General features: G+C 33.9%; 1 pseudogene; it reads right to left on the bottom strand.

Moving 5' to 3' along the window:
- Positions 1-33,892: 33,892 nt before the first annotated feature.
- LOC139841819 (uncharacterized) lies at positions 33,893-95,687 on the bottom strand (annotated as a pseudogene).
- Positions 95,688-144,179: the final 48,492 nt, after the last annotated feature.

Here is a 144,179-nt window from a genome sequence, read left to right as displayed (position 1 = left end):
AAAAAGTTGCTTCTCCATTAAGGATCTTGGAGAAGCACAATATATATTGGGGATTGGAATCTATAGGAATAGATCCAAGAGATTGATAGGCTTAAGTCAAAGTACATACATTGATAAGGTCTTGAAAAGGTTCAAGATGGAAAACTCTAAGAAAGGTTTGGTACCTATTCAAAGAGGAACCGTTCTCAGTTCATCTCAGTGTCCTACCACGAAAGATGAACAAGAGAGAATGAAGAAAGTCCCATACGCATCTGCTATTGGGTCTATCATGTATGCAATGATATGTACTAGACCGGATGTGTCATGCGCTCTAAGCTTGACAAGTAGATACCAGAATAACCCAGGAAATAGTCATTGGACTGCGGTTAAATGTATATTGAAATACCTTAGAAGGACTAAGGATATGTTTCTAATATATGGGTCTGGTGAGGAGGAACTCGTTGTAAAAGGTTACGTGGACGCGAGTTTCCAAACTGATCGAGATGACTCTCGGTCACAATCCGGTTATGTATTCATGTTAAATGGTGGTGCGGTCTCTTGGAAGAGTGCGAAACAGGAAGTTGTTGCGTTATCCACTACAGAGTCGGAGTACATTGCCGCCTCATTGGCAGCTCAGGAAGCTGCATGGATGAAGAAATTCATCGACGACTTAGGAGTGGTCCCTTCCATTCAGGACCCTCTTGAGATCTTTTGTGACAACGAGGGTGCGATTGCTCAAATCAAGGAACCTCGTGCTCATCAAAAGACTCGTCACATTGAGCGGAGATTCAACTACATTAGGGATGAGGTTGAAAAGGGAAAGATATGTATTCACAAAGTTCACACAGATCAAAATGTTGCGGATCCACTCACGAAGCTTTTACATGGGCCAAAACATGAGGGACATGTTTGTGCATTAGGGCTTCGACATTCTAGTGATTGGAATTGATCTACTTTATGTATTGTAACGGAACGAATTAGTTCAAACTCATTAATATAATTATGGTATTAATTTAAATTATGAGTCATGTTCCAATTTAGCACATTTTATCCATGAATAAATTATTATTCTAAATTCCGTAGTTGATCACATTTGTGGGAACAAGTGTGAGGTCTAGACTATTATGAACTTGGATTGGTTAACATTCAAATGGTGAATGTAGGGCAAGGTTGCAACCAAGGTTCATAGATATTTGTGGGACACAAATATTGGAAGACCCGCTCTCAAGATTACTATATGGAACCTTTGTGGTTGATCACATGTAATCTTGAGTAAAGGAGAATATCATTATATCCTCTGACCTGAGACACATATTGGGTTCAGATATTCACCGAATATTGTGCCTTGATTCTTTCCTTCGCTATTCTGAAACATGGTAGTACATAAGGGAGGTTTCAGGTATGGTACGAAGTGTAATGTCTAGGACGTATGTAGTCAAGATGGAATTTGTCCCTCTTATTCGTTGAGAGTCAGATGTCTAAGGCCTGACAAAGTTAAATCTATAAGAGAGTGATCATTCTATGTCTCTTGGATTTAACATGACATCTAGGGCAAAAGGATATATTGAAAGATTCACCTAAATCATATTCGAAATGGAAACTCGAAAGGGATGATGTTATTGAATGGCACTAAGTCATAACATGTTGGGGGTGATGGACGGTCGTTAGGTGGTATCTGTCACTTGCATTAATTCCTTATGTTTCTCGTGCAAGTGGGAGATTGAAGGATTTTCTTGTGCCCGAGAGACATAATAAATTAATGTGGCCTACATGTTGTGATCCAAGTCGGGTCATACCCAATAACAAGCTATCAACACTTTATGTATTTGTTTTGACAATCGGATCATTAAAGCAAATACACGACACTTGAATTTTAGAAATTGGTTTTCTAAAATAAATGCTAGATATAATTATTTGGATAATTATAAGTTACTACATGTTGTATATTATTTATATAGGTTATAAATAATATAAAGTGTATGTAACATATGTGTGTTGCATTTTATTTTATAAAAGGCTTATAAAATAAAATACTTACAACTAAATGCATGTATGTTTTATAAATATGTAATAAAATATAAAATAAATGGAAGGGGTGGGGGGCCATTTTTTGAAGGCTCCTAGGTGCCAACCACCCTTCCTTGATTACTCCATATAATTATGACTAATACACATGCATTGGTGCAACTTTCAACACACTCTTTGACTCTAGCATTTTGAAAATAATACTTGCAATTTCCTCTCCTTTCTCCTCCCTTTTTTGGCCGAAATTTTGGAGCTTCTTCAAGGGATTCTTGGTTGATTTTTGCAAGTAATTAAGTGTCTAAAATCCTAACCAAGTCTTGGGTGTTGATTATTGCTTGTGGGTATCAAAGATTTGAGGCTTCAAGTTAGAAGTTTTCTTCATCTACATCATCTTCTTCATCCTAGTTCTTCACCTCCATTTTGGAGTAGGTATAAACATCTAACTAGCTCTATTTACATTTAAGTGTATTTTCAAGACTAGATCTTTAATGGATTTCAAATTTAAAAGGGTTAAACTTTACATGCATAAACTTGAAATTGCTTCCGCTTTATATATACATATACACACGAATTTATATGTAACAAAATGGGTTTGTGACTTTGTTTATGTATTGAAATCCATCAATATCGTCATGTCATTTTTACAAGTTTTAATGTTCGTGAATCGCCGGTCAACTTGGGTGGTCAATTGTCTATATGAAACATATTTCAATTAATCAAGTCTTAACAAGTTTGATTGCTTAACATGTTGGAAAGATTTAATCATGTAAATATCAATCTCAATTAATATATATAAACATGGAAAAGTTCGGGTCACTACAGTACCTACCCGTTAAATAAATTTCGTCCCGAAATTTTAAGCTGTTGAAGGTGTTGACGAATCTTCTGGAAATAGATGCGGGTATTTCTTCTTCATCTGATCTTCACGCTCCCAGGTGAACTCGGGTCCTCTACGAGCATTCCATCAAACCTTAACAATTGGTATCTTGTTTTGCTTAAGTCTTTTAACCTCACGATCCATTATTTCGACGGGTTCTTCGATGAATTGGAGTTTTTCGTTGATTTGGATTTCATCTAACGGAATAGTGAGATCTTCTTTAGCAAAACATTTCTTCAAATTCGAGACGTGGAAAGTGTTATGTACAGCCGCGAGTTGTTGAGGTAACTCAAGTCGGTAAGCTACTGGTCCGACACGATCAATAATCTTGAATGGTCCAATATACCTTGGATTTAATTTCCCTCGTTTACCAAATCGAACAACGCCTTTCCAAGGTGCAACTTTAAGCATGACCATCTCTCCAATTTCAAATTCTATATCTTTTCTTTTAATGTCAGCGTAGCTCTTTTGTCGACTTTGGGCGGTTTTCAACCGTTGTTGAATTTGGATGATCTTCTCGGTAGTTTCTTGTATAATCTCCGAACCCGTAATCTGTCTATCTCCCACTTCACTCCAACAAATTGGAGACCTGCACTTTCTACCATAAAGTGCTTCAAACGGCGCCATCTCAATGCTTGAATGGTAGCTGTTGTTGTAGGAAAATTCTGCTAATGGTAGATGTCGATCCCAACTGTTTCCGAAATCAATAACACATGCTCGTAGCATGTCTTCAAGCGTTTGTATCGTCCTTTCGCTCTGCCCATCAGTTTGTAGATGATAGGCAGTACTCATGTCTAGACGAGTTCCTAATGCTTGCTGTAATGTCTGCCAGAATCTTGAAATAAATCTGCCATCCCTATCAGAGATAATAGATATTGGTATTCCATGTCTGGAGACGACTTCCTTCAAATACAGTCGTGCTAACTTCTCCATCTTGTCATCTTCTCTTATTGGCAGGAAATGTGCTGATTTCGTGAGACGATCAACTATTACCCAAATAGTATCAAAACCACTTGCAGTCCTTGGCAATTTAGTGATGAAATCCATGGTAATGTTTTCCCATTTCCATTCCGGGATTTCGGGTTGTTGAAGTAGACCTGATGGTTTCTGATGCTCAGCTTTGACCTTAGAACACGTCAAACATTCTCCTACGTATTTAGCAACATCGGCTTTCATACCCGGCCACCAAAAATATTTCCTGAGATCCTTGTACATCTTCCCCGTTCCAGGATGTATTGAGTATCTGGTTTTATGAGCTTCTCTAAGTACCATTTCTCTCATATCTCCAAATTTTGGTACCCAAATCCTTTCAGCCTTATACCGGGTTCCGTATTCCCGAATATTAAGATGTTTCTCCGATCCTTTGGGTATTTCATCCTTTAAATTTCCCTCTTTTAAAACTCCTTGTTGCGCCTCCTTTATTTGAGTAGTAAGGTTATTATGAATCATTATATTCATAGATTTTACTCGAATGGGTTCTCTGTCCTTCCTGCTCAAGGCATCGGCTACCACATTTGCCTTCCCCGGGTGGTAACGAATCTCAAAGTCGTAATCATTCAATAATTCAATCCACCTACGCTGCCTCATATTCAGTTGTTTCTGATTAAATATGTGTTGAAGACTTTTGTGGTCGGTATATATAATACTTTTGACCCCATATAAGTAGTGCCTCCAAGTCTTTAATGCAAAAACAACCGCGCCTAATTCCAAATCATGCGTCGTATAATTTTGTTCGTGAATCTTCAATTGTCTAGACTCATAAGCAATCACCTTCGTTCGTTGCATTAATACACAACCGAGACCTTGCTTTGATGCGTCACAATAAATCACAAAATCATCATTCCCTTCAGGCAATGACAATATAGGTGCCGTAGTTAGCTTTTTCTTCAATAACTAAAATGATTTCTCTTGTTCATCATTCCATTCAAATTTCTTCCCTTTATGCGTTAATGCAGTCAAGGGTTTTGCTATTCTGGAAAAGTCTTGGATGAACCTTCTATAGTAACCAGCTAGTCTTAAAAACTGGCGTATGTGTTTCGGAGTTTTCGGGGTTTCCCACTTTTCAACAGTTTCTATCTTTGCCGGATCCACCTTAATACCTTCTTTGTTCACTATGTGACCGAGGAATTGAACTTCTTCCAACCAAAATGCACACTTTGAAAACTTAGCGTACAATTCTTCCTTCCTCAATACTTCTAACACCTTTCTCAAATGTTCACCGTGTTCTTGGTCATTCTTTGAGTAAATAAGTATGTCATCAATGAAAACAATGACAAACTTGTCAAGGTATGGTCCACACACTCGGTTCATAAGGTCCATGAACACAGCTGGTGCATTAGTTAAACCAAACGGCATGACCATAAACTCGTAATGACCGTAACGTGTTCTGAAAGCAGTCTTTGGAATAACATCTTCTTTCACCCGCATTTGATGATACCCGGAACGTAAGTCAATCTTTGAATAAACAGACAAGCCTTGTAGTTGATCAAATAAGTCGTCGATTCTCGGTAGTGGGTAGCGGTTCTTGATGGTAAGTTTGTTCAACTCTCGGTAGTCGATACACAACCTGAATGTACCATCTTTCTTCTTGACAAACAAAACAGGAGCTCCCCACGGTGATGTGCTTGGTCGAATGAAACCACGCTCTAAAAGTTCTTGTAATTGGCTTTGCAGTTCTTTCATCTCGCTGGGTGCGAGTCTGTAAGGAGCACGAGCTATTGGTGCAGCTCCTGGTACAAGATCTATTTGAAATTCAACGGATCGATGTGGGGGTAATCCCGGTAATTCTTTCAGAAATACATCGGGAAATTCTTTTGCAATGGGAACATCATTGATGCTCTTTTCTTCAGTTTGTACTTTCTCGACGTGTGCTAGAACAGCATAGCAACCTTTTCTTATTAGTTTTTGTGCCTTCAAATTACTAATAAGATGTAGCTTCGTGTTGCCCTTTTCTCCGTACACCATTAAGGGTTTTCCTTTTTCTCGTATAATGCGAATTGCATTTTTGTAACAAACGATCTCTGCTTTCACTTCTTTCAACCAGTCCATACCGATTATCGCATCAAAACTCCCTAACTCTACTGGTATCAAATCAATCTTAAATGTTTCGCTAACCAGTTTAATTTCTCGATTCCGACATATATTATCTGCTGAAATTAATTTACCATTTGCTAATTCGAGTATAAATTTACTATCCAAAGGCGTCAATGGACAACTTAATTTAGCACAAAAATCTCTACTCATATAGCTTCTATCCGCACCCGAATCAAATAAAACGTAAGCAGATTTATTGTCAATAAGAAACGTACCCGTAACAAGCTCCGGGTCTTCCTGTGCCTCTGCCGCATTAATATTGAAAACTCTTCCGCGGCCTTGTCCATTCGTGTTCTCCTGGTTCGGGCAATTTCTAATAATGTGGCCCAGTTTTCCACATTTATAACAAACTACATTGGCATAACTTGCTCCGACACTACTTGCTCCGCCATTACTTGTTCCGACACCATTTGTTCCTTTCGTTCTATTAACCCCTGGTCCGTAGACCTCACACTTCGCCGCGCTATGACCATTTCTTTTACACTTGTTGCAAAATTTGGTGCAGAACCCCGAATGATACTTTTCACACCTTTGGCATAGCTGCTTCTGATTGTTATTGTTGTTGCGGTTATTATTGTTATTGGGATGATTGTTGTAGTTGCTGTTGTTGTTGTTGTTGTTGTTGTTGTTGGGCCGTTTGTTGTAGTTGCGATTGATGTTGCGATTGTTGGGATAATTGTTGCGATTATTGTTGTAATTGCTGTTGTTGTTGTATTGGTGATTCTTATCACCGTTTTCCTCCCACTTTCTTTTGACTTGCTTCACATTGGCCTCTTCAGCAGTCTGTTCTTTAATTCTTTCTTCAATCTGGTTCACTAGTTTGTGAGCCATTCTACATGCCTGTTGTATGGAGGCGCGCTCGTGTGAACTTATATCTTCTTGGATTCTTTCCGGTAATCCTTTCACAAACGCGTCGATCTTCTCTTCCTCATCTTCGAATGCTCCCGGACACAATAGGCACAATTCTGTGAATCGTCTTTCGTACGTGGTAATATCAAATCCTTGGGTTCGTAACCCTCTAAGTTCTGTCTTGAGCTTATTGACCTCGGTTCTGGGACGGTACTTCTCGTTCATCAAGTGCTTGAATGCTGACCACGGTAGTGCGTACGCATCGTCTTATCCCACTTGCTCTAGATAGGTATTCCACCATGTTAACGCAGAACCTGTGAAGGTATGCATAGCGTACTTCACTTTGTCCTCTTCAGTACACTTACTTATGGCAAACACCGATTCGACCTTCTCGGTCCACCGTTTCAATCCGATCGGTCCTTCGGTTCCATCAAATTCCAAAGGTTTGCAGGCAGTGAATTCTTTGTAGGTGCATCCTACACGATTTCCTGTACTGCCAGATCCAAGGTTATTATTGGTATGTAGCGCAGCCTGTACTGCAGCTATGTTTGAAGCTAGAAAAGTACGGAATTCCTCTTCATTCATATTCACGGTGTGTCGAGTAGTCGGTGCCATTTCCTTCAAAATAGTCAAATGGAACAAGTTAATCATACAGAATATTAAGAGTAGTTAATAGTATTTCGTAGCATAATATGAACTCATTTATAAAAGCTTTTTCTTCATATTAGCGTTTTATAAGTTTAAATTCGGGTAGTACCTACCCGTTAAGTTCATACTTAGTAGCTAATATACAATTCAACTACTACAATTCTATATGAAAAACTGATTATAATAATATTTCGCGTTCAAACTTTTATACAATATTTTACAAACTTACAATACCGCTTATTTTAAATAAAGCATGTAATATAGCACACAATAACTTTGATACAAGATAGTTGTGAAGATAATTCTAGCTAGTACACAAGTCGTTCAGCAAAGGCAATAAAGACACGTAATTCATACGTCCAGAAACAAGTCATGCATTCTGGTTTTACTAGGACTACTTCCCATCCTTGGTCTTGTGGAACATAACCGTTATGGCCGTTGATAAGACAGCGTGTTGTAACGTCGTCAAAGGGACGAGGGTTACGTAATGACCAACAGTCTCGTAATAACCTAAAAACCTCATTTCTTACCCCAATTACCGACTCCGTCACTTGTGGGAACGTTTTGTTTAATAGTTGTAGCCCGATGTTCTTGTTCTCACTTTGGTGAGAAGCGAACATTACTAACCCGTAAGCATAACATGATTCTTTATGTTGCATGTTATCCGCTTTTTCTAAATCACGAAGTCCTATATTCGGATATACTGAGTCAAAATAATTTCTTAACCCGTTGCGTAAAATAGCATTTGGGTTCCCCGCAATATATGCGTCAAAGTAAACACATCGTAACTTATGGATTTCCCAATGTGATATCCCCCATCTTTTGAACGAAAGCCTTTTATAAACCAAGGCATTCTTGGAACGTTCTTCGAATGTCTTACAAACTGATCTCGCCTTAAATAGTTGTGCCGAGGAATTCTGACCGACTCTAGACAAGATTTCATCAATCATGTCTCCGGGTAGGTCTCTTAAAATATTGGGTTGTCTATCCATTTTTGTGTTTTTATACTGTAAAATAGACAAGAGTTAGATTCATAAAAAAAATACTTATTAATACAAGCAATTTTTACATATATCATAAAGCATAAGCACACTATATTACATATATTACACCACACGAATACAACTATCTTATTCCGACTCGCTCGTTTCTTCTTGTTCGGTTTTGGTTCGTTTTGCCAAGTTTCTAGGGATATATGATGTTCCCCTAATACGAGCCGTCGTTGTCCACATTGGTTTAGAAAAACCTAGTGGTTTAGAGGTTCCCGGGTCATTGTTACAACTTAAGGACTTCGGGGGTTGACGATACATATAAAGTTCATCGGGGTTGGAATTAGATTTCTCTATTTTTATGCCCTTTCCCTTATTATTTTCTTTTGCCTTTTTAAATTCAGTTGGGGTAATTTCTATAACATCATCGGAATTCTCGTCGGAATCCGATTCATCGTAGAATTGGTAATCCTCCCAATATTTTGCTTCCTTGGCGGAAACACCATTGACCATAATTAACCATGGTCGGTTGGTTGAGGATTCTCTTTTACTTAACCGTTTTATTATTTCCCCCACCGGTTCTATTTCTTCTTCCGGTTCCGATTCTTCTTCCGGTTCCGATTCTTCTTCCGGTTCCGACTCTTTTTCCGGTTCCTCTTCGGGAACTTGTTAATCAGTCCACGAATCATTCCAATTTACATTTGACTCTTCATTATTATTAGGTGAGTCAATGGGACTTGTTTTAGAGGTAGACATCTATCACATAATATCAAACACGATAAGAGATTAATATATCACATAATATTCATATGTTAAAAATATATAGTTTCCAACAAAAATGTTAAGCAATCATTTTTAAAGAAAACACGGTCGAAGTCCAGACTCACTAATGCATCCTAACAAACTCGATAAGACACACTAATGCAAATTTTCTGGTTCTCTAAGACCAACGCTCTGATACCAACTGAAATGTCCCGTTCTTATTGATTAAAAACGTTCCATATTAATTGATTTCGTTGCGAGGTTTTGACCTCTATATGAGACGTTTTTCAAAGACTGCATTCATTTTTAAAACAAACCATAACCTTTATTTCATAAATAAAGGTTTAAAAAGCTTTACGTAGATTATCAAATAATGATAATCTAAAATATCCTGTTTACACACGACCATTACATAATGGTTTACAATACAAATATGTTACATCGAAATCAGTTTCTTGAATGCAGTTTTTACACAATATCATACAAATATGGACTCCAAATCTTGTCCTTATTTTAGTATGAAACAGCGGAAGCTCTTAGTATTCACCTGAGAATAAAGATGCTTTAAACGTCAACAAAAATGTTGGTGAGTTATAGGTTTAACCTATATATATCAAATCGTAACAATAGACCACAAGATTTCATATTTCAATACACATCCCATACATAGAGATAAAAATCATTTATATGGTGAACACCTGGTAACCGACATTAACAAAATGCATATATATAAGAATATCCCCATCATTCCGGGACACCCTTCGGATATGATATAAATTTCGAAGTACTAAAGCATCCGGTACTTTGGATGGGGTTTGTTAGGCCCAATAGATCTATCTTTAGGATTCGCGTCAATTAGGGTGTCTGTTCCCTAATTCTTAGATTACCAGACTTAATAAAAAGGGGCATATTCAATTTCGATAATTCAACCATAGAATGTAGTTTCACATACTTGTGTCTATTTTGTAAATCATTTATAAAACCTGCATGTATTCTCATCCCAAAAATATTAGATTTTAAAAGTGGGACTATAACTCACTTTCACAGATTTTTACTTCGTCGAGAAGTAAGACTTGGCCACTGGTTGATTCACGAACCTATAACAATATATACATATATATCAAAGTATGTTTAAAATATATTTACAACACTTTTAATATATTTTGATGTTTTAAGTTTATTAAGTCAGCTGTCCTCGTTAGTAACCTACAACTAGTTGTCCACAGTTAGATGTACAGAAATAAATCGATAAATATTATCTTGAATCAATCCACGACCCAGTGTATACGTATCACAGTATTGATCACAACTCAAACTATATATATTTTGGAATCAACCTCAACCCTGTATAGCTAACTCCAACATTCACATATAGAGTGTCTATGGTTGTTCCGAAATATATATAGATGTGTCGACATGATAGGTCGAAACATTGTATACGTATCTATGGTATCTCAAGATTACATAATATACAATACAAGTTGATTAAGTTATGGTTGGAATAGATTTGTTACCAATTTTCACGTAGCTAAAATGAGAAAAATTATCCAATCTTGTTTTACCCATAACTTCTTCATTTTAAATCCGTTTTGAGTGAATCAAATTGCTATGGTTTCATATTGAACTCTATTTATGAATCTAAACAGAAAAGTATAGGTTTATAGTCGGAAAAATAAGTTACAAGTCGTTTTTGTAAAGGTAGTCATTTCAGTCGAAAGAACGACGTCTAGATGACCATTTTAGAAAACATACTTCCACTTTGAGTTTAACCATAATTTTTGGATATAGTTTCATGTTCATAATAAAAATCATTTTCTCAAAATAACAACTTTAAAATCAAAGTTTATCATAGTTTTTAATTAACTAACCCAAAACAGCCCGCGGTGTTACTACGACGGCGTAAATCCGATTTTACGGTGTTTTTCGTGTTTCCAGGTTTTAAATCATTAAGTTAGCATATCATATAGATATAGAACATGTGTGTAGTTAATTTTAAAAGTCAAGTTATAAGGATTAACTTTTGTTTGCGAACAAGTTTAGAATTAACTAAACTATGTTCTAGTGATTACGAGTTTAAACCTTCGAATAAGATAGTTTTATATATATGAATCGAATGATGTTATGAACATCATTACTACCTCAAGTTTAGTAGGTAAACCTACTGGAAGTGACAAGAAATGATCTAGCTTCAAAGGATCTTGGATGGCTTGAAAGTTCTTGAAGTAGGATCATGACACAAAAACAAGTTCAAGTAAGATTTTTACTCGAATTAAGATAGTTTATAGTTATAGAAATTGAATCAAAGTTTGAATATGAATATTACCTTGAATAAGAAAGATAACCTACTATATATAACAAAGGTTTCTTGATCTTAGATGATTACTTGGAATGGATTAGAAAGCTTGGAAGTAAATTAGTAAACTTGAAGGGATTTTTGAAGTGTTCTTGAAGTGTTCTTCCTATGATGATTATAGCTTGATTCTTGAAGTGATTTTTGATGAAGATGATGATTAACTACTGGAAAAATATGTTCATAATAGTGTGTGTGTGTTGAGAGAGAATTAGAAAGAGAATTGGAAGTGAAATGGAGTGAATGATGAGTGGTAATTGGTGAGTGGTGAGTGGGGTTAAAAGGAGTTCTAGTTAGTTGACTAGCTCATGGTAGAAGTTAAAATTTATTAGTCATACATGACATAATCAAGAGTGGAATCCCATGTGAGTTCCTATTGGTATATACTCATAGTAAGTACGTTCTGAAGCTGTGTATAATACGGGTAAGAATACGACTAGAATTCTTGATGAAAGAAAAGAATGGAAAAGTAACTGTAACAATTTTCGTTAAGTATGAGTGTTTTGATATATGTCTTGAAGTCTTCCAAAAGTATTTTAATACATCTAAATACACTACATGTATATACATTTTAACTGAGTCATTAAGTCATCGTTAGTCGTTACATGTAAGTGTTGTTTTGAAACCTTTAAGTTAACGATCTCAATTAATGTTGTTAACCCATTATTTATTATATCTAATGAGATGTTAAATTATTATATTATCATGATATTATGATATATTAATATATCTTAATATGATATATATACATTTAAATGTCGTTACAACGATAATCGTTACATATATGTCTCGTTTCGAAATCCTTAAGTTAGTAGTCTTGTTTATATGTATATAACTCATTGTTAATATACTTATGGAGATACTTACTTATCATAATCTCAAGTTAACCATATGTATATCCATATATGTATCGTCATGTCGTTTTTACAAGTTTTAATGTTCGTGAATCGTCGGTCAACTTGGGTGGTCAATTGTCTATATGAAACATATTTCAATTAATCAAGTCTTAACAAGTTTGATTGCTTAACATGTTGGAAAGATTTAATCATGTAAATATCAATCTCAATTAATATATATAAACATGGAAAAGTTCGGGTCACTACATTACCAACATACCATTCTTTTCCATCAAACTTATGACTGTTTAGACCGTCTATGGCTTTGGCGCCTCGTCAGCATTTATATTTTGTTCTGTCACTTTTGATACTCTTCTTTCATTTGTATTATGCAAGCTGCATTATCTTCATATATAGTTGTTGTTGAAGATAGTTGTTGGTATTTTATAGCGTTCTAGTCCACAAGAATCAATAATGATTTGTGTCATTGATCTCAACCAAACACATTTTTCGAGTAGTTTCATATAATGCAATCACTTCGTCATGATTTGATGATGTTGCAACAAGTGTTTGTTTTAAGAACGCCATGATTTTGTGGTACACCTATTTAGGAATACATACCGAGTTTGAGATTTATCTTTATGAGGATTTGATGAATGACCTGCAGATACATAATCAATCAAATCTTGTTTTGAAGCATTAGAATAAAATAGTTTTAAATCAGCAGTTCCTCAAGGGTATCAAAAATATCTGCTTGATCCCATTTCAATGTCTTTTTGTAGGGGTTGAGCTGAACCTTGTCAACAAATTAACTACAAAAGAAATGTCAGGTCTTGTACAATTTATAAAATACATAATAACCCCAATTGCACTAAGATATGGAACTTCTGAACCAAGAAGATCTTCATGGTCTTCTAGAGGATGAAATGGATCAGTATCAATATTGAGATCTAACAACCATAGGAGTACTTAATGGTTTTTATCTTGTCCATATTAAAATGTTTTAAAAATCTTTTCGGTATAAGTTGTTTGATGTATAAGTAAGTCATTAGTCATATGCTCAATATGTAAATCAACGTATTACTTGATTTTTTTTTCATTTTAAAATCTTTCTTTAGAAGTTGAATGGCTTCATAGATTTCTTTATTTAAGATAATTGATATAAACAATTATGTTCACATATCCGAACATTGTTTTTATAAAACAAACATGCAAATAAGTTTATATGTATCCCATTTTCTTATCAAGTAGTCATTTAATGGGTTATACCACATACGTCCCGATTGTATAAACCCATTTAAAAATCTTTGTGATTTAATGGAATACATTCCCTTGGGTTTTGCATTAGATGCTTATGATACCTTAAACCCTTTAGGTATATTCATATATATCACTATCAAGTGATCCATACAGATAAGTAGTAACAACATCCATGAGATGCATTTAAGTAACTACCAGGTTGATTAATTATCTAATAAGTAATTGTATCCATTACAAGAGGATAAGTTTTCCTCATAATTCATTTCTGGTCTTTGTGGGTAATCTTGAGTTACAAGTCTAGTTTTACCTTGTAACTTCATTTGCACATTTTTTTCGGATAAAAATTCATTTGTATCCCATACATTTGACATCTTTAAAAGTGATAAAGATTGATTCGAAAACTTTTCTTTTTATTTGAGCGATTCTAATTCAGCTCGTATTGCTCCTTTCCATTGAGCTCAATCATGTCTATTTTGATATTCAATGATAGATTTTGGTTCCAGATCATCATCTTTATTCATGATGTCATTGTAACATTATATGAAAATATCTCATCAAGATTTTTCATTTCATTTCGGTTCCATAATATTGCATAATTTATCGCAATTTATGTATTTACATTTATCAATATCCTCTGCAGAAGGAATATTGATTTGTGGTTCTGTTTGAACACTTTCTTTTACCTCATTATCAGCTAATTTTCCTTTTCGAGGATTTTTATCTTTGGAACCAATTGGTCTTCCACATTTTAGACGTGGCAAAGACTCATGAGTGACATTATAGCCAGCTTTTGGAATTGTAATTCGAGCTGGAGCATTTCGTGCTATTATATATGATTTAGTCACCCTTTTTGTATCTTTAAATGCGTCATGCAAATTATTTGCAAGTTCTTGCATATGCATAATTTTTGAACTTTCTTTTCGCATTCTTTTGTGCAATGATCAAGATACATTAATTTATGTTCACACCATGAAAGATCTTTTTCTTTATTTTTCATTTCTCCCCCTAATATATGGAACAATTTTTCATTATAATGACAATCAGCAAAACTTGCCGTAAAACATCACCCGTCAAGGGGTTCAATGTATCTTATAATTGAAGATGTTTCATATCCAACATATATTTCCATCCTTCTTTGAGGAACTATTTGTTGTGGTGGTGCAATTAAAAATACACTGCATAACCAAATGTTCTAAGATGGAAAATATTTGGCTCTCGACCAAAATTAAGTTGGTAATGGAGAATATTTATGACTTGCACTTGGTTTAGTGCGAATTAATGTCGCATCATGTAAATTTACATGTCCCCATATAAATATTGAAAGTTTTGTACTCATTACCAATTATATAGTAATTAGCTGCAAGCGTTTATCTATTGATTCAGCTAAACCAATTTTGTATATGCACACGAGCAACTGAATGTTCAACAATAATCCCTGTAGACATATAATAATCATTAAATGCTTGAGATGTTAACTCACCAGCATTTATCAAGTCTCATCCTTTTAATGGTGTAATCAGAATAATGTGATCTCAATTTAATAATTTGTGCAAGAAACTTTACAAATGCCATATTACGGTTTGATAACACACAAACATGAGACCATCCGCTAGATGCGTCTATTAGAACCATGAAATATCAAAATGGTTCACATGATGGATGAATTGGTCCATATATAACCTTGAATTCTTTTCAAGAAACATTGGTGATTCTTTCTCAATATTCTTTTCATTAATCACCATATGTGCTTTTTATTAATCACCATATGTGCTTTTTCATTAATCACCATATGTGCTTTTCATTAATCACCATATGTGCTTTTTCATTAATCACCATATGCGCTTTTCATCATATATCCTTTTCACCATATGCGCTTTTAATCATATGCGCTGCGCTTTTCATCATATGCGCTTTTAATCATATGCACTGCGCTTTTCATCATATGCGCTTTTCATCATATGCGCTTTTCATCATATGCGCTGCGCTTTTCATCATATGCGCTTTTAATCATATGCGCTGCGCTTTTCATCATATGCGCTTTTCGGTGCTACATAGGTATTTCTCATTTCCGGTTATCATTGACTGATAATCATATCCATTATGATATATATCAGAGAAACTTAACAAATTTCTCTTTGATTTGGGAGAAAATAAAGCATTGTTTATCAGAAAATTCGTACCATTTGGTAATATGAATTTTTGCCTTTTCCGTTCCTTATATCAAGTTTTCAAGACCTGATATAGTATTTATAATTCCTTCATTATGATTTAAATCAATGAAATATTTCTTAGATATAATCATAGTGTGTATGTTACCACTATCTGCAATACATAGGTCTTTACCATTTAATTGATGTTGTATTTCAGCAGGATTCATACTAAAACTTCAAATAAGATAAGCAAATAATGAGTTATATTTCAGCAAGATAATCAAATTATATTACCTGCAAACAAGTTACAATCTGAAGTTCATAAAAGATAACACTTAATAAACATATGCGTTATGGTCTAAAACCATTTATTTATGAGTGATACATAACAAGCTAGGCGTCTTAGAAAATTCAAAGCATTCAAGTCTCAAGGTAGCTCAGGGTTTATTTAATCAAGATTTTTCAACAGATTTACTCTCGTTTTCTTTTCTTTTGGGACTTATTTGTAGAGATAAACAATATGTTCATGTATTCAAGAAATACTAGACTGATGATCCACGTTACCAGATCATTAATAAGAATCTTCGGGATTCTTATAAGAGCGTCTACTAACATCTTCAATTTTATTCTTTCATAGATCACCGTTATTTCTTGATAATTAATATCGTATCTATCTTTGAGTATTTTCCATAATAAACTTGGATCTTCGATCATATAATATGTAGATTCTAAGGATTCATCAATATGTTTGCTAAGAAAAATACTTGCTATTTCTTTTTCTTGTTCGAAACAATTGTTATTTTCATTCATGGTTTCTAAAATACTGATTGATTCGAGATGTTTTTCTACATTCCTAACCCATGTTAAGTAGTTGTTCCCACTTGATTCTAAAGGAGTAAATTTAAGCCTTTTCAAATTCGACATTTTCTATTATCAAAAGATGAAAAACATAAATCATAATCATAAACAACTTCTATTCATAGACAAATAATAAAATGAAATCAGAATCATTTTAAATTCATAAGTAGCAAACAACAGAATAATGGCATGATTACAGATGATAAAATCACAAGAGCAGGATAGAATATAGGTTCACCCGGTGGTATATTAGCAACAATGATGATAGTTAGTATGACCAATACAATAGGAAAAATCATCCTTGTGTGAATCATCTTTACAAAAAAAACCTTTTGAGAGTGGTAATCTGAGAAAATGAAGATTGGTTTGTGAAAATGTGAAAACGGAGATGTTTATTTTATATTTGAAAAATATAGTCGTTGTAACGTCCTCTGTTGATGTTAACAATCGTTATGTATATATGACTGTTGTAACGTCGTTAGTTGACGTTAACGACTGTTATGTACTCGTTGTATTAATAATAATTTTAATAAAAGAATTTTAATATTACAAATACGATTACTATAAATACATTTAGTATAAATACATTTAGTATAAATACGAAGATTAAGAGAATAAACATATTATGCATAAATAATAAATTTTAAGAATAAACATTAGTATGCATGAAATAAATAATGATTAATTGCATAAGTAATCATAAATGTTAGATAACATAAATATAAACGTTACTGAAGTTAATAAGAGTTAGATTACAGAAATATAATTCAGGCGGTATAACCGACCATATATAACTTAAATAACATAAATATAAATGTTAGTAAAGTTAATAAAAGTTAGATTACATAAATATAATTCAGGCAGTATAACCGACCATATATAACTTAAATAACATAAATATAAATGTTAGTGAAGTTAATAAAAGTTAGATTACATAAATATAATTCAGGAGGTATAACCGACCATATATAACTTAAATTATATAAATATAAATGTTAGTGAAGTTAATAAAAGTTAGATTACATAAATATAATTCAGGCGGTATAACCAACCATATATAACTTAAATAACATAAATATAAATGTTTGTGAAGTTAATAAAAGTTAGATTACATAAATATAATTCAGGCGGTATAACCGACCATATATAACTTAAATAACATAAATATAAATGTTAGTAAAGTTAATAGAAGTTAGATTATAGAAAATATAATTTTACTTATGATGATAATAATATCTATCTTACTAATAAATAATAGAAGATATCGTTAAAGAATTTCTTACCTTGATTAGTAACTTGTGCTTACTTAGATAAACCTTGATTATACGGAGCACTTCGTGCTGATAACCTGTTAAGAGTTAATAGTTTTTAACTATTTTTGGCCTAAGCTTTGATAAATTCTTTGTAGTATGAAGAATTAATAGTAGAGAGAAATAGTAATATATATTTCTTATTCTTGTAAGAAATTGGTGTGTGTTCTTTCTTACATTCATCATCTATTTATACAAAAGAATAATAACTGTATAGAATCAATCATGAGATATGAATTGTAAATTTGTCTCCTAAAGTTGAATTATTGTGATGGAGACATAAATTTTCAAACATATATTTTTGGCTTTTTATGATTATAACAGTTTTAAAAATTTACAATAATAATTTAATATTAATTTAAAAACAAGTTAAAAATTAAAATTAAAAATCTTTTTGGTCTTTTATCCCACTTTAATCAATCAAATATTATCAAAAATATACGCCCCTCTTTTGGGTAAAGTAATTTCGGCTATTTTACCTAGTTTTACTCCTGACGAATTTTTGAAATATTTTGAGTTGATTGATTAAAGATATTTATACCTTAAGAATAAACGGTAAATTTCGTAGTGATGTAATAAATTTTTGTATGATATCAATAATTTTGGTTTCGCATACCTAATTTTATTAAATATCAATTTAATCCTTTATAGAGAACGATTCAGCGTTTATTATCAAAAGGTTAAAAGCAATAAATAAAAATAAAAATAAACCTGTACACACTTACCTGTGAGGTAGAATTCTCAGTGACCTGCTTTAGCCGACTCATAGGAGAGTCGTGTGATTTGGTTTTCCGTAGGTATATAAGTGTAACATCAATTCTTCAATAACTTTTCTTCTAAACATATGAACGGTCCTTCTCTGCATAGAGTAACAAATTCGGTATTTGAATATGTTTGATTGTTCGAACATTTACCTTCGTGTGACCATTTTCCGCATTTATGACATCTTTCAAGGTGTCGTGCTCTTCTTTTTGTTGCAGATTTTGATTTTCCTTTAACAAAATGTATCTTATGATGATTCTTCCTGAGTTCTTTCCTCACTTCGTCCATTTTACCTCTTATGAATGATACCAGTTCACTCGGGAAGATGTTATTATTACGTTTAGTAATCATAGCGTGTAGTAGTAGACCATGGTTCAGATCAAAGGAATTCTTCATCTCGTAAAACCTAAAAATAAAAATAAAAATTTAGAATGGGGTGAGAAGACTGGTTCTTTAGGGTCTGCTAGGGAAAGACCATTCGGATTCCATTCTCGGAAACTACACGAGAACAGAAAATCTAACTCTAATAGAAATACATATTACCCTTAAAAGATTCGAATCTTCCCACACTTAGTTAGTTGTGGTGTTGAAATTGTGATTAACTTCATCTTCAACTTCCATTGGATTATCTATGTAATGTTTAACTCTGTGACCATTAACCTTAAATTCAATCCCATTTGAATTTATTAATCCTACTGTTCCGTATGGAAAAACTCTTTTAACTATGAATGGTCCAGACCATCTAGATTTCAATTTTCTAGGAAATAGCTTGAATCTTGAATTGAAAAGAAGGACTCTGTCTCCTTCCTTAAATTCTTTTGAACTTTTGATTCTTTTATCATGCCATTTCTTCGTTCTTTCCTTATAGATTAATGAATTTTCGTATGCCTCATGTCTTAATTTTTCTAATTCGTTTAATTGACTTAACCGTAGACGTTCGGCTTCATGCAAATCAAGATTACATGTCTTCAAAGCCCAAAATGCTTTGTGCTCAATTTCTACTGGAAGGTGACATGCTTTTTCGTAAACGAGTCTAAAAGGTGTGGTGCCAATTGGAGTTTTGTAGGCTGTTCTAAAAGCCCAGAGTGCATCCTCCAATTTCATGGACCATTCCTTTGGATTTGATCCTACGGTTTTCTCTAGAATACGTTTTAAAGCTCGGTTGGTATTTTCAACTTGTCCACTTGTTTGTGGATGATAAGCGATTGAGATTTTATGAGTTACTCCATATCTTTTGAGAACTTTCTCAAGTTGATTATTACAAAAATGAGTACCCCGATCACTTATTAAAGCTTTCGGTGTTCCAAACCTAGCAAAAAGACGTTTTAAGAAATTGACTACAACTCGTGCATCGTTAGCTGGGAGAGCTTGTGCTTCCGCCCATTTAGATACAAATGGCAACGAGAATGTAGAGATTATTATGAGATTTTGGAAATGGACCCATAAAGTCAATACCCCAAACGTCAAATACTTCACATACTTGAATGACATTTTGTGGCATTTCATCACGTTGACTTATTTTTCTGGCCCTTTGACAAGCATCACAGGATTTACAAAGAAGGTGTGCGTCTTTGAAAATTGTAGGCCAATAAAATCCAGCATCGTAGACTTTTCTTGACGTGAGTTAAGACCCATAATGCCCTCCTGTTGGTCCTGTGTGACAATGGTTTAAGATTTGACTGGCTTCATCCCCGAATACACATCGGCGGATTATTCCATCGGGACAACTTTTAAACAAATGTGGATCTTTCCAAAAATAGTGTTTTATATCACTAAAGAATTTCTTTCGTTTTTGGTATGACAACCCTTTTTCAAGGAATCCACATACTAAGTAGTTTGCATAGTCTGCAAACTATGAAATTTCATTATAATCGATCTTCAATAGATATTCATCATGAAAGTTATCTTGTATGGCCGATTCATTTAGAACTTCTAATTCGGGATTTTCAAGACGAGAAAGATGATCAGCGGCGAGATTTTCTGCTCCCTTTTTGTCTCGGATCTCAATATTGAACTCTTGTAAGAGTAAGATCCAACGGATTAATCGTGGTTTGGCATCTTGTTTCGAAAATAGGTATCTAAGAGCAGAATGGTCGGTATAGACCATCGTTTTAGCTAGAACGAGATATGAACGAAATTTGTCAAAAGCAAAGACAATAGCAAGGAGTTCTTTTTCAGTAGTTGTGTAATTCGTTTGTGCTCCTTGTAACATCTTACTAGCGTAATAAATAGGTTGAAATCGTTTTTCAATCCTTTGACCTAAAACGGCTCCCATTGCAAAATCACTTGCATCGCACATGAGTTCAAATGGTAGATTCCAATTTGGAGTTATCATGATCGGCACATTAGTGAGTTTTTCTTTAAGAATATTAAAAGATTTGATGCATTCATTCGAAAAGATGAATGGAGCATCCTTTTCTAGGAGTTTATTCATAGGAGTGGCAATTTTAGAAAAGTCTTTTATGAAACGTCGGTAAAAACTGGCATGCCCTAGAAAACTCCTAAGTGGCAATTTTAGAAAAGTCTTTTATGAAACGTCGGTAAAAACCGGCATGCCCTAGAAAACTCCTAACTCCTCTAACATTGGTGGGATGTGGAAGTTTAGCAATTACATCTACTTTAGCTCTATCCACTTCAATTCCTTCCTTTGAAATTTTATGACCAAGAACGATGCATTCTTTTACCATGAAATGGCATTTCTCCCAATTAAGAACTAGATTTGATTGCTCGCATCTAATAAGCATTCGTTCAAGATTAACTAAACATGTTTCAAAAGTATCACCGAAGACTGAAAAGTCATCCATGAAAACTTCCATGCATTCTTCTATCATGTCATGAAAAATTGCCATCATGCACCTTTGAAAGGTTGCAGGGGCGTTGCATAGTCCAAATGGCATGCGTTTGTAAGCAAAAGTACCATAAGGGCACGTGAACGTGGTTTTCTCTTGGTCCTCGGGTGCTATTGGAATTTGAAAGTATCCGGAGAAACCGTCAAGAAAACAATAGTAAATGTTCCCAGCTAACCTTTCCAACATTTGATCAATGAAAGGTAAGGGAAAGTGATCTTTTCTGGTGGCGTCATTTAATTTTCTATAATCAATACAAACACGCCATCCCGTTACAGTCCTAGTAGGAATAAGCTCATCTTTTTCATTTTTGATGACAGTCATGCCACCCTTCTTAGGTACACATTGAACTGGGCTTACCCATGGATTATCATAGATTGGATAAATTAAACCTACATCTAGTAGTTTAATAATTTCTTTCTTAACAACATCTTACATATTTGGATTTAGTCTTCGTTGGCGTTGCACATATGTTTTATGACCTTCTTCCATAAGGATTTTATGTGTGCAATACGAAGGACTTATACCTTTAATATCATGAATCTTCCATGCAATAGCTGGTTTATGAGCTTTTAGCACAGAAATGAGTCGAGATTTTTCATTTTCAGTAAGAGAAGACGATATTATTATAGGTAATTCAGATTCACCATGTAAATAAGCGTATTCCAAATGGGTTGAAGTGGCTTTAACTCTAATATTAGTGGTTCTTCTATCGATGATTTGTATCGATATATGTCTTCCTCTTTTAGCATTTGAAGTTCTTCTGTTGTTGGTTAGTATTCATTAGCCATGAGTGCGGCTAACATTTCAGATTCATCAATTGGTTCAGTTCCTTCTCCTAAAGAACATTCTCCTGTTCCTTGTAATTCTGGAAATTCTTCTAACATGTGAATCTATAGTTTGAATATAATAACATGTATCATCTGCAGATTGCGGTTGTTGCATGGCTTTATCAACAGAAAAGGTAACACTCTCGTCCTCTATACTTAGGGTCAGTTTCTTACCGAACACGTCTATTATTGCTTTAGCCGTGTTTAAGAATGGTCTTCCTAATATAAGAGGAACTTGAGAATCTTCTTCCATGTCCAGAATAACAAAATCTACTGGAAATACTAAAGTACTAACTTTAACTAGCATATTCTCCATTATCCCTCTAGGATATTTTACTGATCGATCGGCTAGTTGTATGCTTATTCGTGTTGTTTTCAATTCTCCGAGGTCTAGTTTAGCGTATAGTGAATACGGCATTAAATTTATACTATTACCTAAGTCCGCCAATGCTTCTATTGAACTAAGACTACCCAGAAAACATGGAATTGTAAAACTTCCTGGATCTGAGAGTTTTTCTGGTAGTTTATTCAACAACACTGCAGAGCAATTAGCATTCATGGTGACAGCTGAGAGTTCTTCCATTTTCTTTCTATTTGTGATTAGATCTTTCAAGAATTTGGTATACCTAGGCATTCCTGAAATTACATCAATGAAAGGAAGATTGACATTTATTTGTTTAAACATATCCAAGAATTTGGATTGCTCAGCTTCAAGTCTTTATTTTCTCATTTTACTCGGGTAAGGAAGCGGTGGTTGGTATGGTTTAACATAAGGTTTTGCTTTAACTGTGTTATTTTCATTAACCTTTTCAACTGCCGGTTCTTTTTCCTTTTCTTGCTCAGATTGTGGTTCTTGTGGAGTAGGAATAGAGTCATCAGAAATTTCAGGTATTTCAGGTGGTTTAAGTGTAATACCACTTCTTGTGGTAATGGCTTTAGCTGTTTCATTCCGGGGGTTAGCATTTGTATCGCTAGGTAGACTCCCTGGTTTTCTTTCACCTATCAACCTTGCTAGGTTGCTCACTTCTTGTTCCAAATTTTGAATCGAAGCTTGTTGATTTCTAAATGCTTGAGCATTTTGTTCATTCGTTTGTTTCTGAGATGTGAAAAATTGAGTTTGAGATTCAACTAGCTTCGACATCATGTCTTCTAAATTTGTCTTTTTATCATCGGTTTGTGGTGGTTTAATTGGAAAAATAGGTTTTGCTGGTTGTAAGTATTATTAGATACTTGTTGATTGCTAGGACCTTGTTGGTTGTTGTATGGAACATTTCGGTTATAATTCTGATTTTGATTGTAGTTTGGTCTTGGCGATTGATAATTATTCTGATAATTATTTCCAGGCCTTTGGTTCATGTATGAAACATTCTCTCGTTATTCCATTGTTTGTTCAATACTGAGACAATCTTTTGTCAAATGTGGTCCTCCACACTGCTCACAAATAATTCGAATTGCGTGAATATCTTTAGTCATCTTTTTCATTCGTCTTTCGAAAGCATCTATCTTTGCAGAAATGGAATCAAAGTCATGGCTAGAATCAGCTCTAGCCGCTTTAGATGATCTAACGATGTCTTTTTCTTGATGCCACTCATGTGAGTGGGAAGCTGTGTTATCAATAATTTTGTAAGCTTCAGTTGCGGTTTTCTTCATAATGGAACCACCAACTGCTATGTCGATGTCTTTTCGTGTAGTAATATCGCATCCTTGGTAGAATATTTGTACTATTTGATAAGTGTCTAAACCATGTTGAGGACATCCTCTCAACAACTTTCCAAATCTTGTCCACGCCTCATATAGAGTTTCATTTGGCTTTTGTGTGAATGTAACAATTTCTCCTTGAAGTCTCACGGCTTTAGATGCCGGAAAGAATTGTTTAAGAAATTTTTCAACTAAGACATCCCATGTATCAATCGCCCCTTCAGGTAACGATTCTAACCAATCTTTAGCTTCTCCCTTTAAAGTCCAGGGAAATAACATGAGATATATCTGTTCATCCTCTACTTCTCGAATTTTAAATATAGTACAGATCTTATTAAAGGTTTGAAGATGTTCGTTTGGATCTTCCTTCGGCGCACCACTAAATTGGCATTGATTTGTTACCATGTGTAGGATTTGTCCTTTGATTTCATAATATGGTGCATTAATGTCTGGTTGAGTAATGGCATGACCTTGGCCAGTGCGTTTAGCTCTCATTCTGTCTTCCATACTTAGAGGTTCCAGATTTTTCATGATTGAATTTGTTGAATCTGAATCACTAGAGGATTCTAATTTAATGGTTTCTTCCTTGATAATCTCTGGATGAATGATTTGTAGTTCAAGAGGAATAATTAGTGGTTCAGGATCTCTAAATTGTCCCTGCATATCCTCCGGATTCTCAATTGTGAGGTCGGGTTAAAAAAATGGATTATCGAAAATTTAAATTGCAGTACTTGGTCAACTGGATGACGATTCTAAAGAAAAATCAACGGCGACAATGTTGGCTAGATGTCTTGATCGAGTTATAGGTGGTAAACATATGAAAGGTGGTGAACGTTTTGCTAGGTGTATTCACTGAATATCCTATTAGTTATAAAAGATAACAATTATATAAGTTATCAAATTAATAGACTTTTCTGATTTTGTCCACGTTTCGAATATCCAATAGATGCATCAGGTAGCCAGGACCCTTTAAATTGAAAGCCCACAACTCGCCACTAACAAATCCAACTATTACTACGAACCAGAAAATTTTGGATGTCGATCAATTTAACCGCTTAAAATAATTTTTCGTCGAAATTTAAAGAAAATAAAATCTATGTCCTAAAAACTAGAGCGTCGAGAAATAAGAAAGAAAAAGAGTGCGTCGAAAAACGTCGAAAAATAAAAGGTCAAAAAATAAAATAAGAAAGTAAGGCATCGAAACTTAAAAGTCTAAAAACTAAATATTAAAAGTTGCGTCTAAAGGAAATAAAACTTAAAGGAATTCTATATCCAAAACGGCAATAACTTAAAAAGTACTAAAATCTTAAAACGGCGTCGCAAAATTCTAAAGCACATAAATCTTAGTTTAAAGAAAAAGCACTTAAGGGATTTTACGGCAAAGCCTAAAAATCTAGAAATAAAAATAAACTACGGCAAAAACTGACCTTAAAACTAATTATGAACGAAAAAAATACAAATATTACGAATAAACGATTAAAAAGATACGAAATATAGAAATAAAACTTGAAGTTATGAAAATACAATTTTTATAAAAATATTATTTTTATATTATTTATTTTATAATAGTATCAATTTTATATTTAATAAAACTAATTAAAACTTAATATTACAAATTAATTAAAAACTAAACTAAATAATAAAATCCTTAACCCTAATTACTTAATTAATAATGATTATATTAAAAACCTAACCCTAATCCGTACCAGTTAAGGTTTCAGATCTGTCAAGTCACCTCATGCGATCGCATGAGGTTAACTTGTTAGTGCCATGCGGTCGCATGGGTTCGGGTTCCAGGCCAGATTGTTGGGCTGCTACAGTACGGCCCGTTTACCGTTATATATATATATATATATATATATATATATATATATATATATATATATATATATATATATATATATATATATATATATATATATTACTTTTTACTTTATATTCTTTACAAAATTTATATAAGTAATATTTATAACAAAAATTTTTAAAAACTAAAGAAAAATACTTTTATACTTTATAAAATATATTTTCTTTTTACACACTTAAATAGATATATATATATATATATATATATATATATATATATATATATATATATATATATATATATATATATATATATTTATGTTTTTATATTTTTGTATTTTTAACAAAATATTTTTACAAAATAAGAAATATTATATTTTTACAAAAATATCTTAAAAACTAAATTTTTTATAGCGTTTCGCTTTTGGCGTTGTTGAGATCCTCGTCAGCGGTGCCAAAAATACTTGATGTTATGTGAGGTGTATACAAAATAGTTATATTTTTATTGCAAAATACTATTAAATACGATACAATTTTACACAAGTTATTTATTTATTTATAGAGTGGATATACTTAAACCTTGCTACAACACTATAGGCAGTGTACCTAATCGTAGAGTAGTGTAGTTTTTAGTAAGTCCGGTTCATTCTGCAGGGAGCTAGCCAAGTTTAAAGCTATATTTTTAAAACTATATTTGTATATATATATATATATATATATATATATATATATATATATATATATATATATATATATATATATATATATATATATATATATATATATATATATATATATATATATATATATATATATATATATATATATATATATATATAAGTAATATTATTATTATTATTAAAGGGGATTTTACCGTTTAATGACCGGTTTGTCGATTTTATGTCTTAAGTCACAATTAAAACCTAATGTAAAATATTAAATATAAATACAACTTAATTTAAAGCGTAAAGTAAATGACGATAAATAAAAGTGCGATAATTAAAAGTACGATAATTAAAAGTGCAATAAATAAAATGACAGTAAATAAAAGTGCGATGAGATATAAAATAAAGGAATTATGCTTATTTAAACTTCCGTAATCATGATGTTTGACGTGTTGATTTTAATTTATTACCATGGGTTAATTGCCCTTTGTCTTGGATTATTTGATATGTCCATCTGGTTTTTGTCCATAACAGTCCATCAGTCATAAATATAAAGTGCGAGTGTCCTCGTCAAATTATCCTTATATCCGAAGTCAAATATTCCAACTAATTGGGGACTTAAACTGTAACAAGGTCTTAATACTTTGTTTAATAATTACACCAGGATATCGACTGCGTATAACCCAAGGTTTTAATACTTTGTTAACAATTACGCCAAGTGTCCTTGTACGTAATCCACCCCTGTTTTAATGAGTCCATTGACTATTAATCCATCCCCGTGTCCGGTTAAATGAACGATTATAAATATCCCGCCCATCGTGTCCGATCGAGTGTATATGGTTATTTATAGATACGTCAAATTATAAATCTCTATATTAAATTAACGAACTATCATTCATTTAAACAAATATAAAGCCCATTAATAGCCCATAGTCCAATTTTCACAAGTGTCGGTCTTTTGTCCAAACCCCAATTATGGTCCAAAACCCAATAACCCCGTCTTTAATATTTAGCCCAACATCACGATTACTTCGATTTAAATAAGCATAATAATAACTTAGCTACGAAACATTAATTTAAAAGGGTTGAACATAACTTACAATGAGTATTAATCGCGTAGTGTTACACGGACAGAATTTCGACTTACAAACTTACAACATTCGCTACCATAACCTTATTATTATTAACTTAATATTAAAATTATAATTATAAAATATAAATATAAATATATTGAGAGAGTATGATGATAGATGGATATATATTGTGTTTAACTCGAGCAGAAAACGTTCCAATTTATAGATGTGGCCAGCCTCTTGGGCTCATGCGATCGCATGATTTTTCTTCTTCCTGGCCATGCGATCGCATGGCCAGCTGTACCAAGATATTTTCCTTTTAAAAAGTGGACTGCTCGGATTTATATAATATATATAATTTATATAATTATATATATATTATATTATATTCTAATGCATCGTTGACTTGTAATTTTAGCTCTGTTGAGTTGCGCGTTGATAGTTGGTTCATGCCCCATTTCTGGATTTTTGAACGTCCTTTCGTACGATTTAATATCTTGTACTTTGCGTTTCGCGGCTCGTACTCTTGTAATTTTGAGACGTTTCTCATCAATAAATTGAACCTCTAGGATTGTACTTTGTACTTTTTAGCATTTTGGTCATTTGCGTCTTCAATTCGTCGAATCTGTCTTTTGTCTTCACCTTTTATTATTTAAACGAATATCACTTGTAAATAGAACAATTGCAACTAAAAGCTTGTCTTTCTTGAGGGATAATGCTATGAAATATATGTTCGTTTTTAGCATTATCAACATACATATATATGTATACATACATACATACCTACATACATGCACACATACATACATACATACATACATACATACATACATACATACATACATACATACATACATACATACATACATACATACATACATACATACATACATACATACATGTATAGATACATAGATACATACATAAATACATACATACATAGATATACATACATACATACATACATATACATACATACATACATACATACATACATACATATACATACATATACATACATACATAGTATTGAAGGATCAAACACAAGTACTAGCTAGCTAGTGTCCCTAATCCCACTAGCCCGAAACTTTAGTCGTTTACCAAACTCCAACTGAATTTCGGACACCATCAAACAATTATAGAAACCTCGATCAACTTCAATGAATGTACAAGATCATTGTGATCGATCCATACTATCTAAGTTAATATTGCAAATAGGTCACCACTAAACAACTCGTATACATTGTTAAACAACCATCTACCATAACTCGACCCCTAATTTGATCGCATTCTGGCTATTCTAGACCCTTCAAACTAATTCCTTTAGTGATAGAGCTCTACCCCTAACCTCTTATCTGGCATAAACCTTTATATACCAAAACTTTTTCGTTAGTCATTCCATTATGATATGATTCATTTAATATCTATGGAACAAATGCGTATGCATAATATTAGTTATAATTCTATTAAATCATCTATGTAACAAATTCTTTCATATCATAAAATACATATTATATATTATTATTATTAGTATTATTATTATTATTATTATTATTATTATTATTATTATTATTATTATTATTACTATTATTTTATTATTCTAGACGAATATAAATGTTAAATAAATATAAATTATACAATTGGTAACCTATATTAAAATAAAAATTTGTATCAATACTTATTACAATTATATTAGTCATTATAGTATGCATAATATAAGTTTTCTATTAAATTAAATAACAAGGTCAATATAAATTTAATACTCAATAATATTTGTTATATAAGGTAAATATATATGGTATTTATATAATGATCTCTATAATTATGGGATATACCCATCATCCGATATACATGCCTCTAACACGTACATCTATAGCACCAACAGTTACAACCCAAAATTTTTGAAGCAGGAATTTTTTATCCGAAATTTTTAGAATGCCAATTTTCTTCCCACCAATCCTTTTTTCCCAAAATTTTTGAACGTCATTATGCTTCCCACCAATAAAACGTTCAATATGTTAACTCTTTTTTATAATTATATTGGAGAAGACCTAGTATCACACATAATATTTTTTCGCAGCAAGGTCTATGAGTTTTTAAAATCAATCGGAGAAAAGGTAATTACTTTGGATCTTGACCTTGTAAATCTGTGATGTTGTTGTAGCATACGTTTCATATACTGCAATCATAGTTAACATTATGTTTCATACTATGGTGATAACATATTTTTTACTTATTATATTATCTCAATTATGAAACTGAAACTGATCGAAATTGATATGCTCATTTATTTGTAATAGTTTATGAGATTTATTCTACTATACTTATAGATTTAGGTACATCGTCATGTTTACATTGATGTATGGTATATTTTAATCTTTATAAGACAAATAAATGTTTACTGTCATCACCATGATTACTAGAAATAGATTTAGGTTTCCAACATGATTGTCTTGTTTTGTTGTGTTTTACTTGTAATGTCATCCCCATGATTACGTTGATCATCCTTATATTCATCTAAACTTATCTTTCTTCTGTCAGGTAGAAGTAAGCAAGGTCAAAATTCAATGGAACCTGTCAATGGTTATGAAAATGAGAGAATTATGACGATGTAGAAGAATGCACAAGTATTTGAATCCTATGGTCTGCCAAATCTTCTTAATTCTTTGCCTACAAAAAAATCTGGAAAAAAATAACCGAAAGATAAATCAACTCTAAGGTTGATAGATGGGGATGATGATTATATGCCTGATGAGTTGCTTGACATTGATGGTGAGGATGATTTTGTTGAAGCAGATGTAACAACATCCACGGTGACTGAAAAGGTAAAAAGAAATTATTCTAACACATTTTATTTCATTATTTAATTTAACAAACTATTACTTCTTGCAGAAAAAGCCTAAAAATTACATAAAACCAATGTCGCTAAATAGCATGGCTAATTTAAGGAAGAAACATGCGAGTTCTACGACTATGAACCATAATGAAATGGTTACAAAATTTAAAAAGAAAAAGTTACACATGACTAATACAAGGGGTGCGATAACTCGTATGTCACAACAGTCTAAGAAATGCAAGAAGAGAGTTGGTACAGCACTGCAAATAGATCACCAGAACAGCTGTAAGCGACAGATAGAGTCAGCAATGGTAGGTTGATCGTTATTCTATGTTGTGGCAGACTTATTTTTCAACAAATTTATTTCTGACATCGACTGATTATTAAGCCTAGTTTTAATTTACTATTATATATAACCTTCTTCAATTACAGACGGGATGACTGATGAAGAACGAAATGGTGACATCAATAATGACATCGATATTCATGATACAGAGATGGTGTACCCAGATGACCATGAAGTTAATTATGAAAAAGAATTGGATTATGAAACAGAGATTGATTGGGAGCGGAACTCAGATCATGAATTTACTCAACCTGAGCATGAACAAGGTAAACTTTCGATATTTGCAACATCATTCTTTTATTTTGTCAATCCTATATTCAAACTTTGATAATGAATTTTGTGATAAAAAGCGGAAGAAGATTAAGAAGAGGAACTTGTCCCAACAGAACAAGAAATTCAAAATGATGTGGATAGTGGATCAGGTATTCTAATGAATTTGGTTTTATCTATGTATAGTTAATGAATTTGATTACATCAAATAAAAATTTATTCACGTTCTGTCTTTCAGCAACAACTAAACGCTACGTGCCAAGAGGACCAACACAAATGAAAAAGACATGGGAACGAACATAAATGGAGTAAACAATTATCGTAGTAAATGAATTTGGACAACCTGTTAATAATAAAAGTTGTGATCTTACCCATTTCATGGGTGTGTTAGCTAGGAGTGGGAAGCAATGTCCTATTTACAAAAGTTAGCATAAAGTATATAAATAAATCAACAAAGAAGGATTTACTTGCTATCATAAAGGTCTATACTTAAAAAGTGGATGTCATTGATTATCTTTTATGTTTTACTAAACTGACAGTTTATATTTAATTTATAGACAAAATTTGACATTCGTGGAGATGCTGATAAGTGTATCCTTCAATCTATTGTAAAAAGGTCAAGAGCTAGAGGAATAGACTTAAGAAGATTCACTATGATCCTGTCTTCATATTAAAACAACATTATATTATTGTTTATCTCATTATAATATTTCATTTTCCTAAATTAGGGCATGAGTGAGAAAAATAAACGTAATCGGCAAAAAAGGCCATTACACCCATTGATCGGTAAAAAGTGTTATGCACAAATTCGTGAGGAACTAAAGGTAAGTTTATTACAAATGCAAATGTTATTATAGTACTACTTTTTATTGTTGTTACTCATTTTCTTTTTGTTACAACAGATATAATTGGGAAGAGAGCCAAGTAGAGTGGACATTTTTGGCGGTCTTTTTCGAAAGCTGACAACACAAACAATTCTGAAGCTGTAAAACAACTTGTAAGTTACATAATTACAAAACTGAATACGCTGGCAGAATGATAGCTATGTTTGCTTAAATGTAATCAATATTTTATGGCCTCTCTACGCGTGGTTTACCGTGGGGATTTTAATGTTCATTTTTCTATTTACTGGAACAAATGAAAGAACATTCCAAGGAATTACCAGAAGGTTCACTCGATGAGCCTGGACCATATGATATCTATGCACAAGTCGGGGGTACAGCTAAACATGGACAAGCAGAAATGTATGGTCTCGGTGTTCGTGTATCAGATGTTTGAGGTGAAGTCAGGAGTCGTGCCGCTTTATGCCAAGAGAACGTCAAGTTGAAAGCAGAACTCCAGGAGTATAAAGAACGTGAAAAACAAAAGAACGTTATGATAGATAATTCCGTTGTTAATCCTCATGCATCAACAAATAATGGCATAATTACCAATACGCCACTACAGGTATATTTCTATTTAGTTACTATTGTTATTTTCCACGTTAAAATATTTATAGTTGAATAATTAGTAGTTGGAAAATTAAAAATAGGTTGCCAAAGAAGTCCACCTAAAGAGCATTAATAATCCAACCCTTATTGTCATAAAAGGCAGGCTTCGTAGTTTAGACCCACTAATAGTGGTTGGAGGAATAGAGATTGGTCCAGGATGGGGTGAAGTACATGTTCAAGTCGTAATAAAAAGTGATGAAGCAGTGATAAGACCGTTTGAACTTATTACTACAATGATAGAGGCTACCGGTGTGACTATTGCGTGGCCAACTTCTTTACTCTCGGTATGCCATTGTTAAATTGTTGATGTAATTCAGTTTAATAACTTTGAATGCTTATACATTAATTATTTGTTTGTAGGTTGTGCCACTGGATTAAGCTTGCATGATTGGCAGGGATTAATGCTTGATGACGTTGTCGCTTTTTTTTTTTAATGTTCAGTTACTTATCTGTTGGATGTTTTTTTAGTGTGTTACTTATTTATCCTTTGTTAAGTTTGCAACAATATTATGTTATCTGGTTTGAATTTTATTAATAGAAATTATTAATTGCATGTCCATTTTGGTTAAAGAAAGCATAAATATATATATAATAAATCTATATATAAATATAATAAATATATATATATATATATATATATATATATATATATATATATATATATATATATATATATATATATATATATATATATACATACATACATACATACATATATACATACATATCCCATTGGGATCATTGTGATGATAAGCAAATAATAGAATATAATTTTAGGACCCTTTTTGGATCTATTAAAAAAAAATATTCGTGAACTACCAACATCATTGCCATTACACGGCCATTACATATTACATTTTATTGGACCCTTTTTGAGTGTACTAATTAGTAAATCGTTCCTTCTTAATATCATGGTTATGACATGATAATTACAAAAAATATTTTAGGACCCTTTCTAGAGGTACTATATTAGTCACATTAGTTCATGGTTTCCTATTGATATCATGGCCATTACATGATATCGATATTAGGACCCATATCGGCCTAAATAAAGTGTCCCAAAAATGTTTTTTATAAGATTATGAACAATTAAAATTCCACCAATCGTACAATAGATCGAGGCGTAACCCAATTAAAATTCCACCAATTAAACAATGAAGTCCACACTTTATAAGATTATGAACAACACAACAAGAGGTGATCTAAACATTCAACATAAGTCGCGCACCAAACACATTTTTCATCCGAAGCATCTAAAACAATGTTTATATCTTAAAAATTCTTTAACTAACACTCCTCTTCATCTGCAACCGTATATACCTTTTCTACCAAATGAACCCAAACTATCTCGTCCTCTTTAGCATTTTCCAACTTAAAGGCATCCAATAAAACCTTCAAAGTTTGGTCTTGAGATATTTCTTATTCATCTATAACATCTTCAAAACCTAGATCCCATACCATCAAACCCACTATATTCACAGCTCCGCAATCCTACATGAAGCTATGTTTTTCGAAAGGTAAGCAATAAAAGGCGGGGACTTGATCTTTGTAACGACCTGACCTCGTTATTCCAAAAACACGCTTAAAAAAAATTCTGAATCAATACATCTGGACGGCGTCCAGCAGAGAAGACCAGGACGGCGTCCAACCAAATGGGACGGCGTCCAAAACAACTACAGAATTCTGATCACGGGATCCAACTTACATGAGCGGCAAACCCGCTTCCCGACACTTTTAGACGAAACCCTTTTCACAACATGTCATAATAAGTAAAACTAAGAGATTTCCAACATCAAAACAAGTTTTACATCGTCGGGCCCACATCGACCCGAATTACACTTTTCGTACAAAATACAAGTTTCGACCATTAGAGTTTAACTTCCAAACGACATCCAGAGCATGGAGTTTGGGATTAAACTACCCAAATCTTGATCGAACTTCAAAAGCTACAAACTCCCAAAAGCGTCCCCTAACCAAAACAAACGGGAGGCCACTAATCCAACCGAATACCTTTGACTTTATCCAAGCCCGAACTTAAAAAGGTAAACAACGAGAGAGTAAGCAAAACGCTTAGTGAATGCAATAATTATACACATACATATATAATATACCTACTTGCAACACTTACACACATACCGCATACATGCTAGTAACACAATTAGCTTATCATCTCAAATACAAAGCTATTAACCTCAAATATCACAAGCTAGCACAACAATAGCATATATATAACTCGAACAATATAATAAGCTTACGCTATAACACAATAACCATGGTTAAGCAATCGTACAAGGGAATGGCGCTCGCGAAAGGCCATCGGTGTTCATAACATCCGTTAGTATACTTAACACCTCATATCACTAAACCCTCGGTGGCATCTTAACACCTCGATACTTCGCCCCGAGTGGCATCTTAACACCTCGATGCTTCACCCTTTATTTTACGGAGTGGTGCCTTAACGCCTTGACACTTCACTCCTAGGTGGCATCTTAACACCTCGATGCTTCACCCGTCAATTACTTAGAGTGGCATCTTAACACCTCGATGCTTTACCCCGTGTGGCGTCTTAACACCTCGACACTTCACTCGTCACGTGAAACGTGGTGTCTTAGCACTTCGACACTTCACATCTCAAGCTACAACAAATAAATACATTATATACCTACGCATATAATTATTTCACTCACCTTAAAGTCTTTGTTGAAAGATAACCGAGCTTGCAACCTTCAATGTAATGTACGTATTACATTATGCATATAATCAATCACAAACTCAAGTTGATCAACCAACTCACTTACCATCCTAGTGTCATTTTGACCCTTAGTGCAATTTCGACCCATTTTCACTCTTAACCCTAATATTTGGGTCAACTTCGCCAAAACCCTAACACTAGCCAACTATGGTCTTAATACACCTTTTAACACAAGGTTATCACATTTTCACACCCATAAGATAACTTAGGCCATCAAAGACTCATTTGACCCATTTCAAGGTTTACACACCCATTTGGGTCACCACATACCCAAATAACACCCACTTACATAACATCTAGGTGTGCTAGTAGTTAACTAACCAATTTAAGACTCATAAACACATTTAACATTTCAAAACCCTAGGTTAGTCATCTTTGAGTCCTCATGATCCAAACTTACCCAAAAACCCCCAAATCACTAACAAATGGGTTTTATGTTCATCACTAACCCAAACCCTAACCCTTATCACTAATTAAGTAAAGAAATTAGGTTTAGAACTTACCACCACAATCACAACGTAGCTAGTGACTAGATGAACAACTTTAAAACTCGAGCTTAAACCCGAAACAAGCTTCATTACTCCTTTGTTTGAGCTTTCTCACTCTAAGAATCTCTCTCTCTCTCTAAACTTGAAGTGGAAAGGATGTGGTTGTTGGAAGTGGAGTAATGACACACTCCAAACTGATCTAGTGGCCTTAAACTCGTCCACGATGTGAAAAATACCAAAATACCCTTTTAAATATCTAAAAACAAAACAGCTGTCCCGCCTGTTCATCTGGACAGCGTCCAGAATACTGGACGACATCCAGCCCTTTAAAACAGGACGGTGTCCCACCTTTTAGACGGCGTCCCAACCATATGGGAACACAGGATCTTACAACTCTCCCCCACTTGAACCGGATTGCGTTCTCGCAATCCATGCCGCATGACAAGTGGGAAGATACACCAAAACAAACTCCTCGGATTCCCATGTAAACTAAGAACCCTTACTACGACGCCATTGAACTTTAAAAGTTCTTACCGCTTTGTTTCTCAACATTTTCACTTTTTCATCAAGAATGGCCATTGGTTCCTCGACATACTCTAACTTGTTGTTCAAGGAAATCTCGTCCAACGGTACCCACGCCGTGTCATCCGCAAGACACTTACGGAGGTGGGAAACATGGAATGTGTTATGAATCCCCGCAAGTTCTTCGGGTAACTCTAGTATATACGCGACCTCACCAACACGATCCAAGATCTTAAAAGGGCCAATAAATCGAGGGGCTAACTTTTCCCGCTTTCGAAACTGAATAATACCCTTCCATGGTGAAACCTTAAGCATCACCATGTCACCTTCTTGGAACTCAATCAATTGCCTACGTTTGTCGGCATACGACTTTTGTCTATCTTAAGCTGCTTTCAAATGAGTCCGAATCATCTCAATTTTACTATTCGTCTCTAAAACCAAATCGGTACTCCCGATTTCCCTTTGTCCCACTTCACCCCAACAAATCGGAGTTCGACACCTACGCCCATAAAGCATCTCGTAAGGTGGCATTCCAATACTAGCATGATAACTATTATTGTACGAGAATTCCACCAATGGTAAGTGCTCATCCCAACTACCATTGAAATCAATAATGCACGCCCGTAACATATCCTCCAATGTTTGATTCGTACGTTCGGTTTGACCGGCCGTTTGAGGATGGTACGCCGTGCTCATTCTCAATTGTGTACCCATATCTTCATGAAACTTATTCCAAAACCGAGATGTGAAACGAGTATCCCGATCTGAAATAATAGATATAGGAACCCCGTGCCTTGATATCACCTCCTTGATAAACAACTTAGACAAAGTCTCCGACGATATCATTTCCCGAATGGGAAGAAACAAAGCACTTTTCGTCAACCGATCAACTATCACCCAAATCGTATCAAAATGGGTTCTCGCCGTCTTTGGTAACTTCGTGATGAAATCCATGGTAATGTGCTCCCATTTCCATTTTGGGATTTCTAACGGTTGTAACATACCATACGGATTTTGATGTTCGGCCTTAACTTGCAAACACGTGACACATTGCTCAACATACTTAACAACATCACGTTTCATGCCCGGCCACCGATACTCTTTCTTCAAATCAAGATACATTTTTGTCACGCCCGGGTGAATGGAATACCTTGACTTATGCACTTCGTCAAGTAGCACTCGTCGGTGATCACCCATTTTAGGCACCCACACCCGTCCTTGAAAGGACAACAAACCATGCGGGCCTAAAATAATAGACTACGTTTGCCCCACGATTCGTTCTTCACGCTTATTATTAACAAAAGCTTCAATTTGAATCTCACCAACCATTACAAGAAAATCGTTTGTAATAATCATGCGTAACGATCCTACTCGTATCGCCGGATGTTGACTTTTTCGAATTAACGCACCCGCGACCACATTTGCCTTGCCCGGATGATATAAGATTTCACAATCATAGTCTTTTACCACATCCATCCATCTACGTTGACGATAATTCAAATCTCATTGATCAAAAAGATGTTTCAAACTCTTATGATCCGAATAAATCGTACACTTAACACCATACAAGTAATGGCGCCAAATTTTCAACGCATTCACAACCGCCGCCAACTCAAGATCATGAGTCGGATATCTCGTTTCCTGTTCCTTTAATTGTCGAGAGGCGTAAGCGATGACTTTACCTCTTTGCATTAGAACACACCCGAGTCCATTTAAAGAAGCATCACAATAAACCGCCATATCTTCTACCCCTTCCGGCAACACTAACACCGGAGCTTGACACAACTTCTCTTTTAACAATTGGAAAGCGATCTCTTGCTCATTTTCCCAATTAAATCTAGCGTTCTTTCTCGTCAATTTAGTCAATGGAGAAGAAATCTTAGAAAAGTCTTGGATAAACCGACGATAATAACCAGCCAATCCGAGAAACTTTGGATTTTCGTAGGCATAGTCGGTTGTCCCCAACTCTTCATTGTCTCTATCTTCCCCGGATCTACTTGAATACCTTCTTTGTTCACAATATGGCCGAGGAATTGAACTTCCCTTAGCCAAAATTCACATTTGGAGAGTTTAGCATATAACTTCTCCCTCCGCAACGTCTTCAACACACCACGCAAATGATATTTATGTTCCTTCATACTCTTCGAATAGACAAGTATGTCGTCAATGAACACGATTACAAACTTGTCCAACATAGGTTGGCACACTCAGTTCATAAGGTCCATGAATGCCGCCGGTGCATTCGTAAGACCAAAAGGCATAACTACAAACTCAAAATGCCCGTAACGCGTTCGAAAATCCGTTTTCTCAATATCTTCCTCACAGACCCGCATTTGGTGATAGCCGGATCGTAAGTCAATTTTAGAGAAATACGTCGCACCTTGGAGTTGGTCAAACAAATCGTCAATCCGAGGCAATGGATAATGATTCTTGATCGTCACTTTGTTCAACTCCCGATAATCGATGCACATCCGCATACTACCATCCTTCTTCTTCACGAATAAAACCGGAGCACCCCATGGCGATGCACTCGGTCGGATAAAACCCTTTTCAAGCAACTCTTGGGTTTGATTCAACAACTCTTGCATTTCCGTTGTTGCTAAACGATAAGGAGTTATAGCAGTGGGAGTAGCCCCTGGAACCAACTCAATGCGAAATTCAACTTGTCTTTCCGCCAGAACACCCGGAAATTCATCCGAAAAAACGTCTTCGAATTCATTAACCACCGGAATTTCACGAATGGATGGTGGCTCTTCACGAGTATCGACTACATGAGCAAGAAAAGCCATGCCACCACTACTAAGAAAACGACGCGCCCGTGCAATAATGCATAATGGCACAAGTCTTCTCCGTTTCTCGCCATGAATGATTAGTTCTCCCCCACTTGGGGTCTTTACACGAATAGACTTTTCATGGCATGCAATATTGGCTCTATAACGATCGAGCCAATCCATACTAATGACAATATCAAACTCGCCCAAAGTCATCGGGATGAGATCAATTTTAAAGGTTTCGGCACCAAACACAATATCACAATTATTACAAACCTCAACCCCTAGAACCGTGTTACCATCCGCTATTTCAACTTCTACTAGATGACTTAACTTAGCTAGCGGATTATTAAGCTTAGACACAAATCTTGGAGAAACAAATGATAAATTAGCACCGCTATCAAATACGATCCTTGCCGAATTAGAGTTAACCATGAAAGTACCTGAGGCAACTTCATTGGATTGCTTGGCTTCATCATTCGTCATCAAATAATTTCATCCTCTAGCCGTATTTCTCTAACCGTTTAACATGATCGGTGTTCAAATCGGGACACTCCGACTTTCGGTGTCCTTGCTTTTGGTAATTGAAACATGTGAGTTTGTTTCTGGAAGATGGGCTTGGGCAATCACGAGCCATATGACCCATTTGTCCACAATTGTAGCACGTATAAGAAAAAACTCCGGAAGCGTCCTTCTTCACGCTATTGACACTTTCGGAACCCTTCTTGTTCTTGTTCTTTTTGTTTGAAAAGTTCAAATGACTAGAACCCTCAAACTTTCTCTTGGAAAAAGAGAAATCACTTCTTTTCGGAACTTCCGGTTCAAAACCCCGAGCCAACTCATACAACTCTTCAAAAGACTTAGCCATTCCCCGACTAATCTTACGTTTCAACTCATCGCTCAAAGTGCGATAGAAATCTAGCATCAACATTCGGTCATCACCAACATACTCCGGACAAAAACGAGTCTTCGACAAGAATGTAGACTTGAGAGTAACCAAGTCCATAGAACCTTGTCGCAAATAGCGCAACTCGTCTCGGATTGTGTTTAGGTCGGCTTGAGTTCGGTATTCAACAAAGAACTCCTTTTTAAACTCCTCCCACGTCAAGCTCATGCATTGTTCTTCCCCATATAATTGAATTTTATCGTCCCACCACATCTTCGCCTCTTCACGTAACATGCTAGAACCGTACCTCGTTTTCTTCTCGGGAGGACATTCTGTGGTACGGAAGGCCCCCTCGAAGTCGGAGATCCAACATGTGCTTTTCTACGGATCCCTCACCTCATTGGACATAAGAGGTTGAGCATCCTTGAAGTTTTTGAAATGGAAGTCCCGTCTTCCATGTCCACCGTTACCTTCACCTCCTTCACCACGAGGATAAATATTTATAGCTTCAAGTGCCTCTTCGTTCATTTATTAAATCGGTTACTTGCCCATCAACCGAATCTTGGAAAACCTTTCGGACGTCCTCGAGAAATTCTGCTTTTTGCTTTTTAAAGATGGCCTCAACTTTGGTCGTGAATTCGAGGTCCTCGCTCGTACCTCCGTCATTGTTTTCAGGTCTGTTTCTCGTCTTCATACTATAAAACGGGAATAGGTTAAACAATGAAACGAAAGGACATAACACATATATATATATATATACATATACACCTCACCGCCCCATCTTGCTCAACAATCGTCGTGCATCGCTTGTTTGACACGATTTAAACCCGTAACAATGGTAGCTAATCATTGCTACGCGAGCACGTCGCATTAACTTGCTAGTACAACGTCTATCTCGCTTGATGATTGCAAATACAACACGAAACAATTAGCGCAAGGTTAGTTCACCTAAACCTAGGCTCTAACCAAATCCCGGTCCGACTCGTCTCCTACAAGTCCAGCATAAAGCGCATACACAAATAAAGTCTAAGTCTAGGCACCTATCTCAAGTCGCCTAAATCCCTTAGACCATGCTCTGATACCACTTGTAACGACCCGACCTCGTTATTCCAAAAACACGCTTAAAAAAAATCTGAATCAATACATCTGGACGGCGTCCAGCAGAGAAGACCAGGACGGCGTCCAACCAAATGGGACGGCGTCCAAAACAACTGCAGAATTCTGATCACGGGGTCCAACTTACATGAGCGGAAAACCCGCTTCCCGACACTTTTAGACGAAACCCTTTTCACAACATGTCATAATAAGTAAAACTAAGAATTTCCAACATCAAAATAAGTTTTACATCGTCGGGCCCACATCGACCCGAATTACTCTTTTCGTACAAAATACAAGTTTCGACCATTAGAGTTTAACTTCCAAACGACACCTAGAGCATGGAGTTTGGGATTAAACTACCCAAATCTTGATCGAACTTAATGATACCGCAACCCGCATGCGCACCTCATATGCATGCGGGCGCTTAATAGTATGCGTATGCGTGTGCTTGTGTGCGCTATGCGGTATGCGGATTGTATCTGATTCCTTTTATAACAACCCTCACTTTTCGACTTCCGATTTTACTAACATACCTAGAGTTGTTATATACGAATAAATTTAACGTTGACCGAATAAACGTACGCTTAAAATAAATAATATAATTATAAATATTATAAATAAGATTATGATATATAATATAACATAATTACATCAATGAATATATATATAATATTTATATTACTTTTGTTATTTAGTTAATAGAATATATAATTAACTAAATAATACATAATATTATAACATTTTTAAAACTAATAAAAACTATAAATTAATAATCATAAATTTTAATTTTTATAAAAACTAAATATAATAATAATTTTTATATAAAATTCGTATTTAATAATTAAACAAATATAGAAATAAAATGTTAAATGTTCTTAGAAATATATTAAACAAATTTTTTTTTTAGAATTTTATACAAAAAAAAAAATCAAAACTATATCTAGTTTTAATAAATAAATACAAAAATACAAACTACTTTTTCTTTTAAGATTTACTTTTAATAAAAATACAAACTACTTTTATTTTAAGATTTACTTTTAATAAAAATACAAACTACTTTTTCTTATTTTAACTTTTAAGATTTACTTTTAATAAAAATACAAACTACTTTTTATTATTTTAACTTTTAAGATTTATTTTTAATAAAAATACAAACTACTTTTTCTTATTTTAACTTTTAAGATTTACTTTTAATAAATATACAAAATACTTTTTTTATTTTAACTTTTAAGATTTTACTTTTAATAAAAATACAAACTACTTTTTCTTATTTTAACTTTTATGATTTTACTTTTAATAAAAATACAAACTACTTTTTCTTATTTTAACTTTTAAGATTTACTTTTAATAAAAATACAAAATACTTTTTCTTATTTTAACTTTTAAGATTTTACTTTTAATAAAAATACAAACTACTTTTTCTTATTTTAACTTTTAAGATTTTACTTTTAATAAAAATACAAACTACTTTTTCTTATTTTAACTTTTAAAATTTACTTTTAATAAAAATACAAAATACTTTTTCTTATTTTAACTTTTAAGATTTTACTTTTAATAAAAATACAAACTACTTTTTCTTATTTTAACTTTTATGATTTTACTTTTAATAAAAATACAAACTACTTTTTCTTATTTTAACTTTTAAGATTTACTTTTAATAAAAATACAAAATACTTTTTCTTATTTTAACTTTTAAGATTTTACTTTTAATAAAAATACAAACTACTTTTTCTTATTTTAACTTTTAAGATTTTACTTTTAATAAAAATACAAACTACTTTTTCTTATTTTAACTTTTAAAATTTACTTTTAATAAAAATACAAAATACTTTTTCTTATTTTAACTTTTAAGATTTTACTTTTAATAAAAATACAAACTACTTTTTCTTATTTTAACTTTTAAGATTTACTTTTAATAAAAATACAAAATACTTTTTCTTATTTTAACTTTTAATATTTTACTTTTAATAAAAATACAAACTACTTTTTCTTATTTTAACTTTTAAGATTTACTTTTAATAAAAATACAAAATACTTTTTCTTATTTTAACTTTTAAGATTTTACTTTTAATAAAAATACAAACTACTTTTTCTTATTTTAACTTTTAAGATTTTACTTTTAATAAAAATACAAACTACTTTTTCCTATTTTAACTTTTAAAATTTACTTTTAATAAAAATACAAAATACTTTTTCTTATTTTAACTTTTAAGATTTTACTTTTAATACAAATACAAACTACTTTTTCTTATTTTAACTTTTAAGATTTTACTTTTAATAAAAATACAAACTACTTTTTCTTATTTTAACTTTTAAGATTTACTTTTAATAAAAATACAAAATAATTTTTCTTATTTTAACTTTTAAGATTTACTTATTTTATTTTAATTTTTTTTTACCTAACATTTTCAACTATAAATACCACATACATTTCTCATTTCAAACTTACACCTTAATCTCTCATTTCTCTCTTAAAGAACTACTTCTAGTTGATATCTCGGTCACTTACTTGCTTTACTTTCCTTTCTTGCGTGGAATACTTCAACTGCTATTTAAGGTGAGTTTCATTTGCTCCCTTTTTATATATATTTTTGGGCTGAGAATACATGCGCTGATTTATAAATGTTTTACGAAATAGGCACAAGTACTAAAACTAATTCTATGTGGGTTTAAACCAGAAATATACCCTTAGCTTGGTAACATTAAACTACTTGTCTATGTACGGTAGGCGCGAATCCTAAAGATAGATCTATTGGGTCTGACAAACCCCATCCTGACTATGGGATACTTTAGTACTTCGAGGTTATTTTAAACACACCTGATCTGGTGTACTTCAGAGGGTAAAACATGAATGTTAAGGCTTGTTACCGGGTGCCTACAACTTATAGAATGCTTTTATACACTTGCTAGTGTACGGATATTTATGAAACTGAAATCTTGTGGCCTATTATTATAACGGAAATGATTGATTTTGATAAACTAATGAACTCACCAACCTTTTTGGTTGATACTTTAAGCATGTTTTGTCTCAGGTGACGAATAAGATGATTGCCATGATTGCTACCTGATGAATTGAATGCTGCTACATGGAGTCTTCATTTCATTACATTTACTTTGCATTAAGACTATTATTATTATTTCAGTTTAAATTTGATGTAAAACTTTTAATGCTTTCGCTGTTTTATTAATAAATGTTTTATTCAAAACGTCTCATATAGAGTCGTTCTCGTTTATACAACTGTGATTTGATATAATTAGTCACAAATACCCTAGGCCCTAATTTGGGGGTGTGACAGATTGGTATCAGAGCAGGTTGTTGTAGAGAACCAGGATTGCATTTTATGTGTGCCTTATACAATTAGGTACCTTAGCAATGTAGGACTACAACTTTCCTTGACCATAGTGCCTTTAATTGTTGCCTTTAATTGATAAATGCTACACTATACCTTAGAAACTATATTTAAATCTTAAGATTATAACATACACGATAATGTGAAATTACTCGAACGTCAACGCTACTTAAGGCCTAGGGTGATCCTTGGTACCACTATGGGACGCTTGTGGATTTCGAATGCCAAACTTAGATTTTGGTCGAGAATTCCTGGGCCAACCGGTAACAATTGATCATTCAAGTGACTCGGCGGTGGCATAGATGTTTGGGTATGGTGCACAATATCAAACCTGACTATAGTGATCATACAACACTTAGTCACTTACGCACTTAATAAGTGGTGAACTTATTAAGAACAACTCACCTAGTCATCTGAAAGGACCCGTTCATATACATTATAAACGATTCACAATAGTTGATTACATCGCGAGGTATTTGACCTCTATATGATACATTTTACAAACATTGCATTCGTTTTTAAAAGACAAACTTTCTTTACAACGAAAGTTGACGGCATGCACACCATTTCATAATACATCCAACTATAATTGGCTTAATAATAATCTTGATGAACTCAATGACTCGAATGCAACGTCTTTCAAAATATGCCATGAATGACTCCAAGTAATATCCTTAAAATGAGCTAATGCACAGCGGAAGATTTCTTTAATACCTGAGAATAAACATGCTTTAAAGTGTCAACCAAAAGGTTGGTGAGTTCATAGGTTTATCATAACAATCATTTCAATATATTAATAGACCACAAGATTTCTGTTTATAAATATATGTACACTCGCAAGTGTATAAAAGTATTCTATAAGTTGTAGGCACCCGGTAACAAGCCTTAACGTTCATGTTTTACCCTCTGAAAGTACACCAATCAGGTGTGTTATATAAACCTCGAAGTACTAAAGCATCCCATAGTCAGGATGGGGTTTGTCAGGCCCAATAGATCTATCTTTAGGATTCGCGCCTACCGTACATAGACAAGTAGTTTAATGTTACCAAGCTAAGGGTATATTTCTGGTTTAAACCCACATAGAATTAGTTTTAGTACTTGTGCCTACTTCGTAAAACATTTATAAAACAGCGCATGTATTCTCAGCCCAAAAATGTATATTGCAAAAGCAATTAAAAAGGGAGAAAATGAAACTCACCATACTGTATTTCGTAGTAAAAATACATATAACGTCATTTAACAAGTGCAAGGTTGGCCTCGGATTCACGAACGTATCAATATTGAGATTCAATATTGCAGGAAAGTACGTAGATGCAACGGAGATGATAAACACTAGATTGACCTCACGAGCATACCCATGAACCATACCCATCACCTCCATAGCTATAACCCATAATTTCCTTAGCTTCGACTTATTCAAAAAAACTATTTTGAAATCACTCGGACAGCACTCTATCGTAATATTTTATGTATACTAATAATATCTTGAAATAATACAGAGCAAATATATATATATATATATAAATCGATTGAGAGAGTTTAAAAAAATATATTTTCAAGTTTCTATGAAATAATGAAACCTATTGAATTCTATTTATAATAGATTTTTGAATTATTAAAGTGAATTATTAAAGTATGAATTATTAAAGTGAATTATTAAAGTATGAATTATTAAAGTGAATTATTAAAGTATGAATTATTAAAGTGAATTATTAAAGTATGAATTATTAAAGTGAATTATTAAAATATGAATTATTAAAGTGAATTATTAAAGTATGAATTATTAAAGTGAATTATTAAAGTATGAATTATTAAAGTAAATTATTAAAGTATGAATTATTAAAGTGAATTATTAAAGTTAAAGTAAAGTAAAAGTAAAGTAAAGGTAAAGTTAAAGTATAGTAAAAGTATAAAAACTATGTATGTGTAATACGCGTATAAATATATATAATATTAATTTGAATCGTTATATATATTTAATGAAATAAAATATAAATATCGTTATATTTATTATACTGGTTAAGTAATGAGTTGTCAAAAGTGATTCTAGATATTTATAAAAGTTATATACGTTTTAATAATAAAGTTCTTTTTAAACTGAAAACGTCTTTGTACGTTTGAAAATAGATTAATAGAATATTATGGAAACCAATTCTCCACTAACTTTTATCTAACTTTCGTAAATGACACTTTTTTTTTTTTTTTTTAAATAGCTTTACAAATTATTCTGAATATCGTTAAGAGGAATAGATTTTCTCAAATCATAGTGGACCTCTCAACAGAGACTTGTAATCATAATTCAATGTTTCTGATAATTCAATCATTTAATATATTTTTTTTAAATTTCGTCGAAAATCATATTGAAACAAATACGTTCGTGTAAAGTATTATATGTTTAATACTTTATTAATATTCTCAAGTTATAATATATATATACATATACATATCTATTTATATATAACGGTTCGTGAATCGTCGGAATTTGGTCGAGGTTATAATGAATGTATGAACACAGTTTAAAATTCTTGAGATTTAACTTAACAAACTTTGCTTATCGTGTCGGAATAATATAAAGATTAAAGTTTAAATTTGGTCGGAAATTTCCGGGTCGTCACAGTACCTACCCGTTAAAGAAATTTCGTCCCCGAAATTTGATAGAGGTCGTCATGACTAACAATGAGAATGTTATTATAACGATTATAGAGTTTTATCATGTTCAAGAAGCATAGATAAAATAATTCGATTACTCGAAGCGTGTGAGTGAAGTTATCGTAAATGAATGAAATAAGATAATAGTGATTCGTCGTATCTTTTGACGTCATCACGATTGATCTCTGAAAAGAAAATCTTTCTAATCTATATTAGATTTGATTATTCGGTGATTAAGGAAATTATGATCCTCTTCGAATTAATGCAATAATCCATTTTGATTTCTCTGTCGGATATTTCACTATAAATCCACCTCCTTTGTTTTCTTACAACTCACACCTTCTCAACTCATATTTTAAAGTATTTGTCAATATGCTTCATCCAGTTCTGATTCTTGATATACTCCTCACTTTCATGTCTGTCGCTCTTCTTTTTCATCTGCCTCCGGAAGAATCTATTTACTTCTACTATACTCTTGGTTTTATAGTGTTTTTAGTTCTCTCCTGTCTTTATATTGCTATATGCATTGATATATACGGTTTGTGATTTCTGGGTTGTTGTTGGGTTTTATATCTTCCCTTATATTTCAAAGTCCTTGCTTCTTCTATAATCATTGTCATCCACATTTAATGCTCTCTTCAATTTGCTATGATTTATACTCCCATTTCTAGTTCGGAGCTTTGTCCTTTCGTTTCTCCTTCTTGAGATTAAGCACTGCTTGTAATGGTTCAGAATTCGCAGATATAAATTTCGGAATGAACATTGTTAATGTTCTAGGAAGGAAATTGTAATGGCACGATCTTGACTTGTCAAATTACCAGAATACCTCAGAAAAGGCCGAATCATCAAGAAATATTTTCTTGATATTTAGAGATCAAAGAGAATACAAGAGTCGTGTAACATAGCACATGATGACGTTATGATCTGTGAATCATCATGTTCCATTTAGAAACTCAGCATGAATTACTGTAATATAATCACGTTGATCAAGTGTCATTATATTATACTAACTCATGCTTCAGCTCCCAACACTTCTTCAAGAATATTCCTATTTTAAACTCGAATGTTTCAGAATTTAGAAACTAAAATAGTTTCTTTTATGATATAATACAGATAGCGCGAAGAGGTAAATAATTTCAGATAAGAATAATTATAAAAATATATTCAGAAGTATGGATGATATTTATAATGAAAGATACGATGATATCTTAGAATGTCTAATATTAGAGGATGATGAAGGATATTGTCCGCAGGGGTTTAGAGTCAGGAGCAAGGTATTCGTTAATGACTTCAGCAACTACTGAATCATTTGGATTCTTTGAAGGCAGGTTCAGCCTTTGTGATTTGTCCACAGCCTCCTTCATACTTTGCTCAATCCGTTTTCCAGTTCCAAAGCTTCTCTTTTTCTGAGCTTTGCCAATATACTATCCTTTATCATCCAACTTTTTACTGTTAAGGTCGTTTACAGTTTTTGCTGCTTCATCAGCATTTTTCAAAATTTCGAGAACTGGTTCGCAGTTTAGGGTGTTTTTCAGAAATTTCTCATTCAAAGAATGTAAGTCTTGGAGGTAGACGTTGTATGTATATGTAATTGTTGATGTAGACATGCTGCGAGGTTTCAAAATACTGATTGATGATTCTCAATAATTGGTATGACAATTCTTGTTATAAGGTACGAATGAGTATATGATAGGGTTTCGATAATTATAATGATTTTTTTTTTTGGAAAGTCAAAGATCAGTGAAGTTGTTGGTAAGTTTATTGCTAATGTGGTGAATATAAACGATTCTCCGGTAATGTTGGCGAAAGGGCAACGTATCTATCGAAGTTATAATAAGACTGTTTTGATTGAGAAGTCGAAGTTGACTTGCCGGAGCTGTGACAAAACTGTCTATTTTGAAACGGAATTGGAAAGTTATTTTAGCTAGTAAATGCCAAAGGGTCTAACATGGATACGTGTCGAACTATGACTTGGGTTTTGAGAGTTTTTCAGGTGTATAACTGTGGGTAACATGTGGTTGGATCATCATCTCGATTGTTCCTTAGTTGAAGTGTCTTCAGGAATTTCGAAGGGTTTGAGCACATATTGTAATCGTTAATACATATGATGTTCTAACACAGTTTTGAAGTCAAAGTATCGCTTTGAAAGATATAGGAATCTAAGAGTGATGATACTGGTTATATTTCGAATTGAATTATGCGATTTTAAAATCAGAATATGTAATTGAATTTGAATGAGTATGATTGTTTCGATTTATATGAAAGAATGGATATTGTTGCGAAAGTAGGGAGTATAGTTGATGATTGCTGAATCAGTTTCGAAAAATGTAATATAGTAATTGTGAATTTATATATCTCTCGGGTATTACCTACCCGTTAAAAAAAAATTTCACAATTAATATTTTGTACAAAAGAAGTTTATTACAGTCTTTATGAAAATATATGTGTATATTTCCTTTAGATGTAATATAGATTTATGAGTTAATATTAAATTAAACTCATTTGTTTTATGGTTGGAACTAGAATTGAGTAATCAATAAAACTTTATAAATTGCATAAGTATTTCTTCAATAATATTGAAATTATGAATCATTACTTTGTTATTTGTTGGTTTTCGTGAAATTCTTGTGAACTTCGCAAGGTACGAATGATGTTATTTGAAAAGTTTCGAGTACATCGATGATGAAAGTGTAAAATCAAACATATATTCGAATAATACACTTGATTTATTATGAATTGGAATTTTATTGAATTGAGACAGAGATTGTAATTAACGATGGTTAAGTTGCGGACGAAGGACGTACATCATTGCATATTTGTAATATGAATTAACTGAGTAGTTAAGATTCACACATAATAGCTTAGTACGGGAAGATTTATTATGGTTTAAAAATTTATACATATAAAATATACATATAAATCTTTCGATTGGAAATGAGTTAATACTTCATAACTCGTTGATACAATATATTTGTTGTTGATTCGTAATGATGTCCACAATGATTCTTGAACTGACAGAGTTTGTGATGTTACAGGTGCTGTTGATTCTGACGATACTAACGGCACTGACTGTGTTGATGATGCTACGGTCCTGTTGATGTTGTTGGTAAAACAATTCTAGCTTGTAAATCGTACACCATTTTCGATCAAAGTTTCTACTGTACCATCTCCGTTCACTCATCCGATTTACGGTCAGAATTAAATAATCTCTAAGATTTTGGAGATTACATAACTGCCGCAGAGATATCTCTTCAATGAAGTTTATGAATTAATACTTCATCGCTTGTTGTTGTTGATATTCCTGGATATTTACAGGGCGTATGACGTTGATGTTTGAGATACAGATTGTGATGTTTCGGTGTGGGATGTGGATGTTGTTGTTGGTGGTGGTGATGGTACTGTTGGTGTTGCTGATGGTGGTACTGTTTATGTTGCTGGTGCTGCTGCTGGTGTTTGTAACCTTTGCACCATATTCTCCAAAGCCACTACCCGAGCGCGAAGCTCGTTGACTTCTTCTATTGCACAGGGGTGATTGTCGGTTCGGACGAGCGGATAAATAAAATCTAGAATTTGGTGTAGTATGTAATCGTGATGAGATACTCTAGAAATAAGAGAGAAAATGGTGTTTCGTATAGGTTCGCCGGTAAGTGCTTCAGGTTCTTCGCCAAGAGGGCAATGTGGTGGATGGAAGGGATCACCTTCTTCTTATCTCCAATGATTAAGGAGACTACGAACCCATCCCCAATTCATCCAGAATAGATGATGACTAATTGGTTGATCCATTCCGGTCACACTGCTTTCAGAACTTGAGTGGGATTCCATTTCAGAATCCGAGGGACTTGAACTAATGACGAATTCCATTTCGTACGATTGAATAAAGAATTTTTCGATATGAAATGATTTTCCGGCTATCGGGTGGTACTCTAATTATATAGAGCAAAAGGTTTCGTAGATTACGGAGGAATTTACGGAATATGTCAGTCAAAGTTTACAGTAACAGATACGCTAAGATATGAATTAGCAGATACGCTAAGATATGAATTTTATCTATACACTATTCATGCAATCAATGCAATAAGATGTGTCTAGACTAAGAATGATAAGTAGGTAATTTTCGACAAAAATGATAAGCAAAACTTTTGACATGCAGACACGGTCGAAGTCCAGACTCACTAATGCATCCTAACGACTATCAGTTAGACACACTAATGCAGACCTGGTTCGCTAAGACCACCGCTCTGATACCAACTGAAAGGACCCGTTCATATACATTATAAACGATTCACAATAGTTGATTACATCGCGAGGTATTTGACCTCTATATGATACATTTTACAAACATTGCATTCGTTTTTAAAAGACAAACTTTCTTTACAACGAAAGTTGACGGCATGCACACCATTTCATAATACATCCAACTATAATTGGCTTAATAATAATCTTGATGAACTCAATGACTCGAATGCAACGTCTTTCAAAATATGCCATGAATGACTCCAAGTAATATCCTTAAAATGAGCTAATGCACAGCGGAAGATTTCTTTAATACCTGAGAATAAACATGCTTTAAAGTGTCAACCAAAAGGTTGGTGAGTTCATAGGTTTATCATAACAATCATTTCAATATATTAATAGACCACAAGATTTCTGTTTATAAATATATGTACACTCGCAAGTGTATAAAAGTATTCTATAAGTTGTAGGCACCCGGTAACAAGCCTTAACGTTCATGTTTTACCCTCTGAAAGTACACCAATCAGGTGTGTTATATAAACCTCGAAGTACTAAAGCATCCCATAGTCAGGATGGGGTTTGTCAGGCCCAATAGATCTATCTTTAGGATTCGCGCCTACCGTACATAGACAAGTAGTTTAATGTTACCAAGCTAAGGGTATATTTCTGGTTTAAACCCACATAGAATTAGTTTTAGTACTTGTGCCTACTTCGTAAAACATTTATAAAACAGCGCATGTATTCTCAGCCCAAAAATGTATATTGCAAAAGCAATTAAAAAGGGAGAAAATGAAACTCACCATACTGTATTTCGTAGTAAAAATACATATAACGTCATTTAACAAGTGCAAGGTTGGCCTCGGATTCACGAACGTATCAATATTGAGATTCAATATTGCAGGAAAGTACGTAGATGCAACGGAGATGATAAACACTAGATTGACCTCACGAGCATACCCATGAACCATACCCATCACCTCCATAGCTATAACCCATAATTTCCTTAGCTTCGACTTATTCAAAAAAACTATTTTGAAATCACTCGGACAGCACTCTATCGTAATATTTTATGTATACTAATAATATCTTGAAATAATACAGAGCAAATATATATATATATATATATAAATCGATTGAGAGAGTTTAAAAAAATATATTTTCAAGTTTCTATGAAATAATGAAACCTATTGAATTCTATTTATAATAGATTTTTGAATTATTAAAGTGAATTATTAAAGTATGAATTATTAAAGTGAATTATTAAAGTATGAATTATTAAAGTGAATTATTAAAGTATGAATTATTAAAGTGAATTATTAAAGTATGAATTATTAAAGTGAATTATTAAAATATGAATTATTAAAGTGAATTATTAAAGTATGAATTATTAAAGTGAATTATTAAAGTATGAATTATTAAAGTAAATTATTAAAGTATGAATTATTAAAGTGAATTATTAAAGTTAAAGTAAAGTAAAAGTAAAGTAAAGGTAAAGTTAAAGTATAGTAAAAGTATAAAAACTATGTATGTGTAATACGCGTATAAATATATATAATATTAATTTGAATCGTTATATATATTTAATGAAATAAAATATAAATATCGTTATATTTATTATACTGGTTAAGTAATGAGTTGTCAAAAGTGATTCTAGATATTTATAAAAGTTATATACGTTTTAATAATAAAGTTCTTTTTAAACTGAAAACGTCTTTGTACGTTTGAAAATAGATTAATAGAATATTATGGAAACCAATTCTCCACTAACTTTTATCTAACTTTCGTAAATGACACTTTTTTTTTTTTTTTAAATAGCTTTACAAATTATTCTGAATATCGTTAAGAGGAATAGATTTTCTCAAATCATAGTGGACCTCTCAACAGAGACTTGTAATCATAATTCAATGTTTCTGATAATTCAATCATTTAATATATTTTTTTTAAATTTCGTCGAAAATCATATTGAAACAAATACGTTCGTGTAAAGTATTATATGTTTAATACTTTATTAATATTCTCAAGTTATAATATATATATACATATACATATCTATTTATATATAACGGTTCGTGAATCGTCGGAATTTGGTCGAGGTTATAATGAATGTATGAACACAGTTTAAAATTCTTGAGATTTAACTTAACAAACTTTGCTTATCGTGTCGGAATAATATAAAGATTAAAGTTTAAATTTGGTCGGAAATTTCCGGGTCGTCACATCATCTATCCTGGTTATGTGTATTACATATGTATTACATGAAATATTATCCAAGATTTTTGAAACTCCTATAATTCATACTCAAACGTATATAACTCCCTGTTATATCACGAACCTATATGTCTTATGCCTTTATGCATCAGTTTGCGAACCGGGAAATGTCATTGGGTTATCACAGTATACGAATTGAAAGTCTTTAATCGAAAGATTATTAGATTACATACTTATCATTTTATAATCATGACACGTCATACTGCCATTATTAGAGTATAGACAAATCATATCTTAGCATATCTATTCCCAATAGACCTTGTCTAACACTTTTCCTAAATTTCCTCCGTAAATTACGGAAATCTTTCTGCTATATATACGTATTCAAGGAGATGAATATATCATTCAATATTCAACACCCATTTCATATCAAACCCTATTCCAAACACATAATATGGATTTCTCACCTAATTCCTCAAGTTCTTCTAGCTCCAAAGATAGCGTGACAGGAGCACACCCACCGATCAATTACCGTGATTTCTTTAGAAAATGGGGATGGGTTCACGAAATACTCACCCTATGGAGAAATGAAGAATGTACTCCTTATCACGAGCCAAACTTACCACCAAACGTCGGAGTACTCGATCCTCTTACTGGCGAACCTGTTCGCAATACCGTTTTCACTCTTTTCGCAAGGATTTTCCGCCTCGAAGGTCGACTCGATGTAACCAACGACAATATTCGTCCTCTACTCTCGAATTCTAACCAGAAAGGGTTATTAGAAGAAGTTAGAAGACTTCGAACTAAATATCAAGAATTGACAAACCTTACAGAGGAATGGGTAGAACAAATCCATAGACTCGAGCGTAAAGTAGAAACCCTGGAGGAAATAGTGCGCGATTTGGTAGCTAGGCTCACACTTACTAACCAAGTACCACAAGCAGCACCAACAGCAGCACCAGAACCAGCACCAGCACCACCAGTACTATCAGCATCACCACCAACAGCATCAGCTTCACCAACAACAACATCAGCATCCCACGTCTCAACATCATAATCGGTACCTCAAACATCGACATCATACGCCCATAGATACTAAGGAATATTAGTAATAATGAGTTAAGATGTACTGACTCATTCTTCCTGAAGAATTATATATGTATACTTTATATATATATGGTTTGGAACAATAATAAATCTTTTCGTACTAAACTATTACGTGTGAATCTTAACTAGTATGTACTACTTGGTTAATTCATATCACTAATACGCTATGATGTACATCCTTCGTTAATGACTTAACAATCATTAATCACTGCTTCAGTACAATAAACTCCATTTCATAATAAACTAAGTGTATTATTCAAATGCATGTGTGATTTTACACTCCTATTTTTCGATGTACTCGAAAATTTCTCGAAAACATCATTTGTGCCTTATGAATTTCACAAGAAATCCACGAGAATCAACATCATTTACGGAGGTATATTAATAACAATGAACGATGAAGTATTGATTCATAACTTCATTAAAGAAATATTCCGCGACGATTATGTAATCTCTAAAGTTTTGGAGATTATTTATTCTCGTTTCAACCATAAATCAAATGAGTTTAATATTATATTAACTTATTAAATCCATAATTACATCTGAAGAAAATATATATGTATGTATATTTTCATAAAGATTGTATTTAAAAATTCTTTTGTACAAACTGTTAATTGTGAAAATATTTTAACGGGTAGGTAATACCCAAGAAATATCTAACATTCACATTAATATATTACATTGTACATTCTTCAAAATCCTTGAAAACATATCAGATTGATAATCAATGATTCAGATCAGTTAACCTTGAGAATGCTGATGAAGCAGCAAAAGCTGTAGATGGCCTTAATGACCAGAAACTTGATAATAAAGAATTGTGTGTTGGAAAAGCTCAAAAGAATATCTGGTATTGAAAGACGGATTGAGCAAAACATGAAGGAGACCAAGGACAAATCCCAAGGACTAAACCTATAACCAAAGAATCTAGATGATTCGATTTCTGAAGGAAATCACAGAAGATCTTTTTACGCATTCTAAATCCTTACAGAAGAATTTCTTCATTATCCATCGATTTTAGAAATTCTAAAATATCATCATATCTTTCGTTATAAATATCCTCGATATTTCTAAAGATATCTTCATAACGATTCTTGTCCGCAATTAATTATCTGTTTGCAATATCTTTATTACATCATAAAGGAAAACTGTTTAAGTTTCTATATTCCGTAAAATTTAAATTCAAATTTTGAATGATTTGAAGTAGTGTTGAGAATTGAAGCATGAGTTAGTATAATATAATGACGTCAGGCCAACATGATTATATTATAGTAAGTCATGCTAAATTTTTAATGGAAGATGATGATTCATAGACTTTATAATCATCATTTGCCATGTTACACGACTCTTACATTCTACTTAATCTCTGAACATATCAAGCAAATATATTCTTGATAGTTCTATCCTTAGTAATTCTGGTAATTTACCAAATCAAATCGTGATATTACGCTTAGAACAGTAGGTCCATTCGAAACTTCATACCTACAAATTCTGGACCATTACTCGCTTTACTTAGAGTCGAGAGGAGAATAAAAAGGCAAAGAGCTCCGACATATAAGGGAAAATATGTAGCCCGATAACGATACCGAAATTACAAACCGTGTATATCAATACGTATTGCAACGTAAAGACATGGGAGAATTAAAAACACTATAACCCCAAGGTAATAGTAGAAGAAAACAAATTCCTCTAGTGGTAAATGAAAAAGAAGAATGACTGAAATGATAGTCAGAAAAATATCCAGGATAAGAACTGGATGGAGCATTCTCACAATCTTTGGAAGTATGAATTGAGGAAGAAAGTATAGAAGTGGTGAAGATAATGAAACGGAAGAAGCTAATTTATAGCAAAATTCCAAACACAACAATTGAAGCAATTCACCTCATTTAATCAAAGAAAATTTCAAATTCCTTAATTACCGGAGAATCAAATCTTATGGATTACGAAGATTTCCTTTAATCCCTTGAATTCCAAAAATCAATCGTGACTACGTCAAAAGTTAAGGCGAACATTTAATTTCTCATTCACTCTTTTACAATAGCTTCGTTTATACACTTCCTATAATCAAATCGTTTTATCCATATTATTCAGTAGTGATAAAACTTTATTTTTTCAACTTATATTCATCATTACAATATTCTTGTTGTAAACAATGATGATCTCTATCAAACTTCATGACTATAATTTTCATGAACTACTCTCTGTTTTGTCTACCCTAATATTGTGACATAAACACTCAAAGTTTTAAATAAGCTCAATACTATTCATAACACATTTCATGTGTTCAGTTTACTAAAATGCTCGTATAACACCATCATCCCTTTTGAGGATAACCAAGTCAAATGACACTCTTATTAATCCTTTAGATAACCTCCGCATTAATGATAAAATGCACTTTATAGAAGAACTGTAAGAAATTAGGGTTCGTATTATTTAAATGCATGAAACAGAACAATATTCTATCCGTTGGAATTCACGAAAGGCCCCGAACCTACCTGGGAACGTGAAGACCAGATAAAACGTAAATATCCTCGTTTAGGTACGAACAACGCTGATTGATGGCAAAAACTAAATTTCGGGACGAAATTTCTTTTAACGGGTAGGTACTATAACAACCCTCACTTTTCGACTTCCGATTTTACTAAAATACCTAGAGTTGTTATATACGAATAAATTTAACGTTGACCGAATAAACGTACGCTTAAAATAAATAATATAATTATAAATATTATAAATAAGATTATGATATATAATATAACATAATTACATCAATGAATATATATATAATATTTATATTACTTTTGTTATTTAGTTAATAGAATATATAATTAACTAAATAATACATAATATTATAACATTTATAAAACTAATAAAAACTATAAATTAATAATCATAAATTTTAATTTTTATAAAAACTAAATATAATAATAATTTTTATATAAAATTCGTATTTAATAATTAAACAAATATAGAAATAAAATGTTAAATGTTCTTAGAAATATATTAAACAAATTTTTTTTTTAGAATTTTATACAAAAAAAAAATCAAAACTATATCTACTTTTAATAAATAAATACAAAAATACAAACTACTTTTTCTTTTAAGATTTACTTTTAATAAAAATACAAACTACTTTTATTTTAAGATTTACTTTTAATAAAAATACAAACTACTTTTTCTTATTTTAACTTTTAAGATTTACTTTTAATAAAAATACAAACTACTTTTTATTATTTTAACTTTTAAGATTTACTTTTAATAAAAATACAAACTACTTTTTCTTATTTTAACTTTTAAGATTTACTTTTAATAAAAATACAAAATACTTTTTTTATTTTAACTTTTAAGATTTTACTTTTAATAAAAATACAAACTACTTTTTCTTATTTTAACTTTTATGATTTTACTTTTAATAAAAATACAAACTACTTTTTCTTATTTTAACTTTTAAGATTTACTTTTAATAAAAATATTAAATACTTTTTCTTATTTTAACTTTTAAGATTTTACTTTTAATAAAAATACAAACTACTTTTTCTTATTTTAACTTTTAAGATTTTACTTTTAATAAAAATACAAACTACTTTTTCTTATTTTAACTTTTAAGATTTACTTTTAATAAAAATACAAAATACTTTTTCTTATTTTAACTTTTAAGATTTTACTTTTAATAAAAATACAAACTACTTTTTCTTATTTTAACTTTTATGATTTTACTTTTAATAAAAATACAAACTACTTTTTCTTATTTTAACTTTTAAGATTTACTTTTAATAAAAATACAAAATACTTTTTCTTATTTTAACTTTTAAGATTTTACTTTTAATAAAAATACAAACTACTTTTTCTTATTTTAACTTTTAAGATTTAACTTTTAATAAAAATACAAACTACTTTTTCTTATTTTAACTTTTAAAATTTACTTTTAATAAAAATACAAAATACTTTTTCTTATTTTAACTTTTAAGATTTTACTTTTAATAAAAATACAAACTACTTTTTCTTATTTTAACTTTTAAGATTTACTTTTAATAAAAATACAAAATACTTTTTCTTATTTTAACTTTTAAGATTTTACTTTTAATAAAAATACAAACTACTTTTTCTTATTTTAACTTTTAAGATTTACTTTTAATAAAAATACAAAATACTTTTTCTTATTTTAACTTTTAAGATTTTACTTTTAATAAAAATACAAACTACTTTTTCTTATTTTAACTTTTAAGATTTTACTTTTAATAAAAATACAAACTACTTTTTCCTATTTTAACTTTTAAAATTTACTTTTAATAAAAATACAAAATACTTTTTCTTATTTTAACTTTTAAGATTTTACTTTTAATAAAAATACAAACTACTTTTTCTTATTTTAACTTTTAAGATTTTACTTTTAATAAAAATACAAACTACTTTTTCTTATTTTAACTTTTAAGATTTACTTTTAATAAAAATACAAAATAATTTTTCTTATTTTAACTTTTAAGATTTACTTATTTTATTTTAATTTTTTTTACCTAACATTTTCAACTATAAATACCACATACATTTCTCATTTCAAACTTACACCTTAATCTCTCATTTCTCTTTTAAAGAACTACTTCTAGTTGATATCTCGGTCACTTACTTGCTTTACTTTCCTTTCTTGCGTGGAATACTTCAACTGCTATTTAAGGTGAGTTTCATTTGCTCCCTTTTTATATATATTTTTGGGCTGAGAATACATGCGCTGATTTATAAATGTTTTACGAAATAGGCACAAGTACTAAAACTAATTCTATGTGGGTTTAAACCAGAAATATACCCTTAGCTTGGTAACATTAAACTACTTGTCTATGTACGGTAGGCGCGAATCCTAAAGATAGATCTATTGGGTCTGACAAACCCCATCCTGACTATGGGATACTTTAGTACTTCGAGGTTATTTTAAACACACCTGATCTGGTGTACTTCAGAGGGTAAAACATGAACGTTAAGGCTTGTTACCGGGTGCCTACAACTTATAGAATGCTTTTATACACTTGCTAGTGTACGGATATTTATGAAACTGAAATCTTGTGGCCTATTATTATAACGGAAATGATTGATTTTGATAAACTAATGAACTCACCAACCTTTTTGGTTGACACTTTAAGCATGTTTTGTCTCAGGTGACGAATAAGATGATTGCCATGATTGCTACCTGATGAATTGAATGCTGCTACATGGAGTCTTCATTTCATTACATTTACTTTGCATTAAGACTATTATTATTATTTCAGTTTAAATTTGATGTAAAACTTTTAATGCTTCCGCTGTTTTATTAATAAATGTTTTATTCAAAATGTCTCATATAGAGTCGTTCTCGTTTATACAACTGTGATTTGATATAATTAGTCACAAATACCCTAGGCCCTAATTTGGGGGTGTGACACCTTTGTTCCCGGTACGGCGGTTGCTTAGCTGTCAAGTAAATATCTTTTCCATAATTATACCCGTGATTCGGGGGAGTCAGTTATGGATGAGATTAACGTGATCTGGGACGGTTCTAGAATTAGGGTTTGCCTATAAATACAAACCCTAATCATCGTTTACCGGACACAGCACATTACGTAACCATCGCATACGATACACATTACGTAAAACAGCATCATCCAGTATCTTTTCAAGGTCAACAGGTTAGTCTTCTGTAAGCTAGTACCTACGACCTTATTTGGGGCCTCTTGATCGACGACCGTTATCGAAGGTGGACTTAATCACTTGGCCACCCCGCCAACATCATCATGTCGACCAGGGTTATTCACGGTAGCCGGACCGGAGAGCCACGTTCTAAGATCCTTAAACCCCTCTTTACGTATTGAGCAGGCATATTTTACCCCACGGTTAAAATATGCATGATCAAGTGGTGCTTTCATTGAGAGTCGAATTAATTCAAGACTGTTTAATTGCTTTTTCTTTTAAGGTTTTGAATTGTATGACTCGTTATTTACAAAATTTTTGAATTTTTTCTTCAACAGTATCATGACTTCCAAGGAATCATCGGAACATACCCAAACAGATGTTCAGAACGCACCGTCTGGTAGTCAACATACACCGGTTATGACTACGGAGGCCGCTACTCAGGCGGGATACACGATATAACCTCCACCTATATCCGGCGAACCCTTTCAGAGGTACAAGCCGATATATTCAGACGGGGTCACACCGCCAAGAGCAAACTCACCAGTCACAACCACGCGGCTGGACTTTTTGTCAGTGGATCCAAGGGTCATCTTTGCAGGCACTGGTGGTGGAACAACGGGGCCGCATGTAGTTTGCTGCGGCCAGGTACCTATTTACAGTACCACTGTTTCAATACCTCTGCATACGCAGAGCATTCAACAGAATTCGTCACTTACACCGTTGCAACCTTGGCAACCACCGCGCCCAGTTTCACAATTTTTAACTCCTGCGAATGCGCAGGCGCTACTTAATAGTTGGGGATTTGGGGTCATCCCAGATGCGAACTCTCATTGGGCGCCGTTAACAGCGCAGCAGCAAAGCACAGCGCACACAGTTGGGCTTTTAAGTGTGTATCCTCAAGTTTCGCAGGTATCTGCGCCACAGGTTTCGCTTCCTTTACAGCCACCTGTGTACTCTGCGTCTTCAAGTTATCCCTCTTTTCCAATGCAGCAGCCTTGGTTATATCCGCAGACGCAGGGTCAACCTTGGCAAAATGTTCAAGGGCAGGCAAATCTTGCAAGTCAATTCATGCAGGCCGCACCTCCTGATATGGTTCACTTATTTTCACAACCTGACTTTGTTCAGGACATGATGAAGCGTTTCTTTGCAAATTTGAAAGGGGATCCTGTTAAACTGAAATGCCCCGTTCTTATTGATTAAAAACGTTCCATATTAATTGATTTCGTTGCGAGGTTTTGACCTCTATATGAGACGTTTTTCAAAGGCTGCATTCATTTTAAAACAAACCATAACCTTTATTTAATCAATAAAGGTTTAAAAAGCTTTACGTAGATTATCAAATAATGATAATCTAAAATATCCTGTTTACACACGACCATTACATAATGGTTTACAATACAAATATGTTACAATAAAATAAGTTTCTTGAATGCAGTTTTTACACAATATCATACAAGCATGGACTCCAAATCTCGTCCTTATTTAAGTATGCGACAGCGGAAGTCTTAATAATCACCTGAGAATAAACATGCTTAAAACGTCAACAAAAATGTTGGTGAGTTATAGGTTTAACCTATATATATCAAATCATAATAATAGACCACAAGATTTCATATTTCAATACACATCCCATACATAGAGGTAAAAATCATTCATATGGTGAACACCTGGTAACCGACATTAATAAGATGCATATATAAGAATATCCCCATCATTCCGGGACACCCTTCGGATATGATATAAATTTCGAAGTACTAAAGCATCCGGTACTTTGGATGGGGTTTGTTAAGCCCAATAGATCTATCTTTAGGATTCGCGTCAATTAGGGTGTCTGTTCCCTAATTCTTAGATTACCAGACTTAATAAAAAGGGGCATATTCGATTTTGATAATTCAACCATAGAATGTAGTTTCACGTACTTGTGTCTATTTTGTAAATCATTTATAAAACCTGCATGTATTCTCATCCCAAAAATATTAGATTTTAAAAGTGGGACTATAACTCACTTTCACAGATTTTTACTTCGTCGGGAAGTAAGACTTGGCCACTGGTTGATTCACGAACCTATAACAATATATACATATATATCAAAGTATGTTCAAAATATATTTACAACACTTTTAATATATTTTGATGTTTTAAGTTTATTAAGTCAGCTGTCCTCGTTAGTAACCTACAACTAGTTGTCCACAATTAGATGTACAGAAATAAATCGATAAATATTATCTTGAATCAGTCCACGACCCAGTGTATACATATCTCAGTATTGATCACAACTCAAACTATATATATTTTGGAATCAACCTCAACCCTGTATAGCTAACTCCAACATTCACATATAGAGTGTCTATGGTTGTTCCGAAATATATATAGATGTGTCGACATGATAGGTCGAAACATTGTATACGTGTCTATGGTATGTCAAGATTACATAATATACAATACAAGTTGATTAAGTTATGGTTGGAATAGATTTGTTACCAATTTTCACGTAGCTAAAATGAGAAAAATTATCCAATCTTGTTTTACCCATAACTTCTTCATTTTAAATCCGTTTTGAGTGAATCAAATTGCTATGGTTTCATATTGAACTCTATTTTATGAATCTAAACATAAAAAGTATAGGTTTATAGTCGGAAAAATAAGTTACAAGTCGTTTTTGTAAAGGTAGTCATTTCAGTCGAAAGAACGACGTCTAGATGACCATTTTAGAAAACATACTTCCACTTTGAGTTTAACCATAATTTTTGGATATAGTTTCATGTTCATAATAAAAATCATTTTCTCAGAATAACAACTTTTAAATCAAAGTTTATCATAGTTTTTAATTAACTAACCCAAAACAGCCCGCGGTGTTACTACGACGGCGTAAATCCGGTTTTACGGTGTTTTTCGTGTTTCCAGGTTTTAAATCATTAAGTTAGCATATCATATAGATATAGAACATGTGTTTAGTTGATTTTAAAAGTCAAGTTAGAAGGATTAACTTTTGTTTGCGAACAAGTTTAGAATTAACTAAACTATGTTCTAGTGATTACAAGTTTAAACCTTCGAATAAGATAGCTTTATATGTATGAATCGAATGATGTTATGAACATCATTACTACCTTAAGTTCCTTGGATAAACCTACTGGAAAAGGGAAAAATGGATCTAGCTTCAACGGATCCTTGGATGGCTCGAAGTTCTTGAAGCAGAATCATGACACGAAAACAAGTTCAAGTAAGATCATCACTTGAAATAAGATTGTTATAGTTATAGAAATTGAACCAAAGTTTGAATATGATTATTACCTTGTATTAGAATGATAACCTACTATAAGAAACAAAGATTTCTTGAGGTTGGATGATCACCTTACAAGATTGGAAGTGAGCTAGCAAACTTGAAAGTATTCTTGATTTTATGAAACTAGAACTTTTGGAATTTATGAAGAACACTTAGAACTTGAAGATAGAACTTGAGAGAGATCAATTAGATGAAGAAAATTGAAGAATGAAAGTGTTTTTAGGTGTTTTTGGTCGTTGGTGTATGGATTAGATATAAAGGATATGTAATTTTGTTTTCATGTAAATAAGTCATGAATGATTACTCATATTTTTGTAATTTTATGAGATATTTCATGCTAGTTGCCAAATGATGGTTCCTACATGTGTTAGGTGACTCACATGGGCTGCTAAGAGCTGATCATTGGAGTGTATATACCAATAGTACATACATCTAAAAGCTGTGTATTGTACGAGTACGAATACGGGTGCATACGAGTAGAATTGTTGATGAAACTGAACGAGGATGTAATTGTAAGCATTTTTGTTAAGTAGAAGTATTTTGATAAGTGTCTTGAAGTCTTTCAAAAGTGTATGAATACATATTAAAACACTACATGTATATACATTTTAACTGAGTCGTTAAGTCATCGTTAGTCGTTACATGTAAATGTTGTTTTGAAACCTTTAGGTTAACGATCTTGTTAAATGTTGTTAACCCAATGTTTATAATATCAAAATAGATTTTAAATTATTATATTATCATGATATTATGATGTACGAATATCTCTTAATATGATATATATACATTAAATGTCGTTACAACGATAATCGTTACATATATGTCTCGTTTCAAAATCATTAAGTTAGTAGTCTTGTTTTTACATATGTAGTTCATTGTTAATATACTTAATGATATGTTTACTTATAATAATATCATGTTAACTATATATATAACCATATATATGTCATCATATAGTTTTTACAAGTTTTAACGTTCGTGAATCACCGGTCAACTTGGGTGGTCAATTGTCTATATGAAACCTATTTCAATTAATCAAGTCTTAACAAGTTTGATTGCTTAACATGTTGGAAACATTTAATCATGTAAATATCAATCTCAATTAATATATATAAACATGGAAAAGTTCGGGTCACTACAGTACCTACCCGTTAAATAAATTTCGTCCCGAAATTTTAAGCTGTTGAAGGTGTTGACGAATCTTCTGGAAATAGATGCGGGTATTTCTTATTCATCTGATCTTCACGCTCCCAGGTGAACTCGAGTCCTCTACGAGCATTCCATCGAACCTTAACAATTGGTATCTTGTTTTGCTTAAGTCATTTAACCTCACGATCCATTATTTCGATGGGTTCTTCGATGAATTGAAGTTTTTCGTTGATTTGGATTTCATCTAACGGAATAGTGAGATCTTCTTTAGCAAAACATTTCTTCAAATTCGAGACGTGAAAAGTGTTATGTACAGCCGCGAGTTGTTGAGGTAACTCAAGTCGGTAAGCTACTGGTCCGACACGATCAATAATCTTGAATGGTCCAATATACCTTGGATTTAATTTCCCTCGTTTACCAAATCGAAAAACGCCTTTCCAAGGTGCAACTTTAAGCATGACCATCTCTCCAATTTCAAATTCTATATCTTTTCTTTTAATGTCATAGTAGCTCTTTTGTCAACTTTGGGAGGTTTTCAACCGTTGTTGAATTTGGATGATCTTCTCGGTAGTTTCTTGTATAATCTCCGGACCCGTAATCTGTCTATCCCCCACTTCACTCCAACAAATCGGAGACCTGCACTTTCTACCATAAAGTGCTTCAAACGGCGCCATCTCAATGCTTGAATGGTAGCTGTTGTTGTAGGAAAATTCTGCTAATGGTAGATGTCGATCCCAACTGTTTCCAAAATCAATAACACATGCTCGTAGCATGTCTTCAAGCGTTTGTATCGTCCTTTCGCTCGGCCCATCAGTTTGTGGATGATAGGCAGTACTCATGTCTAGACGAGTTCCTAATGCTTGCTGTAATGTCTGCCAGAATCTTGAAATAAATCTGCCATCCCTATCAGAGATAATAGAGATTGGTATTCCATGTCTGGAGACGACTTCCTTCAAATACAGTCGTGCTAACTTCTCCATCTTGTCATCTTCTCTTATTGGCAGGAAGTATGCTGACTTGGTGAGACGATCAACTATTACCCAAATAGTATCAAAACCACTTGCAGTCCTTGGCAATTTAGTGATGAAATCCATGGTAATGTTTTCCCATTTTCATTCCGGGATTTCGGGTTGTTGAAGTAGACCTGATGGTTTTTGATGCTCAGCTTTGACCTTAGAACACGTCAAACATTCTCCTACGTATTTAGCAACATCGGCTTTCATACCCGGCCACCAAAAATGTTTCTTGAGATCCTTGTACATCTTCCCCGTTCCAGGATGTATTGAGTATCTGGTTTTATGAGCTTCTCTAAGTACCATTTCTCTCATATCTCCAAATTTTGGTACCCAAATCCTTTCAGCCCTATACCGGGTTCCGTCTTCCCGAATATTAAGATGCTTCTCCGATCCTTTGGGTATTTCATCCTTTAAATTTCCCTCTTTTAAAACTCCTTGTTGCGCCTCCTTTATTTGAGTAGTAAGGTTATTATGAATCATTATATTCATAGATTTTACTCGAATGGGTTCTCTGTCCTTCCTGCTCAAGGCATCGGCTACCACATTTGCCTTCCCCGGGTGGTAACGAATCTCAAAGTCGTAATCATTCAATAATTCAATCCACCTACGCTGCCTCATATTCAGTTGTTTCTGATTAAATATGTGTTGAAGACTTTTGTGGTCGGTATATATAATACTTTTGACCCCATATAAGTAGTGCCTCCAAGTCTTTAATGCAAACACAACCGCGCCTAATTCTAAATCATGCGTCGTATAATTTTGTTCGTGAATCTTCAATTGTCTAGACGCATAAGCAATCACCTTCGTTCGTTGCATTAATACACAACCGAGACCTTGCTTTGATGCGTCACAATAAATCACAAAATCATCATTCCCTTCAGGAAATGACAATATAGGTGCCGTAGTTAGCTTTTTCTTCAATAACTGAAACGCTTTCTCTTGTTCATCATTCCATTCAAATTTCTTCCCTTTATGCGTTAATGCAGTCAAGGGTTTTGCTATTCTGGAAAAGTCTTGGATGAACCTTCTGTAGTAACTAGCTAGTCCTAAAAACTGGCGTATGTGTTTCAGAGTTTTCGGGGTTTCCCACTTTTCAACAGTTTCTATCTTTGCCAGATCCACCTTAATACCTTCTTTGTTCACTATGTGACCGAGGAATTGAACTTCTTCCAACCAAAATGCACACTTTGAAAACTTAGCGTACAATTCTTCCTTCCTCAATACTTCTAACACCTTTCTCAAATGTTCACCGTGTTCTTGGTCATTCTTTGAGTAAATAAGTATGTCATCAATGAAAACAATGACAAACTTGTCAAGGTATGGTCCACACACTCGGTTCATAAGGTCCATGAACACAGCTGGTGCATTAGTTAAACCAAACGGCATGACCATAAACTCGTAATGACCGTAACGTGTTCTGAAAGCAGTCTTTGGAATATCATCTTCTTTCACCCGCATTTGATGATACCCGGAACGTAAGTCAATCTTTGAATAAACAGACGAGCCTTGTAGTTGATCAAATAAGTCGTCGATTCTCGGTAGTGGGTAGCGGTTCTTGATGGTAAGTTTGTTCAACTCTCGGTAGTCGATACACAACCTGAATGTACCATCTTTCTTCTTGACAAACAAAACAGGAGCTCCCCACGGTGATGTGCTTGGTCGAATGAAACCACGCTCTAAAAGTTCTTGTAATTGGCTTTGCAGTTCTTTCATCTCGCTGGGTGCGAGTCTGTAAGGAGCACGAGCTATTGGTGCAGCTCCTGGTACAAGATCTATTTGAAATTCAACAGATCGATGTGGGGGTAATCCCGGTAATTCTTTCGGAAATACATCGGGAAATTCTTTTGCAATGGGAACATCATTGATGCTCTTTTCTTCAGTTTGTACTTTTTCGACGTGTGCTAGAACAGCATAGCAACCTTTTCTTATTAGTTTTTGTGCCTTCAAATTACTAATAAGATGTAGCTTTGTGTTGCCCTTTTCTCCGTACACCATTAAGGGTTTTCCTTTTTCTCGTATAATGCGAATTGCATTTTTGTAACAGACGATCTCTGCTTTCACTTCTTTCAACCAGTCCATACCGATTATCACATCAAAACTCCCTAACTCTACTGGTATCAAATCAATCTTAAATGTTTCGCTAACCAGTTTAATTTCTCGATTCCGACATATATTATCTGCTGAAATTAATTTACCATTTGCTAATTCGAGTAAAAATTTACTATCCAAAGGCGTCAATGGACAACTTAATTTAGCACAAAAATCTCTACTCATATAGCTTCTATCCGCACCCGAATCAAATAAAACGTAAGCAGATTTATTGTCAATAAGAAACGTACCCGTAACAAGCTCCGGGTCTTCCTGTGCCTCTGCCGCATTAATATTGAAAACTCTTCCGCGGCCTTGTCCATTCGTGTTCTCCTTGTTCGGGCAATTTCTAATAATGTGGCCCGGTTTTCCACATTTATAACAAACTACATTGGCATAACTTACTCCGACACTACTTGCTCCGCCATTACTCGTTCCGACACCATTTGTTCCTTTCGTTCTATTAACCCCTGGTCCGTAGACTTCACACTTCGCCGCGCTATGACCATTTCTTTTACACTTGTTGCAAAATTTGGTGCAGAACCCCGAGTGATACTTTTCACACCTTTGGCATAGCTGCTTCTGATTGTTGTTGTTGTTGCGGTTATTATTGTTGTTGGGATGATTGTTGTAGTTGCTGTTGCTATTGTTGTTGTTGTTATTGTTGGGCCGTTTGTTGTAGTTGCGATTGATGTTGCGATTGTTGGGATAATTGTTGCGATTATTGTTGTAATTGCTGTTGTTGTTGTATTGGTGATTCTTATCTCCGTTTTCCTCCCACTTTCTTTTGACTTGCTTCACATTGGCCTCTTCAGCAGTCTGTTCTTTAATTCTTTCTTCAATCTGGTTCACTAGTTTGTGAGCCATTCTACATGCCTGTTGTATAGAGGCGGGCTCGTGTGAACTTATATCTTCTTGGATTCTTTCCGGTAATCCTTTCACAAATGCGTCGATCTTCTCTTCCTCATCTTCGAATGCTCCCGGACACAATAGGCACAATTCTGTGAATCGTCTTTCGTATGTGGTGATATCAAATCCTTGGGTTCGTAACCCTCTAAGTTCTGTCTTGAGCTTATTGACCTCGGTTCTGGGACGGTACTTCTCGTTCATCAAGTGCTTGAATGCTGACCACGGTAGTGCGTACGCATCGTCTTGTCCCACTTGCTCTAGATAGGTATTCCACCATGTTAACGCAGAACCTGTGAAGGTATGCGTAGCGTACTTCACTTTGTCCTCTTCAGTACACTTACTTATGGAAAACACCGATTCAACCTTCTCGGTCCACCGTTTTAATCCGATCGGTCCTTCGGTTCCATCAAATTCCAAAGGTTTACAGGCAGTGAATTCTTTGTAGGTGCATCCTACACGATTTCCTGTACTGCTAGATCCAAGGTTATTGTTGGTATGTAGCGCAGCCTGTACTGCGGCTATGTTTGAAGCTAGAAAAGTACGGAATTCCTCTTCATTCATATTCACGGTGTGTCGAGTAGTCGGTGCCATTTCCTTCAAAATAGTCAAATGGAACAAGTTAATCATACAGAATATTAAGAGTAGTTAATAGTATTTCGTAGCATAATATGAACTCATTTATAAAAGCTTTTTCTTCATATTAGCGTTTTATAAGTTTAAATTCGGGTAGTACCTACCCGTTAAGTTCATACTTAGTAGCTAATATACAATTCAACTACTACAATTCTATATGAAAAACTGATTATAATAATATTTCGCGTTCAAACTTTTATACAATATTTTACAAACTTACAATACCGCTTATTTTACATAAAGCATGAAATATAGCACACAATAATTTTGATACAAGATAGTTGTGAAGATAATTCTAGCTAGTACACAAGTCGTTCAGCAAAGGCAATAAAGACACATAATTCATACGTCCAGAAACAAGTCATGCATTCTGGTTTTACTAGGACTACTTCCCATCCTTGGTCTTGTGCAACATAACCGTTATGGCCGTTGATAAGACAGCGTGTTGTAACGTCGTCAAAAGGACGAGGGTTACGTAATGTCCAACATTCCCGTAACAATCTAAAAACCTCATTTCTTACCCCAATTACCGACTCCGTCACTTGTGGGAACGTTTTGTTTAATAGTTGTAGCCCGATGTTCTTGTTCTCACTTTGGTGAGAAGCGAACATTACTAATCCGTAAGCATAACATGCTTCTTTATGTTGCATGTTAGCCGCTTTTTCTAAATCACGAAGTCCAATATTCGGATATATTGAGTCAAAATAATTTCTTAACCCATTGCGTAAAATAGCATTTGGGTTCCCCGCAATATATGCGTCAAAGTAAACACATCGTAACTTATGGGTTTCCCAATGTGATATCCCCCATCTTTCAAACGAAAGTCTCTTATAAACCAAGACATTCTTGGAACGTTCTTCGAATGTCTTACAAACTGATCTCGCCTTAAATAGTTGTGCCGAGGAATTCTGACCGACTCTAGAAAAGATTTCATCAATCATGTCTCCGGGTAGGTCTCTTAAAATATTGGGTTGTCTATCCATTTTGTGTTTTTAAACTGTAAAATAGACAAGAGTTAGATTCATAAAAAAAAATACTTATTAATACAAGCAATTTTTACATATATCATAAAGCATAAGCACACTATATTACATATATTACACCACACGAATACAACTATCTTATTCCGACTCGCTTGTTTCTTCTTCTTCGGTTTTGGTTCGTTTTGCCAAGTTTCTAGGGATAAATGATGTTCCCCCAATACGAGCCGTAATTTTCCACATTGGTTTAGAAAAACCTGGTGGTTTAGAGGTTCCCGGGTCATTGTTACAACTTAAGGACTTCGGGGGTTGACGATACATATAAAGTTCATCGGGGTTGGAATTAGATTTCTCTATTTTTATGCCCTTTCCCTTATTATTTTCTTTTGCCTTTTTAAATTCAGTTGGGGTAATTTCTATAACATCATCGGAATTCTCGTCGGAATCCGATTCATCGGAGAATTGGTAATCCTCCCAATATTTTGCTTCCTTGGCGGAAACACCATTGACCATAATTAACCTTGGTCGGTTGGTTGAGGATTCTCTTTTACTTAACCGTTTTATTATTTCCCCCACCGGTTCCGATTCTTCTTCCGGTTCCGATTCTTCGTCCGGTTCCGATTCTTCTTCCGGTTCCGACTCTTCTTCCGGTTCCTCTTCGGGAACTTGTGAATCAGTCCACGAATAATTCCAATTTACATTTGACTCTTCATTATTATTAGGTGAGTCAATGGGACTTGTTCTAGAGGTAGACATCTATCACATAATATCAAACACGTTAAGAGATTAATATATCACATAATATTCATATGTTAAAAATATATAGTTTCCAACAAAAATGTTAAGCAATCATTTTTAAAGAAAACATGGTCGAAGTCCAGAATCACTAATGCATCCTAACAAACTCGATAAGACACACTAATGCAAATTTTCTGGTTCTCTAAGACCAACGCTCGGATACCAACTGAAATGTCCCGTTCTTATTGATTAAAAACGTTCCATATTAATTGATTTCGTTGCGAGGTTTTGACCTCTATATGAGACGTTTTTCAAAGGCTGCATTCATTTTAAAACAAACCATAACCTTTATTTAATCAATAAAGGTTTAAAAAGCTTTACGTAGATTATCAAATAATGATAATCTAAAATATCCTGTTTACACACGACCATTACATAATGGTTTACAATACAAATATGTTACAATAAAATAAGTTTCTTGAATGCAGTTTTTACACAATATCATACAAGCATGGACTCCAAATCTCGTCCTTATTTAAGTATGCGATAGCGGAAGTCTTAATAATCACCTGAGAATAAACATGCTTAAAACGTCAACAAAAATGTTGGTGAGTTATAGGTTTAACCTATATATATCAAATCATAATAATAGACCACAAGATTTCATATTTCAATACACATCCCATACATAGAGGTAAAAATCATTCATATGGTGAACACCTGGTAACCGACATTAACAAGATGCATATATAAGAATATCCCCATCATTCCGGGACACCCTTCGAATATGATATAAATTTCGAAGTACTAAAGCATCCGGTACTTTGGATGGGGTTTGTTAAGCCCAATAGATCTATCTTTAGGATTCGCGTCAATTAGGGTGTATGTTCCCTAATTCTTAGATTACCAGACTTAATAAAAAGGGGCATATTCGATTTTGATAATTCAACCATAGAATGTAGTTTCACGTACTTGTGTCTATTTTGTAAATCATTTATAAAACCTGCATGTATTCTCATCCCAAAAATATTAGATTTTAAAAGTGGGACTATAACTCACTTTCACAGATTTTTACTTCGTCGGGAAGTAAGACTTGGCCACTGGTTGATTCACGAACCTATAACAATATATACATATATATCAAAGTATGTTCAAAATATATTTACAACACTTTTAATATATTTTGATGTTTTAAGTTTATTAAGTCAGCAGTCCTCGTTAGTAACCTACAACTAGTTGTCCACAATTAGATGTACAGAAATAAATCGATAAATATTATCTTGAATCAGTCCACGACCCAGTGTATACATATCTCAGTATTGATCACAACTCAAACTATATATATTTTGGAATCAACCTCAACCCTGTATAGCTAACTCCAACATTCACATATAGAGTGTCTATGGTTGTTCCGAAATATATATAGATGTGTCGACATGATAGGTCGAAACATTGTATACGTGTCTATGGTATGTCAAGATTACATAATATACAATACAAGTTGATTAAGTTATGGTTGGAATAGATTTGTTACCAATTTTCACGTAGCTAAAATGAGAAAAATTATCCAATCTTGTTTTACCCATAACTTCTTCATTTTAAATCCGTTTTGAGTGAATCAAATTGCTATGGTTTCATATTGAACTCTATTTTATGAATCTAAACAGAAAAAGTATAGGTTTATAGTCGGAAAAATAAGTTACAAGTCGTTTTTGTAAAGGTAGTCATTTCAGTCGAAAGAACGACGTCTAGATGACCATTTTAGAAAACATACTTCCACTTTGAGTTTAACCATAATTTTTGGATATAGTTTCATGTTCATAATAAAAATCATTTTCTCAGAATAACAACTTTTAAATCAAAGTTTATCATAGTTTTTAATTAACTAACCCAAAACAGCCCGCGGTGTTACTACGACGGCGTAAATCCGGTTTTACGGTGTTTTTCGTGTTTCCAGGTTTTAAATCATTAAGTTAGCATATCATATAGATATAGAACATGTGTTTAGTTGATTTTAAAAGTCAAGTTAGAAGGATTAACTTTTGTTTGCGAACAAGTTTAGAATTAACTAAACTATGTTCTAGTGATTACAAGTTTAAACCTTCGAATAAGATAGCTTTATATGTATGAATCGAATGATGTTATGAACATCATTACTACCTTAAGTTCCTTGGATAAACCTACTGGAAAAGAGAAAAATGGATCTAGCTTCAACGGATCCTTGGATGGCTCGAAGTTCTTGAAGCAGAATCATGACACGAAAACAAGTTCAAGTAAGATCATCACTTGAAATAAGATTGTTATAGTTATAGAAATTGAACTAAAGTTTGAATATGATTATTACCTTGTATTAGAATGATAACCTACTATAAGAAACAAAGATTTCTTGAGGTTGGATGATCACCTTACAAGATTGGAAGTGAGCTAGCAAACTTGAAAGTATTCTTGATTTTATGAAACTAGAACTTTTGGAATTTATGAAGAACACTTAGAACTTGAAGATAGAACTTAAGAGAGATCAATTAGATGAAGAAAATTGAAGAATGAAAGTGTTTGTAGGTGTTTTTGGTCGTTGGTGTATGGATTAGAAATAAAGGATATGTAATTTTGTTTTCATGTAAATAAGTCATGAATGATTACTCATATTTTTGTAATTTTATGAGATATTTCATGCTAGTTGCCAAATGATGGTTCTCACATGTGTTAGGTGACTCACATGGGCTGCTAAGAGCTGATCATTGGAGTGTATATACCAATAGTACATACATCTAAAAGCTGTGTATTGTACGAGTACGAATACGGGTGCATACGAGTAGAATTGTTGATGAAACTGAACGAGGATGTAATTGTAAGCATTTTTGTTAAGTAGAAGTATTTTGATAAGTGTCTTGAAGTCTTTCAAAAGTGTATGAATACATATTAAAACACTACATGTATATACATTTTAACTGAGTCGTTAAGTCATCGTTAGTCGTTACATGTAAATGTTGTTTTGAAACCTTTAGGTTAACGATCTTGTTAAATGTTGTTAACCCAATGTTTATAATATCAAAAGAGATTTTAAATTATTATATTATCATGATATTATGATGTACGAATATCTCTTAATATGATATATATACATTAAATGTCGTTACAACGATAATCGTTACATATATGTCTCGTTTCAAAATCATTAAGTTAGTAGTCTTGTTTTTACATATGTAGTTCATTGTTAATATACTTAATGATATGTTTACTTATAATAATATCATGTTAACTATATATATAACCATATATATGTCATCATATAGTTTTTACAAGTTTTAACGTTCGTGAATCACCGGTCAACTTGGGTGGTCAATTGTCTATATGAAACCTATTTCAATTAATCAAGTCTTAACAAGTTTGATTGCTTAACTTGTTGGAAACATTTAATCATGTAAATATCAATCTCAATTAATATATATAAACATGGAAAAGTTCGGGTCACTACATAAACCACCCTTCGAGCTACCGACTACCTTTGACAAGTTTCCTCCGCATATATCCGCATACCCGTTTCCATCAGCACCAAAGATACCTAGCATGTTGGGTACTTACAATGGCCTGACCGATCCAGATGATTTTTTACAGCGCTTCGAGGGCGCAATGCGCACTCAAGGCTGGGTGGATCCGGTTGCGTGTCAGATATTTCCTATGACACTACAGGGTATTACTCGTAGTGGTTTAATAAGTTGCCGGCGGGTAGTATTGTCGGGTTTATGGATCTGCGGACAAAGTTTTTACTGCAATATCAGAATCAGAGACCACGCAAGTGCATTCACATTGAATGCCATGACATCGTGCAGAAGCCCAAGGAATCTTTGGGCGAATTTCTCACAAGGTATACTAATGAGTGCCTGCGTATACCAGATCTCAAACCAGAGCAACAGATTTCCGGACTCATACATGGTATAAACTCAGAACGTCATCCAACACTGGTAAGGCATCTGCGCCATACAGCCCTAACAACTTATGCTGAGGCGCTTAATGAATGCCACGACTATATGCGGAGTGGTGAAGATAATGACATTCCAACAGCTAGCTCACGCAACGAGAGAAAGGACGATGATGATCGTTCGCGTGATCAAAGTTGTGGTAACAACTCTCGTGGAAGGTATCCTAGCGGTGGTCCCATCAGGAATGATAAAGGGAAATCAAGTGGCAATTATCGAAACAATAATCAGCGCGGCATCAATAATCAGAACTATGCGCTACTCAAAAGTTTGTCCAAAATGCCCAAGGAAATTTTGGCAACGGAGCCAGTATGCGCGACCTTCGCGGTTCCAACTCCGCTTACAGAATTTGGCAAGCGGGACAAAACAAAGTATTGTGAATTTCATGACGATTATGGTCACGACACCAATCCGTGTAAAAACTTGATGGAACGGGTTCTGGAAGCGCTTCGCGCGGGAAAATTGGATCATCTAAAACCACCTAAAAAGGACAAGGGAAAGACCGCAGAAGAGGCTTCGAAGTCTAAGACTTTCGCATGGCAAAAAGTTGACAAAGCGAAAAATGCCGACTTAACCATTAACATGGTTGACGCAGAGAAAATCAGCCAGCGGAGAAAGTATAACGATCACCCGGATTGGGAGCTTCTCCCAATCACTTTCCCTCCTGTAATGTCAATTGATTCTATTAATGAGCCCATTATCATCAAGTGTCGCATCCCTAATTGCGGAATCCAGGTTAAGCGCATGCATGTTGACACTGGCAGCGGTGTCGATATTATGTATGAGCATTGTTATCTTTTCCTTCCGGCAGAAGTCAAAGCGCAGTTACGCCAGCCTGATATTACGCTATCAGGGTTTTCTGGAGAAAACTCGTGGCCGCTAGGACGAATAGAGTTAATGATAGAGCTTGCGGATGACAGGAACCCGCAGATGATCAGGCGTGAATTGGTCGATTTTTATGTGGTTCGTTCAACTTCACGATATAACGCACTGCTAGGGAGAAACTTCATACGGCGTTTTAACATTATCCCATCGGTAGTGCATGGTTTGATTAAGTTTCCCACACTAAGAGGCGTTGCCACAGTTGTGTCACATCAAGCAACCGAGTTGTGTGGCTCAGTTGCGCCTATAAGCACTCCTAGCGTGGGAGAACAACTGGCAAATTGTGCAGTCATAGCAAATCGCTTGCATCCGGATAAGCGAATTAAAATCGGCGCAGGCTTGTCAGCCGAAACAAAGGCCAAATTGCATGGAATTTTGTCCGCAAACGCAGATGTTTTCGCGTGGCAAGAGTCAGACATGACTGGGGTTCCGCGTGATATTGCGGAACATAAGTTAAATGTTAATCCATCATTGACACCCGTTAGGCAAAAGAAGCGGCATATGGCTCTAGACCGCAGTGATTGGTTGTGCGCAGAGGTGGACAACCTTGTCAAAGCAAGCATTCTGTGGGAAGTGCGTTATCAGACATGGTTTGCAAATCCTGTGTTGGTAAAAAAGGCTGACGGTAACTGGCGAATGTGCGTTGATTTCAAGGACATTAATAAGGCATGTCCTAAGGACAATTACCCTCTCCCGGAGATAGACTGGAAGGTAGAATCACTATCGGGATTTAGGTACAAGTGTTTTCTGGACGCATACAAGGGTTATCACCAAATCTTAATGGCTGCGGAAGATGAGGACAAGACTGCTTTTCATACGCCGCAGGGTATTTATTGTTACACGAAGATGCCTTTTGGTTTAAAGAATGCGGGCGGGACCTATCAGCGTGTAATTGACGCAGCGTTCAAGCACCAAATCGGTAGAAATCTTGAAGCGTACGTCGACAACTTGGTAATTAAAAGTAACATCGAAGAAGACATGCTCACGGACATCCTGGAAACGTTTGCATCTCTGCGCAGGATCAACATGAAGCTTAACCCGCTTAAATGTAGTTTTGGGGAAGAGGAAGGCAAGTTTTTAGGTCATGTGGTGACAGCGCGGGGTATCAAGGCCAATCCCAAAAAGATTGAAGCCATTGATAATTTGCCATCTCCAAAGACAAAGAAAGATGTTCAGAGTCTAACGGGGAAGCTTGCGGCTATCACACGGTTTCTGTCGAAAGCCGCAGAACGACAGTTACCATTCTTCAGTACTTTGAAAAATTGTTTGAAGAAAAAAGACTTCGTATGGACTCAGGAGGCAGAATCAGCCTTTTAGGAGATGAAAAAGGTGCTTGCAGAATTACCAACACTTACTGCGCCAGTATCAGGAGAAACGCTAACGCTGTACCTCGCGGCATCGAAGGAAGCTGTCAGCTCAGTCCTCATCGCGGATCGCGGAAAGGTAATACGTTAATTTACATACTTTATTTATATCGCAGAAACTTAACGACTGAGGTTTTTCTCAGACGCAAATGCCGGTCTACTTCGTAAGTAAGACGCTGACATCAAGCGAAGTAAACTACTCACCGATAGAAAAGCTTGTATATGCACTGGTCCATACGGCGCGGCGTTTGCGCCGATATTTTCAAGCACATCCAATCGTGGTCCTAACTGATCAACCAATCAAACAGGTTGGTAAACGCCTACTTTGCGGCAATGACCGGGGTTATCGCATTGACTAACGCAATCATTTTTCTTTCAGGTGTTATACAAGCCTGAGATTTCTGGCCGAATGGCTAAGTGGGCAGTTGAATTAGGTGAACATGAAATAAATTTTTCTTCGCGCAGTGCGGTTAAGGGTCAAATACTTGCTGATTACCTAGCAGAAGTACCTGCGGATGTCGAGGCATCAGCAGAACATCGGGATCCACCTGCACCAACTTTGTCACCATGGGAATTGTACACCGATGGAGCGTGCAGCGCATCTGGTGCAGGTGCGGGTGTAATTTTAACAGGCCCGGATGGCGAAGAGCATACATACGCACTGCGGTTTAATTTTGCTGTTACAAACAACGAAGCAGAGTATGAGGCTCTGTTAGCAGGTATGCGCATTGCGCATAAGTTAAACGTTAAAATTTTGCACGCTTATGTGGATTCAAAGCTAGTATGCAGTCAAGTCAGCGGAGATTTCGAAGCGCATGACATAGCCATGCAGCAATATCTATCGCTTGTTCACAACCTCGCTGACCAGTTTGAAGCTTTTCAAATCTCCCACGTAATGCGTGGGCAAAATAAGAAGGCGGATGCGCTAAGCAAACTGGCTGCCTTGGCTTTTGATCATATGGGAAAGAAAGTTCTAATAGAAGAACTCAATGCGAAATCCATTGTTATGATTCCTTTAGTGGCACCAGTTGAGGAATCAAGCTCAACATGGATGACGCCCATTGTGGCTTTTCTGCGGGATGGCACATCTCCTGCGGATTCCGCTGATGCAAAGAAAGTCCGCGTTAAGGCACCACTGTATGCCCTTGAGGGTGACGTCCTATATCGAAAAAATTATTTGGGACCACACTTAAGGTGCATTGGCCCGAAAGAGGCAGAGGAAGTTGTACGCGAGGTGCATGAAGGTGCATGCGCACTCCATTCGGGGCACAGGTCCATTGTGTCAAAAATAATGCGGCTAGGATATTATTGGCCCACCATGTACGCGGATAATGCGCGCATAGTTAAGCAATGTGAATCATGCCAAATACATGCACCTATTAGCAGAGCACCTGCGCATCCAATGATACCAGTCTCCTCACCGTGGCCATTCTGCAAATGGGCAATCGACATAGTCGGACCATTCCCAAAAGGCCGAGGTAATTTTATCATCTATTTTCTAAACATGTTACATCAGTACCTTACGCACATTATGCACACGCAGGAAACATCAAATTCTTGATTGTTGCAATCGACTATTTCACAAAGTGGGTCGAAGCGAGACCGCTGGCAGCAATCTCAGGAAAAAGGGTGCTAAATTTTGTATGGGAAGACATCGTCTGTCGATTTGGTATACCAAATGAAATTGTTAGCGATAACGGTACGCAGTTCGCGGGTGACCCTTTTCGCAGCTGGTGCGCGGAGCTTAATATTAAGCAAACTTTTACATCTGTTGCGCATCCACAGGCGAATGGCCAGTGCGAAGTCACCAACCGGGATATAGTAGCTGGAATCAAAGCTAGGTTGGGTCATGGTCGCGTTGGTTGGGTGGATGAACTACCAAAGGTTTTATGGGCGCATAGAACAACACCCAAAGCAAGCACTGGTGAGACCCCGTTTAGTTTGGTCTATGGATCAGAAGCTGTTGTACCCGCAGAAATTGGGGTACCAACGTTCTGCATACAAAATTTTGATGAGCAAAATAACTCTGAAGCTTTGCGGGAAAATCTTAATTTGCTGGAAGAACGCAGACTCTCTGCGGCTGTCAACGAAGCAAATAACAAGCAAAAAATTGCAAAGTACTATAATCAGCGTGTGCGTTCGCGCTCTTACAAGTGCGGTGACTTGGTTTGGCGTCAGAACGACGCAAGTCATGCGGAGGATACTGGGAAACTGGGCCCCCGTTGGGAAGGTCCATACAGGGTAGCTAAGGCAAACAATACCGGGGCGTACCATCTCGAGACATTAGATGGAAAACCTGTGAAACGCACTTGGCATGCGACGTTATTGAAAAAATGTTATATGTAGCTAGGTGGACCTGATCACTCCAGTTTATTGTAGCACATTATTTTTTCTATGTATTTTCCGTCCGTTTGGATGTGTCGCGGTTGTAATTGTGATTAATGCCAATTAAATATTTACTCGCGCATACTTTTGTTGTCAATCTTTTTTGTCTGCGGTTCCTGCCTACTTAAGGGGTGTCCTCTAGCCCCCGTGCGGCAGAAGCCTGTTTGGTTACAAGGCTAGACGCTAACGGCAGGCAACGGGAATTGGTTTTCCCCTAGCCAAGCGCCACGCAGACTAGATGGCTGCAAAGTCGACTTAAAAAATTACAAGCATTGGTTTGCTTGTGCGTAATTACTCTCACATTGGTTTGCTTGAGGAACTCGAAGCATAAAAACATTGGCTTGTTTTTAGTTGCGTTACTTACCATACAACTATAGTGCACCTCTAGTACATGACAAAGCGATAACGCAGTAGCTTTCGAGTCTAAATTATTAAAGGGTAATTGTTATTGGTTTATTTTACGCAGTAATACCCGCATACGCATGAGTTTTGGTTAACTATGCGCATGGGCATGCGGTTCACCTTTTGTTTTGATTCGCGATATATAAACAAATAAACACACTACGCATGCATATCAGGAATGTATATACATCAAATTAAGTTTACATAAGAGGTAATTGTTTGTAACGCCTGCCCAACACGGAACTTAGGGCTGCAAGAATACAAATGCCTGCCTAAGCATAGGACTTACGGCGCAATCCAGCACAAACTAATAATCCTCCTTTAAAAACCCATCGATTGACATGTTCGGGTCCGCAGCGAATGCGTTGATTAGGGGGATAGGGATGGACTTGATGGCTTCTTCCGCCTCCATTAACGCTGCAGCCGTTCCCTCTTTTAGCTTCTTTTGAACGATGTCGGGGAACGGCGGTGTTAGACCGCAAGCTTGAATTACCTCCTGCACAGCCTTGTTGATTTCATGGTCCCTGACCGCATCAACGTAGGCATTGAACTTGTCGGACACAGGCTCTGAGTCCATCACCTTTTGCGCAATGGTGGGGAGTGCAGTGCGCAGCTTCGCCAGATCCGTCTCTGCTAGCTTGCGGTTGGTTACCACGTCATACCTTTCCCTCGTCACCCTTTCCAGCTCCACCCGCAGACGCTCCGCCTCCCCTTTGGACTGGTCAACCGCACCAACCAGCTCGCGGTTTTTCTTTCTCTCTTCAATCAGTGCAGTTTTGGTTTCCGCCGCGGTTAACTCAACAGCCTTGCGCGCTTCTTCTGCGGCATCCCTGTCTTTCTTCACCTGATCAACCCCCGATTGTAGCAGCCCTAGCTCTGTTTCTTTCCGCAAGGCCACTTGATACAAGTTAGTCGAACGGCGGGCTTGATCTGCAACCATGCCAAAAAAGACAAGGCCGTTTTGGACAAAGGCGTTGAGCGCCTGATTAAAAGGCAGTGCGGCTAGTTGGTTGCGGGACTCAGCCGGGAAGATTTGTTGGAGGAAGGCGGACTGCTCTGCGGCGTTTTCCGCCGATAACTGGGTGAGCTGCGCCAGGTTTGCCAATCGGAAGTTACCGTGTGGCGGGGTTGGTGTGGACTCGGAGTCCAGGTGTATCGTCTTATCTTTTGACTCGGCAGTAGCTTCGAGGTCCGGATTGACCCGTGGTTGGGTGTGATGAGTTTCTTCCGCATGCCCTGCGTATTAATAAGTGGTTAGATAAGTGCAAACTTAAATGTGCGGTATGCGCGCAAGCAGAACTCTTACCAGATGATGGGGGAGGTAGATCCGCAGAACGGGGTTCGATGAGAACGAAGTTATCGTTCCGCTTGTCCTCCCTCTGTTTGGGAGTGAGTTTCTTATTCTTCTGTTGGGATTGGGAGGCTTCGGCGGCCTTGCGTTTATTGCCGGAGGTGGCAGGTGCATTCTCGCCAGTCTTCTCCTGCTCTAACGGCTGGTTCACATTCTGTTTGCGGAAGGCAATGCCCGCAATCTCCTCCGCAGTCAGTACTCTCTTCATCTTCATCTTCATCTCTGCAAACACGCACACATGCGTTAGAACAAATAAATAGCAAACTGTTAGTACGTGATTATACTATTCCTACCCTTTCCATCCGGTCCGACTATGGCTGGACGCACATCCTCCCATGGCCAGTGTGCGGATATCTTCCCTAGCCGCAACATCACGTTCCCGTATAACCGGTGCACCAGCTGTGCTTTAGCGCACTCCGCTAACAGCTTTGTTTCCTCGTCATCAAGGACCGGGGTTTTGTTCACATCCTTTTCCACCTTCTCGCACCATATAAGCGTTTGCGGAAAAGCGGTACCAACTACAGTTTGGTCAACGAAAAAGAAAGTTTCTTTCCAGTTACCCGCATTCGACTTTGGGGTTTTGGTGAAATTTTGTCGGGCGAAGAAGGTGAACCAGGATTTGTGGTGATTGGCTAGGTGGTATAGATGACAGAAAACTTTAACCAACGGTACCCTGTCGATTGTGGCGCACCACATTTCAAACAGAACTATCTTGCCTATGGCGTACGGGTGTAGTTGCCCTAATCCCACTCTGAAGTGATCTAATACGCCTAAGAAGAAGTTAGATGGGGGAACCCTAAAGTTACCATGCTTGAATGCATGTTCATAAATGGCCACTTTCTTCTCCGGGGGCTCGTGAGCACGCTGATGGGGTAGGGGTGGCACCGGATTGTACTTAGCTAAGGGAGGATCCTGTTTCACTAAGTAATCTATGTGCTTCTACTCTATAATAGACTCTACGCTATCTATATACGTCTCGTTAGCTTTAGTCATTTTCTAGGAGTAATCGGATGAATACTAACCTTTAAATGGTGGCCGGAATGTTTGATTTTTGATCGGAATTCAAATTGGCAGCGTAACGAGGAAGCTTGAAGCAGGAAAGTGGAAATGAGCTGCAAGATGGGGTATTTATAGGGACGATTGGGAGTCATGGGATGGAGTGGTGTGATCGTGGCTGTACACGTGTTACGCAATCGACGGCCAGCACTTTATTGATGCGCGTGGATGCCAGTTGGGTATGATTACATGTACGCGCGTGGTTGGCACGCGCCTGACACACTGCCACTTTATGTCATGTCCGCCGAATGGGCTTCTGCGATTGTGACAGGCATTTAATGGCATCGAGGCGCACGCGGAATATTAAATGCTAGCCGTTTTCTTGTTTTTTCCGCTTAATAGTTTGATGTCATGTGTCTTGCGTCATATAACATCAAACTGGGGGGACATAATGATACCGCAACCCGCATGCGCACCTCATATGCATGCGGGCGCTTAATAGTGTGCGTATGCATGTGCTTGTGTGCGCTATGCGGTATGCGGATTGTATATGATTCCTTTATTCCCGGTACGGCGGTTGCTTAGCTGTCAAGTAAATATCTTTTCCATAATTATACCCGTGATTCGGGGGAGTCAGTTATGGATGAGATTAACGTGATCTGGGACGGTTCTAGAATTAGGGTTTGCCTATAAATACAAACCCTAATCATCGTTTACCGGACACAGCACATTACGTAACCATCGCATACGATACACATTACGTAAAACAGCATCATCCAGTATCTTTTCAAGGTCAACAGGTTAGTCTTCTGTAAGCTAGTACCTACGACCTTATTTGGGGCCTCTTGATCGACGACCATTATCGGAGGTGGACTTAATCACTTGGCCACCCCACTGAAATCATCATGTCGGCCAGGGTTATTCACGGTAGCCGGACCGGAGAGCCACGTTCTAAGATCCTTAAACCCCTCTTTACGTATTGAGCAGGCATATTTAACCCCACGGTTAAAATATGCATGATCAGAACTTCAAAAGCTACAAACTCCTAAAAGCGTCCCCTAACCAAAACAAACGGGAGGCCACTAATCCAACCGAATACCTTTGCCTTTATCCAAGCCTGAACCTAAAAAGGTAAACAACGAGAGAGTAAGCAAAACGCTTAGTGAATGCAATAATTATACACATACATATATAATATACCTACTTGCAACACTTACACACATACCGCATACATGCTAGCAACACAATTAGCTTATCATCTCAAATACAAAGCTATTAACCTCAAATATCATAAGCTAGCACAACAATAGCATATATATAACTCGGACAATATAATAATCTTACGCTACAACACAATAACCATGGTTAACCAATCGTACAAGGGAATGGCGCTCGCGAAAGGCCATCGGTGTTCATAACATCCGTTAGTATACTTAACACCTCATATCACTAAACCCTCGGGTGGCATATTAACACCTCGATACTTCACCCCGAGTGGCATCTTAACACCTCGATGCTTCACCCTTTATTTTACGGAGTGGTTCCTTAACACCTTGACACTTCACTCCTAGGTGGCATCTTAACACCTCGATGCTTCACCCATCAATTACTTAGAGTGGCATCTTAACACCTCGATGCTTCACCCCGTGTGGCGTCTTAACACCTCGACACTTCACTCGTCACATGAAACGTGGTGTCTTAGCACTTCGACCCTTCACATCTCACGCTACAACAAATAAATACATTATATACCTACGCATATAATTATTCCACTCACCTTAAAGTCTTTTGTGAAAGATAACCGAGCTTGCAACCTTCAATGTAACGTACCTATTACATTATGCATATAATCAATCACAAACTCAAGTTGGTCAACCAACTCACTTACCATCCTCGTGTCATTTTGACCCTTAGTGCAATTTCGACCCATTTGCACTCTTAACCCTAATATTTGGGTAAACTTCGCCAAAACCCTAACACTATCCAAATATGATCTTAATACACCTTTTAACACAAGGTTATCGCATTTTTACACCCATAAGACAACTTAGGCCATCAAAGACTCATTTGACCCATTTCAAGGTTTACACACCCATTTGGGTCACCACATACCCAAATAACACCCACTTACATAACATCTAGGTGTGGTAGTAGTTAACTAACCAATTTAAGACTCATAAACACATTTAACATTTCAAAACCCTAGGTTAGTCATCTTTGAGTTCTCATGACCCAAACTTACCCAAAAACCCCCAAATCACTAACAAATGGGTTTTATGTTCATCACTAACCCAAACCCTAACCCTTATCACTAATTAAGTAAAGAAATTAGATTTAGAACTTACCACCACAATCACAACATAGCTAGTGACTAGATGAACAACTTTAAAACTCGAGCTTAAACCCGAAACAAACTTCTTTACTCCTTTGCTTGAGCTTTCTCACTCTAAGAATCTCTCTCTCTCTCTCTCTCTCTCTCTCTATAAACTTGAAGTGGAAAGGATGAGGTTGTTGGAAGTGGAGTAATGACACACTCCAAATTGATCTAGTGGCCTTAAACTCGTCCACAATGTGAAATACCAAAATACCCTTTTAAATATCTAAAAACAAAACAGCTGGCCCGCCAGTTCATCTGGACGGCGTCCAAAATACTGGACGGCGTCCAGCCCTTCAAATCAGGACGACATCCCACCTTTTAGACGGCGTCCCAACCATCTGGGAAAACAGAATCTTACAATCTTTTAATTTAGAAATGTCTTAACATATGTCTTGCTAAAATAAATTTCTTCTTGAGAAAAGGCACGTTCTAGTTCAATAACATGCCTCTGATCAATTCTGGACAATTAGATCGCAGCCCATTTCAATTCTGGTCCAGTTTCAACTTGGGTCTAAAATTGAGACACAAACACACTAATGACACGAGCCTTTATAAATTCGGGTCATTCAACCCACTCATCACCAATTTGCATACCACTAAAACATAAGCATCATACCTTATTCTTGCTAATATATGAAAAAATTTGAATTTTTGTCCCCGAATTAAGAATTCTTGGGGAAACATTCTCAACTTTAGTTTCTTGAATTGCCACAAATTGAACTTGAATTTTTATAATCAATCTATTCGCTCTACGCCCTTTATCATTGTTAACAAGTCTCCTTGTGTTCCAAGTAGCTAATTTCATTGCTTGCTAGCTTTTTCATTAGTATCAAACATGTCTTCTAAAAAATTACAAAAGACATCATCCTTCTTACATTCTCCGTTGTTTTTATTAGAATTCATAAGTTTACCTTTAACTTTGATAGGTTTGCTTGACATGCCATTACTTTGATCAATTTGTCTTTAATTAACAACCCCAGCTTCCGTGCGATTTTCCATCTCCAAATCCATATCTTCATTCAAATCACATGACTTGTTCTTCTTTTTTATGGCCTTTAAATGGATGATTATTGTGCACCGATCTAGTTTCTTTAGAAGGTTTTAATTTTGATTATTGTGCATTTTTTCATGTAGTATGCACATGTCGATCTGCAATCAAGTGTAAGACATTCTTGTGTTTTTTGCTTCTCATGTGAAATTTTAGTTGAATAAAAGAAGGATGATTCTTTAAAAATTTCAACATCAAAAGATGATTTTTCGTAGGCTGGCCAGTGGACCTGGGCTTGGACAATGGGCTTGCAACAACTTGTTTTGCACCAGAACCAAATTCATTGACTACATTAGACATTTTAGGGGACTGTCCCCTTCTACAATTACATCTTACGCTTCCATAAAACAGGTTTTCAAGTTTTTCTGAAGGGTGTTTGACATATTTCTCACAAAAGGTACAGTCTCCACCACCTTTATTGGCCCAGAAAACGAGTTATTAACCAAAAAACACCTTTGTACTTCTCGTAGACTTGTAAGTATAGATTGGGGGATGTGCCATTATCTAATGGTTGTTTGCCATTATTCGTTAAACCCTTATCAAATTCAAAATTCGAATTTAAGTTGACTTTTTCTCCTTTAGATTCTGGCACTGGTACACCATGAGAAGATTCCAGTGATTTAAAACCAATATGACATTCATCTTCTACAATCGGAGTGTCTCCCGAGTTATCTTAATTACAACCAGGGCCTTGAATATCGTTTTCATTAATAGACTTATTAACTCCATCCACGAAACATCCATATCTTCCTGCTCAATTGGATCAAAATTATCACCAAAGTCATGAGCTCATAAAGTTACTTTATTTTTTATTTTTTAATTCAACAATCGTTTTTCTGTCAAGCTTTGTAGGGTGAATATTTCCATGAAAACAAAAAATGACCAGACCAGGAATTTGCTAAAAAAATAAAATTGCAAAGCCATAACAATTATGTTATATATCGTGTTACAACAAAACGATATTCACAAAATTTTCAATATATAACATGGTTTCAGAGCAAGTACGATCTCGAGGTCTAGTCAACCGCCGTTGTCTTTATGGCACCTGCCAAGTCTCTAGATTTCTCTACATTCTTTATAACTTTATAATTAAAAAAGACAATGTTAAACGTAGCCCTTGTAGTTACGTTTAAGTTTACCAAATTTAAGTTAAAACTCTGGTTAATTAATTACAGAGTATAAATTTTTTTTTTTTTAATATCGATTTTCTTTATATAGTTTGGGAATTAATGTTATTCATGGCAGGATTGTGTTATATAAATAGAATAAACTAAGCTTAAACGTAACCTTAAGGGCCTTTTAACATTTTCCTTTAAAAAAAAGATAAAAGAAAAAAAAACTGCGGATGACGTAACCATCAGATGAATCTAAACCATGATCCCTAGGGATGGCAATCTCCATCCGACCCGACGGACATCCATCCGACTCGATCCATTATTGATGGATATGGATGAATTAAATGGATGAATATCGAATATGGATGTTTATTGGATCAGATATGGATGACAATTTATAATCCATGGACGAACCCGAATTCACCCGAAGTAATTATATATATATATATATATATATATATATATATATATATATATATATATATATATATATATATATATATATATATATATAGGGGCAGGATCAATGGGGAAGTAACCAATTGGGGGGAAGCAATTTTTTTTTTCTTCGTTTTTTTTGAATTTTTTTTTCCGACATCAAGATCACACGAAAATATGAACATTTAGAATAGACACTTCGTGATGAATGTTATTATTTAGGCGGGAAAACGATCGACAAAAATAACATTCAAGATAATATTGTTCGTGAAGAATATGAACCTTTTTTTTTTCTTCATGTTTTGTGAAGTAAAATTTAGCCCGATTTAGAGTTTAGAATTTAGGGTTTAGGGTTTAGGGTTTGGTGTTTTGGGTTTTTGGTGTTTTGGGTTTATTCCATAAACCCAAAACACCAAACCCTAAACCCTAAACCCTAAACCCTAAACTCTAAACCGTTCGTGTTAAAAACCCAATCTAAATCCTAAATCTAAACCCTAAATCTAAACCCTAAAACCTAAATATCTAAACCCTAATATCTAAACCCCAATAGCTAAAACCTCAAAATACGCTCGAAAAACACGATAATTGTTATATATTACTTCTTCGAGCGTTTTCCCGCCAAAATAAAAACATTTATCACAAAGTGTCTCTACTAAATGTTCATATTTTCATCTCATCTATAATGTTCGTGAACAAAATTTTTTCAAAAAATGAAAAAAAAAAATTTTGCTTCCCCCCGAATGGTTACTTCCCTCTTGATCCTACCACTATATATATATATATATATATATATATATATATATATATATATATATATATATATATATAGTATAATATATCTATATAATTTACAACTGTTGCCAATTGTCTTTGTTAGACCACAGATAACGCAGCGTTTGTGGCCCCTATGCCGCCTACATGGCGTGAGAAACGCCCCACAAACACCCGGAATGAGGCGTTTGTGGGCGTTTGTGGGCAAAACACGCCGAGGAGTGAGAGCGTGACAATGAGGTGACAGTCCATGATTGGTTATAGATATTTTATCTCTCCAACTTTAATTTATTTACACCTCAAATACCAATCAAATTTTACATCACCCACAAACGCCTTTACAAAAGCCCCCATTACAACTCCCTCATTTTACTGTCATGGCCATGTCAACGGCTTGTCCCAGAAAATACACCATATCTATTCCACCTCACAATCACTATTAGGCCACTCCCTATCGTAACTAAACTATTCATCCTCTTAATCTTCCACATCAGCGCCACATCAACACCAATATCCTATAACTAACTCATAATTAAACACTCCCTATAATGGCTAAAACAATACTCCTCTAATATACAACGTACAAGCAATAAAGCATCAAGTTCAACAATAAAAAGCCACTAGACCCACAATTCCTATAACTAAACTTAAAACTTCCGTTAAATCCATGGTGAATGCGGGTAACTAAAGCGGGTAATGAGACCGTACCTATGGTTAGTTACGGGTAATGACGGATAATGTGCGGGTAATGGACGGATAACTAACGATAGGGGGTGGTCTTATAAGTTATCTTATACACTTGTACTATACTACTACATATTTTTATATATTTACAAAATTTAACTTAACTTTTTTAAACATTTTCTTGCAATTGGCGGGATGTTTTTTTTTTTCCTTTTTCCCCCCCATTTCACTGAAACATGCTCCAAAATATTAATTAAAGTACTACTACTAATTACTCCGTCTTAAACACATTGAAATTGAAGGTCAGTTGATCCCTTTAATTCCAATTAAGTTGTAACCTTTCTTTATTTCAATATATTTGACACCTATATAAAGTTTTCATTGGATTATTTACCAAGCAGCCGTGTGATTCAAAGTTAGGGTTAGAAACCCTAATTCGGTATTCTCTGTTCGTCTTAAATTTGCGATTTTGTCAATGTAGTTGTTGATCAATCTGAACAACTAATCAACTTCTTCCGGTTAGTTTCAATTTACTTCGCGTATTTTTTTGTAATTTTTATTTTTATTCGATTTATCATCCAAAGTTAGGTTTAATTCGTTATCGATGTAGTCTTCAATTTAGGTGCAGTTTTTCGGTTTCTATTTCAATTGCGTCTGCTTTCTTCATTAGTACAAATCTGTTAATCTTTTTGTTCTTTATTATCCGTTCATATTCCATAATTTTCAAATTGTTACCAATGCCACCACCACGCGCACTCGGATCCTTCTCCGGACGACTTAGTAGATCACTCGGTAACTCCCTAAGTCTCCTTCACAAATCGACTTTTTCGTCCTGGGCTCCACCGGCAACGTCTACACGGTCACACTCTCCATGAGGACCGCCACACCATCTTGCACGTGCCCTGACCCAATGATCCCGTGCAAACACATTCTATTTGTTTACACTCGTGTCCTGTCCCTTTCAACCAGTGACCCTCGTATACGTCGTAAAACTTTGCGCCCCAGTGAAGTCTTTAACCTCGTCCATACCCCAGTCAACCCTGACTCATTTGCTAGCGAAAAACTCAGAAAACGTTTCCATGAGCAATACAAGAGTGATGATGAAGATGACGATACCAATGGTGCAGATGATGATGAAGATGAACAAGGAGAGTATGTTAATCTATCTGCTTATATGGATGAAGGTGGTAATATGGGTGATGAAGATGATGATTCTGGTGATGAAGATGATGATTCTGATGATGAAGATGACGATACCGATGATGAAGATGATGATTCTGATGATGAAGATGACGATACCAATGATGTAGATGATGATTCTGATGATGAAGATGAACAAGGAGAGTACGTTAACATGCCACTTGGATCCTTCTCTGGACGACTTTATCGATCACTCCGTAATTCCATAAGCCTTCTTCACAACTCCGACTCTGACTTTTTCATCCTGGGCTATACCGGCAATGTCTACACGGTCACAATCTCCATGACACCATCTTGCACGTGCCCTGACCCCATGACCCCGTGCAAACACATTCTGTTTGTTTACACTCGTGTACTGTCCCTTTCAACCAGTGACCCTCGTATACGTGGTAAAACTTTGCTCCCCAATGAAGTCTTTAACCTCGTGCATACCCCGGTCAACCCTGACTCATTTGCTAGCGAAAAAGTCAGAAAACGTTTCCATGATCTATATAAGCGTGACAATGAAGATGACAGTAAACAAGGAGAGTATATTAATCTATCTGCTTATATGGATGAAGGTGGTAATGTGGGTGATGTTAATCATGGGAAAAAAGATCGAGAGTATGATTTAAGATGACAATTGTAAGTTAGTAACAATGAGTTGGTAACAAAGATGGCAAGTAGAACTATGTACTTAAATTGTTTACTCCCCATGTGTTTTTTGTTTATTGTTTATCAATATCAATATAACTAGCTTTAGAAACTCTAAATCATTATTCTCTTTTCGTCTTAAATTTGGGATTTTGTCAATGTAGTTGTTGATCAATATGAACAACCAATCAACTTCTTCCGGTTGCGTATTTAGAGAGTGATTTTTTCTTAATATTATTTGATTCATCATCCATATTCAGGTTTACTTCAGTCTTGATATAGTCTTTAGAGGGCAGTTTCTAACAGTAATGTCGCACAAATAAACTCCCTCTTTTTTGCGGCGTTGAAGAAAATTGATATCGTTGACCAAGCCCTTCTCAATCTTTAGGCAAAGTTGTAAATGTTCAAGAATAGAATAGAAATCTATACTTGAAAGATTAAGGTAGCAAGACTTTGTTGCTAAAGATTAAATTAGCAAGACTTTGATGCTAAAGATTAAAATAGCAAGACTTTGTTGCTAAGTAGATTAGAATACATAATAAAAGTGTAGAATAGAAATAATTTGAAGGTTGGTTATATTATTTGAAGATTTGTTATCATATACAACTCTTGATTACAACTCCTATTTATAGGCTACAAAAAACTAACTTTCTTAACCTCTAAGAAAACTTAATAGGTAAGTATCACGAATATCGATAATTACTTAACAACTAAGGATACTAAAATATCTATGCATCCTTAATGGATAAGAATACTTAATGGATAAGAATCCTTAATGGATAAGAATACTTAATGGCTAAGTATCCTTAATGGATAAGAATACTTAATGGTTAAGTATCCTTAATGGATAAGAATACTTAAAGACTAAGAATACTTAATAGCTAAGAAAACTTAATAGCTAAGTTTTCTTAGTAACTAAGTTTACATAACATAAGACAAATGTCTAATAACAATCTTAGATACACTAACACTCCTCCTTAAGATTGTTGTTGGACATCATAAGTCGAGTCTTCAATTGATCTAGCTTCATTCCTGTGAGAGATTTGTAAGCATATCTGCCAATTGATCATCGGAGGTGCAGTATTTCAGCTTGACTTCTCTATTCTTCTCGGCTTCTCGAATAACATGATATTTGACATTGATGTGTTTTATTCTTCCGTGTTGCACCAGATTCTTTGCTATAGCAATAGCAGATTTGTTATCACAATAGATGACTGTTGGACTGTCTTGTGTAAGATCCAAGTCGCACAACACTTTCTTATCCAAACAGCATGATTCACAGCAGCCACGATTGCAATATATTCCGCCTCTGCAGTAGATTGTGCGACAACGCTTTGCTTTTTTGAGTTCCAGCAAAATGCCCCTAAACCAAGATTGAAAACATAACCAGAAGTACTCTTCATATCATCAACACTTCCAGCCCAATCACTATCAGAATATCCTTCAAGTTTCACATCTTTGTTTCTCTCGAACATAATCCCCAGATCGAGAGAACCTTTTAAGTATCTTAAGACTCTCCTGGCAGCTCCCAAGTGAGAACTAGTTGGTGAAGTCATAAACCATGATAAGAAACTAGCTGCATAAGCTAAATCGGGTCTTGAGATTGCCAAATATAATAGACTCCCGATAATACTTCTGTATAGAGTTGGATCAGCTAGCTTATCTCCATCTTCTTTAGACAACTTGCAATTTAAAACAAGTGGTGATGTGACTGGTTTGCATGAAAACATGTTGAATCTCTTGAGCATGTCACTTGCATACTTTTTCTGAGAAATATAAACACCACTAGTTTGTTGATTAATTTTCATGCCAAGAAAATAATGCATGAGTCCCAAATCTGACATTTCAAATTCAGATTTCATTTGTTTCTTGAACTCTTCAACAAGATTATCGTTGCTCCCGATCACAAGTAAATCATCAACATAAAGAGAGATAATCAGTACCTCTTGAGAATTTAATTGTTTCACATAAAGAGTTGACTCATTTGGACTCCTCTTGAAATTATGATTTATCAAATGAGCATCAATCTTAGAATACCAAGCCCTTGGTGCTTGCTTTAGACCATAAAGTGCCTTATATAGTTTGTATACTTTATCTTCTTGGCCAGCTACTTCAAAGCCTTGAGGTTGCTTTACATAAATCTCCTCCTCAAGTTCAGCATTCAAAAATGCAGATTTCACATCAAGATGATGAATTTTCAAATTGCGTTGAGCAGCTACAGCTAACAATAACTTGATCACGTCATGACGAGCAACTGGAGCGAAAGTCTCCCTAAAATCCACACCGGCAATTTGAGAATATCCTTTCGCTACCAACCTTGCTTTGTGTGTATGAACTGAACCATCAGGTTGAAACTTAGTTCTAAACACCCATTTGACACCTATTGCATTCGTACCCTTTGGCAAATCAACAAGCTTCCATGTTTCATTTTTCTTAATCATTTCAAGCTCTGCTTTCATGACTTCATTCCATTCATCGTGTTTGGAAGCTTCAATATAGCTTTCGGGCTCCATAACAACATGATTACAAGACTCGTATACATCAGCAATTTTTTTGGTTCTCAGAACTTCGGTGTCAGTTGTGTCTTCGACATCATATTCTGGATCATCATAATGAGATTCATTTTGGAGACTTGAAATAGAAGCTTCATGCCTTTTAACTTCCTTCGTATTTCAATCCCAGTAGGCTCCTTCATCAACACTCACATCTCTACTAATTGCAATTTTACAATCAGTCAAATCGTATATTCTATATCCCTTTGACTCTGTCGCATAGCCAACAAAAATTCATTTTCTAGCTTTAGCATCAAGTTTTGTCCTCTTGACATCTGGAATATGATAGTAAACAAATAGAACCAAATACCTTCAAATGTTTGACTGAAGGTTTGATTCCTGACCAAGCTTCAACCGGAGTCTTATTACTCACAGCTTTTGTTGCTAATCGGTTGAGCAAATACACAGAAGTTGCAACGGCTTCAGCCCAAAATGTCTTGGTTAGATTCTTTCCGAAAATCATCGATCTTGCCATCTCCATAACAGTTCTGTTTTTCCTCTCAGAAACTCCGTTTTGTTGTGGCGAGTATGGAACCGTGACCTGATGAATTACTCCTTGTTGTTGAAGGAAGTCTTCAAATTCATTTGAAGTATACTCTCCACCATTGTCGGTTCTCAAAATACGCAAAGTATTGCCACTTTGCACTTCAACAAGTTTCTTGAAATTCTTGAAGATAGAAAAAACTGAAGCTTTATTGTTGAGAAAATTGACCCAACACATCCGTGTGTAATCATCGATAAAAAGTATAAAATACTTGTTGCCATTCCAGGATGGTATAGACATAGGACCACAAATATCAGAATGAATGATTTCTAACTTGTGTGTGGCTCTTGTCACACCAGATTTTGAGAAAGGCAACCTGTGATTTTTCCCCAATTCACACCCTTCACATTTAAGATCAACTTCGGTAACTATAGGCAAATCTTTGACTAGTTGGGTGGTATACATGTGCTTCAGTGTTCAGTTATTGAAATGACCGAATCTTTTATGCCATATCATACTATTATCTTCCACAACATGATAAACACTTTCATCCATAAAATCGAGCTTTAAGTAGAAACTATCATCTACCATATCAAGATTTGCTAATATTGAACCGGTAGTGTCAGAGATGCAACAACGAGAATTCTTAAAATTCACACCGTAGCCATTTTTGGTCATTTTTGTAACACTTAACAAGTTTTGATCAAGGTCGGGAATATATAAGACATCAGAAATATATTTGGTACCTTGCTTTATTTTAAACGCAATGGTGCCTCTCCCTTTAGCTTGAACAATTCTTCCATCTCCGAGCTTCACTTTAGTATTGATTTTAGTATCAAGATTACAAAAGTATGACAGCTCTGGAGTCATATGGCTAGTGCACCCACTATCAAGAAGCCATGTAAGTCTTCTTGAACTTTTATCGACATGTGAGACCATGAACAAGTGTTCATTTTCCTCCTGATTTTCCTCAGTGAAATTTGCCAACTGAAGTTCCTTTGTTTGGCCTTGATTTTTCTTTGCTCTACAATATCTTTCAATATGTCCAAACTTTTTGTAAAAATTGCACTTAAAGTTTGGTTTATCTTTGAACCAACAATCAACTTCTTGATGATTTGTATTTTGACAAACTTTACATGGAGGGAAAGTTTTTTTCTTTGATGTTGAAGAGGAGCTTCGTGAGTTTGAACTTTTATTTCCTTTATAATTTCCTTTCTTATATGTGTTTTGTCTTGAATTCCCAGCCTTGTTATTTTTGAAAGAAGCTTGAAAAGCACCTTCAACCTTTTCTTCGGATCTCATAGAGACCCTCTGTTCTTGTGCTTGAAGCTTACTGGTTAGTTCAGAAACCGTAAGCATGCTAATATCACAAGATTCTTCTATTGCGGAAATTTTGGCTTCAAACTTTTGAGGGACACTTATCATTATCTTCTCCACCACTTTCTGGTCTGAAATCTTATCACCATGAAGTCTAATCTGATTAACAACATCTATTATTCGCGATGAATAATCTTTCACGAGTTCATCATCGTTCATTTTCAACAATTCAAACTCTCGTCTGAGAGTCAATAATCTGACAGCTTTTACTCTATCAGAACCCTCATAGGTATCTTGGATTTTATCCCACACAGCTTTTGGTGTGTCCAAGTCCATTATTGAGGTGAAAATTTGATCAGCAAGTCCTGAATGTAAACAGGTAAGTGCCTTATCTTTCTTCAGCAACTCTTCTTTATAATTTCTTAGTTGAGCAACAGTTGGGTTTGCTCTGAGCGCTGGAGGATCTTCATTAGTCTCTACAACCTTCCATAAACCTTGAGACTTCAAATATGTCTTCATCTTTACTGCCCAAATGTGATAGTGCAACCCATTAAATGTTGGAATTGCTGGAGCAGTTGAACTAGATGCCATGTCTAGTTTAAAATTTCTTTTACCGTGAATAAAACAGCCCCTTAAGAAGAAAGCTCTGATACCACTGTAAATGTTCAAGAATAGAATAGAAATCTATACTTGAAAGATTAAGGTAGCAAAACTTTGTTGCTAAAGATTAAATTAGTAAGACTTTGATGCTAAAGATTAAAATAGCAAGACTTTGTTGCTAAGTAGATTAGAATACATAATAAAAGTGTAGAATAGAAATAATTTGAAGGTTGGTTATATTATTTGAAGATTTGTTATCATATACAACTCTTGATTACAACTCCTATTTATAGGCTACAAAAAACTAACTTTCTTAACCTCTAAGAAAACTTAATAGGTAAGTATCACGAATATCGATAATTACTTAACAACTAAGGATACTAAAATATCTATGTATCCTTAATGGATAAGAATACTTAATGGATAAGAATCCTTAATGGATAAGAATACTTAATGGCTAAGTATTCTTAATGGATAAGAATCCTTAATGGATAAGAATACTTAATGGTTAAGTATCCTTAATGGATAAGAATACTTAAAGACTAAGAATATTTAATAGCTAAGAAAATTTAATAGCTAAGTTTTTTTAGTAACTAAGTTTACATAACATAAGACAAATGTCTAATAACAATCTTAGATATACTAACAAAAGTAAGTCACGGCATAAAAAAGAAAAAGACCTTACAGAAAAGGATAACACAGTCAAGCAAGCGATTTCGTCGTTCAGATGGGTGAAGTGTTTAAATTTAGATTATTAGTACGACCCAAAACCGGACTTTGGGTCTGTTATGGTTTTATAGACTTTTTGGGTTTATGAACACCATATATATCGTGTTATCACGGATTACACTATTCAACACCAAGTATCCCGAGACCCTTTTATATCATTATCTTGTCACCCCAAGGTATATTGTTAGTGAGTGAAATTAGAACTTTATACCTCTTATGAAATCGTAATCCCAATCACTAAGCTATCTATGGGTAGTGAAAGGACCTCAACCGTATTATATCCTTCTAATAGATCTTATAATCTTATTTCTTATATATAAATATTAAAAAAGATCAAAACTAAGCTATATAATGATTCAACTTTAAATATTTAAAAAGTTGCAACGTCTTAAAATTCTGATCTCATATTTGAAGATTCTTATTCTAATTACTATTTCCATTCCATTTTTATTTTTTTTTACCTCAAATCATCTCAAAATAAGAAATAGGAAATAGGAAATAGGAAATGTGATTTGAGGACTAATTTCATATTTTCACTCAATTTTCAACAAATAGTTAGACGTTCAACATCGCACTGAGTCACAGCATCCACAAGCAGGGTTAATCAATATATGTTGCTTCCAACATTTTAAATTTTAATTTACTTATTAAATTAGCATAGTGAATCTCTAATACCCTTTTGAATATGCAGGCTACCTCTCTTAACTAAAGATGTCCTTCCTCTCTAGATAAATATACCCCCAATTCCGTGTATCCACGCGCATAGCTGCACATCTATTGCGCAATATCAAATGGCGCGCATCGCTTTTTATATTCGCGCAAGACTGTGTCTGTGCGCTTGCTTACGCGCCATCTGATTATGCTTTAATAATATGCCTTAAATAGACTCCTTGGGTCACCACATTTCACATCTGAACTTCAGTGAGAGAGAAGTACACTTTCTCTCTCACACAGTATTTTCTCACTCTAAAACTTTAACCGCTTAGCAACATAACGCTACACGGACCAACTTCAGCTTGGTACAAAGACTGATTGAGGCCACCCCATGGATTTCTCATCCGTGTTCCGGGTCTGCAGGGATTCTTTCCCGAGGCAAACATCAGCCGACAACATATCGCTCAACGCTTGGCTGTTATAGTATTGTACTGGTACCTTTCATCTGCTACACGGAAAATAGTACGAACAGGCAGGATGGTACAATCCTGGCATGGCATAACGGCCAGAAAAGGACAGCAGGATATAAAGGGGACATCACTAAAACAATTACATTACTCTTACAACTTTCTGGAATAAAAGGACAAGAACAATGCAACGTGGCACCAACATGTTCTTTTGTCTCCCTACGTAGCACTAAGGGACAAAAACTCACATGTATAAATAGATGCAACTTGAGCCATAAACAACACACAACTTCGAATTGCATTTCACTTCACCCATAAATCACTCTCGATCATATTAATCACCACAGCTAACCTGCGCGACCAGAATAGCTCTTCCTACCACTTTGTGGTTTCAGGTAACGTATGCAAATATTACATTGTGTCAAACCTAGGATTTTCAGAATCGTGTTTTATATATAATAATAATAATAATAATAATAATAATAATAATAATAAATAATTCATTTAAAGTAATTGATAGAAAAAATTATGTCATTGGTACCCGTGGTTTATACACTTTTACATGACAAAACTTAAACTTTTTTTTTTTTTTTTTTGCATTATTGATACCGTAGACTTTGATTATTATACGTAAAATGACAAAATTACCCTCGCATGTGTTGCACATGTGAGGTATTGGTACCAAACAAGTAAAAAATAAGCAAAATCTAGGTACCAACCATGCAAATAAAAAGTTTAGGTTTTGTCATGTAAAAATGTACAAACTACAGGTACCAATGGCTTAATTTTTTCAAGAAAAAAACTACCCATGCCGTAACCGTCGGATGAATCTAAATCATATAAATTCCCAATTGAGGTTTCATTGAAATTGAATTATTTATCAAGCAGCCGCGTTCTTTCTTTCAAAGTTAGGTTTAGAAATCCTAAACCGTTATTCTCTGTTCGTCTTAAATTTGCAATTTTATCAATGTAGTTGTTGATCAATATGAACAACTAATCAACTTCTTCCGGTCAGATTCAATTTACTTTGCGTATTTTTCGTATATCTTCTTATTTTTATTCCATTATTTATCATCTAAAGTTCTTGATATAGTTATTAATTTAGGGGCAGTTCTTCGTTTTCTATTTCAATTGCGTCTGCTTTCTTCATACCAATAATTAATTCAAATTGTTAACATGCCACCACCACGCCCAACTGGATCATTCTCCGGACGACTTGGTCGATCACTCGGTAACTCCCTGAGTCTCCTTCACAAATCTGACTCCGACAGATCTGATACCGACTTTTTCGTCATGGGGTCCTCCGGCAACGTCTACACGGTCACACTCTCCATGAGGACCGGGACACCATCTTGCACGTGCCCTGACCCCATGACCCCGTGCAAACACATTCTATTTGTTTACACACGTGTCCTGTCTCTTTCTACCAATGACCCTCGTATACGTCGTAAAACTTTGCGCGCGAGTCAAATCTTTACTCTCGTCCATTACCCGGTCAACCCTGACTCATACGCTAGCGAAAAAGTCAGAAAACGTTTCCATGAGCTATACAAGAGTGACAATGAAGATGACGATGATGAAGGTGAAGATGACGATGAACAGGGCGAGTATACTAATCTATCGGCTTATATGGATGAAGGTGGTAATGAGGGTAATGTTGATCATGGGAAAGAAGATTGAGAGGTTAATGCAATGGTGCATTATTTGGAACATATCTTATTAGTGGTAATCACAGGCAAGAAGATTGAGAGTATGATTTAGGATGCCAGTTGTAAGTTAGTATAGTAACAATGAGTTGGTAACAAAGATTTCAAGTTGAACTATGTACTCAAATTGTTTATTTGCTTTCCGTTTATTGTTATCAATATAATTATGTTTTGAGAACCCGTACGATGCACAGAATCTTATAAAATAATGTTATAGGTAGTAGGTTCTAGATATCATTAATTGTTCATTTGATTTTAGTTTATTGTTTTTATCAATATCACTATGTTTAGAGCCCGCATGATGCACGATACACGGACATTAAAGATTAATTGTATAATGGTTAAAATGTCGTTAAAGCACTTGTCTTCTTAACAATAATGTTGCATTAACAGAGAAAAAAAAACCCCTTTTTGCATCGTTGAAGAAAGTTGATACAAGCCATGACGTAAAATCCATAGACAAAGCAAAGCTATGATATATATATATATATATATATATATATATATATATATATATATATATATATATATATATATATATATATATATATATATATATATATATATATATATATATATATATATATATATATATATATATATATATATATATATATATATATATATATATATATATATCATATATATCAAGTCAGTCAAACAATATGCAACAATATTAACAAATATCAGCGTATTCGGTGCAACAAATTAGAGAACAAAAAGTTACATTTTTTTTATTGTTAGCATTTTCTTCTAGTCCAAACTTTCGCGTTTTCGTCGTTCGGACTGAGGCAAAATTAGAATATAGATCATTAGTATGGTCTAAGTCCGATTGTGAGCTTGAGTCAGTTTAGGTTTTATAGGCTTTTGGGGTTTATACATACACTATATATACCGTGTTAGAATAGTATGATGATATTCATGGGGTTCTCACTATTTAACATCAAGTATCCGCATCCGATCATTATCTTGTCATCCCAAGGTGTAGGATTAATGTGCATGGTACAACATATAACTATATGGCTAAATTCATTTGAGCCTTCGGGGTCACACATATATACACCTAGACGTCAAATGAAATATATATATGCTGTATATATATTATTCAAGTAATGGAAAAGGAGATATTGATTGACTTTAAAAGGAAACCAAATCTTTGCAAGATTTCACAATATAATAAATCATATTCATATACGTATGGAATATGAAAAAGGAGATATTGATTGATTTTAAAAATCTTAAAAGTGGATTTGTTTATTTAAAAATTAGATTTGAAAATCTAATTGTTGCACATGTTTTTTTTATATATAATAATATATTGGTTATGACCACTTGGAGAATATATATATTCATGTTAGTGGTCATGGGGTCTTTAGATTGAAAATAGACAAAAGCAAAGAAAGAAATAAACACATTTTTTTATTCCATTCCAAAATCATCAAAATCACATACGGAGTTTTACTATAGTATTGTTTCAATTAGATTAATCAAAGGTTGATGTTGGTACGATTTTTCGTTTAGCGGCTGTAAGGTACCAGTACAAGACAATAGCTGCTCAGCGTGTGGCGTATACTGTTGATTGTTGTTTGCCCTCGAGAAATAATCTCTGCAGACCCGGAACACAGATATAAGATCTGTGGGGTGGCCTCAATCAATCTGGGGATCAATCTGGAATTGATCCGTATAGCGTATTGCTGCTAAGCGGCTAATGTATGTTTAGAGTCAGAAAGAACTGTGTGAGAGAGAAAGTGTATTTCTCTCTGACTGAAGTTCAGATCAGAATCATGTGAAATGTGGTGACCCAGGGGGTCTATTTATAGGCACAGAATGTCCGAAATTCACGGGATACACGTGTCAATCGCTGAATGGTTCTGTTACGTGAAGTATCCGGAATGTCGGTGGCGTGTGCCGACGTGGCTTGTCATACCCCCAAATAGGGCCGGGGAAATATGACTTCACAATAACACAACACAAGTATGTATAAACGAGAACGACTCTATATGAGACGTTTTTAATATAAACCAATGTATTAAGAAGCGGAAAGTATTATGTCATTACAATTGTAAACTTAAATGTTCTAATGCAAAAGTATAAATGTATAAATGCGGACTCCAAAAGCAGCAAAGTCCAAATAGCAAATAATCTTTAGCAATCTTCACCTGAGACAAAACATGCTTAAAGTGTCAACCAAAATGGTTGAGTGAACAACATAGGTTTAATAGTTATAACAAGTTTTTAGACCACAAGATATAATAATAAAGTTCAATCAGTTCGGTAGTAGTGCTGAGGTGTATGATATCGAGACTAAACAAAGTTACCCCGTGATCACTTTTATTCGTTCGTGTCGTTAAATCATTATTATGTAACCAAAGACCAGTGATCAAATGGTTAGAGACGTCGCTCTCAATAGGCCTACTCACAATAACTAAGTTTGCATTTATACGTAGCAATTAACGATATCATGGCAGGGATTTAGCATGAATCAAAGCATGCAGCACAGTTTGAACTAATCAAAAGAAAGTTTTCATGTACTTGTGTCTAAGCGTAAAACAGTTTAAAAGCAAGCATGTGTCTCACCCCGAAGTTTAAAATAAGTAAATAAAGAAAGTTAAAAAAAAAACGGGGCTATGAAGTTCACCTTAATAGCAGATAGATATTCCACGCAAGTTATATGATCGGAGTGTTGAACACGGAGATCTCAACCTAGAGATATTATGTTTAATTAGTTAATGTCTAATAGACATAGAGTTTGTTTATTAATATAGTAAACTATATTAACAGTGACCGTTTTCGAGAAAAGCTAAATTTATATTAATGATAATATACTTAGTGTTATTAAGTGTTACTATATAGGTATGTGTATAGGTTATACTAATAATAGTATTATTAATCTTTAATTATTCGACCTTTATATATATACCTATCATTATATGTTACATCTATAAATATACTTCTATGTGATACATACATATACATATATTCTTTATTATTATTTTATATGTATTCATAACTATATGATATATATATATATATATATATATATATATATATATATATATATATATATATATATATATATATATAGTAGATGTATGTGTTACTTATATATAGTAGTGTAAGATGGTACATATACATATACTTATCACTTTTATTTTTATTAAGTTTACTAACTTATACTTTACATAATACACATTCATATATACATACACACGTACATATATATACACATATACACATACATATACACGTATGCATATATTTACATATACACACACATATACATACAGTGTATACATGCACATACGTACGTATGCATGCATGCATGCACGTATATCATCTTCGTTATTACTTATTAATTTAACTCATGCACCTGAAATCATAATCTAATTATCATAACCTTAATATCTTTAACATAAAATCATAAGTTTTCAACATAATAACAAGTCATATTTATTAACCCTAACTCTTATTAATCATGCATTATCGAAGTCTTCTAATCCCTAATCTTCTTTTAATCTTTTAATCCTAACAACCTTAATTATATCATTAATCAAAATGTTTATCTATCTTTACTAACCACTTAATAACTTTTCACATAAAATCATAACTTTTAACATAATTACTAGTTATATTCATTATAAGTTACATCTAAACTTAACATAAAATCATAAACTTTTATCTTTCATCCTTGATTCACTTACATAAATTATAAATTTACTAATTATTCATAACCTTAACTTTTTATTAAGCATAATACTTCATCAAGTTCATACATCATAACATTTAATATGATACTTTTAACTTGGTTTATAACTATTAACATTGTTCATTATAACTATCCTTACAAACATTAACTCTTTCATTACTTAATCTTAACACTTATAACAATAAACTTAAAGGAATTAATGTAGGATTGAACCATGGTTTATTAGGTATACCTTAAGCTAGAGATCAAGAATGGAAGCTGATTGGGGTGCGAAAACAGACAGGAAACAACAGCAGCAACAATCGACCCAATTAAGGTCCTTTTGGGTCTAATATGCTCGACAGAAAACTGCAGTAGCAGCAGGAATTCACGATCCAAAATAGGTTCTTCTTGGGCTTCTATGATCGACAGAAAGACAGAAAACAAGCAAACAAATAATCAAACTTAAAAGGCTGTTGTGGATCGAATAAAATAGCAGGTACAGAAAACAACTTACAGCAGACGAATTGCAGCAACTTGGAGTGGTTCTTGAGCTTGTTTAATCACGAACAGAAGGACAGAAATAGAAGCGATTTGCAGCAGGATAACATGAGAGTTTTCAGCAGATTTAATGGCAAATTGAGCAGGCTCTTTGTGAGTTTTTAGTCGACAAAAGAAGCAGGTGTTTAGGGGTTTATTTGTCGACAGAAATTGGAGAGAATAGCAGGAGATAGTCGACTGTTTTATTGAGAGAATGCAGGAGTTAGGATCGACTATTATGCAGGTTATTTGTGATGATTAATCCTGGAATTCACGAGGGTTTTATATAGTTTTTGTGGGTTTCCTAAATGCATTAAACTACTTGGAGATCAAGGAAAGAATTAGAGGTTAACTAGGATTAGCTAGCTTAGGGATTAAGTTTGTAAAACTCCTAAAGAAAAGCTACAGCCGAATTATTTGTGATACATATGACTTCTTTAATTTTTTTTTTTTACGGTATACCTATTTATTTATATATATTATTTATATTTTTTTAATTAATATTAATATTATTAGGGTTAGATTATTTAAATACATTTTATTTATTTATTAGCCCCTAATCGTTTATAAATTATTTTTTTTATTAGTTCCAATTAGTTTGTATAAATTTTTAGTAGTTATAAAATGTCTCATTTAATTTATGACATATTATTTATATTATTTATTTAGTATTAGAGTTAGGGTTTTAATGTTAAATATTAAATGGGACTAGGGTTTAGTACTTAATGTATGGGGTTATGTTTAGGGTTTTATATATTATTAGGGTTTTAACAATATACACTATCATTTAATGAAAGCATAAATGTTTAGTTCGTTTATCGAAATGGATAACAACCCTAATGATGACGCACAGAATATGACATTGAAACCCTAAGGACAACTTGGTAAATTCAGAAGGGAAAAGTGAGAGTTGTTATAGTACCTCCCCGTTAATTTAAACTTCGTCCCGAAGTTTCAGGAAGACTTCTCGAATGCATCAGCGAGTGAGAATAGATGTGGGTATTTCCGTTTCATCTGGTCTTCACGTTCCCAGGTATACTCAGGGCCTCTTCGTGAATTCCAACAGATCTTAACAACAGGAATAAAGCTTTGTTTCGAATGTTTAACCCAACAATCTAGAATTTCTATAGGTTTTTCGATGAAATGCATTTAATGCGAAGATCATTCAAGGGAATAACGAGTATGTTGTCAACAAGACACTTTTTAAGATTCGAGATGGGAAATGGATGAACTTTAATTAACAGGAAGTATGGACTAAAAATTACCATTCAGTCAATGTTTTGTTAAAGCAAAGTTTACACTTAATTACAGTGGGGACCTACTTGAATGAGAGTTGATATTGTATGAAATTTCAGCTAAAAGAGCCTAGGTGATTAGAATATCTAGTCTTATGGACTTCCTCCATGACTAGTTCTTGAAAAATTTCTGAATAGCGGTGATTTTTATAGAATCGACATGTATTTCTTTACTATTAACTACATGTCCAAGGAATTGTACGATTTGTAGCCAAAGTTCACTCTTGGAAAACTTGGCATACATTTGTTTGTTCTTTAAGAGCTCTAGAATAATTCGCAGAGGTTAATCGTGCTCTATCTCGCTCTTGGAATAGATTAAGACGTCATCAATGAAAACGGTTACGAATTTATCAAGATAAGGTTTGCATACACGATTCATAAGGTCCATGTATACAGCGGGAGTATTGGTTAAACCAAAAGGCACGACAAGAACTCATAATATCTATAACGAGTTAGGAAAATAGTCTTAGAAACGTCAACTTCATTGACTCTCAATTGATGATAACCCGACCTAAGGTCAATCTTCGAATAGATACTTGATCCTCGCAGTTGGTCAAACAGGTCATCAATAAGCGGGAATGGATAACGATTCTTGATGGTTAGCTTGTTAAGTTTTCGGTAATCAATACACATTCCCAACGTGCCACCTTTCTTTTTACAAATGGAACGGGTGATCCTTATGGAGGCAAGCTAAGACGAATGAAACCTTTTTCCAAAACTTCTTGGAGTTGATTGGATGATTTTTTCATTTCGGATGGAGCTAAGCGGTATGGTACCTATGCAATAGGTACAGCACCGGGCGCGGATATTTGATAAGTAAAAGATATATAATATCTAGGGTTGATATTTTTAGTTGACAATATAGTGATAGGGAGTATGTAATGGTGCACAGTGGTCCTAAGGTTGATCAAATCTTATTCCCATCATGATCCATTAGGATTTCTGTATGACTTATCATAATATAATGACGTTGATCAAGTGTCATTATATTATTCTAAATCATACTTTTATCACTCCATAAGGTTACTACTATGTCATCTAGTCAATATGCATCTTCATCGAGGTGAATGATTCAATGGAAAATAAAAGAAAAGAAAGTAACATCATTCATTCATTTAAAAGAAAATAACCAGAGTATTACAGAAACTTAATGAAATCTTCCAAAATATAAAAGTACTAAATGATAACATAAAGAACACTATAAGAAATTTAAATAACACTTGCATTTGCCAAGACTCTTCATTGTGCCTCTTCTTTCTTCTTCTTATCCGAACATTGATTTTTGAAATGCCCTACTCCTTCGCAGTTATAGCAAGTAGGAACAGTTGCATTTGCCTTTGTGGCTGGAGTTTTGGCTGATGGAGTAACAACTCTACAAGTCTTGGCTATGTGACCCACCTTCTCGCACTTGGTGCATTTGGCCTTACACCATCCTTTATGATGTTTCTCACATCTCCTGCAATAAGGACATTTTCCCTTATACAACTTGTTGAATTTGCTTTTAGAATTTTCTTGCTCCATTCCTTCTCTCTTCCTTTTTGCACCTTCTTTCTCCTTATGTTTATCGATGAAATAGCTTGCCATGCAGGCAGCTTCTTGTATGGTGCTCGGGTTCCCCAAGATAACATCTCTTCGGACTTCATTAGGCAATCCATTGATGTAGCATTGGATTCCTAGATACTCGGAAGTAGCTATGAGAGCAAATTCTTGAAACCGGTTGGTGTAGCTCATGAGATTAGCATTCACCATTTCTATATTACTGAGCCTAGGTCTTTCAGTACTCTTGTATGTAGGGGACGGGTAGTTTATGAAACTTTGATGAGAATGAATAGTCGAAAGGTTTCGCGGTACGCCATTGTTGCCATTGCCTTGAACAGAGGACTCAAATTTGGATTCTTCCTCAACTTCTTCTTCTTCAATTCTCTCCTCCACAAACTCTTCCTCCTCCTCATCCCCATCATATTTATCATTAGTGTGGGATTCTTCCAGATGAGGGTAGTGTGGTGGACTAGCAGCGACATAGTTTGGGTGAGTTGGTGAAAATGGCGGGGAAACGGGTCCATAAGTCGGTGTGTGGACAAATCTTTCGGAGTAGGATCCATCGGACTCGTTGTCAGAGATGATGATCGGGATATTGTGAGACATCCTAAATGAATAAAAACAGAGATGATTAGGTAGGTTCTAAAGATGACGCAAAAGCACGAATAAAATGTAAGGGAAAGTACTTAAAATCGAGGCAGGAAAGGTTATAGACCTATGGATTACTAAGGCACCCTAACTAACACATAAGGCACACATAAAATACAATCCTGGTTCTCTATAACAACCTGGCTCTGATACCACTCTTCATACCCCCAAATAGGGCCGGGGAAATATGACTTCACAATATCACAACACAAGTATGTATAAATGAGAACGACTCTATATGAGACGTTTTTAATATAAACCAATGTATTAAGCAGCAGAAAGTATTATGTCATTACAATTGTAAACTTAAATGTTCTAATGCAAAAGTATAAATGTATAAATGCGGACTCCAAAAGCAGCAAAGTCCAAATAGCAAATAATCTTTAGCAATCTTCACCTGAGACAAAACATGCTTAAAGTGTCAACCAAAATGGTTGAGTGAACAACATAGGTTTAATAGTTATAACAAGTTTTTAGACCACAAGATATAATAATAAATTTCAATCAGTTCGGTAGTAGTGCTGAGGTGTATGATATCGAGACTAAACAAAGTTACCCCGTGATCACTTTTATTCGTTCGTGTCGTTAAATCATTATTATGTAACCAAAGACCAGTGGTCAAATGGTTAGAGACGTCGCTCTCAATAGGCCTACTCACAATAACTAAGTTTGCATTTATACGTAGCAATTAACGATATCATGGCAGGGATTGAGCATGAATCAAAGCATGCAGCACAGTTTGAACTAATCAAAAGAAAGTTTTCATGTACTTGTGTCTAAGCGTAAAACAGTTTAAAAGCAAGCATGTGTCTCACCCCGAAGTTTAAAATAAGTAAATAAAGAAAGTTAAAAAAAAACGGGGCTATGAAGTTCACCTTAATAGCAGATAGATATTCCACGCAAGTTATATGATTGGAGTGTTGAACAGGAAGATCTCAACCTAGAGATATTATGTTTAATTAGTTAATGTCTAATAGACATAGAGTTTGTTTATTAATATAGTAAACTATATTAACAGTGACCATTTCCGAGAAAAGCTAAATTTATATTAATGATAATATACTTAGTGTTATTAAGTGTTACTATATAGGTATGTGTATAGGTTATACTAATAATAGTATTATTAATCTTTAATTATTCGACCTTTATATATATACCTATCATTATATGTTACATCTATAAATATACTTCTATGTGATACATACATATACATATATTCTTTATTATTATTTTGTATGTATTCATACATCTACTATATATATATATATATATATATATATATATATATATATATATATATATATATATATATATATATATATATATATATATATATATATATATATATATATATATATATATATATATATATATATAGTAGATGTATGTGTTACTTATATATAGTAGTGTAAGATGGTACATATACATATACTTATCACTTTTATTTTTATTAAGTTTACTAACTTATACTTTACATAATACACATTCATATATACATACACACACACACACATATATATACACATATACATATACATATACACGTATGCATATATTTACATATACACACACACATATACATACAGTGTATACATGCACATACGTACGTATACATGCATGCATGCACGTATATCATCTTCGTTATTACTTATTAATTTAACTCATGCACCTGAAATCATAATCTAATTATCATAACCTTAATATCTTTAACATAAAATCATAAGTTTTCAACATAATAAGAAGTCATATTTATTAACCCTAACTCTTATTAATCATGCATTATCGAAGTCTTCTAATCCCTAATCTTCTTTTAATCTTTTAATCCTAACAACCTTAATTATATCATTAATCAAAATGTTTATCTACCTTTACTAACCACTTAATAACTTTTCACATAAAATCATAACTTTTAACATAATTACTAGTTATATTCATTATAAGTTACATCTAAACTTAACATAAAATCATAAACTTTTATCTTTCATCCTTGATTCACTTACATAAATTATAAATTTACTAGTTATTCATAACCTTAACTTTTTATTAAGCATAATACTTCATCAAGTTCATACATCATAACATTTAATATGATACTTTTAACTTGGTTTATAACTATTAACATTGTTCATTATAACTATCCTTACAAACATCAACTCTTTCATTACTTAATCTTAACACTTATAACAATAAACTTAAAGGAATTAATGTAGGATTGAACCATGGTTTATTAGGTATACCTTAAGCTAGAGATCAAGAATGGAAGCTGATTGGGGTGCGAAAACAGTCAGGAAACAACAGCAGCTGAAGGTTTTTCGTATGCCCGAGAGACATATTTAATTAATGTGGCTAATATGTTATGATCCAAGTCGGGTCATACCCAATAACAAGCTTACCGACACCTTAATCGTATTTAATCTTAATGAATGGATCATTAAATCAATATGCGACACTTGGATTTTAGAAAATCGGTTTTCTAAAATATTATTACTTGAGATAAATTATTTGGATAATTTATATGATGAGGATTTAATTATTTATAGGTTTTAAATAATTAAGTTGTGTTATATTTTATAAAAGGGTTTATAAAAAGAAAGTAACTTAATAAATATCTTGTTTTAAAAAAAAAAACTGCATTTTATAAAACCCATGATGGGTGGCAGTTTTGGCATGCCCAAGAGGTCTTACCCATGCTATTTTGTTACTTTTAAGATGACACAACACCACATACACATGCTTGACTAGTCTACCCATGATTTTGACTCAAGTAATACAAGAATACATGCAAAAACACTCTCTTTTCTTTACTTACTGTATTCTGGCCGAATTTTGAGCTAGAAGAGAGAGTCCTTGAGCTTGTTTGGAAGCTTATCTTCAAGTGTCAATAAATCCTAACCATAGTATTAGGTGTTGGTGTAAAGTTTGGGGTATAACCACTTGAGGTTTCATTGTTTTGAGGCTTCATTCATCATCATTCTTTCAACTTGCTGTTGTCCAGAAAATTGGGTGTAAAAGGAAAGAGCTTTGAGCTTGTTCAAAGGTGATTAAGGGTCTTAAATACCTTACAAGTTTAAGGGTGGTGTTGGTGCATCAAAAGCTTGGGCTTTTACATAAATTGTTCATCTTCTTGTTCTTCAAACTCACCCTCAATTAACTTGAGGAGGTAATACATCTTACTTCTTAATATATATATATATATATATATATATATATATATATATATATATATATATATATATATATATATATATATATATATATATATATATATATATATATATATATATGTAAGTATCTATCCATGACTTGATATTAATATGGAATTTAACTTAATTGCTTAACATGTTAACATGAACTTTACATATTGCTTCCGCTCGTTTTAACTACATTAAATTGGTTTAATGATCAAGTTAACTATAAGAACATGTTGTTAAAAATGTTAAATTCCATCAATGGTATCTAGAGCCGAGGTCTATGGATTATGCTTCTTATATTGTCTTTAAACCCGCTATATTTGCATTCCAAGTACATGCATGAAAATGGAATACAAAAATTGTCGGGTTTGGGTGGGTATCTAATTTTGGCTGAAAATTTGGAGACCCAAAATGGGTTTTGGGTGCTTCCATTTTTTCATATTTTGTTGTATGTAAATGTTCACAATCAATGCCTAGACCTTGTGTTTGTTTGGTTGCATGTTTAATGATTATTTATTATTCATTTGGTTTGTAATAATATTTATTCAATTAGTTTGTAATAATATTATTTTGGTTATGTAATTTATTTTATATTTGGTATATAAAATAGATTAGGTTGTATTTTTATTTTTAAAAAAATGTATTAGGATATATTTTGTAAAATGATGAAGATAATGAAGACTTGAAGAACACAAGAAGAAGCATTTGGATGCAAGATTAAGTGGGAGATTTAAAATCTCCTACTTTGTGTTATAACCCTTACCGGTGGCATTTGTTTTCGGCTAAACAAATGTCTACCTAATTGGCTTGCTTGTGAACATATTTGTTTTGCATGCATGGTTGTTTTTGTATGATTGTGGATTGTATGTTTGTATGCTACAAGTTAATCACACAAGTTAACAACAAGCAAAATGGCAATTTAATTGGTTAAATTAGACATTAATAAACGACATGCAAAATGTCAATTTAAATGGTTAAATTAAAAATGGCTAAAAGGACATTAATAAACGGTTATTAAAAACATGATAAGGATCATATATAAAATGGTTTATATCAAGTAATTGGCTAAAATTACAAGACTTGAAAATGGATTTCAAATAAACCATACACTAAATGCATGTTGGTGTATGGCATAAAAGTTTTCTTAAACTAGAATTAATGGAAACTTAAAATCCCTTTTATTAACAAGGTAAACAAGTTAAACACCATCCTTTTGTGCAACACTTAAAAATATTAGGGAACTCATAATGGGATAAAGGTCACCTAACCATTATGAGCAAACTAATATGATTAAGGTGAATTTTGCACACTTGTGGGATAAAGGTCACCTAACCACTTGTATGTTAAATTTACACGTTTACACAAGTATGACGACTTGATTTGGGAATCATGAACTTAGGGTCACCGAAGCATGAGAAACAAATAGGCGTTGATGGGATAAATATGCCATGCAAAAGGATTGCATGATCCCATAACTTAGAAGTTGTAAAAGGATTGCAATTGTCATACAATGACTACCTAGCTAAATCAAATGACGGGATAAAGGTCACCTAACCGAAATTTGGTTTACCGTTGGATTCTAAAATTTAATAAATATAAATTGAATTTAAAGGGTATTGTTTGTTAAATTAAAATTAATACTTAAACAACTTTGTTAAATTTTGTAGATGGCTGTCATAACCCGACCTTAACCATAAGGACGAATACAATAACATATGATTTCATCGCGAGGTATTGACCTCTATATGCGAAATTTTTCAAAAACTGCATTCGTTTTTACAATACAAACCATAGCTTTTATTACAAATACAAGGTTTAAACAACTTAATAATGATTATCGTTTAGCGATAATCTTAGACTTACAAACTTTACATGTGATAATAACAATACGACCTCTAACATATTTTACATTACAAATCCTCCGATATGCAGTTTTATTTTTGACACAAATATGCATACTCAAGATCTTGCTTAAATTCAACATGTTGCAGCGGAAGCTTTTAGTTATCACCTGAGAATAAACATGCTTAAAACGTCAACATAAAGTTGGTGAGAGATAGGTTTAATGCCGGCAGCGTTATAAATATAGACCACAAGATTTCATATATAAACATTTTAATAAAAATATTCTAAGTTGTTAAGCACTTGATAACCATACTTAACATTTAATCAACGTCGCATATTCCCTTTATTATGAAATCTTACTACACCGTACCAAGTGTAGTCACCGAAACGAAGTACTGTGCAACCGTTGAATACTGGTCGTCCAGTCCGGTTAGGGTTGTCAGGCCCGATAGATCTATCAACAAGATTCGTGTTTACAATACCTCATGTAAATAGTAGTTACCAAGTTACAGGGAAGTATGCCAGTGGTACAACTCAACATAAAATATATATTTTTAATCACTTGTGTCCATAACGTAAATCATAAAATGCATGTATTCTCATCCCGAAATATTTAGAGTTTAAAAGTGGGACTATATACTCACTTTTGTCTTGAAGGTATTTAACTCGACTTGGTCTCCGATAGATATCACGAACCTAACCATATATATAATATATCAACATATTTTCTTTTCAAGTAATCGTTACATACATATATATATATATATATATATATATATATATATATATATATATATATATATATATATATATATATATATATATATATATATATATATATATATATATATATATATATATATATATATATATATATATATATATATACTTTTAATACTTTTAATATTTTCTTAGTCCGTAGTTAGCAGTCCGATGTTAGTGGTCCACAATTAGTTGCTTAAATAAAATAAATAAAGACCCCATCGTATTCGTATTGATCAGAATTAATCTTGACCCATGGTACCATGTTGTCAAATGACGTGTTGCGTACATAAAGTACCATGTTGTCAAATGACGTGTTGCGTACAATCATGAGGTCTTATGATTAATCTTCTCGTGTTGTTTACGGGTGGTCCTGAAATATATAAAATCAAATCATAAGTAAATATATATTAAATATTATGTTAATTAGCCAAGATATGATTAATCCAATTTTGTCATAATATGATATATTACAGGTCTTGAAGTGTTTTTAAAAATCAAATTAGAAGGATCTATTTAGTTTGCGAACAAGTTTGAAATCACTCAAACTATGTTCTTGTTGTTAAAATTTTATAACACAAAATAAGATAGCTATATAAATATGAATCGAATAAGGTTATGAATAAGGTTACTACCTCAAGTTACTTGGATAAAGCTACTGGAAAAGGTAAGAAAAATCTTGGAATCAAAAGAGTGGTGGAGTGGGATTGAAAGATTGGAAGTAATCTCCTTGAAATCGGATGACTATATTGATACGTTCTTGAGTAGGTAAATGAAGAGAGATTGGGGAGTGAATTAACTTGAAAGAAAATTGGAAATGAAATTGTATGTGTGTGTGTGCAAAATAGCATGATTATGGGATGGATATATAGGAGATTTAGTTTGTTTTCTTGCACAAAAGTCACACATGAGGTTAAATGGCTGGTTCCCACATGTAACATCATGTCTAGTGGCTGATCATTGAAGTTTATTGTTGGTATATACCAATAGTAAATACGTATAGAAGCTGGGTATGATACGGTTACATATACCCCAGCCAGGGGCTCTGCCCCTTGGACCCCGCCAGGGGTTGCCACCCCTTGGACCCCGCTTATCGAGGGCGCTGCCCCCGAACCCCCGTCATAATCAAGATAAGTTCAAACAAGTGTGCACTCCACACTTCCCCAAACTTGTTCGATATTTATCAAGATTATTTTGGTTACAAATTAATCCCATTACACTTAAATCATATTGGTGACATAGATCACCAACACATTATATATTGTAAGTATATATGTCAAAGAATGTTACATATAGTTATCGTTTTGAAAACTTAAGTTAGTGGTCTCAAAGTATACTTATAACTCATTGTTGTTAGTTCACAATGAAATGTTAAACCATCCTTAAATCATGTTAAATATGTATAGATATGTACATATACATAATCGTATAATTATCGTGTGTTATATAGTTCGTGATATCATCGGTCAAATTGGACGGTCAAACGTTGTGTGAAACTCTTTTCAAAAACATAAGTCTCAACAGTTTGGATTGCTTATCATGTTGGTAAGGTTTATTTTATGTAAATATTAATCTCATAAGTATAAAACGATCGAAAAAATCCGGGTCGTTACAGTGGCCGCCAATAACAACAACATTCCAAACGTACCAATCAACTTTAACAACCTATCGTTGAGGTCAATCCTCGAAAAGGAAAAACTCAACCATACGAACTTCATGGATTGGTTTCGCAATCTAAGAATTGTCCTCAAACTAGAGGATAGGGTGTATGTGTTGGTAGACCCCATTCTCGATCAACCGGATGAGGATGATATGGAAGGCATGGCTTATTGAGAGAAATATTGCACCGATTCGGTGCAAGTTTCTTGCCTCATGCTTGGGACTATGATACCCTAACTTCAAAAGGATTTTGAGCATCATAGTGCATATGACATGATCACACAGTTGAAGGAGATGTTCCTTCAACAAGCTCGTGTCGAGTGCTTCGAAACAGTTCGAGCGCTTCATGCATGTCGGATGGACGACTCCCAATCCGTTTCATCTTATGTCCTTAAGATGAAAAGCCTAATTGATCGAGCGAACCGTCTAAACTGCAACGTGTCTAATGAATTAGCCACGGACCTTATCCTTAATTCTTTGTCAAAGAGGTTTGACACATTTGTAATGAATTACAACATGAACGGATGAGATAAGAGCATTAGTGAATTACATGCCATGCTTAAGACGGCCGAAGCAAGCATGGGTAAAAGGGCTTCACCCATGTTTATGATCAATGAAGGCGGGTCCAAACACAATAACACTTCTAAGCCAAAGACGGCTAAGAGGAAAGGACCCGCCTACCAAGGCAAGGGTGAAAGGACCCGTCCTAATCCATCTGGACGAAGTCCATATCGATTATAAACGATTCACAATAGTTGGTTACATCGCGAGGTACTTGACCTCTATATGATACATTTTACAAACATTGCATTCGTTTTTAAAAGACAAACTTTCATTTCATCAAAAGTTGACGGCATGCCTACCACTTCATAATATATTCAACTATAATTGACTTAATAATAATCTTGATGAACTCATCGACTCGAATGCAACGTCTTTTTGAAATAAGTCATGAATGACTCCAAGTAATATCTCTAAAATGAGCAAATGCACAGCGGAAGATTTCTTTCGTACCTGAGAATAAACATGCTTTAAAGTGTTAACCAAAAGGTTGGTGAGTTCATTAGTTTATCATAAGCATTCATTTCCATCATTATAATAGACCACAAGATTTTTATTTCACATAAATATACGTCCCATACATAGAGACAAAAATATCATTCATATGGATTGAATACCTGGTAACCGACATTCACAATATGCATATAAGAATATCCCCATCATTCCGGGATCCTTCTTCGGACATGATATAAATTTCGAAGTACTAAAGCATCCGGTACTTTGGATGGGGCTTGTTGGGCCCGATAGATCTATCTTTAGAGTTCGCGTCAATTAGGGTGTCTGTTCCCTAATTCTTAGATTACCAAACTTAATAAAAAGGGGCATATTCGATTTCGATAATTCAACCATAGAATGTAGTTTCACGTACTTGTGTCTATTTCGTAAAACAGTTATAAAAATAGCGCATGTATTCTCAGTCCCAAAAATATATATTGCAAAAGCATTTAAAAAGGGAGCAAATGAAACTCACGCATATAAATATTGTAAAACAGTCTTTAAAACAGTGCATGTATTCTCAGCCCAAAAATATAAAGAGTAAAAGGGAGCAAATGAACTCACCTAATGTATTTTGTAGTAAAAATACATATGACTATATTGCACAATGTAGGGTTGGCCTCGAATTCACGAACCTATATCATTTATATATATATTAATGCACATAATTGTAATTGAATAAATTTATATATATATAAATTTATTAGTTATATCATTTTTACATTAATTACCTATATGTTTCATATATTCATTTTATATAAATAAAAATATAAATTTTGTTATATTATGTGTATCAAATATATTTTTGTATATATTTATATTGTTTATTTCTTAGAATTATAATAATACTAAAATAATATTAGTAATGATAAAAATAATACTAATGATAATAGAGTCAAAAATGATACTTTTAGTATTAAAGATAAAGATGGTAACTTTAGTAAAAATGATACTTTTAATAAAAAAGTTAATTTTAATAATAGTGAATGCTAATAATAATAACTATAAAAATAATGATTTTACTAATGATAATAATGATACTTTTAGTAATACTAGAAATTTTATAAAAAGATAAGTTTAATAATAATGATGTTACTAATAATTTTTACTAATATCAATAATCCTAATCATAATACTAATAATAACAATAATACTAATACTAATAGTAACAATAATACTAATAATATCAATAATAATAATAATCATCATCATATTAATAAAAGTAATAATAATAATAATAATTAAAAATTAATAATAATAATAATAAAAGAGTACAACCTTTGAAGAAAACAAGCTTTAAAAATAAAATGTCAATGCCCGAATCTGAACCCGCGACCTCTCGCTTACCCAACACCACTCTCAACCATTCCACTACTGCTACATTCTCTTTTAATTCATCCTATAATTCAATTTAACCCATTTGTTTTTCTGTACAAGCCCCAAAAGCAATTAAGGGCCCAATACTAATACTTGGATCACGACCCAACTTGTTAGATTAAGTGATAATTCGGCCCAACAGGAAACTGGATCTTGACGGCCCAACAGGAAACTTGATCCAACAGACCACACTCTTAAGGTAGCTTTTATTGAAAAAAGAAAAATTATAATGCAACTTCCTGGTTTCGAACCCATGACCTCTTAGTTAAATACCCACCTCCTTAACCGCTCCTCTGTCTTCTATTTTTCTGATATAATATAAGTCTTACTTTCTTTTAACTTATTTAATCTATCCGTGTCTTCTTCTTCTAAAATTTACAGACTCAATCAGAAAAATAATAATAATAGTGGTGATCATCTTCATCATTTTCAACATAAAATCATCAAATCGTTATCACCTACTGTTTATCATCATTCTTTTTTTTTTAAACACCACAGAGTTATATTCATATCATCTATCATTATCATAATATCACAATGATCATTCGTATCATCCTTATTAAACCGTAAACATCATCATCAATCGTTATATACCTACATCATCAACGAGTCATCATCATCTTCTTCCACCTCGCATCGTTCAACATCATCCTCATTATTCGTCAGCCTCATCAAATTTTCATTACTATTATCGTTGTTATAGTAATAAACCGAAACAGGATAACAAGTATAATAGTCGCTGTAGCAGCGTTTTCGCCTCATCTGGGTGTCGACCGAAAATATAAAAAAAAAATATAAGTTTTCATGGTGGTAACCTGTGGGTTAGGAGGTCGATGATGGTGATAGTAAAACGAAGGTGGTGTCCGGTTGCAGGTTATCACGACAGAAGGAAAGAAAGTAGAAAAAAAAAATTGAAATGTTTAGGGTGAAGGTGAAGGATAGTGGTGGTGGATGGTGATAGGATGGCGGTTTAAGGGTGATCAAGGTGGTGACGGATATGGTGATACCCGATGGTGGTGATGGGTGAGCCGATGGTGAAGGTGATTGGTTATTTAAATGATAAAGGTGGTTGTAAGGTTGAGGATGGTAGGGTGGCCGAAAGTGGCGTGTATTTGAACCAAAAGAGGGTACCGGTTGCGGTTACGATCATGTATAGAGAAGTGGATTCACGAAGGAGGAAGTTAGAGGTCATAGTGGGTTCGTAAAAGAAAAGAAAGAAGAAGAAAAATAAGATCAAGAAGAAATTAAAAGTGGCAGTGGTGGTGATACATTAATCCATATCCACACTTATATAGATAAAGTTTAGATAGATAGAGATATTGATAGATTGATATGTGTCAAATGGGTGTGTTAAATATAGAACATATATCCAGCTACGTACACCCATATCTATATATATATATATATATATATATATATATATATATATATATATATATATATATATATATATATATATATATATATATATATATATATATAAATATATATAATACTAACATAAAGTAATATTATCAAATGCATGAAAAGTTAAGAAACAGGTGAATGATTTGCAATTTAGAACAGTAAAGCAAGTAAAGCAGCCATTGATTTGGATTAATGTGTTGACATCTTTTCACGGACTGCCATATCGTGCTTCGTTGATCAAATCAGTGGCGGATAAAAGTCTTCAAAAAAAATTTCAAAATTTTAAATTAATTATATTTAATTATTTTTGTCATTATGGTATAAAATTTAATCATTAATTCAATAAATAAAAATTACCTCAACTGTCCTTCTCATTTATGAGAGAAATATAAAAAAAATGTTAAAATTAATAATTAGATCCTAAATATACTTTTACTAAGCCTATAACTTATATAACTCATTTTCGGATCACCTTTTATTTTAAAATCATATAAGTTCATTTTTCACTTGATTAATAACCATCAAGATGATAACCGAGTGCTACGAGCGTTTATTAAATAAATTCTAAATTATGTATTTTTTTTTCATGTATAGATATATTTATAGTAATGTCATGTATTATTTTATTTACACAAATAAACTAACTCATATAAGTTTATATTTCAAATTAATATATATATATATACATATATATATATATATATATATATATATATATATATATATATATATATATATATATATATATATATATATATATATATGTGTGTGTGTGTGTGTGTGTGTGTGTGTGTGTGTACATTTATTTACAGATAGTGGTTCGTGAATCGTCGACAGTAGTCAAAGGTCAAATGATTTCATGTAAACAGTTCACAAATTTTGAGGCTCAACATTACCGACTTTAATTATCGTACTAAAATCATATAAAGATTAAGTTTAAATTTAGTCGGAAATTCTCGGGTCGTCACAGTACCTACCCCTTAAAGAAATTTCGTCCCGAAATTTAAGTGAGGTGGTCATGGTTAACAATAAAAATGTTTTCATGACGAATATGAGTTGATAAATAGAGTTTTATCATCATTGAGTAATATGGATAAAATGATTCGATTAATTGAGGCGTATGAATGAAGCTATCACAAAAGATCGAGATGAAGAAATGGAGATTTTCCATAACTTTTGACGTAGTCGCAATTGAATTCCGGAATTCAAGGGATTTAAAGAAAATCCTCGAAATCTGAGCGATTTGATTCTTAGGCGAATAAGGAGATTAAGATCTCTATAATTAAATACGGTGATCTGCCTCGATTACTCTGTCTGATATTTCTGTTATAAATTAAACTTTATCCGTTCCATTATTTTCACCATTCCTACACTTTCTTCCTTAATTCATACACCCAAAAGATTGTGAAAATGCTTAATCCCGTTCTAATCCTTGATATTTTCCTAATTATCATTTCTGTCATCCTTCTTTTCAATCTTCCACCAGAAGAATCTGTTACTTCAACTATTACCTTGGGATGATACTATTCTTAATTATACCGTGTCTTTATATTGCTATTCGTATTAATATCTATGGTCTGTAACCTCCGTGTTATTATTGAGCTTTATATTTTCTCTTATATTTTGGAGCTCTTTGCCTTTTTATTCTCTTCTCGACCTCTAGTAAAGCGAGTAATGGTCCAGAATTCGTAAGTATGAAGTTTCAAATGAACGTAATGTTCTAAACAATAATAAACGTAATAGCACGATTTGATTTGTCAAATTACCAGAATCACTGAGAATAAAACTATCAAGAATATATTTTCTTGATATGTTCAGAAGTTAATCAGAATGAAAGAGTCATGTAACATGACACATGATGACGTTATAATCTGTGAATCATCATGTTCCATTTAGAAACTCAGCATAACTTACTGTAATATAATCAAGTTGATCAAGTGTCATTATATTATACTAACTTATGCATCAGTTCCCAACATTACTTCAATAACATTCATATTTTAAGCTCGAAAGTTTACAGAATATAGAAACTAATAGTTTCTATATGATGTAACACTGATAGCATGAAGAGATTAATGATTTCAGATAAGAATAGTTATGAAAATATCTTCAGAAATATGGAGGATATTTATAATGAAAGATACGATGATATCTTGGAATTTCTAATATCGAAGGATGGTGAAGAAAATTTTTCCGCAAGAGTTTGGAGTCAGAAGCAAGTTATTCGCTAAAGGTTTCATCAGAAACAGAATCATCAGAATTCTTAATGTACAAGTTTAGTCCTTGTGATTTGTTCAGAGACTCCTTCATAGTTTGCTCAATCAGTTTTTCAGTTTCAAACTTTTTCTGAGCTTTGCCAACATACAATTCTTTATCATCAACTTTTGGCTGTTGAGGTCATTTACAGTTTTTGTTGCTTCATTCAACTTTTCAAAATTCAGAGCATAAATTCGCAGACTGGGTGCTTTTCAGAATTTCAGAATGAAAGATCATGTTTCTAAGAGATAAAGGTTATATGTATACATATAACTGTTGATGTAGAAACGCTGCGAGATTCGAAATACTGATTGCTGATTCCCGATAATTGGTATGGCAATTATCGTTACAGAACGCGGATGAGTATATGATAGGGTATTAATGAATAAATATAGTGATTTATCGAAGTGACTTTCCCCAAAGAGTAGTGAAGTTGCTGGTACGTTTACTGTTAAGGTGGCGGGATTTAGACAGTTCTCCGGTAACTAAGACGAAAAGACAACGTATATATCAAGGTTATAATAAGGTTGTTTCGAACGAAAAGTCGAAGTTGACTTGCTGAAACTGTGACAAAATTGGCTAATTCGGAAAGGGATTGCAAAGTTATTTTCGGTAATAACAACGCCAAAGAAGTTAGCACATATATGTGTTAAACGTTTACTCAAGTTCCGAATGTTTTCAGGTGCATAACTATATGCATCGATCTTTTCTTTTCGTAGATGAAATGCGGTTGGTTCATCCTCTTGATTGAGGTGTTTTCAAGAATCACGAAAGGTTTGAACGCAGATTGTAATCGTCAAGATACAAATGAGGTTTAGGATGAAATCAAGTGGCAAACTTGAAGGATTGTTTAGTTTCATATGTTATAATCAATATTTTAATTCATTTTAATTGTCCAATGTTATTAGTCCTCAGTCGATAGTCCACAGTTGACAGTCCAATAATTCATATATAATCTAATATATAATATTCGAATTTATTAATACGTATCGTGACCCATGTATATGTCTCAGACTCGATCACAACTCAAACTATATATATTATTGTAGAATCAACCTCAACCCTGTATAGCTAACTCCAACATTACTGCATATAGAGTGTCTATGGTTATTCCAAATAATATATATAGATGCGTCGATATGATATGTCAAAACCTTGTATACGTGTCCCGATATTTAAAGTGCGTAAAATAAATAACCGAAATTAAATGACGATAAATAAAATTGCGAGAATATAAATTGCGATAAATAAAATGCGATAAATAAATTGCGATAAATAAATTACGATAAATAAATTGTAATCAGTTAGCTAGGAGCAGTTAGCTAGGAACAGTTAGCATGGATTCTTAACAAAATTTTTCAATTAATTAATTCGTTTGTTTCTAACAAATTTTATTTTGTCATATGTTTTCTTCATTATGCCACTTGTTGGATTCTGATAAATCAAAATCCAAATATGAAATTGAATGAAAATGATTATTCTGCGGTGAACAGATACGTATATCGGTGGTTGTAAGTAGGATAGTAAATAACAGTTGAATCAGATTCGTAGAATGTACAGTGTAACTTATTAATGCGAAATCTAAATATTCCTCGGGTATTACCTACCCGTTAAAATATTTTCACCATTAACAGTTTGTACAAAGAAATTTTTAATTACAATCTTTATGACAACATATATACATATATATTTTCTTCAGATGTAATCATGGATTTAATGAGTCAATATGATATTAAACTCATTTGATTTACCGTTAGAACAAGAATATATAATCTCTAAAACATTAGAGATTACATAATCGCCATGTCGAACAAAGATAAATGATGTAGAACGATTCGCAGATTGATGATTATGCTCGAGGTACAAAATGGGATGCTGAGGCGTGTGTTGTTGATGGTATGGGTGCTATTGTTGGTGGTCCTGTTGATGTCGGTGATGTTGCTGAAGCTGGTACATTTTGCACCATATTCTCCAATTTTTTTTTCGAGCGCGAAGTTTGTTGACTTCTTCTATTATTCCGGGGTGATTGTCGGTTGGAACGAGCGAATGAATACGGTTTAGAATTTTAGATAAAATATAATCTTGGCAAGATATTCGGGAAATGAGAGAGAAAATAGTATTACAAACAGATTCGCCGGTAAGTGTTTCAGGTTCATCGCCAAGAGGTAAATTCGGTTGGTGGAAAGGAAAGGATCGCTTTCTTCTTGTCTCTGTTGGTTTAGTCGACTATGAACCCATCGCCAATTCATCCCGAATTGATGATGACTGATTTTTTTGATCCATTCCAGTTATACTGCTTTCGAAGCTCAAGTGTGTTTCCATATCGAAATAACTGTCGGAATTCGAGGAACTTGAACTGGTTGAGGGATTCACCTCGTACGATCATATGAAGAATTTTTGATAAGAATTAGATTATATAATGTAGATTAGTACCCTGCAATACATAATTTACATATGCATATATAATACTAAAATCCCATCAGTTACAGAGGAATCTACAGAAGTTGTCAGGCAAAGTCTACAGTAACAATATGCTAAGATATGAATTAGCAGATACGCTAAGATACAAATTTTTGTCTATACACTATTCATGCAATCATTGCAGTAAGATGTGTCTAGACTAAGAATGATAAGCAGGTAATTTACTAAGGATGATAAACAGATGATTTCTGACAAAAATGATAAGCAAAACTTTTGACATGCCGACACGGTCGATGTCCAGACTTACTAATGCATCCTAACGACTATCAGTTAGACACACTAATACAAGACCTGGTTCACTAAGACCATCGCTCTGATACCAACTAAAAGGACCCGTCATAATCCATCTGGACGAAGTCCATATCGATTATAAACGATTCACAATAGTTGGTTACATTGCGAGGTACTTGACCTTTATATGATACATTTTACAAACGTTGCATTCGTTTTTAAAAGACAAACTTTCATTTCATAAAAAGTTGACGGCATGCCTACCACTTCATAATATATTCAACTATAATTGACTTAATAATAATCTTGATGAACTCATCGACTCGAATGCAACGTCTTTTTGAAATAAGTCATGAACGACTCCAAGTAATATCTCTAAAATGAGCAAATGCACAACGGAAGATTTCTTTCGTACCTGAGAATAAACATGCTTTAAAGTGTCAACCTAAAGGTTGGTGAGTTTATTAGTTTATCATAAGCATTCATTTCCATCATTATAATAGACCACAAGATTTTCATTTCACATAAATATACGTCCCATACATAGAGACAAAATATCATTCATATGGATTGAACACCTGGTAACCGACATTCACAATATGCATATAAGAATATCCCCATCATTCCGGGATCCTACTTCGGACATGATATAAATTTCAAAGTACTAAAGCATCCGGCACTTTGGATGGGACTTGTTGGGCCCGATAGATCTATCTTTAGAGTTCGCGTCAATTAGGGTGTCTGTTCCTTAATTTTTAGATTACCAGACTTAATAAAAAGGGGCATATTCGATTTCAATAATTCAACCATAGAATGTAGTTTCACGTACTTGTGTCTATTTCGTAAAACAGTTATAAAAATAGCGCATGTATTCTCAGTCCCAAAAATATATATTGCAAAAGCATTTAAAAAGGGAGCAAATGAAACTCACGCATATAAATATTGTAAAACAGTCTTTAAAACAGTGCATGTATTCTCAGCCCAAAAATATAAAGAGTAAAAGGGAGCAAATGAACTCACCTAATGTATTTTGTAGTAAAAATACATATGACTATATTGCACAATGTAGGGTTGGCCTCGAATTCACGAACCTATATCATTTATATATATATATTAATGCACATAATTGTAATTGAATAAATTTATATATATATATAAATTTATTAGTTATATCATTTTTACATTAATTACCTATATGTTTCATATATTCATTTTATATAAATAAAAATATAAATTTTGTTATATTATGTGTATCAAATATATTTTTGTATATATTTATATTGTTTATTTCTTAGAATTATAATAATACTAAAATAATATTAGTAATGATTAAAATAATACTAATGATAATAGAGTCAAAAATGATACTTTTAGTATTAAAGATAAAGATGGTAACTTTAGTAAAAATGATACTTTTAATAAAAAAGTTAATTTTAATAATAGTGAATGCTAATAATAATAACTATAAAAATAATGATTTTACTAATGATAATAATGATACTTTTAGTAATACTAGAAATTTTATAAAAAGATAAGTTTAATAATAATGATGTTACTAATAATTTTTACTAATATCAATAATCCTAATCATAATACTAATAATAACAATAATACTAATACTAATAGTAATAATAATACTAATAATATCAATAATAATAATAATAATCATCATCATATTAATAAAAGTAATAATAATAATAATAATAATAATAATTAATAATTAATAATAATAATAATAATAATAATAATAATAATAATAATAATAATAATAATAATAATAATAATAATAATAATAATAATAATAAAAGAGTACAACCTTTGAAGAAAACAAGCTTTAAAAATAAAATGTCAATGCCCGGATTTGAACCCGCGACCTCTCGCTTACCCAACACCACTCTCAACCATTCCACTACTGCTACATTCTCTTTTAATTCATCCTATAATTCAATTTAACCCGTTTGTTTTTCTGTACAAGCCCCAAAAGCAATTAAGGGCCCAATACTAATACTTGGATCACGGCCCAACTTGTTAGATTAAGTGATAATTCGGCCCAACAGGAAACTGGATCTTGACGGCCCAACAGGAAACTTGATCCAACAGACCACACTCTTAAGGTAGCTTTTATTGAAAAAAGAAAAATTATAATGCAACTTCCTGGTTTCGAACCCATGACCTCTTAGTTAAATACCCACCTCCTTAACCGCTCCTCTGTCTTCTATTTTTCTGATATAATATAAGTCTTACTTTCTTTTAACTTATTTAATCTGTCTGTCTCTTTTTCTTCTAAAATTTACAGACTCAATCAGAAAAATAATAATAACAGTGGTGATCATCTTCATTATTTTCAACATAAAATCATCAAATCGTTATCACCTACTGTTTATCATCATTCTTTTTTTTTTAAACACCATAGAGTTATATTCATATCATCTATCATTATCATAATATCACAATGATCATTCGTATCATCCTTATTAAACCGTAAACATCATCATCAATCGTTATATACCTACATCATCAACGAGTCATCGTCATCTTCTTCCACCTCGCATCGTTCAACATCATCCTCATTATTCGTCAGCCTCATCAAATTTTCATTACTATTATCGTTGTTATAGCAAGAAACCGAAACAGGATAACAAGTATAATAGTCGCTGTAGCAGCGTTTTCGCCTCATCTGGGTGTCGACCGAAAATTTATAAAAAAAATATAAGTTTTCATGGTGGTAACCTGTGGGTTAGGAGGTCGATGATGGTGATAGTAAAACGAAGGTGGTGTCCGGTTGCAGGTTATCACAACAGAAGGAAAGAAAGAAGAAAAAAAAAATGAAATGTTTAGGGTGAAGGTGAAGGATAGTGGTGGTGGATGGTGATAGGATGGCGGTTTAAGGGTGATCAAGGTGGTGACGGATATGGTGATACCCAATGGTGGTGATGGGTGAGCCGATGGTGAAGGTGGTTGGTTGTTTAAATGATAAAGGTGGTTGTAAGGTTGAGGATGGTAGGGTGGCCGAAAGTGGCGTGTATTTGAACCAAAAGAGGGTACCGGTTGCGGTTACGATCATGTAAAGAGAAGTGGATTCACGAAGGAGGAAGTTAGAGGTCATAGTGGGTTCGTAAAAGAAAAGAAAGAAGAAGAAAAATAAGATCAAGAAGAAATTAAAAGTGGCAGTGGTGGTGATACATTAATCCATATCCATACTTATATAGATAAAGTTTAGATGGATAGAGATATTGATAAATTGATATGTGTCAAATGGGTGTGTTAAATATAGAACATATATCCAGCTACGTACACCCATATCTATATATATAAATATATATAATACTAACATAAAGTAGTATTATCAAATGCATGAAAAGTTAAGAAACAGGTGAATGATTTGCAATTTAGAACAGTAAAGCAAGTAAAGCAGCCATTGATTTGGATTAATGTGCCGACACCTTTTCACAGACTGCCATATCGTGCTCCGTTGATCAAATCAATGGCGGATAAAAGTCTTCAAAAAAAATTTCAAAATTTTAAATTAATTATATTTAATTATTTTTGTCATTATGGTATAAAATTTAATCATTAATTCAATAAATAAAAATTACCTCAACTGTCCCTCTCATTTATGGGAGAAATATAAAAAAATGTTAAAATTAATAATTAGATCCTAAATATACTTTTACTAAGCCTATAACTTATATAACACATTTTCGGATCACCTTTTATTTTAAAATCATATAAGTTCATTTTTCACTTGATTAATAACCATCAAGATGATAACCGAGTGCTACGAGCGTTTATTAAATAAATTCTAAATTATGTATTTTTTTCATGTATAGATATATTTATAGTAATGTCATGTATTATTTTATTTACACAAATAAACTAACTCATATAAGTTTATATTTCAAATTAATATATATATATATATATATATATATATATATATATATATATATATATATATATATATATATATATATATATATATATATATATATATATATATATGTGTGTGTGTGTGTGTGTGTGTGTGTATACATTTATTTACAGATAGTGGTTCGTGAATCGTCGACAGTAGTCAAAGGTCAAATGATTTCATGTAAACAGTTCACAAATTTTGAGACTCAACATTACCGACTTTAATTATCGTGCTAAAATCATATAAAGATTAAGTTTAAATTTAGTCGGAAATTCCCGGGTCGTCACAAAGGGCAAGGGAAAGGGGAAGATGGTTACCCCAACCAACAATAACAAGAAGCAAAAGGTTGCCGGAAAAGCTAACCCCAAGGAAGATCCGTGCTTTGGTTGCGGTGAAATGGGTCACTGGAAACGCAACTGCCCGGTCTACCTTAAGGAGTTGAAGGAAAAGAGGGATGCAGGGCAAACCTCAGGTAATGTATATATGGTATACATTGAGCTTAGTATAACTTCTTCTAATACATGGGTATTAGACACAGGATGTGGAACTCATATTTGCAATTCTTTGTAGGGGTTCAAAAGAAGTGATCAAGATGCGGGAACAACAAGTCTCTTCATGGGAAATGGAGCAAGGGTGCAAGTGAAAGCTCATGGAGACTTTGTTTTAAAGCTTCCAAGTGGTTTGGAGCTTATTTTGAAAAATGTTTTGTATGCACCCGATGATGTCACGAAACATTATTTCTGTATCCCGTTTGAAACAATATGGTTTTAATCTTAATTTCATTAATGATGACATCCATGTTTCTTTAGATAATGTGTTCTATTTTAAGGCTTCACCTTCGAATGGTATTTATGAATTGGTTCATGATGACACATCATATAATAGCTCAATATACCATGCAAACACTAAGAAACTCAAAAGGGATTTGAGTGAATCCTACTTATGGCATTGTCGCCTTGGTCACATAAACAAGAATCGAATGCATACACTTCAAAAGAATGGCCTTTTGAAATCAAATGAACTAGACTCGTTTGATGTATGTGAATCTTGTTTATAAGGCAAAATGACTAAAGCACCTTTCAAAGAGACCTATGAAAGGGCTAAGGACTTATTGGGATTAATACATTCGGATGTATGTGGACCCTTTAAACCCATAACTAGGAATGGTGAAAGATACTTCGTTACTTTCATTGATGACTTCAGTCGTTTCGGATATGTCTACTTGTTAAGACATAAGGACGAAACTTTTGAGGCATTCAAAGAGTATCAAAACGATGTACAAAATTAACTAAATAAGACAATCAAGGTACTTCCTACTGATAGAGGAGGTGAATACCTAAGCGATGCTTTCCAAGATCATCTTAGAAGTTGTGGGATTATTCGCAACTCACTCCTCCTGGAACACCCCAACTAAATGGAGTTTCTGAAAGGAGGAACCGAAGCCTAATGGATATGGTTCGATCTATGATGGCTAGAAGCTCGTTACCTCTATCATTTTAGGGTTATTGTCTATGCTCCGCGGCTCGTATTTTAAATATAGCCCCAACCAAGAAAGTGGAACGAACTCCTCATGAGATGTGGTTTGGAAAACCTCCATCTCTATCATACTTAAAGGTATGGGGATGTGAAGCTTACCCTAAGCGTTACGTCCCTAATAAGTTGAATGCTCGATCCATGAAGTGTATCTTCATAGGATATCCCAAGGATGATATGGGATACTATTTCTATGATCCTTCCGAGCAGAATGTATTTGTTGCTCGGAAGGCTGAATTCCTTGAAACTAAGTTCCTAATGGAAGGCGAAAATGAAAGGAAGATAGATCTTGAAGAGGTTCAAGATCAAACAGATGATACACAATTGGTTGACACTAGCACTCAACGTGAAAATATTGAGAGTGATCAAATGGATGATCAAAATACACAAGACGTTCGCAGATCTGGTAGGGTTAGTAATCCTCTTGAGAGATATGGGTTTCTCATGGATGGTTGCTATGAGGTTGATTTGGATGAACCAACAAACTACCAAGATGCTTTATCAAGGATTGATAAGGATAAATAACAGGAAGCCATGAACGCTGAGATGCAATCCATGTATGACAACCAAGTTTGGGAACTTGTTACACAACCTGCTGGCTCAAGGCTAGTTGATTGTAAATGGCTTTTCAAAATTAAAACCGACATACATGGAAACTTGGATACATATAAAGCTAGACTTGTAGCAAAAGGTTTCACTCAAACTCAAGGGGTTGACTATGATGAAACTTTTTCGCCTGTGGCCATGCTAAAGTCTATTAGGATATTATTTGCCATTGCTGCTCATTATGACTATGAAATATGGCAAATGGATGTCAAGACCGCTTTCCTAAATGGATATCTTGTGGAAGATGTCTATATGGTTCAGCCTGAAGGTTTTGCTGATCCGAAATATCCTAAAAAGGTATGCAAGTTAAAAAAGTCAATCTACGGATTGAAACAAGCATCTAGAATGTAGAATCATCGTTTTAATGAGGAGGCCGAGAAATTTGGCTTCATTAAAAATGGTGATGAAGCTTGTGTATATAAGAAAGCTAGTGGGAGCACTATCATATTCCTTATACTATATGTGGATGATATATTGTTATTTGGAAATGATATTCCGGCAATGGAAGGTGTTAAAACTTGGCTAAGTAAATGATTCTCCATTAAGGATCTTGGAGAAGCACAATACGTTTTGGGAATTGGGATCTACAGGGATAGATCCAAGAAACTGATAGGTTTGAATCAAAGTGCATACATTGAAAAGATCTTGAAAAGGTTCAAGATGGAGAACTCTAAGAAAGGTTTGGTACCTATTCAAAAGGGAACGCTTCTCAGTTCATCCCAGTGTCCTACCACGAAAGATGAACAAGAGAGAATGAAGAAAGTCCCGTACGCATCTGCTATTAGGTCAATCATGTATGCAATGATATGCACTAGACCGGATGTGTCATGCGCTCTTAGCCTGACAAGTAGATACCAGAATAACCCAGGAAACAGTCATTGGATTGCTGTCAAAAGTATATTGAAATACCTTAGGAGGACTAAGGATATGTTTCTAATATATGGGTCTGGTGAGGAGGAACTCGCTGTAAAAGGTTACGTGGACGTGAGTTTCCAAACTGATCGAGATGATTCTCGGTCACAGTCCGGTTATGTCTTCACGTTAAATGGAGGTGCGGTCTCTTGGAAGAGTTCAAAACAAGATGTTGTTGCTTTATCCACTACAGATTCGGAGTACATCGCCGCCTCATTGGCAGCTCAGGAAGCTGCATGGATGAATAAATTCATCGACGACTTAGGATTAGTCCCTTCCATTCAGGACCCTCTTAAGATCTTTTGTGACAACGAGGGTGCGATTGCTCAAATCAAAGAACCTCGTGCTCATCAAAAGACCCGTCACATTGAGCGGAGATTCAACTACATAAGGGATGAAGTTGAAAAGGGAAATATGTGTATTCGCAAAGTTCACACAGATCTTAATATAGCGGATCCTCTCACGAAGCTCTTACAATGAGCGAAACATAATGGACATGTTTGTGCATTAGGGCTTCGATATTCTAGTGATTGGTCATGATCTGTTTTAAGTATTGTATCGGAATGAAATTGTTCAAACTCATTAATATAATTTTGGTATTAATTTATTTTGAGTTATGTTCCTATTTTGCATATTTTATCCATGAATAAGTAATTATTCTAAATTCCGTAGTCGATCACATTTGTGGGAACGAGTGTGAGGTTTAGACTATTATGAACTTGGATTGGTATACATTCACGGGATGAATGTGGGGCAAGGTTGCAACCAAGGTTCATAGATATTTGTGGGATACAAATATTGGAAGACCCGCCCTCAAGATTTACTAAATGGAGCCTTTGTGGTTGATCACATGTAATCTTGAGTAAAGGTGAATATCATTGTATCCTCTGACCTGAGATACATATTGGGTTCAGATATTTACCAAGTATCGTGCCTTGATTCTTTCCTTCGCTATTCTGAAATATGATAGTTCATAAGGAAGAGCTCAGGTATAATGCAAGGTGTATATTTAGGACGTATGTAGTCAAGATGGAATTTGTCCCTCTTATTCGTTGAGAGTCAGATGTCTAATGCCTAATAAAGTTAAATCTAGAAGAGAGTAATCACTCTGTATCTCTTGGATTTAACATGACATCTAGGACGAAAGGATAGAATGAAAGATTCACCTATTCATATTTGAGATGGGAACTCGAAAGGGATGATGTTATTGAATGGCACAAAGTCATAACATGTTGGGGGTGATGGACGGTCGTTAGGTGGTATCCATCACTTGCATTAATTTCTTATGTTTCTCATGCAAGTGGGAGATTGAAGGTTTTTCGTATGCCCGAGAGACATATTTAATTAATGTGGCTAATATGTTATGATCCAAGTCGGGTTATACCCAATAACAAGCTTACCGACACCTTAATCGTATTTAATCTTAATAAATGAATCATTAAATCAATACGCGACACTTGGATTTTAGAAAATCGGTTTTCTAAAATATTATTACTTGATATAAATTATTTGGATAATTTATATGATGAGGATTTAATTATTTATAGGTTTTAAATAATTAAGTTGTGTTATACTTTATAAAAGGGTTTATAAAAAGAAAGTAACTTAACAAATATCTTGTTTTATAAAAAAAAAAAAACTGCATTTTATAAAACCCATGATGGGTGGCAGTTTTGGCATGCCCAAGAGGTCTTACCCATGCTATTTTGTTACTTTTAAGATGACACAACACCACATACACATGCTTGACTAGTCTACCCATGATTTTGACTCAAGTAATACAAGAATACATGCAAAAACACTCTCTTTTCTTTACTTACTGCATTCTGGCCGAATTTTGAGCTAGAAGAGAGAGTCCTTGAGCTTGTTTGGAAGCTTATCTTTAAGTGTCAATAAATCCTAACCATAGTATTAGGTGTTGGTGTAAAGTTTGGGGTATAACCACTTGAGGTTTCATTGTTTTGAGGCTTCATTCATCATCATTCTTTCAACTTGCTGCTGTCCAGAAAATTGGGTGTAAAAGGAAAGAGCTTTGAGCTTGTTCAAAGGTGATTAAGGGTCTTAAATACCTTACAAGTTTAAGGGTGGTGTTGGTGCATCAAAAGCTTGGGCTTTTACACAAATTGTTCATCTTCTTGTTCTTCAAACTCACCCTCAATTAACTTGAGGAGGTAATACATCTTACTTCTTAATATATATATATATATATATATATATATATATATATATATATATATATATATATATATATATATATATATATATATATATATATATATATATGTAAGTATCTATCCATGACTTGATATTAATATGGAATTTAACTTAATTACTTAACATGTTAACATGAACTTTACATATTGCTTTCGCTCATTTTAACTACATTAAATTGGTTTAATGATCAAGTTAACTATAAGAACATGTTGTTAAAAATGTTAAATTCCATCAGCAACAATCGACCCAATTAAGGTCCTTTTGGGTCTAATCTGCTCGACAGAAAATTGCAGTAGCAGCAGGAATTCACGATCCAAAAGAGGTTCTTCTTGGGCTTCTATGATCGACAGAAAGACAGAAAACAAGCAAACAAATAATCAAACTTAAAAGGCTGTTGTGGATCGAATAAAACAGCAGGTACAGAAAACAACTTACAGCAGATGAATTGCAGCAACTTGGAGTGGTTCTTGAGCTTGTTTGATCACGAACAGAAGGATAGAAACAGAAGCGATTTGCAGCAGGATAATAGGAGAGTTTTCATCAGATTTAATGGCAAATTGAGCAGGCTCTTTGTGGGTTTTTAGTCGACAAAAAAGCAGGTGTTTAGGGGTTTATTTGTCGATAGAAATTGGAGAGAATAGTAGGAGATAGTCGACTGTTTTATTGAGAGAATGCAGGAGTTAGGATCGACTATTATGCAGGTTATTTGTAATGATTAATCCTGGAATTCACGAGGGTTTTATATAGTTTTTGTGGGTTTCCTAAATACATTAAACTACTTGGAGATCAAGGAAAGAATTAGAGGTTAACTAGGATTAGCTAGCTTAGGGATTAAGTTTGTAAAACTCCTAAAGAAAAGCTACAGCCGAATTATTTGTGATACATATAACTTCTTTATTTTTTTTATTTTTTTTTACGGTATACCTATTTATTTATATATATTATTTATATTTTTTTATTAATATTAATATTATTAGGGTTAGATTATTTAAATACATTTTATTTATTTATTAGCCCCTAATCTTTTATAATTTTTTTTATTAGTTCCAATTAGTTTGTATAAATTTTTAGTAGTTATAAAATGTCTCATTTAATTTATGACATATTGTTTATATTATTTATTTAGTATTAGAGTTAGGGTTTTAATGTTAAATATTAAATGGGATTAGGGTTTAGTACTTAATGTATGGGGTTATGTTTAGGGTTTTATATATTATTAGGGTTTTAACAATATACACTATCATTTAATGAAAGCATAAATGTTTAGTTCGTTTGTCGAAATGGATAACAACCCTAATGATGACGTACAGAATATGACATTGAAACCCTAAGGACAACTTGGTAAATTCAGAAGGGAAAAGTGAGAGTTGTTATATGGCTGCGTACCGTTCACGCGCTGAGTTAAAGGGCTTATGCATGGAAGCTGCCTGCAGGGCCTACGCTTGACGCTGGGCGGCCTGCTAAACGCTGAGCGGCAATAATTGAAAACTGCCAAATTTCATTATGTTTTATGTTGCCTGATCCATTTTTCTGTACAAAAATGGTGCCTTTATGCGTGTATCCTCTAGGATACACCATTAGTTGATTAATTGTTACCTGGGTTTGGACTAGCATCTATTGACGTTGTCTGAAAGTGTAGTGGACTATCCAAAGAGACGATCATATCCTTTGATCGTAGATTTCTCTCAGTTCATCAGTTTCTTCAAGAAAGGTATATCGTTAACTCATCTTGTGGTTTATATTCATGACAATTATTATGGTGTAACTGGATCTCATGGGGCTAAATTAATCGTGTGCATGCTTCATTAAATATATGAATATTTAATCTTGTAAATGTTTTATGAAATAATAAGAGATTATTATTTTAACTATCCGCTACGTTAATCTGAATTGGTAAAAGTACACACAGTTTTCCAACAGCGGTATCCGAGCCGCTTTTACACCATCTTAATTGTCGCGTGATTTTCTTTAGATTTAGCTTTGTGGTGAATTGGTAAGAGTCAAAACCTTTATGGTTTTGAAAGTCAACTTTGTTGATTACCTCATGACACACGAATAAGATCTGAAAAAATCACTGTTAATAATTTTGAATTTTGAATTTAGTTTTTATGGCTTGAATAATTGTTGTTTATTTCATTCCATGGTTGTACACATGCATTGTAACCATGGACAAGCCATATGTAGGTTTGAATAATGTAGTTATTAAAATTATGATTGAACACATAGCCCATAATGCCCCGACCTATGTATGATTGTTGATTACGAAAATATTAAGTCATATTGATTATTTATTTTTATTAGAAAGGCCATTTTGAAGCCAAAGTTGTATTATATTTATTTTTCATTTTTATAGTATTGTATTTAAGTTTATTCTAAATTGTAAAAGTATTAGATTAGTTATATTTTTCAATTTTAAATAAATGTAATAAGATGAAGATTAAAGATAAAGATGCAACGTAGAGTTGACTTAGAAGATGGCGAACAGGTCAAGTTGACAACGATGGCGTTTGTCAAGTTTTCACTTAATTCTTGAATTAAGTGGGAGCTACGATATTACCCTTAGTTTGACCTCTTGATCCCATGTCGGCTCATGAGATCAAGCATAGAATTTTTGGGCTAGGCTATGTGTGTGTGATGCATGGTATGATTGTGTTTTATTTTTACGCATTTTTATTTAATTATTGATTATAATTTATGCTAAATGTTTTTGATGAAAACATCAAATAAAACTAGTAACGAGTTTCAAAGGTTAAAATTGATGATTTTAAAAAGTTAAACTCTAACGAGTTTAAAGTTAATTTTTTTTTGAAACTCAAATAATATACATGGACGACATCTTTTAAAAATGTTTTAAAATGATACTCAATGTGTATTTGTTATTTTTTTTATATAAAATAAAATAAAAAACTAGATGCATAAACACGATCGACATATATAAAATTGGTTAAAATGATTTTTAACAAATAGTGTAGCGAATCTTGTGTGCATGCATTATTCGTTAACACAAACATTTTCAAAATACCCGTCAAATTTAAGTCATGCCATCCAATGAGCTTGCAAACACTCCTCGTTATTTTTTGATTACGGTGAGACCTAATCGAATTATAGCCATGAGGTGGTTTTTTAGTTACGAGTGAGACTAGGCTGAGTTTTCACTGTTTCCAAATTGGACGACTTAATCGTATTCACGGTGAGACCTGAGTTTGAGGCAAGGATGGGACAAACATGCCAATAGATAATAGTGGTTTGTTAGACTACACATATCTCAAGGTCCCATAAAGATCTAAGAGTTGCACCTGTGATGCAATTGGTACTCGCTACCTACCAGTAGACTCTATAACTACTAGCTGATCGACATATATAGTTATGGAACCTCTATGTGGATCTTAGGCTTTCGTAAATTAATTGTTTTTAAATAGATTAAAACTTGGGTAATTAATTTATTAAAGTATTATATCGAAGATACTAAAATTGAACCTTGTTCTTTTGTAGATGTCAAACAATCAAAACGTAAACCAAAACACCCTCCGTTCTTTGTTGGAGAAGGAGAAACTCAATGGTTCAAACTTCCTCGATTGGTACCGCAACCTGAGAATTGTTCTCAAATATGAAGGGAAGTTGAACAAAATTGAAGAACCCTTACCCGAAGCTCCTTGATAAGGCTAAAAAGGAACATATATTTCATAGCAATATCCCTCCTAAATAATAGGTTTTCATATGTAATTGTATTATATTTTCATTGTAATTGTTTATATTTAATAAATGCGAAGACAAAAGGCGTAAACGAAGATTTGAAGACAAAAAGGTCCAAAATGCTCAAATGTACAAGATTCAATCAAAAAGGTTCAAAATATTTATGAAGGACGTCTAAAAATGACAAGAGTACAAGTTGCGGAACGCAAAGTACACGATATAAAATAATACGCGAAGACGTCCGAAAATCCGGAACAGGGACCCGAGCCAAGAAGAAACGCCCGACGCAACGGACCAAAAATATCTAGTCTACTATGCACAAGAATAAAATATAATATATAAATAATTATATTAATTATTTATATATTTATATTTATTTTAAATTATGTCGACGAACAAGAAAACAAAAATGATTGAGCTGGATTCTGGTGGCCATGCGAGTCGCATGGCAAATAGGCATAAACCCATGCGAGTCGTATGAGGATCAGAATCAGCTCACATTCTATAAATTGCCAGTTTTTCGTTCGTTTTTAAACACACCACAAACATAATAATAATAATACTCCATAAGATAATATATATCTATATATATAGTATAGATTAGTGTTATATTAGATTAGTTCGGGTTATGTAAAGGTTATTTTACGGGTTTTTAAAGTCGGAGCTCTGTCCGTGTAACACTACGCGATAAATACTCAATGTAAGTTATGTTCTCCTTTTTAAATTAATGTCTCGTACTTAAGTTATTATTATGCTTATTTGAGCCAAAGTAATCATGATGTTGGACTAAATATTAAAGACGGGGTTATTGGGCTTTGTACCTTAATTGGGGTTTGGACAAAAGAACGACACTTGTGGAAATTAGACTATGGGCTATTAATGGGCTTTATATTTGTTTAACTAAATGAAAGTTTGTTAATGTTAATATAAAGATTTACAATTGGGCGTCCCTATAAATTACCATATACACTCAATCGGACACGATGGGCGGGGTATTTATATGTACGAATAATCGTTCATTTAACCGGACACGGGAATGGATTAATAGCCACTAGAATAATTAAAACAGGGGTGAAATTACATTCAAGGGTAATTGGTGTAATTATTAACAAAGTAGTAAAACCTTGGTTTACACGCAGTCGATAACCTGGTGTATTCATTAAACAAAGTATTAAAACCTTGTTACAATTCGAATCCCCAATTAGTTGGAATATTTAACTTCGGGTATAATAATAATTTGACGAGGACACTCGCACTTTATATTTATGACTGATGGACTGCTATGGACAAAAACCAGACGGACAGATTAAATAATCCAGGACAAAGGACAATTAGCCCAGGACAATAAATTAAAATCAAAACGTCAAACATCATGGTTACGGAAGTTTAAATAAGCATAATATATTTTATTTCATTTTTTCTCGTACTTTTATTTATTGTCATTTCAATTATTGTTATTTATTTTATATTGTTATTTAAATATCGTCATTTACTATACGCTTCGCTTAAAATATAAATCGACAAACCGGTCATTAAACGGTAAAACCCCCACTTTTATATATTATTATATATATATTTATATATTTTTGTACAAATATAATTATATAAAAATAAGTGTTTCATAAGCCCGTCTCCCTGTGGAACGAACCGGACTTACTAAAAACTATACTACTCCGCGACTAGGTACACTGCCTATTGTGTTGTAGCAAGGTTTTGGTATATTCATTTTGTAAATATTTAATTAAAACTTGTTAAATTTTGTAGCATTCCGTATTAAAAATATAGTATATTTCGTAACCCCACGCTACGACATCAAGTTTTTGGCGCCGCTGCCGGGGAGTCGGCGAAACTATCTATTTTTCATTTTTGTATATATATATTTATTATTTTTAGAAAAACAATATAAAATCCTAAAAATTAAAAAATTTAAAAATCTAAAAATTTAAAAAATTAAAACCGAAAGAAAAAAATATATATATTTTTATATAATTTTAAGATTTTTATTTATAAAATTATCAAATATTTCTATTTTTAGTTTTATAAAAATATTAAGTTTTTATTTAAATTATATATATATTTTATTTAATATTTAAAACAGAAAATATAAATAAATATAAATAATATGGTTGAGCCTGTCATTTGACCCCCCTCATTTGAACCGGCTCTAGAGGTCATGCGACTCGCATGACCCTTAGCCTGAACCCCATGCGAGTCGCATGAGGGGTCTGACAGGGCCACATACAACCCTACTTTCGCATTAAATACGGTATTTTATTTATTATTATTAATATAAACCCTAATTAGTTTATTAATTTAATATTAATTAGTTTTAATTCTTAATTAATTTGTATTTTACTTTTAATTAGTTTTATTAATATATAAATTAATATCCTTAATAAATAATAATATAAAAATAATATTTTTTTTTATAAAAATTATTCTTTTTCTCAACTTTTTATATATTTTTATATTTTGTATCTTTTAGTCGTTTAGCGTAATATTTGTATTTTGTCGTTCGTACTTAGTTTTAAATATAGATTTTGCCGTAGTTTATTTTTATATTTCTAGATTTTTAGGTTTGCCGTAAAATCCCTTAAGTACTTATTCCTTAGACTAAGATTTAGGTGCTTTAGAATTTTGCGATGCCATTTTTCGTACGACTTTCTTACTTTTATTTTTCGACGTCTATTTTTCTACCTTTTTATTTTTCGACACTTTTCGACGCGCAATCTATTTCTTTCTATTTTCTCGACACTCTAGTTTTTAGGACCTAGAATTTTCTCTATTTCTTATCTAATATCTCAAACAGAAAGAAAAATTATTTAAGCGGTTAAATTAATGGACGTTGACATTTTTCTGGTTCGTAGTAATAGTTGGATTTGTTAGTGGCTAGTTGTGGGCTTTCGATTTAAAGGGTCCTGGCTACCTGCTGCATCTTTTGGCTATTCGAAACGTGGGCAAAATCAGAAAAGTCTATTAATTGGACAACTTATATAAGTTTTTCTATTTTTATAACTAATAGGATAATTCGTGAATGCACCACATTGTAGCTAAAATTTGGCCATCGCAATAAAATGGAAAATTTTGAAAACAAGGCCTTGGAAACTCTTTTTGAACTCCAAAATCAATTAAATCAATACTCTCAACCGAGTGTTGATGACAATTCGGTCAGTCAATCTTGGATCGCGAACGACGAAACAATAACTGGTTGTGAAATCTGTGGAGATCATCACTCAACATGGGAATGTTACTATTACGTTCCTACTGAAAATTACGCACCCACAGAACCTGCATGGAACGATTATGAAGAACGCAATTCAAACTGGGATTATTCCCAAGAATATATCCAAACTCAACAACCAGAAGACGAGGAAAATTACGTGTCCGAAAATTCTTTAGATCATATGAAAATCAAACTCGAAGAACTCGATGCTCAAAATGAACAAATGAGCGAGTTTGTAAACCGGCAAGCTGAAACTCTATCAGACTACACACCTGTTGATCTGAGGAGTATTGTTCAATAAAATCTCAAATCATCGAATTTTGATGAATTCGAGAGCTCCGAAATCACCAACTATCCCGATGATACTTTTTATTCAGTTTTACCAATTTCACAACATATCGACACATTAGCCTCTACCGACGAAATCATCGATCCACCAATGGATGAAGAAGAAGTAAGGGTGACAAATTGGTACTCTTGGGAAAACGATAACGTTGAAAATTTTACCCCCGAGACCAAAGTGGTGGGACCGATAAGTACCATTAATGAAGAAGAATCTACTTCGATCCCGAAATTCACCATTCCACAACCTTCCAACCCAATATTCTCAATAGACAAATCATCTACCGAAGATGAACTAAGAACTGTAATAGATAATGACACCTCAAATTTTACCCAAATGGGTAATAGAGGTGAAAACTTTGATCCCGAGAATGAACGGAAGGAAATGTTAGGAATTGACCACCTTATAGGAATATGTATGTCAGTATATAACGATCCATTTGACCAAGAACCAGAAAAGAGACATATCCATTTACTAAAAGCTACACTTAAAAAAGAATTAAGTAGTGACGATCGGGTGAGTCTAAACTTTAAACCCATTGATATATTATACACCACCCGAGATATAAATAACTGGCTCACTATTTTAATTCGTGGAACTTATTCCACCGACTTCACATATCGTCAGCTAAAGTGTAGGGAAGTCTAACCCCACTTAACGTTAAATTAGGGGTTCGGGTTAGTGCATAACTCGTTAATAAACATGCATGATAACTTAGGGTAAAATACGCATTTTCAAAAATTAGCAAACAGTTCAGAAAAGCAACCATTTTTGAAGAAAAACATGTGTGATAAAACAAGAAGGAATGAACGGTGAGGCGCGCCATCTATCATTCGACGAGCTTTGTAAGTACAAACTAGGTATTCTTAATCACTTTTCTACACTAATCACCCTCATGAATTTATAATTAGAGTCTAATTTCATGCAAATGAGGGCATTGCATGATCTCAAGTGTGGGGAAGGGTTATAAATTCTCTCGGGTTTACACTTGGTTTATTTGCCAAATTTTGTGAAAATTTGAAAAATTTTCAAATAAATAAATTTAAAATCATGTTTATACATATTTATGAACGATGAAAACTAGGTGTTAATACCGAAATTATCGTTACCTCGAAAAGGACATAAATTGAGAAACAACCCAAAACGCTTGAATTCATTTAAAATGAAATAAAGGAGAATAAAAAGGCAAAGAAAGAAACTAAGTGTGGGGAGAATGTACCAAGTTATTCAAAAATATCTATCACATGTTTCTGTAAAGTTATTACAGGTGTTTTTGTTTTGAACTAAATTAACTATTTTACCCGATGAAAGAAAAGAGAGATGGATCTACACGATGAATCAATTCCATCATTTGAAGGAAGTAAAGTCTTCCGAAAAAGACACGCGCTTCTTGATTTAGGTCAGGAAGTTGTCGTCCAGACCAGCTGTAGGTTGACGAAAAATCTAGTAAAGTCATCTCTAAAATCAGCAGGAAATCCACGGACCTCAGCATCAAACAGGGTCGCCAAGTGGTCAGATTTATCCTAACCATGAGAAGGATTTATCTCGTACAATGAGGGGGCACCGTGCAAATTAGCTTGATAAGACTAATGAATCAGATCCCCAGAAAGGATAATCTCCTTAAAGATTAAAAATCAGCTTTTAAGACTGATATTACTCAATCCTTGAGATTGACCTTAAAGATTGAGAATTCAAACTCATGGAATTCAATGATATCTAAACTCGAGCTTGAACGAGAAAATATTTTGATCAAAAATACAAACCGATTTGTTTTCTGAAAATCCATTTTCAATGCGTTCATTACCATTGAACGTTAAATCCTAGGAATTCACCTGGAATTCATTAGGTCACCTGAACCAAATCGGGTGTCAACCGTAAGAACGGTGGTTGCATAGCATGGTCGGAGACAGGACCTTGTGCCAGACCGAAAAATCATAGGATGATCTTTACTATTGCTCCTACCAAGGATAGTTCTAGCATCCGACACGTTTTTAGACCATGAACAAATGCATGTCATTAGACATTGCCTTAACAGTTTCTTGTTCATCGCTTTCCTTTACAACCGGACGGTAGTTTACCGAAAGGTAATATACGGAACAAGTAAACTGGATATGTGCTTCCGATACCGGGATAGCAGTGGATTACACGAACCTAAAAGTTTTTAGCCAAAATATTGATCCACAAATATATTTTGCAACACCGATGGTGGGTCAAATCAGAAAACTTGTCTAGGGTAAAATCTAGCTTGAATTTTTATAAAGATCAAATGTTTTCATAAAGATCCAATTTCCTTAAGGATCTAAATTTTTATAGTCATGTGGGACTGTAAACCGCCTTTCAAATGTGCACTTTGCTTTGGAAACCGAAAGTAAATCGGCTATTTGATTGCCAGTGTCGTTGACCTAAACCCGAGGCAACTGTGGATGACACACCCACCTTTAACCATGGTTCTATCGTTACTATCATTGTTTATACCGCCATCTCAAAATCACTAATGTATAAAGTGTGAAGAATAAAGAAGTGATTCGTGTGATGTATTATATTTCAAGTTCTGTATTGCTTGAGGACAAGCAACGTTCAAGTGTGGGGATATTTGATAAGGCTAAAAAGGAACATATATTTCATAGCAATATCCCTCCTAAATAATAGGTTTTCATATGTAATTGTATTATATTTTCATTGTAATTGTTTATATTTAATAAATGCGAAGACAAAAGGCGTAAACGAAGATTTGAAGACAAAAAGGTCCAAAATGCTCAAATGTACAAGATTCAATCAAAAAGGTTCAAAATATTTATGAAGGACGTCTAAAAATGACAAGAGTACAAGTTGCGGAACGCAAAGTACACGATATAAAATAATACGCGAAGACGTCCGAAAATCCGGAACCGGGACCCGAGCCAAGAAGAAACGCCCGACGCAACGGACCAAAAATATCTAGTCTACTATGCACAAGAATAAAATATAATATATAAATAATTATATTAATTATTTATATATTTATATTTATTTTAAATTATGTCGACGAACAAGAAAACAAAAATGATTGAGCTGGATTCTGGTGGCCATGCGAGTCGCATGGCAAATAGGCATAAACCCATGCGAGTCGCATGAGGATCAGAATCAGCTCACATTCTATAAATTGCCAGTTTTTCGTTCGTTTTTAAACACACCACAAACATAATAATAATAATACTCCATAAGATAATATATATCTATATATATAGTATAGATTAGTGTTATATTAGATTAGTTCGGGTTATGTAAAGGTTATTTTACGGGTTTTTAAAGTCGGAGCTCTGTCCGTGTAACACTACGCGATAAATACTCAATGTAAGTTATGTTCTCCTTTTTAAATTAATGTCTCGTACTTAAGTTATTATTATGCTTATTTGAGCCAAAGTAATCATGATGTTGGACTAAATATTAAAGACGGGGTTATTGGGCTTTGTACCTTAATTGGGGTTTGGACAAAAGAACGACACTTGTGGAAATTAGACTATGGGCTATTAATGGGCTTTATATTTGTTTAACTAAATGAAAGTTTGTTAATGTTAATATAAAGATTTACAATTGGGCGTCCCTATAAATTACCATATACACTCAATCGGACACGATGGGCGGGGTATTTATATGTACGAATAATCGTTCATTTAACCGGACACGGGAATGGATTAATAGCCACTAGAATAATTAAAACAGGGGTGAAATTACATTCAAGGGTAATTGGTGTAATTATTAACAAAGTAGTAAAACCTTGGTTTACACGCAGTCGATAACCTGGTGTATTCATTAAACAAAGTATTAAAACCTTGTTACAATTCGAATCCCCAATTAGTTGGAATATTTAACTTCGGGTATAATAATAATTTGACGAGGACACTCGCACTTTATATTTATGACTGATGGACTGCTATGGACAAAAACCAGACGGACAGATTAAATAATCCAGGACAAAGGACAATTAGCCCAGGACAATAAATTAAAATCAAAACGTCAAACATCATGGTTACGGAAGTTTAAATAAGCATAATATATTTTATTTCATTTTTTCTCGTACTTTTATTTATTGTCATTTCAATTATTGTTATTTATTTTATATTGTTATTTAAATATCGTCATTTACTATACGCTTCGCTTAAAATATAAATCGACAAACCGGTCATTAAACGGTAAAACCCCCACTTTTATATATTATTATATATATATTTATATATTTTTGTACAAATATAATTATATAAAAATAAGTGTTTCATAAGCCCGTCTCCCTGTGGAACGAACCGGACTTACTAAAAACTATACTACTCCGCGACTAGGTACACTGCCTATTGTGTTGTAGCAAGGTTTTGGTATATCCATTTTGTAAATATTTAATTAAAACTTGTTAAATTTTGTAGCATTCCGTATTAAAAATATAGTATATTTCGTAACCCCACGCTACGACATCACTCCTCCTGAGATAGCTACTGCTGCTCAAAAGAATGCTTATCAGAAGTTGTTTAATGAGAAAGAGAAGAT

Source organism: Rutidosis leptorrhynchoides, chromosome 4 (assembly GCF_046630445.1).
Source record: "Rutidosis leptorrhynchoides isolate AG116_Rl617_1_P2 chromosome 4, CSIRO_AGI_Rlap_v1, whole genome shotgun sequence".
Taxonomy (NCBI): Eukaryota; Viridiplantae; Streptophyta; class Magnoliopsida; order Asterales; family Asteraceae; genus Rutidosis; species Rutidosis leptorrhynchoides.
This window is presented reverse-complemented; position numbering and strand designations above follow the sequence as displayed.